The sequence below is a fragment of the Pteropus medius genome, unplaced genomic scaffold (assembly GCF_902729225.1).
Source record: "Pteropus medius unplaced genomic scaffold, Ma_sr-lr_union100, whole genome shotgun sequence".
Classification (NCBI taxonomy): domain Eukaryota; kingdom Metazoa; phylum Chordata; class Mammalia; order Chiroptera; family Pteropodidae; genus Pteropus; species Pteropus medius.
The window spans coordinates 471,039-574,569 of NW_024341754.1; the positions used below are offsets into that span (position 1 = coordinate 471,039).

General features: G+C 47.9%; 8 protein-coding genes, 1 long non-coding RNA gene and 2 pseudogenes across 26 annotated transcripts in view; 7 read left to right on the plus strand and 4 right to left on the minus strand.

Annotated features, from left to right (window-relative positions):
- Window positions 1-21,748, plus strand: part of SLC7A8 (solute carrier family 7 member 8) — a 47,656-nt gene extending 25,908 nt beyond the window's left edge. For 2 of the 3 annotated variants that reach the window (XM_039851523.1, XM_039851530.1), the window contains 8 exons: window positions 8,428-8,553; window positions 10,073-10,226; window positions 10,845-10,968; window positions 12,344-12,447; window positions 15,819-15,915; window positions 17,053-17,202; window positions 18,769-18,946; window positions 19,467-21,748. In XM_039851523.1, the coding sequence (XP_039707457.1) occupies window positions 8,428-8,553; window positions 10,073-10,226; window positions 10,845-10,968; window positions 12,344-12,447; window positions 15,819-15,915; window positions 17,053-17,202; window positions 18,769-18,946; window positions 19,467-19,633 (1,100 nt within the window). In that variant the 3' untranslated portion in view covers window positions 19,634-21,748. Of the gene's footprint in view, window positions 1-8,427; window positions 8,554-10,072; window positions 10,227-10,844; window positions 10,969-12,343; window positions 12,448-15,818; window positions 15,916-17,052; window positions 17,203-18,768; window positions 18,947-19,466 lie in introns of those variants that run through there. The other variant, XM_039851539.1, reaches the window with a different exon arrangement.
- Window positions 21,749-25,891: 4,143 nt separating this feature from the next.
- Window positions 25,892-28,216, plus strand: CEBPE (CCAAT enhancer binding protein epsilon). The gene is made up of 2 exons (XM_039851548.1): window positions 25,892-27,092; window positions 27,683-28,216. Exons 1-2 carry the CDS (start codon window positions 26,583-26,585, stop codon window positions 28,016-28,018), a joined length of 846 nt encoding a protein of 281 aa, XP_039707482.1. The 5' UTR covers window positions 25,892-26,582; the 3' UTR covers window positions 28,019-28,216.
- Window positions 28,217-33,359: 5,143 nt separating this feature from the next.
- Window positions 33,360-33,478, plus strand: LOC120594240 (uncharacterized; annotated as a pseudogene).
- Window positions 33,479-36,835: 3,357 nt separating this feature from the next.
- Window positions 36,836-41,808, plus strand: CIROP (ciliated left-right organizer metallopeptidase). The gene is given in 14 exon segments (XM_039851682.1): window positions 36,836-37,209; window positions 37,357-37,441; window positions 37,532-37,583; window positions 37,913-38,056; window positions 38,220-38,450; window positions 38,645-38,729; window positions 38,877-39,022; window positions 39,096-39,270; window positions 39,458-39,527; window positions 39,604-39,700; window positions 39,805-40,077; window positions 40,287-40,516; window positions 40,906-41,085; window positions 41,601-41,808. Coding segments are annotated over 14 exon segments (2,277 nt in total). The 5' UTR covers window positions 36,836-36,908.
- Window positions 41,809-41,977: 169 nt separating this feature from the next.
- CUNH14orf119 (chromosome unknown C14orf119 homolog) lies at window positions 41,978-45,740 on the minus strand. Of its 2 annotated transcripts, none has more exons than XM_039851671.1 (2): window positions 45,602-45,740; window positions 41,978-43,130 (listed from the first exon to the last, which is right to left on the minus strand). In XM_039851671.1, exon 2 carries the CDS (start codon window positions 43,127-43,129, stop codon window positions 42,707-42,709), a length of 423 nt encoding a protein of 140 aa, XP_039707605.1. In that variant the 5' UTR covers window position 43,130; window positions 45,602-45,740; the 3' UTR covers window positions 41,978-42,706. The 2 variants fall into 2 exon arrangements, with proteins under 2 accessions (XP_039707605.1, XP_039707596.1); XM_039851662.1 differs by lacking the exon at window positions 45,602-45,740 and adding an exon at window positions 45,140-45,326.
- On the plus strand, window positions 45,451-76,038 carry ACIN1 (apoptotic chromatin condensation inducer 1). 11 transcript variants are annotated; one of them, XM_039851549.1, is made up of 20 exons: window positions 45,451-45,786; window positions 47,236-47,301; window positions 49,497-49,608; window positions 50,019-50,138; window positions 56,190-56,278; window positions 57,175-58,419; window positions 58,932-59,147; window positions 59,651-59,766; window positions 63,475-63,534; window positions 67,023-67,164; window positions 70,605-70,647; window positions 71,511-71,644; window positions 71,742-71,894; window positions 72,407-72,548; window positions 72,862-73,007; window positions 73,377-73,484; window positions 73,626-73,733; window positions 73,889-74,213; window positions 74,324-74,424; window positions 75,110-76,038. In XM_039851549.1, exons 1-20 carry the CDS (start codon window positions 45,607-45,609, stop codon window positions 75,434-75,436), a joined length of 3,933 nt encoding a protein of 1,310 aa, XP_039707483.1. In that variant the 5' UTR covers window positions 45,451-45,606; the 3' UTR covers window positions 75,437-76,038. The 11 variants fall into 11 exon arrangements, with proteins under 11 accessions (XP_039707483.1, XP_039707490.1, XP_039707487.1 ...); XM_039851556.1 differs by having other exon boundaries at window positions 71,778-71,894; XM_039851553.1 differs by having other exon boundaries at window positions 71,514-71,644.
- LOC120594229 (uncharacterized) lies at window positions 49,074-49,192 on the minus strand (annotated as a pseudogene).
- Window positions 57,987-65,015, minus strand: LOC120593763 (uncharacterized). The gene is made up of 2 exons (XR_005650441.1): window positions 64,655-65,015; window positions 57,987-58,502 (listed from the first exon to the last, which is right to left on the minus strand). It is a non-coding gene; the product is annotated as an uncharacterized LOC120593763 (long non-coding RNA).
- Window positions 76,039-76,934: 896 nt separating the features above from the next.
- On the plus strand, window positions 76,935-87,103 carry CDH24 (cadherin 24). 5 transcript variants are annotated; one of them, XM_039851635.1, is made up of 14 exons: window positions 76,991-77,089; window positions 78,414-78,453; window positions 78,629-78,933; window positions 79,127-79,421; window positions 79,526-79,732; window positions 79,805-79,972; window positions 80,144-80,331; window positions 80,696-80,949; window positions 81,807-81,943; window positions 84,351-84,472; window positions 84,554-84,665; window positions 84,929-85,177; window positions 85,711-86,716; window positions 86,803-87,103. In XM_039851635.1, the coding sequence occupies exons 3-13, from the start codon at window positions 78,733-78,735 to the stop codon at window positions 86,202-86,204; spliced, it is 2,427 nt and encodes an 808-aa protein (XP_039707569.1). In that variant the 5' UTR covers window positions 76,991-77,089; window positions 78,414-78,453; window positions 78,629-78,732; the 3' UTR covers window positions 86,205-86,716; window positions 86,803-87,103. The 5 variants fall into 5 exon arrangements, with proteins under 5 accessions (XP_039707541.1, XP_039707549.1, XP_039707569.1 ...); XM_039851607.1 differs by lacking the exon at window positions 78,414-78,453 and having other exon boundaries at window positions 76,935-77,089; XM_039851615.1 differs by lacking the exon at window positions 78,414-78,453 and having other exon boundaries at window positions 76,936-77,089; window positions 79,613-79,732.
- Window positions 87,075-94,367, minus strand: PSMB11 (proteasome subunit beta 11). Its single transcript, XM_039851651.1, has one exon. It carries the CDS (start codon window positions 91,650-91,652, stop codon window positions 90,753-90,755), a length of 900 nt encoding a protein of 299 aa, XP_039707585.1. The 5' UTR covers window positions 91,653-94,367; the 3' UTR covers window positions 87,075-90,752.
- A 1,826-nt stretch (window positions 94,368-96,193) lies between these two features.
- Window positions 96,194-101,037, plus strand: PSMB5 (proteasome 20S subunit beta 5). Its single transcript, XM_039851703.1, has 3 exons — window positions 96,194-96,443; window positions 97,178-97,484; window positions 100,531-101,037. Exons 1-3 carry the CDS (start codon window positions 96,246-96,248, stop codon window positions 100,815-100,817), a joined length of 792 nt encoding a protein of 263 aa, XP_039707637.1. The 5' UTR covers window positions 96,194-96,245; the 3' UTR covers window positions 100,818-101,037.
- Window positions 101,038-103,531: the final 2,494 nt, after the last annotated feature.

Consider the following 103,531-nt stretch of genomic DNA (forward strand, 5'->3'; position numbering starts at 1 on the left):
CTCTCTCTCTCCCTTCCTCCCTCCCTTTCTGTCTCTGTCTCTTTCTCATAATAAAGTGTATCGTTTTTCCTCCTCTTTCCTCCCCATGTTGTTTCTCATGCTCACTCTTCCTCCTCCTCTTTTCCATCTGTCTTTATGGACTTTGGCAAGTCTGGCCGTTTTTTCTCCCGTTTCTGCTGCCTGTTTTCTCTTATCTGAAAACACGAGCAGAGGACTGGTTCTGGAAATGATAAAGGGAAACAAACCTTTCCAAGCTGCCTCCGGCCCACTCCTAAGAAGGGGCCAGCCAGCAAGGCCGAACAATCCAAATGGGTTTCCCAGAGTTCCAGGGAATGTGGGATGGTGACACCAACAAGGGCCCAGGGCAGGGGACACAAGGCAGAGAGACAAGTCTGCCTGTGGGAAGTTATTTTCTAAAGCCCTGGGGGTGATGGACACAACTCTTGGTTTCTGAGGAGTAGCCCTCTTAGTCTTCCCCTTTTTGCCACAGCGGCGTCTTATGTCCTGCTACCCAGAAAGCAACCTGGACAGTATCTTCAGGTGACGGACTCAGAGCCCCAGGCGGCACTGTCAGCAGCGACCATGGGTATCACTGACAGGAGCAGGGGAGAGAGAAAACGTGGGGATGGGTGAAGGGAAAGAAGAGCACCGTGTGTGTGATAAAAGAAAGGCTGGTGCGGCGGCAGAAGCAGCAACTGGGAATCGGGGGCCGCAGGGGAAGTCCTGTCTCTGGTACTAATTAGCTGGGGTCTTACTTCACTCACATATAAAATGAGGTTCTGAGTCTCTCAGGTCATTCCTGGCTCCGACTGCCCCTGAGGCTGGAAACTACCTCTGGGTAGTAGGAGGTAGGGCTCGAACATCTCCCTCCAGTGCCCAGAGCTGTCTACAAGGAGAGCTCCAACTGTTTCATGCTTCTGAGCCTGTTCTTACAACATTCCATCCAGCCCCCTCTCCATGTTTCCCCATCCCAAACGTCACCTCAGCACACCAGAACAGTGTAGTTCATGAAGCCGAAGCTGGTTTGGCAAAAGGAATGAGATGAGTTTGGGGATCCACACTGTGAAGTGTTCATTGGCCCTCTGATGAAGACACCGGATGACTCTTTGTGAGCCCAGCTCAGCGAGAGGCCAGAGTCCTGTGTCCAGAAGCGAGGGAACACCCAAAGACAGTCATCCAGTGGTCTCCGGAAATGACCTGTGCTTTGTGAGCTTTCTCGGAGGAAGGAGAAGCAGCCACCATATGTACCTTCCTCCTCATCTCTGTCTGACATCACAGGTACTTGCCTGCCCTCTTCATGAGACTGTTCCATGATGTGAAAAACCCTAATAGTTAATTCCTAGAGAAGCTAGTGGCTCCCATGCACCCTCCCTGATATTTTCTGCATAGCTTCATCCATCCATCCATCCTCCACAGTAAGCATTAACACCTAATGTGTGCTAGACAGTGTTATAGTGTGTCAAGGTCACACTAGCTAACAGGGTGATGTTTATGGCTGTGTGTGCACTGCTGGCTGCAGGAAGAACAGGGAAGTTTCATTCTCCACTGGGCCTGAGTAGAGCAGCAGCAGCAACAGCACTCCTTGGATTTCTGTAGGGCATTCTTTCCTAGCAGTGATTTTTAAGAATTGGTGTAATTTTCTTCACTTGTGGAAACAGAGACATAGGAACACATTTGAACATCTGGGCTCCAGTCAGTGTCTCAGCTTTATGCTTACTGGCCCTACAACTCTTCAATCCACCTTCGTGCCTGTGACCCCACACTTCCAGGCAGCTTGTGTTGAAAGACCTCAACATAGATAATTTGTGGATGAGCATCTTCCTGAGAAAAAGATGAAACATTAGAAATTGAGGAGCAGGGTCAGGGTAGAGGAGGAAGCAACAAGGAGAGGCACTGTAACAGTGCAGGATGTAGCCCGATGTGTGATACGGCTTCTCCAGAACCTTCCAAACCATCCCCTTTCCTGTCTACTCTGCTTTGCCTCTGATTGTCAGCATTATTCTAAGCAAATCACGCCCTCTTTTTGAGTTCTAGTTTCTTAGTTTATGTACAATCAGAATAACCACTTAAGATTTTATGGAATTAAAATGGATCACGCCTGCATTTTACAGAGAGGAAAGTGAGGCTCAAACAGCTTGATTAGCCAGTCCAAGCTCCCTGAAAGAAAGTGGCCAAGCTGGGAAGGGCACCACAGCCATTGGGTCTTCAAGTTCTAAAGTTCTTTGATACTTAGAATCAGCCCAGGCTGCCAGATCCCTCCAAGGGAACCATCTCTGCCTCCCGTGTCCCTCTAAGCTATTCAACCCCCTGCCCCCATTCTTAACACTTCACTCCTTACACAAATTCCTCTGAGCCCTACTTGCTTGTTCTGCACTGAAAAAAGACATCAGAAGCACACATGGTCCTCCCCTCACCAGGCTTACTAGGTAGAGCTGAGGGGAGGAGTGATAAAGTCACAGCCCTGGCTCTATGCTGGTCGCAAGGACTTAAAACCAGTCCCACAATTCTCTAATCTATTTTTAAAATTTTCTAAGTGAAGATTTATGTATTTGCTTATGCTGATGATTCACTGGTGTTCTGCTGCAAAATGAGATATTAATTTTAAATTACCTGTTACCTACAGTCTATCATGTATTAATTTAAAGTTAATATTCCCCCAAAATGTTGTTCCTAGTCTTCCCTTCTAAAATTTGTGATCCTTTAGTCTCATATGCCTTACCTCCTACTGAGACAGGTTGAATTGATTCCTCCCAGGAAGCCACAGAGCATCGTCTGCTGAAGTGCATTTGGTATTGTCCACTACAATACAGCACACAGTGTGGCCACTCTTTACCCTCCTGCTGGAGGAAGGAACTCAGACTCGTGACTCTTGAGTTTATCTCTTGGTTTTCCAACTTGATTTCTTTTATGGCCTTTAATTATAGCCAGTAAAATTAGGCGACCAGCAGAACTATGGGGGCAAAGAACAAAAGAACTATATCCGCATTCCATCTGTCTTGCAAGAAGCTTGTAACGCTTGGGCCTGTGTTCATATGTGTATCTGAGTTGTGCGTGTGGGCCTGTAGTTGTATGGAATATGGAGGAGAATGGGGGAGAACCTGGGATTAGAGATGAAAGAAGGGTATTGGGAGTGTCTTTTGCTCTATATTTTTATGAGAGAAGCACAGCTAGAGTTATTATAGGGCAAGCCTATTTGTATTGAATTACAAAGGGGAGGAAAAGGAGGCAGTAATGCTCTAGCCATAGAATCCCAAGGGTGTGGAAGAGTTGGGATGTTGTCATGTGGCTAGAGATTTGCCAACTAGGCCAACACCTTGGTGACCTCACTTTCACTACCCACATGAAGAGAGCCCCACCTCCCTCCACTTGGTGTCCTGCAAGGCCTGTGGACCAGTTTTCCGTTGGGGTCCTGGTATGTGCTGCCTGGTTATTCCTTAAAAGTTTTTCTCTTTAAGGATATGCACCTGCTTTCTGGTCTTTCTGTATGATATCTGGCCATGTATTACTTCCCCATTGCTGCTGTAACAAATTACCACAAACTTAGTGACTTAAAACTACACAAATTTACTACCTTAATAGTTCCAAAGGTCAGAAAGTACTAAATTCAAGGTGTCAGCAAAGCTGTGTTCTTTCTGGAGGCTCTGGGGAGAATTGTTCCCTTGCCTTTTCCAGCTTCTAGAGGGCCCCCACATTCTTTGACTCAGGGCCCCTTTTTCCATCTTCAAAGCCAGCATGACATCTTGAAATCTTTTTTCCTTTTTGATCTCTTTTTTGGTCATCATATCTCCTTTTCTAACTCTGACCCTCCGGCCTCCCTCTTAAAGAGCTCTTCTGATTACATCAGGCCCATTCAGGTAATCCAAAATAATCTCCCCACCTGAAGATCCTTAACTCAGTCACGTTTGCAGGATTCCTTACAACATGTAAGGTAACATATTCACGAGATTAAGATGTTGACATTTTTGGGATGCCATTCTTCTGCATACCCCCAGGAATTCTGATGTTATTGTCCTGAGGGAGGAAGTGAAGGAGAGGCTTCTTTGACTCCCCAGGGATCAGAGTCTGAAGATCAGGGCTGGGATGGGGCTAGGGACACCTTCTCTGCAGGAAGCAGGAGCTTGCCCACCCCCTCCACAGTGGACACATTCCAGGTCAGCAACAGGATCTGTATTGTCATCGATTTGAGGACTCTGCATTTCTCTGCCAGTCCTGCAGCTCTCCCACAGGCAGGAATCATTGAGCCCACCTCTCCTACTTGGCAGTTGAGAGGCCCTGGGCTTTCTGGGCAGGGCACAAGATTACTGGGGCTAACCTTGCTGGCCTCGTTTTTTTTTTTTCTTTTGTCTTTTTTTTCTTATCTCTCTTGTCATCTTGACATTAGGCTTTTCAAACTGGCAGATTCAGTAACCAACCCCTGACTTCAGCATCTTTTTCAAGTCTCGTTTTCTTGATAGTCTTTTCACCTTTTTTCTTTAAAACCCAGGAAACAAAAGAGAAAGAGTAGAGAAAAGGCCCAAGAAATATAGATAAGTCTGGGCTTCCGATAAGGCCTCTAGAGAAGCAGCAACCATAGCCAGATTACAATGGACAAGAACCAGCATTTTATGCCTTTTTATTTATTTTGTCCAGCTTGGCCAAAATTGTAAAATTTCCCCTGTTGTTAGGGCCTCCCCTCCTATAGGAAGCATCTCTGATTACCCTGAGCTGAGTTAGGGGCACCTCATGGATGCCCACTGGCTTCCATGAAGAGCTCTGCCATCACCACATTGTTTTATGATCATCTTTTAGATCACCCATCTCCCCTCTTACAATGTCAACTTCCTGAGGGCAGGGACTTGTGTCTTATTTATAACCTCCCACCTACCAAAGCGCCTAGCATGTGTAGGCCCTTTGTTGATGAAAGCTGCGTTCATGGATGGATGCATGCATGGATGAAAACCCACATTTCAAGCTGAAGTGACTACTGGTCCCCATCTACATGTGGCTTCCCCTGAGGTTGCTGTATCTCAAGCATGCAGAATTCAGGGTCTGGCTAAGAAGAGAGAGGGGACATAGCCATTAGCAACAGAGAGAAGTGCTAGATAGCAGACAGGCAGAGGCAGGACACCTGAGCAGGGCAGGGGCTTGGCAAGCATCTGGCAAGTGTTGCCTTCACTCCCTGACCTTTCCTTTTTGGATGGAGGCTCGGGTTTCAGCCTGCTGTGAGAGAAGCTGTCCTGTGGTACCAGGAGACAAAGTGCCCTCCTTCCCCTCAGTCACATGCTGTGATCACTCAACTGCAGGGTGAAAGGTCAGACATGGCCTGCAGCCATTGTTCCAAGGAGATTAGTGTCACAGGCAGCCCGTCTCCTCACCTCATTCTCGGGATTTCTCTTTTAATTTCTGAAAGATCCATGCAAAGGAGAAAGGTTAAATATTAGTCAAGAGCTAGGTTCTTACGAAGTTGTGGAGATAAGCTCCACAGGACAGAAGACACCCACAAGATTATTTGACAACGTCCCTTCCTTCAAACATCTCTGATCCCCCCAGGATACTGTGGGCCCGACCTTTTGAAGAAGTTTTTCTGGCTGCCTTGACAAGATCTCTCTTGACAAGAGAATGATTTTGTGTTTTCTATCCCAGCACATGGGGAGGTAGTTACATTCCCCCTTCTGCTTAGTTGTCCTGCTCTGCCCTTTGTTGTCACCCCCCTCCCTCCCTCTCCTCCCCTTGGTGGAGGACAGTTTTCTTCTCCACTACTTGTTCAGTAATCCTTACCTATCCCTGAGCCACATAGGTTTTGTGTCCTAATCTTCCTCCCTTTCATAAGTCAATCTCTTTTATTTTTTAGCCATTATTGCTTGTGTCTGCCTGAACTCCTGGGACCCAGTGGCCCAGCCTCATCCCTAGCATGCCTTGGGGCCCTGGGGAGAAGCCCAGATCACAGGCCCCAGTTGCTTAGAGTGATTTAGGTTGTTTTGTCACCAGGCATGTGATCCTGAAACCCTTATTGAACTGAGTAAGAGAAAACAAATGTGTATTTATCAGACATCTCAGTCCATCTGGAACATTTGAGTATTTACGAAATGTTCTCCCTGTTCAGGCACTTAAAATCCTTCCTCCAACATGTTTTGGTTCTCCTTATATGACACCATCTTGGATAACAGCCCCTCCACGAGGAGTCAAGAGTTTCTACTCTTGAAGTCAAGTTTCCTGTTGCTCTTTTGGCTCCGTGAAACCAACTGGGGATCATGTCTCCTTTTGATGAGTTTCCTGGAGAGCAGGGAGATGGGTGTGCATTGTGAAATTTGTCAAATGAGATGAGATTGCAGGGCTAATGAACTGGGGCATTTTCTTTCTCCAGGTATTAAATATTTGCTGAGTACCTACTATTTGCAGGTACCAATAATATGTCCTGGGATTAAAAACATGAAACAGTCAGAGTTCCTGCCCTCCTAGTCTGCAAGGAGACAGAGAAAAAGAAACAGATCCTTATAATACAAAGAAATAAGTGCCAAAATTAGACATAAACAAAGTGGTCCGAGGGGAGAGAAGAGGGACAAACTTTGTTTCTCATCTATAAAACGCAGCTGATATATCTTACCTAGCAAGCATGTTGTGAGGAATAAGTAAAATAATAATGACTTACAGAGAAGGTGACATCTGAGCTGGATCTTGAAAGAAGAGAAGGAGTTTGCCAGTTAGAGAAGGCACAGAGAGGAAGGTTACAGAGGGATAATAATGTCAGGTCCTTACCCTGACAAAATGTTCTCAGAATCAAGTAAGGTTGGGAAATATTCGGAAAGCAAATGCACAGTTCCAGGATAAGGTATTGATAGAACTTGATCAGCTGTTCAAGTGAAGTCAGAGGCCTGGTTAGAGGCTTGAGGAGAGAGAAAGAGTCTCATGCTTTTATATGTATGACTTGTACCCTTGGAGGACTAGGGTGCATCTTGGTCACTGTTGCAAAGGAAGGAGAAGCAAAAGGATTTTAAATTTTTTCCCTTTATTCTCGAGTACTTCATAACCACCAGGAGACTGAGCATCTCATTTCTGCAGCACAGGGCTCCCGTGGGTTACGTATGGAGTGCAACAGTAAAACAAAGGACCTTTCCATCCCAGTGCTCAGCCTCTGAGCTCTCCCCCCAACCCTGGAGGTTCCATGTGGTTGAGATCTCCGTGCCTCCTAGGAAAAGAAGTAGGTTAAAAGCCCCTCATACCACTCAAGAAGATAGAGATGGTGGAAATAAGCATATGAAAACACGCTCAACATCATTAGTCACTAAAGAAATGCAAATCAAAGCTACAATGAAATACAACTTCACACTTATTACAATAGCCAGACTATAGAAGCTGTCAATAGCAAATGCTGCAAAGATGCAGAGCAACAGAATCTTGCACACATTGCTGGTGGGAATGCAAAATGATACAGCCACTTTAGAAACAGTTTGGCAGTTTCTCTAAAGTTTAACATACATTTACCACATGACATACATTTATCCCACTCTTGGGTATTTACTCAAGAGGAATGAAAACCCCATTCAAAGACCTCTACAGACTACTTAAAAACTTCTGTGCAAGTGTTTATAGCAGCTTTATTCGTACTAGCCTCAAACTGGGAGCAACCCAAATGTCCGTCAGCTGGCGAATGGAAAAACAAACATATATTCATATAATGGGAATACTACTTAACAATAAAAAGGAACAAACTACTGATATATACAGCAACATGAATAGATTTCAGAAGTATCATGTTAAGTGGAAGGAGCCCGACACAAAAAGCTACATGTCATATGATTCCATTTATGCATCGTTCTGGAAAAGGCAAAACTACAGGATAGAAATCAAATTAGTGGTTGCCCAAGGTATGGAAGGGGACTGACGTCACAGAGAACTTTTTGGAGTGTTGGAGGTGTTCTATGTAGAGAGTGTGGTAGTGATTTAACAATGAATACACTCGTCAAATCTCATCAAATTGTATACTTAGAAGAATGAATTTTACTCTATGTACATTATAACTCGATAAGCCTAAGTAACAAAATATTCCCCTAAACCTCTTGTCCCAAAACCAGGATCAGGAAGATGACATCTAGGATCCCACAAGCTGCTCAGGGTGTCCCTTGGACATACAATGACTTGAAAGCAAAGCCCACACGGGTGCCCTGATCTGCTGCTGACTTTCCCCCCAAAGCCAGTTCCATGTCTTCTGGTTTCTAGCCTTGGGCAGGGCGCATTCTGACCAAGCTCTAATTTGTGACACATAATCCCCATGTGTAACCAATTAACCTAACCAGAGTTTTTGGACACTGGGGCTGAGCATGCGGGATATTTGGCTTGTCTGCTACAATCTCGACATCAAGAGCAAGGAGCATTTCTGCTTCTGTGCACAGGGTGTCCTGCAGCCTTATTATGGCCCCTGAGGGTATGTTTGGGGGTCTGTTGTTTCAGTGCTCCTCACATGGGTCAACTGTTCCAGTGTGCGGTGGGCCACCCGGGTTCAAGACATTTTCACAGCCGGGAAGCTCCTGGCCCTGGCCCTGATCATCATCATGGGGGTTGTACAGATCTGCAAAGGTGAGTATCATCGGATCCACAGGGTCTTGCCCAACTTTCCACCCCTTGCATGTACACATGCCCCTCACACTGTCTTATGCAGTCTAAGGCTGAGATTTCCCAATTCTGGCCTTAAATGACTTCTCTTCCTCACTTGTTTGACAAAGGGGAAGAGAAACCATCTTCCCAGAAAGTAGGGCGTGCTTTGCCTGTTAGCAGATTCAGTCCTCCCATGCCTATCGTGTGGCTCTGAAGACCCCCAGATCCCTGGACTCCTATTGCCCCAACCCAGGCAAGCTCCCTGCATCTTATACTGTATCTTGTCCATATCTTAAAATGGGCGCTGCAGGAAGAGATTTTATATGTTTTAAAATTACTCACAATCTCTATAAGAGAGAGCTCTACGTTCCTGGGGCCCCTGCCAACATTCCTCACTGGATTTGGTCCTTTCCAAGCCTGAGTCTCTATTTGGTTTCCATGGGACCCATAGAACCACAAGGCTCTGCCCAGTGTCACTGCCTCCTGGAGAAAGTCAGATGACAAGCAGGAGGCCTCCCACCTCCTCACAAGCCCTGAAAGCAGTATGGGGTGCCTGGATTTTGACCCCAGGAAACATAATTAAGGTTCCGCTATATAAAATGTCCATGTTATTTTAATCAGTTGGATTAAGTTCTTTAGCAGGTTCTGTTGTTTTCAGGAATTTAGACTTAAGCCAATCACTGTGCTATCTTTTCAAAAACAGTGAGTCCGTCCTAATCTGGTCCCAACACCCGTCTCCTGATCACTCTAATCTATTTACTCTTCCAAGGTCAGATCATAGATGAATAAGTAAAGTATGGGCAGGCACTCTGTGTCTCATAGCAACTTCCATCAGCAGCCTTCCTGGAGGGCCCTCTGTGTGGACACTGTGCTAAGGTCTGGGAGGCCGATTTAAAAGCTCTTTGCTGAGGGCCCCAGTCCTCGGGGAGTCTGTGCCATGAAAAAGGAGACCAAACGCACACCTTAGAAAGAGGTGGGAGGAGACCAACGATGAAAGCAGAACAAGCTCAAACTCATATAGGATTATGGAAGCTTATGTTTGAGTGTTTGTTCTTGATGCTTTCTTCATGAAAAGGTACAAACTTAAATAAATATCAGGGAAGGTAGTCAGAAGGCTGCCAAGGGTTCTAATCCTGTATCTCCAAATCTCAGTATGCCAGCTCCACTTTGCCCGGCTAGCTCCAAAGTTGCCCTGCCCTCCCTGATGGCCTACCCTGGGCCTTTCCTTCCCAATAACTTTGCCTTTGAAAAAAAACATTCAGAACTGTGTTTCAAACCTGAGCCCCCATTGGACTCATGCTTACCAGGTTCTAGGGGGTCTTGGACCTGTATTTTCCTCCTCCTTTGGGTCTCACTTCTCCAGTGCGTGGGGTTCACTGGAGACAAGACAAAGAGATGGATCATCGCCACTGAGAGTGGCAGAGATGGGACCAGCCAGGCCAGGGGCTGCCAGGTCTCTGACTGGTCTCTCTGAGCAGCCTTCTGCCTCTTGTGTCCACAGGAGAATACTACTGGCTGGAGCCAAAGAACGCATTTGAGGCTTTTCAAGAACCCAACATCGGCCTCATTGCACTGGCTTTCCTTCAGGGCTCCTTTGCCTACGGAGGCTGGAACTTTCTTAATTACGTGACTGAGGAACTTGTTGATCCCTACAAGTGAGTCGAAATAGCCTAGCTCTTCCTCTCTCCCTTGAAAGGCCGAGGCACCTGCCATGGGAAAGAGGGAGTCAGGGGTACACTGCCCACATCTCTTCCTCCCAGCCCCCATTCTGACCAAGACCTGATCGATCCTGAAGAAAGTTCATTTTCCAGAAACTTAGACCATTTGCCATCCACCCTGCCAGGAAAAGAAGGATGACCAGGTGACTGTCTCAGAGCAGACTGAAAAACAGAAAATGGTTCTGAGATAACACCACTGCCTTAAAAAATAAAATGTGCCCTGAAAAGTTGTCATACACCTTACTCACCTGTTTCGGGACAGGCAGGTCTTTGTGTCTTGAGGCAATGGAAGGAGTACATTGTAGAGATTCTGGTCAGGAAGAGATCAACAGGTGTGGAGTATATTTCCAGCCTAAGATGTTTCACTCCCTTTAAATTATCCTGCCCATACTGAGACAAATTCCCCATTCCTGCCCCTCCAGGGAGAGGGAATGTCACGGAAGGCTGCTAGGTCAGCTTCAGGCAGCAAGACAGAGGGCACTCCCCAGACCCCGTGACGAGGCAGATGGTCCCAGGTGCCAGGCCTTCCCCCTCTCACCTCCTCTCCCTCTACAGGAACCTTCCCAGAGCCATCTTCATCTCCATCCCACTGGTCACATTTGTATATGTCTTTGCCAATGTCGCTTATGTCACTGCAATGTCCCCCCAGGAGCTGCTGGCATCAAACGCAGTCGCTGTGGTAAGAAATCAAACTCTGCAGTCTCTCGAACCAGGAATGTTGACATAGACTTGCCTGCTTAGCCACCCTTACTTTCTCCTGATCCGTGGATTTGTAGAATTAGAAGTCATCCCAAGTCCTTAGGGCAGAAACCACATCTTCAAGTTCCCAGGAGCAAACTGACAGCCCCGCTGTACCTAGAATGGCAACAACAGCAGAGCTGAGTAGTTGCCAGAGACTGTATGGCCTGCAAAGCTGAAATATTTCCCATCTGACCCTTTACAGAGGAAGTCTGCCAACTCCTGATCTAGGACAGTTTAAACTCTAAATATGATGATTGTATAAAGGAGACAAGCGCTTCCCCAGAAAGACCTAATTTCGCACAAGATGCACCATTTCTGTCTGCCTCCATTTCTTCCTTTGGAAATTGTGACTCGACTCCTTCCCATTGAAAGTAGGAGTGGGTTGTGCTCTTTGGAGAAAGAGATCATGCAGGTCCAAGGCATTGGGGTCCCTGACATCCGGGAAAGACCTGAGAGCTGTGCCGTTCCCTCACCTGGCTTCACCTGGGCCACGACTTCACCCTGCCAAACAGTGTCATCGCTTGTGTTATCTATGGACTGAAGAAAGAGGCCCTCCAGTGTCCTATAGCAACCTGATCCATGACCACTAGCCTTCCCCAGCAGAACAGCTATTCTGAACAGCTCCCCCAGACGCTGTAAATCAAGCGCAGGCTTGGCTCAGAGAATATAGAAGGGGCTGGTGCCTCGACATTTCGTATGACTTTAAAACATGAAGACTAGTCTATAGCTTCACCACCTTTTCTTTCTCAGCCTACACAGTAGCCTCTTCTTATCATTTTGCCTCCAATATCATTTGTTTCTATGAACTTAGAAATTCTCACACTATGAATTAGGATTCATCCCTATTTTACAGATGGGAAAAATGCGGCTCAAAAATTAAGAACCTCGCTCAAGATCTCACAACTCCTAAATGATGGGCTGAGATTGGAGCCCCAACCTGCCTGATTCACTAGTATACAATGTAGTGAAGCCTGGACTCACACAGCCAGCTTCCAGTCCTGACCCTATCACTTCTTGGGTGTGTGACCTTAGGCAAGCTAATGAATTGCTTTGTGCCTTAGTTTCTTCATCCATAAATCGAGGATAACAAATGTTAGTTCATTATTAACAGTATTAGTATTCTCACCATACACTGTCTCCTTCAGTTAGCCCAAAAGACTTATTGGTTGCCCCTGCCGTGTTGTGGTCACTGTCCCTCCTCTCAGGAGTTTAGGTAGAGACTCACTGCTGGGGAGGGAGCATCCCCAGCAGTGATGCTCTAGTGCAGGGTTGTAATTTCTTCTTTTCCGCTCATCCCTGGTTTTCTCTCACAGACTTTTGGAGAGAAGCTCCTAGGGGTCATGGCCTGGATCATGCCCATTTCCGTTGCCCTGTCCACATTTGGAGGAGTCAATGGGTCTCTGTTCACCTCCTCCCGGTGAGTGCTATCCAGGCCCTTTCTGAGCCCAGGGCCCCTCTGCTGTGCATATTGCTCTGTGTATATGTGGGGGCTTGTCTTCGTCAGCGAAGGTCTGTGTGGGCACCTGGGTGGTGACCTTGCGGGAAGCGATTGCTCACATGAAGGTATGTGTGCATCGGTGTGGATGCAGAGGGCTGTGTGTGCTCACATGGTTACCTATGATGTGTGTGGCTTCATACGTAGTGGTGAGAAGCCTCGTCTCACCTCATTTCATTAGGAGCAGGGGCTGAGGAGGCCCCAGGCTGCCTGACACAGTCCCAGGTCTGGGGCTGTGGCTGGCAGCAGGACCTTCTCAGCTGCAGCCCCTTTTCTCTTCTCCTGGAAACAGGCTGTGCTGGCTAGAGAGGAGCCTCATCTGGAAGGGGTCAGAAGGGACCTATGCCGGGGACCTCTGGGCTAGCTTCCCAGGAGAGTTCTAGGACCAGACTGCAGGTGGGACGGGATCATCTCTGAGTGCCCTCTGGGTGCAGGCTCCTCTCCTCTGCTCAGTAGACAGGCAGCTGTGGGAGGTCTTCGCGTAGCCGCCCATGCAACCCAGGTAGAGCATGTTAAGTGAGAGGGCAGGGGAAGAGCAGAAGGAAAGCATTTGTCCAAAGCCACATCCCCCACCCCAAAACTCTCAGGGAAGCCAGAAGCTCAAATGGGCCCAAGAGCCCCTGGCTCCTGCATCCACGTATCCAGGAATCTGGCCCTTTTGATGTCTTTTCTTGCTGTCTCCAGAATGAGCTGTCAAGGCCAGCAGATACTGCACAATTTCCAATGGTGCTGTTCAAGGGGCGTCCTCTGAGGGTTCTTAGAAAGACCCTCTGAACCAAGGGCACAGTCCTACTCAAAAGATACAGCAAAAAGAATAAGTCCCTGAGTTCAGCTGCTTCCGAAGCCACCCATCACATCAGGGAGGAGTTTCTGTGACATGATAAAGGAGTGCCATGTTTTCAGGAACCAAGGCAGGAAAGAGGGAGTGTGGGTGTCCCCCGTTCCCCAGGACCCTGTGACACTCATCCACAGCAACCTCATGTGCATGTTACACAGGTGCAGTGGCCACCTGGAGGCCCCAGCCGAGGTCGAGCGGTGGAAGAGCAGTGACCTATGAGGCTCTCTGGGATCTGTTGGAGGAGAGTGACTGGCTACAGTCACTTTAGAGTGGGGTTAGTCCCTCAGGCAGGCCAAGGCGCGGTCTGCGTGCATGTGGTGTAGCTGTGTGTGCATGCAGGAGATGCAGCCCGGTGTACTTGGCCTCTAATTCAGAGGCATGGCGCAGCCACCGGGCCTCCTTTTTTCCTTCTCTCTCTCTCTCTCTCTCTCTCTTTCCCTCCTCCTCCCCCCTCCCTCCCTCCCTCCCCCCCCCTCTTTCACTCTCTCTCTTTCTTATGTTTTGGAATATGAAGAGGATGATCCTTCCTGAGGAATAGGAGTGTGTGTGGGTGTGTGTCATGCTTACTGTCCTTGTCGCCTCTGTTGTCAGCTAGCTGGGCAGGGATTGTCTCTTGTGAACTTGACACTTGCAAGTGCTGTTGGACCTGGACAATTCCACTTGGTCCTGGCTGCATGTGAATGCAGGACCCTGGCTATGTGCATGATGAGGCCCACAGAGCACCTGGGGCTCAGTTGGGCGCATGAGGCTGCACTGTAGAGAGGCAATGCCATGTGGCTGCATGAAACTACTGACACTGGCCTAGGTATTTGATGATGGCAACTGATGGGGATGTATACGGACGGGTACTTGGAGCTATATTGACTCCCATTCTTGTGGTGGGCTGCTACTGTTAGCTCTACTCTCCCCGATACACAAATTACAAAGTAAGGGACAGTTCTCTTCAGAACACCCAGGATGCTGGTTCCGTGCCTTTCTGTCCCCATCACACCATCCCCTTTCTCTCACCCCTTAGGTGCTCCTTTCCCTGCAAAATCCTAGAGAAAAGAAAAAGTGGTCTAATTTGCACTAATATGTAAATGACTCCTAATAGCTTTTCTCTTTTCTCTTGGGAAAGGAAAGGGAAAGAAGGCCTGCATTTTATGTTAAAATTTCTCTTTTTAAAAATAACTCTTACACATCAACATCTTGGTTATAATATTGTATGATAGTTTTGCAGTACATTACCAATAGGAGAAACTGTGTAAACGATACACAGGATTGCTCTGTACTTTTTCTTACAACTGCATGTGAATCTACAATTATCTCAAAAGAAAAAGTTTGATTTTTTTAAGTTAAAAAAATAATTTTTCTTCTAATTGCAAATTTCCTATTTTAGAATTTTGAATTTTTTTTCTGTAATGTTTAAGAAAATTTAAATCACTCAGGATCCCACCACCCAGAAATAATCAGTTGGTATTTTAATATATATATTTTTACATGCCCCATAAATAATTTTTAAATTAATTGGAATCATACTCTGTGGGATCATACAGTTTTCTATTCTGTTTTTCTTCATTTACCATTATAGTGTGAGCATGTTCTCATGTATCAGTTCTTTTGTAGACTATTATTATGACTGTATAAAATTCCATCTTATGGATATACCATAATTTATGTAATCTCCTACTTTTAGGCATCTAGAATATTTCCAGTTTTTTCTAACATCAGAATATCTTTGTATATACACCTTTCACTAACTCTCTATTCATTTCCTTAGGATGGCTTTTTGGGAATATAATAAGCAGCTTAAAGATATAAATTTTTAGGTATAATTTCCATATAATAAAATACACAGGTAGCAAGGGTTCAGTTTGATGAGTTTTAGCGATCGTCGACAGACACGTAATTACCACCCACAACAAGATACAGGACATTTCCACATAGCCCCCAAGTTCCTTCATGTCCCTTTCTGGCCCACCACAAATTCCCCACCCCCAGGGGCAACTGCTTTCTGACTAGGATATGAGTGCTTTTAAGGCTTTCCTTGTACAGTTCAGTCCCCGTGTATCCTTTGAGGATGGAAAAGGCACATTTTTAAAGGGATTAAGGCCTAGGCAAAGGAGAGAGTCTGCTCCCACAGCAGCACTCCAGGCTTAACCAAGAGAGACCCACAGAGTGACAGCAGAATCGTCAGTAACCCCAAGCCACCCTGGCCACACTCAGGGTCTCCACGCACCCGGGATCCATGCACTTATCCACTGGCTGCCTCTGGTTTGCCTGTACCTGCATTTGTGATTGTGGGTCCTGTGACTATTGGGCTGGAAGATATGCATGAGAAGGAGGGTACCTGGTTGGAAAGAGGATGCTCCTGTGTGGGCAGAAGGGGTATGGATGAGGGAGCCCGGGCTGGGGAGGGAGCTTCCTTGGGTAGTCCATGGTCCATCCCAGGCTGACCTGCTTTTCTCTCTGCCAGGCTATTCTTTGCCGGAGCCAGGGAGGGCCACCTTCCCAGCGTGTTGGCCATGATCCACGTGAAGCGCTGCACCCCCATCCCAGCCTTGCTCTTTACGGTAAGGACCCCTCCTTGTGCCAGTCCTACACACACCCTCCGTCTTGTGCTTGCTCTGAGCTGGGAGTTCACCCTTCCCACACACACCCCTGTCACCCTTCTGGTCTGCGCCTAGGGATCACCGGGTCCTAGATAAATGGCAAATGGTATACATAAGCTTTAGTGATATTAAGAGACATAGCAAGAGATATGAGTCCTCAAAGACCTTAAGGCTCTCAGACCAGGTCATTTCTATCCTCCCATCCTTTTGGATCAAATTGAAGTGACTGCCTCAAGATTCTATAACTTCACAAAGAAATGTTTCCTTTCTGGGCTCTCTTTTACACCTGTTGCCCACAGAGTTGCAAATTTGGGCCTCTGCTCCCAACCAATCACTGCACACCCTACCCCTCCCCATCCATCCTCTTGCCCCAAGAGGCTCTGCCAGTCTCTTGGCAGATGTCATTGAAATAAATTCAGTGTTAAGGGTACACCAAGTAAGAAAAACCAAAAAAAAGGAAGACTAGTGCACCAAAAAATGGAGAAAAGGAAAGCTGAGATGGGGAAAAATGGGAGTAAAATGACCCCAGAGTAGAATCATTTAGAAAGAACTAAAAGAAAGAACAAAGATTTGTCCCCATCCAGACTTTTAAGTTATTTTTTTTCATCTTCTGGATCCTGAATAAAATATTGAAAATGACTTTGGTCACCGGAGAAGCAGTTAGACCAGGATAGTGGAGCTCTCGGAAGTCAAGGGCATTCGTCGTTCAATGTTAGGGGGAATTTCAGAGTGTTCAGATACAACATGAAGGTCATCGTGAAAGGTGACTAGAGAAAACTCAGAACTCCCAGTGGGCCACAGACTTCTTTCAGTTTGAGCCACTGGCGCAGCACTATGACTACAAGGCAAGTCCTGCAAGAATCTGGCTTATTCATCAGAAAGAACTTCACTAGAAGTTCTTTCTGATGGCAGGAACGCTAATCAAAATATTTAATCACTGGTGTGGCATGAGCTTCTAGAGGTGGTGAAGTCCCCATTTTGAGACATCCTTTATGAAATGGCACCATCTGCCTGAGCCAGGGGCACAATCCTTGACCTGTAAACAGCTCCAGTCTTCAAATACCCTTCCTATCACTGATGCGCTTCTCCCTGACCCAGTGCATCTCCACCCTGCTGATGCTGGTCACCAGTGACATATATACACTCATCAACTACGTGGGCTTCATCAACTACCTCTTCTATGGAGTCACAGTTGCCGGACAGATAGTTCTTCGCTGGAAGAAGCCTGACATCCCCCGCCCCATCAAGGTGCGAAAACCTCCCCGTGGGGTTCCCTCTCTTTCTCCTACTGGTTCTAGCTGCAGCTCAGATTTTTTAATCACCTTGTTCTCAGCTGCTGACCACAGATTGTCTCTGTGAAGGTAACAAACCGTTTGGGAAGCAAGGGCCAGTGTGAATGGGACAGTCATTTATTTCCATTCTCTGCTGCGGATAGGACCGGAGCAAATTGCAGCCGGAGAGATAAGTTAGATTAAATGATACTTTCATTACGTCATTCCTTCTTCGTAAACTCCAGCTGATTGTTCAAGGTTCCCTTATCTCTCCAACATTTCCCCGGGCCCTCTAGTCTGGGCAGTCTCTTCCCTGTCACTCCAAATAGCTGGGTCCGCTTGTGCTATGTTTCTATCCCAGAATGAGTTTCCTCCTCCCATCTGCCTATCTGAATCTAACCATTTTCCACATAAGCTTCAAGTACCTCCTCTTCTTTGAAGCTTCCCAGTCCACTCCAGCTGTCCATGAGCCTCTTTTTTTAAATACTGTGGCCCTTCACGTAACAGGGTACCCAGTGAAACTATTGATTGCTACAAGAAATAACTTTGTGATGGGAATGATGGGATTGCTCAGAACGAAATATGCAAGAGTACTATGGGTTTTTCTGCAAATTAGAACAATAGAGCATAGCCCTGATTCATTTGAACGATTCTGTTCTGGAAGCAGAAGGAAACTAGATGCTTCTAGAAGATTCTTTCAGCTGAGAAACCAAGGGCTCCCCAAATCTCTGTTTTCCACTGCCACATTGCTACCACTCTTAGAAAACCTGCTACGGGGAAGAGGAGGTAGAACAAGCCCATCTCCCGACCACATGCATACCCTCTGAGAGGAGAGGACTAGGAGAAAAGCAGCTGAATCTAGAGGCTTGACGAGGACTCTACTGAGAACTCCTGCCTGTGGTCAACAAGAAGGAAAGCCCAGACAGAGACGCTTCTTTCTGAACAATGTCAAGGCCCTAGACTACCTTATACTACTTTGCTAGGCTTCTCGATGTTTCAAGTCTTGGCAGATCCATCTTCTCAAACTGCTTGAGAGAAACAAGTTGGGGTCGATCCTGTGGCCAGTGCCATGTGCCCAGATGAGGGCTCTGCCTAGAAGTGGGCAAGGAGCAGGGAGCTTGACTGACCCAGGTCCTTTTCTTCTTGCCCCTTACTCATTTCTCCACCTCTCCCCAACCCTAGGACCTCAGTAAGTATGTACCAAGGTACCAGCAAGCCTACCAGTCCCCACAGGCTGCTCTGGCTGCCAGAGGCACACAGCAGGGATGACAGGGCCCCGTTGGATCCCACTCAGGAGGGAGGAGATGGGCAGTGAGGGCCATTCCCTTCTTTGGTCCCCCCTCCTCTTCTTGTCCCACTGCCTAAGTTCACCAGCATTTATTGGCACAGCACTTGCCCTATCAGGGCTCTGGGCGTGGGAGCCACAGAGCTGAGTAAAGCCCAGCCTTGAACTCAAAGATGCTCCTGAAGGGTGAAGAAGAGGGAGAGTGCCCCGATCCTGGGCCAAGGAGTCTACACAGCTAACATAGCCTCTGTTCCGCAGATCAACCTGCTGTTCCCCATCATCTACTTGTTGTTCTGGGCCTTCCTGCTGGTCTTCAGCCTGTGGTCGGAGCCCGTGGTGTGTGGCATCGGCCTGGCCATCATGCTGACAGGCGTGCCCGTCTATTTCCTGGGTGTCTACTGGCAACACAAGCCTAAGTGTTTCAATAACTTTATCAGTGAGTTGTTGAAGGCTCTGGGTGGCTAGAGGGCCTCCTGGTCTGGGGTAGAATGGTCAGCAGTCCGGCAGGGGAGCCCCACCAGAATCAGGAGGCCTGGGCTGGCCGCAGAGTTCTAGGGAAAGAGTTGGGAGCAGGCAAGGGCAGGTGCCTTCCCAGGGACCTCTGAGGAGAGAACAGCTGACATTTCCGCACAAACTGAAGAAAAAGTGATATGATAGCCATCCCATAAAAGCTGTCCTGGGCTGGGTGGAGACCAGTGGAGACCCTGGAATTGGTGGTCAGTGGGCGTGGGGATGGTGGAAAACTGGGGCTTTGATGAGCAAGGGGCAGCTGGCAACACGCTATCCAGAAACACAGGAGGCAGGTGAAATGGCATCTCCTGGAGGAGGTGCCTCCTGAAGGCACCGGCTGCTCTGCCGGGGCGAAACCCGGGAGAGGAGAACAGGGAAGGGCATGGCCAACCAGGCTGGTGGGGCACTCGGCACTGACCTGGTTTCTGTGTGACCTCTTCCCACAGAGTTGCTAACCCTGGTGAGCCAGAAGATGTGTGTGGTTGTGTACCCCGAGGTGGGCCAGAGCTCGGGGACAGAGGTGATAAATGAGGAACTGGAGGATCAGCAGCAGTTCATCAACCAACCCACCACCTCCGAGGACAAGGACTCTGTGGAACATCCCCAGCCCTGAGGGCCACCATCTCCTCTCAGCTGCATTCTCCCTCCTTAACCCCCTTCCTGCCCGCCTTCCCTGCCTGGGTCCTCCTATCACACACACACATACGACCTGGGGGTGGGTGGTGAGAAACTATAAACAAAGACACTGACATCTATACCCAAAGAACCAGCCCTTCGCTCCCAGGACCTGTGTCCAAAGCCAGGGCTGCCGTGCTCCGAGCTGTCAGAGTGGAGAAGCAGGAGCGCCCTACAGGGCCCCGCTCCTGAGCCCACACCCATGCTGCCTCCTCAGAAGCCTGAGTTCAGTACTGCCTGCCCTCCTCATTCCTGACCCCAAGCGAGGCCTCAGCTCCGAGAGAAGTGGCAGCAACAAGCAACAGTGAGCCAGTTCGGGAAGGACAGAAACAAGCAAATCTGTCACTGTTAAAGTCATTTGAAGAGACCCGTATCCCCTCCCTTCACTAGGGACCCAAGAAATCAGAGGCAATGCTTCCTTCTTTCCTCTTCCTCACTTCTCCTCACCATGCCTCCGCCTACCCGAGCCTGGGCTCCCTGTCCAGAGTATGATTCCTATCTGGACGCCACCCCCCACTGAGCTAAGGACCAATGAAGCAGGAGAACTGCCTCTCCCCTGACCCCTAGCCAGGCCTGTGGAACAGATTGGGAAAGGCTCAGATTGCAGAAACCCAGCCCTGCCCCTGCCCCCTGCATCCTTTCCCCAACTGGGTGCCAAAGCTCCCTGAAGCCAAAAAGGTCTCTCTTAAAGACAAAGCAGCTCAGCGCCTTCCCTGTCCCCACCCCATGAGAAGGAGCAGTCACCCTGTCATCCTGCAGCTCCCAACACACTCCCATGTAGCCCGCACTGCCTGTGGCCCCATCATGCCCTTTTCCTCCTCTCTGGTCGTTGGCTCTCAGACCAAGGACTGGGTGTGAAGACTCCCCAAACCCTGCAGGCCTAAAACCCGAGCCAAATCAGCCTTAAGTCACTTCCCATCCAAGAACTGGACTTAAAAATACTCCCTTATTTCTAACCTTCAGGGCAGACCTGGTATGAAAAGCTTTCCCATCCCCGCAGAGGTACCTGTCCCAGAATCTCGGAGACGGGGGAGAAAGTATATTCTGCAGGCCAGCTCCTCCCTCCTCCCCCAACTCAGATAACTCTTCCCTCCTTTCGGGTCCCACCACTGCCCTATCTCTGGACAGCCTGCAGGGCAGGGTGAGAGGGCAGGGCGAGAGGGCATTGGCAGAGGTCATCCACTTTGGAGGCTCTTGGAGAAGCCCGTTGTCCATGGTATGCCTGCTCTGGCAGAGGCTGCCTTTCACTGTACTCCAAAGGAAGGGAGCAGTGTTTGCCCTGGGCCTGGAGCCTTCCCACCACACCTGTTGTACCAGGAACTAGGATCCTTTTATCCCAAAGCAGGAGTGTCCCCATCTCCCCTACTCCCCATTCTATCTACTTAAACTGGAATACCCAGGGAGCCCTCCTGGCCTGCTCAGGTCTCACAGCTTCCCGCTCAGCCTGTCTGACCCTGCATCGGTGAAATGCCAGGTTTGGTCTGAGTTACGACTCCTTCAGTGTAGATTCTGAGCAGGGCGGAGTTGGCCTCTGGAGGGTCAGGGGACCATCCTTCTGTTCCCACTTCTCATTCCTTCAAAACCTCCCTTTCAGTTATTGTTTTTTTTTAAGTGGATGCCTTACTTTTTGGATAAATATTTTTGAAGCTGGCATTTCTATTTCTTTTGGATTTTTTAATGTAAGGTTGTTTTGGGGGGCAGGAAATTAGTTATACCTTGATAATAATCTGTCTTTGAGTTGGTTTAGGTTTTAGAAGGTTTGTTTGTTTATTTGTTTTGTGGAGGGTTTTTTTCTTTTAATGTAATAAAATTTTAAATGGAATTGAAGTCAGGGGTGGTGATAATTCAATGACCCTCTGAGGCAGAGTCACCAGGCATTTCCTACCTTTGCCAGGAGGACTTTGGTGGCCAGCTTCCTTTCAGGGTGGCATTCCCAAAGGCCCTCGCTCTGTCCCAGGGACCGAGTGCCAGCACTTTCAAACAGCCATCTCTCCTTTTGAACCAAAACTCTCATTTCTTCTGTGAAGTCGCAAAGTGTTGTTAAGCTCCTGCTCTGTGCCCTGTGCCGAGAGCCTGCAGACCAGCAGGCCGAAAAGAACCTCACTCTTACTCGAGATGGGAGCGTGGGCACCAAGTGAGTGGAGGGAGGTGAAGGCACAGGTGGTCCCCAAGACCCCAGGGAGCAAAGTTCTGGTGCCAGGGCAGCCAGGGCCGAATGGGGAAGGAAGTGACAGTCCAAGCCTGTGGAGAGATGCAAAGGGGGACTTGGGATAGCACCCAGCTGGGTCCAAGGGGCTCAATGGGAGGGACCAGGAGGTGGGGTCCACTCAACTGTACAGAGCCTCCAGGAAGGAAGATTTCTAGGTGGAAGACTGGGAGGACTGTTGGACAAAGGAAGGAACGGATAAAGTAGGGACAAGGACCGGGTCCTTTGGGTTAATTGCTAGAGGAAGTTGACAAGATTAGACCCTGTCCTTGCTTGGAGTCCCTCCTATGCGGGCAGCTCTCCCGGCTGCCTGTCCTGGGACGGCATCATTCCAGAGCCAGCACTGCTGACAGACGTGGGCAGGAGCGGGGGCGGGGGTGCAGGAGTGTTAAGACATCCCCCTCCACCACCTGGGACACTATGAGGACACAGGCAAGCAAGATGCCTCCACTCCCTGTCCTGGCCCCAGTGCTCCTGCCTTGGTGTTCTTCCAGACTGCGGTTGGAGGTTCATCATTCACAGGGCCACAGACACCTGGCTCCCAGTCAGCCACCAAACAGCTATGTGTCCTTGGGCAAGTCACTTAATCTATTTAGCACTTTGGGGGTTAGGGAAGAGCATTGAAGCTAAAACATTCCTCAGTCTCGCAGCCCAAAAGAGCAAGGATAAAACTAGTCAGAGGCCAGTCTCGTGCCAGAGGCCCTTCTCCAAGCTTCATAGCCACCCTTTGGGACCCCTGCTCTCCAGTACACACTTTTCCTTTCCTTGGGCTGCACAAGGTCTCCTTTGTGTTGGCCCATTCTGGCCAGTCCAGCCTTCCCAGATCCCCTCTCTGTGGAGACACCTGTCCCTGGGGGCCCCCTCTCTCTCTGTAAGGTGACACTTGCTGATCTTTTCAACTCGGTCAAATGCACAAATGTGGGTCCTCTCCTCAGCAATGTCCATTTATTTTTAACCTGGGCCTTTCCCCCGTCTTAACCCTGTCAGTCACTTTAATGCTAGGAACTCAGATGCTCAGACCTTAGGGAACTTGGGAGCCTTTTAGAGGTCGCTGAAATCATAGCTGCTTAAGCATTCCTTTATTGATACAGTCACACAACAAATCTTTTTATAACCATTGTGTCCAAAGATTTTACTGTATAATGTGGAATAGCAAATTTATTCCTGAATATTCCAACTCAGCACAGACTGCAAATATTTTGTTCAATTTTCCCCATAAGAATATTCATACATGTCAATCTACCTGTCCTTAATTTTAATTCAGGCAATATGGTCACTGCAGTTAAAGAGGTCCAAAAGATGGATCCGACCCTACCTCAAGGAGCAGATAGTCTACAAGGGGACAAAGGCAAGAACGCACATAGCACAGATGTGTGCCCTTCACGGCATCACTGACTGCCCACTGCAGCTGGACTTGAGCTGCTGCAGGCAGGGGCCGAACCTGCCAGATCCCCAGAGCCTGCACAGTGCCTGGTACCTGTGTTCAAAAATGCTTGTCAAATTGAAGCATCGGATGAGGCTGCAGACAGTGTAGGAGACACAGATAAACCATAATGGGAGGTCAGAAGAAAGGCAGAAAGAGACTGAACATTGCTTTCCATACATTATCTTATTCAAAGTTTAATTAAACAAGCTGACAAGGTGGGCATGACTGCTGCCATTTTACAAGTAAGGTTAAGTAACTTGCCCAAGGTCATCAGGCTGGTGACAAATACAGGATTTGAGTCCAGTTCTCTCTGACACAGTGCAGTGCTCAGCCACCTCCCTGTGGGAAAGACTTGGTGAAAAGGTGGCCTTTGAACTAAGGCTGGTTGCAAAGTCAATTAAGATAATACATATGCATTGCTTCAGTTAATGCAAAGAGGTAGCAACTGCAGGGGCAAGAAGAAAATGATCCCTCTGACCAAGAAGGCTTTCTTTCTGCTCCTGAGCAGCTATACAGAACACCTAACAATCCCCCAGCCCTTGACCGGCACTGCCCTCCCCAACCCCCTTCCTGCCCAGCACCCCCTTCTCCCCTGCCCAGACCTCCAGAGCTTCTCTTGCCCAGGCAAACCCCTCGGTTCCTGGAAACACTGATGTCAGTGCTCCAGCAACGTCAGCCACCAGCCTGGGAGGTTAGAGACCAAGATCACTTATCTCCCCATGGCCAGAGCTGCCCGAATTTCTCATTTCCTGCCGGCTCTATTTGCACACTTCCCTGCTTCCTCCAGCGCTGGTTCACTCACTACTGACGCAGTCATCCCCTCCCTCCCCGGGGGTGGCTGACTGAAAGCAAAGAAGGCTCTCTGAGTCACACAGCTCCCCCTTTCCCTATGCCTCCTTGCCTGGTGGTTTCAAGAACCAGCCGATTGTCCTCTCCCCCCAAATCAACGCAGCATACTCGTATGACCTTGGGCGGCTCAGCCTCTCAGCCTGTTTTCTTCGTTTATAAGGCGAGGATAAAAATACTGTCTGTCTTGCTTACCTTCCTACTTAACTCACAGGGAAACTGTCAGCATGGAAAAGTGTGTGTTTCAATGATCGAAAAAGCATAGCGCCAGAAAATGCCAGGCTTTCGCCATCATCGCTAATATTTCAAAGTCAAGGAAGGAGAGAATTTCTCCTCATTGAAACAAGGCCTTGGCCCCAGTCATCTCAGCCTGTCCACCCTCCCCGTAACTAGACTGCAAGCCCTCATCCCAGCCGTGTTTCCTTTTCCTCTTTCCGGAGGGATGGACGCCCAGCCTGGGTCTTGCCGGTGCGAGGACTGTGGAAGGCTGCCCTCTGTCGGCCACCTGATTCCCGACTACAGCAGCCCCTCAAGTCCCGCATTTTGGACCAATATCGCCACCTGGTGGTCAATAGAGAGAGACATTGCCACCAAACTAAAGTAGCTCAGCTGTGGGACCTGTTTGCCTCAGGGTCCTTAGAAACGGTGGCGAAGGCAGAAGAAATCTCCCCAACTGGTTACCGAGATCTGTCTCTGGAATGCACACAGATCTTCTCATGCCAGGTCAGGATTTTCAGAGAAGGCACCTCAAACCCTGCACAGAAAGCTGCTGGGGTAGTAGGAAGGAAGATAACTAACCAGGGGTGTAACTTGCCTGACTTGTAGGCAGTCCTATCTGTCTACATTTGGATACTTTCTTTTAGTGTTCAATGCCACACATATCCCCTCTGCATTTGCCCACTGTGGCCTGGCTCATAAAACCTTCAACTCCCTCCCATCCCCGGACACCCACAGCATTTGTTGGCTATAAAAGAGCCGGTGATATATTTCTATGTGTCCCTTCCTTTTCACTAGACCTATAGTCCCTTTTATAGATGAAATTGGACAGATAAAAGCAGGGTCATAGCCAGTGCCTCTGACAGAAGAGAGCGAAGAGTTCCCAGAGGGGGAAAAAAAAAAGGAAGAGAGAGAAGACCCAGCATGAGACCAAAAATGCAGAGAGCAAGTCCTGGGCTTCTCCTAAGACCCTGAAACAGAGCCCCAGGAAGAGGTGATGACAAAAGACAGGACTTCTCAAGGCTCACAAGAGGAAGTGGACCCAAGAGACACACATCAAGGTCAGAGAACGGCCATGCAGAAGGAAAGACAGCAAACCGAGCTATAGCAAGTGCCTGAGCCCTGCGGCCGAGGCACAGGAAACGGGGCAGAGCCCCAGGACCAGGGTGGGGCAGAGTGCCAGCCTGAGGCTCTGGCAGCACAGGACAGCTGAAAGAGATTGGTTCTGGAGCCACCAGAGGAGTGCAACTGTAGGTTCCTGGGGCGGCAGCCTGCCTAGGCCTGGGGCACAGGGCCCAAGTCCTTACCGGTCACCTCAGCTAAGCCTGGGCACTCAGGAACAGTGCCAGGCTGCTAGAGCCAGCCAGGACTGGCAACATATGAGGATTTTGGCTATTGCACAGATTTTGTGCAAAAACCTAGCAAATGAGCATGCCCTGCACCATGACACCGGCCCCGTGTATGGCTGGGCCCCAGACCTATCGCTACTTCCTGAACCCCTCAAACACCCACTGGACTTCACCCAGGAGGTTGTCTTAGGAGGTGGGGCTACAAAAGGAACTGACTGCCCCTGGGGGTGGGTGGAGCCCAGCCCTGTGGGGTACCATGAGGGAAGCGTGTCAAGGGAGGAGCTCAGCCCAGGCTGGGGGTCGGCACTGGAGGAAGGTGTTCTCAGTCCATTCTGACTTGGCAGCTCATTCTGCACAGAACATTTTGGAAGTCGGAGAGAGGAGGACACTCAGAGGGAGGTGCTGCTCTGAGCAAGGACTCTGGACTCCCCTGGACTCAGCAGGGACAGGAGAGGCATTCCCAGAAGCATCAGATCCTTGGTGGCTCCGAACTCTGGCTTGGATCCTAACCAGAGAGTGCCCCAACCGCTAAATAGGCCGGGGCCCCATTTCTCTAAGGCCTGCATCTCTCCCTCAGGGCGCGCCCTGCCCCTCCCTGAGTCACCCCAGGGAGAGAGGGGGGAAAAAAAGGGAAGAGAAAAGGGCATTGACTATAGAGGAAGGAAAAGGAAACAGCAGAGGAGGGAGGAGAGAGGCCACACAGGAGTGGGTGACGGAGGAGACCGAGAGGGCAGATCTAGGGCAGATCTAGGACAGGGGGAGACCGAGAGAGGTCAGGCCGAGCATCCCAAGGGTGCCCCAAGAGCAGGGCTCAGGGGCGGGGAGCCCAGGGGGCGGGCCGGCAATGTCTCACGGGACCTACTACGAGTGTGAGCCCCGAGCTGGCCAGCAGCCACTCGAGTTCTCAGGGGCCCGAGCGGGGCCTGGGGAGCTGGGGGACATGTGTGATCATGAGGCCTCCATCGACCTCTCTGCCTACATCGAGTCTGGGGAGGAGCAGCTCCTCTCCGACCTCTTCGCTGTGAAGCCGGCACCGGAGACCCGAGGCCTCAAGGGCCCCGGAACGCCTGCCTTCCCCCACTACCTGCCGCCTGACCCACGGCCTTTCTCCTACCCCCCACATACCTTCGGCCCCGACAGGAAGGCACTGGGGCCTGGCATCTACAGCAGTCCAGGGAGCTATGACCCCAGGGCCGTGGCTGTGAAGGAGGAGCCCCGGGGGCCGGAGGGCAGCCGAGGGGCCAGCCGCGGCAGCTACAATCCTCTGCAGTACCAAGTGGCACACTGTGGGCAGACAGCCATGCACCTGACCCCGGCCCTGGCAGCACCCAGTCAGCCCCTGCGTGTCCTCAAGGTAAGAGCAGGTCGATTCTCTTCCTTGGCTTCTAGGGGCTGGAGAGAGGCCCCCGTGCATGGGAGTATGCCGAGCTACCCGCTTACACTTTTGACAGGTCTGTGTTTGGTGTCTCTCCGTGGGCACAAAGCTTCCTGTGCCCACCACCCAACCGTGACCCTGCTTTGCTTCTCTCTGAATTCACTCCCACCCTGAACCCCACCATGTCCTGCAGTCCCTGTGACCAGCTTCCCAGCCCTGACCTCGGGCCCTCCACCAGCTTCTCCACTGCCCGCCAGCCCCCTCCTGTTTCTCTGCTACCTGCTTCTAGATGCCGCCTGCTTCTAGAAGGGGAAATGCTTGCTGATCATAGAACTGGAGACTGGATATAGATTGCAAGAAAGTGTCCTCAGATGGTGTGAGAACATGAAGGAGAGTTTTGGTGAGAGCAGGGACCCCATGCATCTGTCAGTGCAATGGCTGCTCTGACCGTCAGCCAGGAGCTGGCTCTGAACCCCACATCGCTTCCATGCCCAAGGGCACTCTTCACTGCCTTCGCTCTGCTTCCTGGCCAGCCCTCATCTCTTGTCCCTCTGTGCCTTCCCCTCCAGGCCCCTTTGGCCACCGCCGCAGCCCCCTGCAGCCCCCTCCTCAAGGCGCCCTCTCCAGCGGGCCCCTCGCACAAGGGCAAGAAGGCGGTGAACAAGGACAGCCTGGAGTACCGGCTGCGGCGGGAGCGCAACAACATCGCCGTGCGCAAGAGTCGCGACAAGGCCAAGAGGCGCATTCTGGAGACGCAGCAGAAGGTGCTGGAGTACATGGCGGAGAACGAGCGCCTCCGCAGCCGCGTGGAGCAGCTGACCCAGGAGCTGGACACCCTTCGCAACCTCTTCCGTCAGATCCCGGAGGCCGCCAACCTCATCAAGGGCGTGGGGGGCTGCAGCTGAGCCCGCCGCAGACTGTGGGCACCAGCCCCGTGGCCCAGCCTGACCCTCGGGACCCCAGCTCTCTGCTGGGGTTCTAGAGCCCCTCCCAGGCGACGCCTGAGACATAGACCGTGGACAAATGGCAGCGGGTGGCAAGGGAAGAGGGCAGGCCTCAGCATTATGATTCTGTGCTGAATAAAACTGTACTATATGATTCGATGCTGAGGCTGGACTGTGGACCTGTGTGTGTGGTAGTAGTATTGTGTGTGATGATGACAGTGTGGCTCAAGCTCCAAGGACAGGGAATGCATGTGGTTAGGTGTGGGCCGACACACTGCCCACAGTTCTCCCCCAAGATACCACCTGGCCAGACCATGTATCTGTCACTCTGTTCTCTCCCCAACCTCGCCCACTCTGTCCCCTAGACACAGCTGTCACCCCCACTGCCACCCCACAGGACCTGGAGCATTCTCTGGTTACTGTCCTAACAGAGCTCTGTGGCTTGGAGGGAGATCCAGCACCACCCAGGCCCTTATGCCCAGGCCTGCTGACCCCAACCCTGTTCTCTGAGGTATCAGTCTGGGTGCTCCTGCTCCAGGTGACCAAGGAAAAATTCCAGATGGCTCTGCCATATTTGTGGTCCCTTAGCTCTTGATCCAGGACTCGATCCCTTCTATCCAGATCCACAGCTTCGGTCTGCCAGACTGACAGGTTCCCATGGCTCCCTCCCACCCACTCTCATCTTTGCCCTTCATCTCCAGGGCAGGGTGACTAAACCATGAAGATCTGAGTGTTTGTGGGATGACTCTATTGGGAAACCCCACGTTCAAAGCATTTTCTCAGGCAAACTCTCACCTAAGAAGTCTAATAGTAACAACAGTGTTCGAGAGCCTCAGTTTGAATCTCCCTCTGCTACTTACTAGCTGTGTGACCTCGAGCCATTTATGTCTGTCTATCTGTGCCTCAGTTTCCTCATCTGCAAAATAGCAGTAGTGACAGCCCCCACCTGATTGTGTTGTCATGTTCATAGATAAGCGGGGCCTGGAGAGGGGTTAGCGTGAGTAGTTGTTATTCCATTTTGCTAGACCCAAAAGGATCTCAGAGATCTCATCTAAACTTTCTCATTTTGCAGGTAAGGAAACTGGGGCCTCAGAGAGGGAAAAAGACTTACCCAGAGTCACGCAATTCAATAGAAGCAGAACCAAAATTGGCTCCATAAAATCACAGATCTCAAGAGGTTCTGGAAAAGACCTCAAGAGATCATCCAGTGGGCTTAGCCCTCAGACAAGCGAGATAGTGTGAGCCACATTTTGTAGATAAAGCAGTTGAGGGCCAGAGCGGGTAAGAGGCGCTCTCCCAAAGCTCACTCAGTCCCTTCACTATCCCAGCACAGGGCACCTGTCTCTCTACACCAAGCTCACACCTTCCCTCGGAGGGGCACAGCACGGTGCGACACTGAAATCCCATTTGTACACGATCAGGGATGCCAGACAGAGACAAGGCAGGAGACACAACACCGGCTAGTTAGAGTCTGTCCTAGGTCACCAATGACTTGTAGGCCACTGCTGAGAAAATCTGAGTTAGACATTAAGGAATAACCGACTGAGAGACAAAGAGACTGGAGTCTGGGTCCTCCCTGTTTTCTCTCTCTCCACATCTCCAGTGTCAAAACCTTCCCATGTCTTGGGCATCCGTGTGCACTGTGCCTGCCTTGCCCAGCTCCCAGACCTTCTCCTGGCTTTGCCTCAGTGTCTCTCAGGCATCATCTCTCCTTCATCGGTGTCTATATCCCCCACCCCAGGTCTGGTTTGGGTAGACAGATCTGAACCTCGCTAGGTGGTTTATTCCTTCATCTGAGGGGTGGGGAGTGGGGGGAGGGTGGTGGAGCCGGGTTTTGGAAGAGTAGCAGCCTTTGTGGATGCCTGGAATCCTGCCTTCCTTTCAGCAGGGGAAGTGTTGTATAGGCAGGGGGTGGGGGGTGCGACCCAGGGGAGATGTACTGAGGAACATGCTGAGTGACTCAACCTCCAGACTTCCCCCTCTCAGCTCAAGACCACTGCCCCTTGACTTATTTTCAAGATTCTCGATGATGCGACCTGGGTTGCTTCAGCATCAACCCCAAGCTTCTTTCCCACAGCTCTGAAGTGTGTCTCCTCTCAGCCCCCACTGTCCCATTGGCTCCTCAGGGTGGGTGGCTGGCACCAGGACTGGAGAAGAGCCGAAACCCAACTGAAAGACAAGGGCACACCTGGCCCCAGTATATCACGGAGTGACAAGGACACCCCAATCCTCTGTGGCAGATCGTATCACTGGGAGATGACGGGTAACCAGAAGTGCACCTTTTGAATGAGGCTTTTAACCTGACCTCAAACGGTTTGAGCCAAAGTAGCTTATCCAACAAGCATCTTTCCTGTGTCAGGCCCTTGCTGTGGCATCCGAGATAAACCCAGCTCTTAGCCGAAGGAAGAAAAAAGAATGAAACAAGTGTGCTGGATGGCGTCCTCTGCTCCTCCTTGGTCATCCTGCTGTGTTCCAGGTGGGATAGGAGAGTGAAGTTAGGTGCTTGTCCCCAACCCTTCCCTGACAGGACAGGTACTTTCCACAGCTCCCTCTCACAGGATTTCTGCCTCAATGACCTCGGGTGGTTATGGCTCCCGCTTGCTGTGACCAGCCCTACTTCACTTCTCCGTGCTGTTTTCTCTTAATCTTCTTTCATACCTCTATAAAGTACCTTCATTAAATTCATTAATTACTCCATCTGAATATGCTCACTGGGGGGATGGAGAAGCTCAGGAGTGTGAGCTATTTTGCAGCTGGGTGACCTTGTACTCAAGCGGAGCAGATGCTTGTGCATTAAATTAGGGAAGGGTGAGCAGAGGGAAGAGCAAACGCCAAGGTCCTAAGGTGTGTGTGTTGGGGGTGGGGAGTGATCAAGTAGAAGAAAGGAAGCCATGTAAGGCTGGCAGAATGGAAAGGAGAAGGAAGGGGAAAAGCAAGAAAAATGCCTCCCTCCCTCCAGAAGGGAATCACAACTGACACTCTTCCTATTCTCACTGCCGGGGGAACGGTCCCTAAGAAGCAGGGGTGGGATGAACAGCAGGTTTGGTTCTGTTCCCAGTGAAGGCAAAGCAGATGGCAGAAAGGACCCCCCCAGGAAGGGAGAGCAGTTAGCTTCGCTCCTGCTTGGGGAAAGGCTGGAGACCTGAGGACATGGTAACTGGGGAAAATCGGCAAATCAAGGTGCAAACAGCACACACATGCATTCCTATTGCTTTAGAATCCACAGCTCGGGCCCACTTTTCCTTCGGGAGCAAAAATGGGCACCAAGATGAGAGTCCTGTGCTGAGAGATAGGATCTCAGGCCCCAGGGAAGAGGCCAAGAAAGAAGGCTGTTTGGAGATAGGCCAAAGCGGGGAAGCTGCCCAAGGTGAGCCTGCCAAGGTCAGTCCGTGGTGGAGGCTGCTTGTGAAAGCTGCTCCCCCTGCTCCTGCACACCTCCCCACCCCACCCCCTACGGATTGCCACATTCCCCGGGCCCCCAGGGCCCCCATCCCAGTGTTGCAAGATCCCGGTTGGGGTTATGGGGTGGAAAGGGGCCTCTTCACCTCCACCCCCTACCCTGCCCCGTGCCAGTGAGGGGACTGTGGGGTGAAAGGGGCTGTATGGTTGATGCTGAGGCAACAAGAACCAGGGCTGGCAGAGGGCCTGTGCACCTCCTCTTCCACAAGCCAGTCACTTCCCATCACCCTCACCGGCCCCCGGCAGGCAGACCTCTCTCTCCTCCCAGGACTCAGTCTGGTTTGCTCCAAAGTAGGAAGGGTCCAATCTGGGTGGGACTCCTGGCTGGCCCCTGTCAGCTACTCTTATAAGCGGGTCTGGCCTGACCTCTGAAAAACTTCAGTGGCACATAAGAAATTCCCCAAAACTATCCCATGGAGAGGTGGTGGGTATTTTCAGAGGAAAATCGCTGCAACTGGCCACTAATTCTGACTTCAGGGAGACATGGGAGGGTCCTGAGACTTGGGGAAATGAAAGCCTCTTAGTACCGAGAGGCCCACCTCCAGAGCTATAGCCGCCCCTCTGCAGAAGCAGGGATCGGAGGTAGGTAGAGGCAAGCCATGTGTAGATCGGATCCATCCCCCATGCCCCACAAGCCAAGCTTCATCCCGAACCCAGCCCCAAACTGTCCAAACTCCTGTTGCTCCCACACCTAGCACTGTCACCCCTGGCCATGCCATCCAACTCTGCTGCAATCGGGACGGTTTGCAAAATGCCTGCGAGCTCCCGCTTTGTCACCATCTGAGGTTAGGACTGTACTTGGGAGATAAGCTCAGGCCCCACCCGCCTGTCCCGAGTGAGACTGCTGGCCTGCTGCAATCGGGACGGTTTGCAAAACCCCTGCGAGCTCCAGCTCTGTCACCATCTGAGGTTAGGGCTGCACCCCAAGATAAAGTCTAGCCCCGCCTACTGGCTCTGCCTTCAGACCTCTCAGGCAGCAGGGCTAAGAGACAGAGAGCTCCTGGGGAGCCCACCCGAGGTCTGGAAGCCTCACTCAGGCCCAGAGAAGACCCAGTCCTCTCCTCCCTACTTCTCCCCTCCGTCCCGGCCTCGCCTTTCACACTGTCCTCATCTCCATCCTCCCCGCTCACCCTCCCTGTCCTCTCACCTTCCATCTTCTATCCTCACTTTTCCTCCTCCCACAGCTGCCGCCTATCCTCTCACCACACTCATTCATTCATTCATTCATTCATTCATTCATTGGCTCAAAAAATACCTAATAGCACCTACTCCAGGCCAGGTACTTTGCTCGTTATGGGAACTACAGATAATCAAGGAGGACAGTCCCTGCCCCTGTGGGGCTTACCAATTCGTGAGGTGGACAAACAGGATCTCACACATAAATGTCATTCTCAACTGTGAACAGTGCTATGTGGAAAAAGTAAAAAGGTGGCCATGACAGATATTTACAAAGGCATCTGATTTAAATGTGTCAAGAAAGGCTTCTTTGAGGAAGGAACACGTAAGCAGGTATTGAAAAGGTGAGTAGGAGTTAGTCTGGCAAAAAGCGGGGTTCCCAACAGAGGGAAGTATACGCAAAGGCCCCACACTGCAGGTTCTTCCTAGTCCGTGACAGAGGCTGAGGAGGTGCCAGCACACTAGACTGAGGGGGGAGATGAGGTCAGAGAAGGGCTGAGGCAGCATCTCACCCTGATGGGAGGAACATCGGAGGCAGGAATGACTCCAAAGGAAGAACACATTTCCTTTCCTGACAAGAAAGAAGGGATGGCAGCAGACACAGATACAAACAGGTTTGTAGCAGGCCTGAGACTGGCTTGTTCCACTGTGAAAGAAGAGGTGATTGGGCTATGGCCATGCTACCCTGAACAAGCCCGATTTCGTCTGATCTTGGAAGCTAAGCAGAGTCGGGCCCAGTTAGTACTTGGATGGGAGACCACCTAGGAAGACCAGGTGCTGTAGGCATAAATAATAAAAAAAAATAAGGGACTGTAAGCTGACAAAGTCCTTGCAATCTGTGGGTCGACCAAGGGTTGCCTCGCCTAAAAAAAAAAAAAAAAGAAGAGGTGACTGCAAGTGACTGAGCAGGAGGCTCAGAGAAGGAGGCTTGAAGGAGTAAAATCCTGGAGAGTGAAAGAGGGAGCTGATTGCCGAGATTTCTGACTCAGGAGTGCCCAGCTGAAGTCAGTGGTGAAAATTTTAGAGTGACAACAGTCTGTCCTCTGGGGAAATTTCCTTCAGTGGTTCTTAGCTGCTTGGGAGCAAGTGGGGCTTACCCAAGGAGGCAGGATGGACAGGACAGACTGGGAAGGGAAGCTGAAGGCACTTACAAAAGAGCGATTTAGTGTCGAACCTAGAACCTATGGAGGACAAGGAGAGATGAAAAGACCGGAAGGGCCAGTGGTTCTTCAATGAGCTTGTAGAACAGCTGCAGTGAGTCGACTTGAGCAAACAAACCATAAGGAAAGGAGATCGTATCAGAGAGTGGGATGTTTGATTCAGTTATTTCATAGGTGCTGCTGTTTCTGGTGATGATAAGGTTCCGGGCATGACTCTAGGAGTGGTTTGCTAAGATGGAATGGAGAAGAATGTTAGAGATGAAAGGGTGAAGGAACTGAGAGGTCAGCATGCTGGATGGAGCAGCCCTATGGAGGATACTCCACCTAGGATGACTGCTCTGCTCAGCTCTCTTCTCTCCACCTCCCAAATCCCACATTCCACGTCCTTTCTTTCGCCTCCACCCTTTCCTCATCAACATCCTTTCTCCTTATCCACCTCTAACTTCCTGTCTCCATGCACCCATTCGCATCTTCATCACCATCCTCTCTAACTTCTATTCTCCTGTCTAATCCTACCTTCTTACCGCCTTCACCCTCTCCTTACCCATTCTCTCTCCTCTCTCCACCTTCTCTCCTCACCCTCATCTTCCTCGTCCTGTTCCTCTCATCACCGCTTTATTTCTCTTCAGTGCTGTGCACTTGAGCAGCACTACTGTAAGGTAAGTTAAAGCCTATGCTTGGGAGCCTAACTATATGGGTTCAAATCCCACACTTACCACTACCCACAATGACTAATTTTGTTGTGCCTCAGTTGTAAAATTGGGACAATAAAAACACCTACCTTGTAAGGTTGCTGAAAGGATTACATGAGTTTAAAGTGCTTTAACTAACGTCTGGGCACAAAAGAAGTGTTCGATAAAATGATTATTATTCTCACTCTCTGTTTACCCCCATGGCTCTATCCTCACTTCCATATCTTACCTCCATTATCCCTCTGAACATACTTCATACGTTTCAAAGAGGCACAGATGAATCAGACTCAGCCCCTGCCCACAGTCTAGAAGAGAAACAAGCGCAAAAATAAATGTCAGGAGAGTATAAGTGCTTTTTCCAAGATGTGAAAGAAATGCTGCTGGAAAACAGAGGATTTGCAAACTAACTTAGCCTGGGGAGTAAAGTGTCAACAGGCAGATAACCTTTCAGCTGGACCTTGAAAGATGAGGAAGAATTTGCCAGGCAAAGGTAGGAGGTGGGTATTCCAGCAGAAGAAACAAGAGGTGTTTCTTGTGCTTCCTCTGCTAGATGGTATGAAGTCTTGCAAGCGTGTGCAAAGTTAGGGTGAACCCCTACCCTGGCAGGGCACGCCCTCCTCAGTCTTGCCACAAGGGGGCAGCAAAGCATTAGAAGCGGCTACAGGCGACGGGCGGAAAACCTGCAGGGAGCCACGCAGACCTGAGGTCCCTCGGGCAAATCCTGCCCAGGAGGTTTTATTCCCAGGTTGCCCGGCTCAGCCAGGACGGAAAAAAAAAGACTTTCAACACTTAGAAAAAAAGAGTAGGTTCGTCTTAGAGAAAGAACAAGAATTCCCTAAAGATTTGTACACGTCGATAAGAACAGAATAGTTCTCTGAGCTTAAGTGTCTATAGAATATGTACTCTTGACTTAGCTTTTACCGTGAGCCAGACACTGTCGTCAGCACCTTACAAATCTTACTCCTCATCACAACCCTATCAGGCAAGTATTATCATCCCTATCTTGCAAATGGAAAAACTGAGGCACTTGGCCAAAGTTACATAGATAGAAAGTGGCAGAGTTGGTTTGGCTCCTGAGTTTGGATACCTCCCTTGTAATGCATGGTGCGTGCCACAGCTCTGGAATGTAAAAATATAAAATTCAGCCTCCTCTAGCCTTTGTCACTAATTAGCTACGTTACCTTACGTCACTTCACCCTGACCTGCCTCTTCAAAAGTTAAAAAATAAGGTTAGGTTCTGTTCCTTCATCCACAAACTGAGGACTAGGCCCTCTGGACTGTGCTGAGTGCTGGGGACACAAAGCCAGGAGGCAGGCCCACCTTGAAGGAGTGGGGGATGTGGAGGGAGAGCCACTAGGCCAACAATGCTAATGGAAGATGACAGGTGTTCTGCTAGGAGCAGGGAGGAGAGGTCCTCCTCCCCTGTTGGCAGGTGTGGAATTTGGGCAGGAAATGTTAAGAAAGGCTTCCCAGAGTAATTACAGGGAAGGTAGGAATTTAGCCAAGCAGGTAAGGAAGGAGTGTGTGTGTTGGGAGGTGAGGGGAACAACAGGATGTGAAAGCACAGCAGGAGCAAAGAAAACAAAGGGATTTCCAAGAGTTCGGTAAGAACATCTCTGAACATCTTTCATTTCTGTCCATTTTGAGTTTATTTTCCCTCCTCGGCAAGCCTACGTGTAGCTTCTGTGACGCCTCACAGAGCTAACACAACGGCCTCTCGCTGGCGGTGTCAGTGAACCGGCATGTGTTTGTTGAGCACCTAGTAAGTCCCCTACACGGATGAGGGACATGCCTAAATATCTGGCAGTTTAGAGTCCACCCGGCTCTGACATGGGGCAAGTGAGGTACAGGAACCTTGTTTGCTCATCTCCATGAGCTAGGCAGGCATCTAAGAAGCAAAGAATGTCCACACACACACACACACACCGATATATTAACACCTATATTTTAGTTCTGGGAAGGTTCCAAGGTTATCCGTTCAGAACGGCAGGGGAGTTAGGATGAGAGATGGAAGAGGGTTAGGAGAGTTCCTGTGTGGACGGGGCAGGCTGCTCTTTGCAAAAGTCAGTTGAGGCCTCTGGAATAACACTGCCCCTCCCCGAGCTCTCCACCTCTGGTATCCCCGGAGGAGGCAGCTTCTGGCCCCTGTAGTTCACATCCGGAGGAGGCAGCTTCTGGCCCCTGTAGTTCACATCCGACCTCCTGGCAGGAACTGTAGATTTAGTCAACAACACTCAAATCTTGAAAAAATAAGCAAGAGTGCTGGAGGGGATATGCAGAGAGACGGTAAAGAAAGGAAAGCCAGAGTGAGGCACAGAATAAGGGAGCAGCAGACAGCATCCAGGGCAAGAAAACACTTGGAAGATGCTGCTGCTGCTGTTGCTACTCCTGGGGGCTGCTGCAAGCAAATGTCTACATGATGAGACACAGAAGTCTGTGAGCCTTCTCAGGCCCCTTTTACCCCAACTTCCCTCAAACTTCCGCTCTTCCTCCTTCACCCTCCCTGGCTCCCGTGATCCTCAACCCCTCCGAATCCAAACCTGTTATGTAAGAGACCCTGTGTCAGATGGAGCTTGGGATCTGGAGGGAGACGGGATGAGTCGGGAATCCCAAGTCCTGGCCGCAGTGAGAGAGGCTGCTCAGCGACTCCAGGGCGTCCTAGCAGGTGAGTGGGGCGGGGGTAGGGGGGAAGCAGGAGTCAGGGAGCGCTGAGGAACAGAGAGAGCTGGGGCAGGAGACCACCACAGGAGAAGACCTGGAGCTCTAAGGTGTTGAGGTGAAATGGACCTCTCGCTTTGTTAAGTGCCTCCAGTGAAAGGACCCCTGCTTCTGAGTCGAGACCCTGCACAGTACTGCCATGCTGTCTGGGGAGACCCAGATACTCCTAACTACCACAGGTGAGCTCATGTCATGACAACGTATACAATGCCTCTTCAGGGTTACCCTGAAATGTCTCCAGCTCACCTATAGATATTCGTTCTTGGCAGGTGTAGCCTCTTGAACCCAGGGTACAAAGGAGAGAGTTGTTTGGGGGCAAAGGTGAGAGCAACTTCTCAGATTTGGGGGTCTGAAGATCTCTAGCCTGCCTAGACCTCTCCAAGACCACCAGCATCAGAATTACTTAATGTGCTTCCTAAGAATGTAGATTCCTGAGCGCCTCCCCACGCCCCACTGGCAATTTATTAAATCAGAGATTCTTTGTGTGTGTAGGCGGGTATAGATCTCCCTATTCTAACCAGCTGCCTAGACAACACTAAAGCAGACTAAAGACAGAGACTCTTTGCCCCTCGCTCCTAGTACCCAGTTTCCTGTTGTCCTATCTCCCAGCCCATCTGCTAATCTAAATGCCAGATCTTGCTCCCTCCCAGATCCCTGATGCCCACCTCCGCGGTTATGCCTTGTGGCCAGAGCAGGGTCCTCCACAACTGGTCCAGCCAGATGGGCCTGGGATCCAAAACGCTGATTTTCTTCTCTATGTGCGGGTTGCCCATACTTCCAAGTGCCACCGAGAGGTGAGGTTCAAATCAAGTCCCTTTTCCCTACTCTGCCTCTCTTAATTGTAAATGTCATAGGAAGGGGCAAGGAGCATAAAAGCAGTTTTTATTAAACTGTGCTTACTTGGGGTAACTTGGGGCATGCTGATGAAGTTTGGGTGGGGGTGAAAAACCCCCTAAGCTATTCTTCGGTACCACCCCTGGTCTTTCATTTTCAGGAAGATTATTTTCTGTGTTACCTCACTTCTCTCCTTTCCGCCCCTACCTTGTCCTGACCTATCCACAGCCCTCTGTTATTGCCTATGCTGCCTGCTGCCAGCTGGACTCAGAAGACAGACCCCTTGCTGGCACCATTGTCTACTGTGCCCAGCATCTCACCAGCCCCAGCCTCAGCCATAGTGACATCATCATGGTGACTGCTGCATGATGACAGATTGGGGGAGGTGGGGCAGTCTCTAAGCTTCCCATGAAGTGGAAGAACCTTCTAAGGCTGAAATAGAAGGTGCCTCAAGCTCTAGGAAGAAGTGATTAGCAGAGGGGTATAGAGTGTCTGGTTAATCCTGCTGCAAATCCAGTCTCCCTCATTCTGCAGTCATTTGTCCTTAGGCCACACTACACGAATTGCTCCATGCCCTGGGTTTCTCTGGACAGCTCTTCAAGAAGTGGCGGGATTGCCCCTCAGGACCTAGTGGTAAATGAGAGGAACGAGGGACACATCTTCCCACAGTGTTAACCGGGGGGAATCACTACTATATCATGAACTCCTTCCTCCCAAATCTACCTCATCCTTCCTAAGTTTTCTTTTCCTCTTATTACCTTCTCCCCTTTCTGTACTCAGTTCGAGAAAACTGTTCTACAAGGCAACAGGTGACAAGGCGAGATGAGTGGGGACAGCTGCTTCTCACCACTCCAACTGTTAGCCACAGCCTGGCCAAACACTTGGGAGTGCTAGGGGTTTCACTTGGTGTCCCCTTGGAAGAAGAGGTAAGAATGAGAACGCCTTGGGATGACGGAAGGAAGAGGGAGTAGCCAGGTGGCAAACAGCTACATCTTTCAGTAGGGCCCTTTGTCTTCACACTGGGAGGCCCGTCTGCTCCAGGGATCTATAATGACTGCTACCTTCAATGGTGCCCAGCGCACTCGACTAGACCCAATTACTCTTGCTGCCTTCAAAGACTCAGGCTGGTACCAAGTCAACTACAGCGCTGCAGAGGAGCTGTTGTGGGGCCAGGGTGAGAAATAAGGGAGAATTGCAGAGGGGCATTCATGACCCAAGTCAGCTCGGGAAGTGAGAGAGGCTGGAAAGGGTTATCTGCTGCTGAGATGTAATGGGAGCTGTAAGCATAGCTGGCACTGAGAGATGTTTGGGGCTCCACTTGTTCTGAGGGCTCTTTTTCTCTCTTCCTAACTCTCCTGCAGGATCTGGCCTGGAATTTGGCCTGGTGACCACATGTGGTACTGGCTCCTCAGACTTCTTCTGTACTGGCAGGTGTGTGTGTTGAGTGGCTGAGGGGTCGTGCAGCTGTCTGTGATTCTGGTGTCACTCTAGCATCCCTTCTATACAGTGGACTGGGCTGTCACTATCTGCACCTGGACAAGGGAAGGTGCTCCTCAGACCCCATGCTGGAAGGCTGCCGCATGTATAAGCCCTTGGCCAACAGGGTGAGTAGACTAGAGAACAGAGAGTGAAACTGAGTGGGCCTGGAGAGGGGTCAACTTCTAGGGCATCGAGACAAACACTATTCTACCTTCTGCCCTGCCCTTAGAGTGAATGCTGGAAGAAGGAAAATGGATTCCTACCTGGAGCAGAGAATCCCCATGGGGAAATCTACCATTCCCAGAGTCGTTGCTTCCTTGCCAACCTCACGTCACAACTGCTCCCTGGGGACAAGGCCAGGCAGCGCTCTCACATCCCACATCTGAAGGAAGCAGAACTCACTGGCCGATGCTACTTACATCAGTGCACAGAGCGGGGAGCTTACAAGGTGCAGGTGGAGGGATCCCCTTGGGCCTCATGCCTTCCAGGAAGTGCTATTCAGGTGGGTGTCATAGGTGAGATAGCTAGAGCACACTGGCAAAAGAAGTTTGGAAATGCTCGTATGGTGGTACTATCCAACCTGCTTTATGTCCATTTTTTACTAACTACCCACTGAGCCCATGACTCTGATCTAGGTTGTACACTTTCCTTAGGAGGGCTGGAACAAGTAACTGAGGCTCTAACTGTACCCTGCTACATGTTTCCTGGCAGATACCTGGGTACTATGGTCTTCTCTTCTGTCCCCGGGGTCGGCTGTGTCAGACTAATGAAGATACAGATGCTGCTACTTCTCCACCTGTGAATCTTTCAACCCAAGACCTCTTATTCCAGCTGTGTTTAGGATTAGCTGGGGCCCCAGGCCACTCCCTGGGGAAGGAAGAGAGAGAAGAGTTCACTGAAGCAGTCCTACAGGCTCTGGTGAGCAGAGGAGGCGTTGAAAGGTAAAGGCTCAGTTTAGGCTGAGGATACATATGGTGGGCCAGGGAGAATGCTTAAGTCCTTTACTTCGGTGGTCCCTAACTTTTTTGGCATCAGGAACCAGTGCTCCTATGAGAATCTAATGCCTGATGGTGAGGTGGAGCTGAGGCAGTGATGCTAGCACTTGCAAACATAGATGAAGCTTCTTGCTCACCCGCAGCTCACCTCCTGTTGTGTGGCCCAGTTCCTAACAGGCCACTGACCACTACAAGCCCAGGAGTTGGGGACCCCTGCTTTACTTCACAACTGTCCTTTGGAGGTTTTCTATTCATCCCATTCCTAAGCCTGCACCTGTATGAGATAAACTCTCCCAGGAACTATACCTCCATTAAGAATCCAAATGTCCATTTAGGTGCTATTTCCACAGCCCCTCAATTACCGCTAGTCTGGTGTTCAGCGTGCGCATGTGGAAGTCCCCTGGTTGCCAAGGGCCTTCAGTTGGTATGCTGCACAGGGCTCTGACTCTGACTCTTCAGAAGCAGCCTCTAGAAGTTTATTATGGAGGAGCCAGCTTTACCACAGAATACAGCAAGTAAGATAGTATTCCATGTGGTTTCATTTTTCATTCCTAGAAGCCAGATGTTTGAAACTGCATTTATTAAGCACCCATTCATGTGTATACAATACTGTCCTAGACAAAGTCATTTCAGAAAACAAGGATCCCTAACTAGCATGATTACCTCAGGCCTGTCATTATAGGACACCTCTCTCTCCCACAATAGTTCCCCCATAACTAGGACATAGAGTTCCCAGCCACCTTCCTTTCTTAAGTACTACGCAGGTATGTCTAGCTACCTGAACATCATAGTCTAACTCTTAAGCCATTTCCCTCACTGCCAAGTCTCCTTCCAACAATCTAAGTTGCTGGAAGCCTTGGATATTGATCTTATTCCCACTTTCAGGTTCTACAGTCCTTCTTACTGATTTCCTGTTTAGCCTGCTTAGATGAAGCACATTTTCATGAGCTCTATGTATTATAATAAAGGTAAAGCCCTTCATCTCCTAAATTAGGTAATATTCCAGGCCAAATATTCTCTCTGTTCCCAGGTTGCTGGTTACCTCAGGCCATAATCCCTCCAGGACTTGTCTAGGTCTGTCCATGGGACTGTGCCTAATGCTTCTCATCCTGGTGGGTGCACTGGGAACCATGATCTATCAGAAACGAGCTACTCTTCAGGTGGGACCATCCACCCCTTACCATTCATCAGAACTCCAAGGCACAAGGGGCCCAGTTGGAGGAATAAGGGAGGTATGATGTTAACTAGGGCATGATGAAGGCAGGACAGAGATTATTTCTTGGAAGACAACTGGATGCAAGGCCAATCTACTGTCTATACTTAAGTTCTACTTTTCTCAGAATGCCTTTTCCTCTGGATATCAACTATACATTAGGCTTGCAATGAAAAAAAGGTAGAGACTAATGGTTCCAAAGATCCGTTCTTTATTTTGATATAAAAAATAAACCTTCAACCTGTAAAAAGTGCCACTTGTTTTCATATTGTTGCAGAGCAAACTTACAGAATATCTGCTACCAGCTCCAAGGATATCACATATGCTTTAGAAAAAAAGTCATTGCTATTTGGATTCAAACATCAACGTGGAGGAAGGAGTAACTCATTACCACCCTCCCGATTTTTCCATAATTTTACTAAATCATCACAAGAAAGTTAGTGGTTAGGATGTCACATAATTATGCCAGAATCTGGTAAGGGCGGTGAAACTAGCCATTTGAATCCAGCTCAACTATAAAACTATGACCTTTTATTGCCTTTCTCTCCTGTTTCTGGAGTAGGAGGGCTCTACTTTATATCCCCATGGGCCAGCAGTAGACTTCAGTTATAATGTGTAGATGCCTTTTGGTTATAGTTGCAAAGGAAGCTATTAAATTCTTGAGGGTTTGACATCTCTTGAAAAGAAGCAAGCTATAAGGCAAACTGCTGATCTGGATTTGCTTAGATGGAAAACATTTACACTAGGAGTCCAGGTGACATGCTGTTAACATCGAAATAACCAGGCCTATATTGGTCATCATGTTCAATCAACAGATTGAGATACCATCCCCAGATCTTTAAGTGATATAGTCAAAGTTCTCACTGTAAGGTTGTGGCTTCGGCTCCATCGGCTATGCTTATCTTCTTTGATTTTAATGACTATCAGTCTTTACCAGCTGTAGCAGCTACTGCTTGGTAAAACTTTGCCACGAAGTCTGGCTCACTGATCTCCAGCTGCCTGACAAATTCATTGCGCTCCTCCTCAGCCCAACCTCGAAACCACTGATCCCAAAGACGTAGCTGGCACTCAAAGATGCAAGGTGGTCGGTTTGCTCCAGACACACTAAGCTGCTCCAGACTTTCCAGCAGTGGCTGTAACTTTCCTGGCACTGCCTTAGCTACCAGGTCCTGTAGGAAACGTTCACGCTGGGGACCTGACCAACCGGCAAACCAGTGAAGAATACACTTCATCTCCTGGGAAGTGATGTAAGACATTGGGGGAGGGGAAGAGTTAGTAAAATTGTCTGGCACCAAGGGTAAGGGAGAAGAGGATAGTTGCATCGAAGATGATGATTCCAGTGGCATCCTGAAACATAAAAGCACTGTTACATACTCTCTAGCTAGAACAACCAAAATATAACTTTCCAACAAGGAATCTTATCACACTCAATCAGCATCTATAAAGAAAATTACTTTCACCAATTCAATTTACAGGAAAATAACAGGGTCCTTTATTTGGGTTATTATCCACCTACCTTAGAGAAATCATCCAAGAATAACTTCATTTCATATTTGCCAACCTTCCTCTCTCTTTTTCAAATCTATTACTCTCCCCAACTACTGTTTCTATCATTCTTATAATCTGAAAACTACAATTTTTTTCAAGTGACCAAAAATTTTTATTTGACTAAATTCTACCTCATGCATGAGTCTCCCGTTTATTAGACTCTGGCAAAAACAAAACAAACAAGCAGGCATGTACAGAACAGTGAAAATGCCAAGGGCGAGGGGAGTCCTCAGTTTTACTGTAGGATAAACACGTATTTTTTCAAAAGGCCTCTGCCTTTGGTTATATTAACTCTCAGTTCAGCTCATTAAATACAAATTTTCAAAATCACTTTTTCACTTCTCCAAGATCTTCGATGCTATCATAATCTACCTCTGGCCATTTTCCCTGAATGACAACAACTATGTCATCTGTAAAGTCTCCCTGAATGTTTTCATCTTGTTACTGAGGCAACACGGGAGAATTTTTGAGCAAAAAATCTTTGTGCTTCTTTATTATCGGTTTCAAGGGTTGCAAGGCACATTCCTGTTACATATTTTTTCTTTGCTCTGGGAGTTTTGTGGTACAGTTTTTGTTTTGTTTTGTTTTGTTTTTTTTGAGCCCCTTCCACCTCTTTTTTTCCTTCTTCTCTCGATGTTCCTTAAACCTTGCTAACTCCAGCTTCTCGAACATATTTCTTGTTCATTCTCTCCTGCCTATTTCCATGTTCCAGATTAAGAAAAAAGAATGACTAATGTTGATCCATCAGCTCTTCCCTAAAATGAAAAGTACATTTTTTAATCTAGTACGTTCAGCTTGTCAGGGCCTAGCTGCTGATCATTCCAGAACCATCAACAGTGTTGAAAAAGGGGGAAAAAATACGAATATACGTGTGTGTGTGTGTGTGTGTGTGTGTGTGTGTGTGTCTTCTCTGCAATGTGCATATAGCCTTTAAAATATGCCAAGAACTCAATAACACCCATTACTTCCTTATATTTCCCGTAAAGCACCAGGAACAATTAAAGAGCAGACTAAGTGATGGGTACCTGGCCCAAAATAAGGTAACATAGTAAGAAAAACAAGAGAAGCCACATGTTTGTTCAAGACTGAAAAAATGTCTACTTGGTTTGCTGGCTTAGGGATCTAAGTGTTATACTGCTGTAGATGCATGACAATTATGTCTTTGCACAATTTTCCTTAATGTTTAATATAATACCTGCTGTTGCCCTGTCATTGATTGGCATCACTAATGCAACTGGATTGTCAGCCAACGTGAACAGTTTTCAAGTCCCACGGTCTGAATCTTTAACAACGGAAAACAAACTACTACTACTACTGTCTATGGCCTACTTTATTTGTAAAGTTTGCTGCAAGTTGGCAGCATTTGTAGCGAGAAAGGAACCTCTAAGCAATTAAAATCAAGTCAGTGCCAAAACAGTCCAGAGAGGTTGCTCTTTTCACAGTGGCCCTACAAGAAGCAATTCCTCCTAGAAGAACTTAATTCCCTTTCATTCAGGGAAAGGAAGAACGTTCCCCGAGACTTGAGACATGAGACATGGCTTCCAGAGCAAACTAGAGTTCAACGATCATGAATTAGTTCAGTCTGAGTTCGAAGGCACGGTGCTGCCATTTGCCCACTTTGGAGGCCACGGAGCCTGGTGGCATTCCCAGGTCCCAAAGAACAACGCGGCCTCAGAAGGGAGTGGCGGGGATTAATAAGATGGGAGGCGGCAGCTGTTTCCGTAGGGAAGCGGGAGGCTAGCCGGCCGAGGGTGACCCGCAAACAGCGAGTCTGACCTGGCCAAAGGAGGGACTTCAACTCCGCTTACCTCCCCTTTCCTCTCACAGAGCACCGAGAGGCCGTCACAAGAGTGCTTAGACTCCAACTACCGCCGCCGCTTCCATGTTTCCTGAAAACCCCAAGCAAGGCTAGCCAGGGAGCCCACGCACTTCCGGTCCTTGGCCAGCCCCAAACACCCAAACTCCTCAGCGCCTCAGCCTTAGGTCCGGCGAGAGCCGAATAACTCCGATCATGGTTATGCCAGAGTCGGGACTTCCGAATGGATTCGATTCAAAGCTTCGGTAGAACGAAGATAACCGAGCTCTGAAAGCAGGATGAGGGAGGGGGAGCGGCTGGGAGGATGGAAAAAAGTGATTGGTGCCGACGTAGAGGCGGAAACACCCGAACATTCCCGGAGGAACCCGGGGAGTTCTGAGTGGTAATCGTGGGGTTGACTATGGCAGTGGGCGGGGACAGAGCGGTACGTTCGAAGGGCGTTGGCGGAAATTACCGAAGATGCCCGAAGCCGTCGGGACGGACCCGAGTACCTCACGCAAGATGGCGGAGCTGGAGGAGGTGACTCTGGACGGGAAGCCTCTTCAGGCGCTGCGGGTGACCGACCTGAAGGCCGCACTGGAGCAGCGTGGCCTGGCCAAGAGCGGGCAGAAGAGTGCCCTGGTCAAGCGGCTCAAAGGGGTGAGGAGACGGCGTTGCCGGGGTGTCGGAGGGGAGCGGACCCGGTAGAGACGAGTCTCTGCCGCGGCGCAGGCGCAGTGTCCGGGCTCGGCGCGAGCGAGCTCAGGCCGCCAGCGCGAGTCTCCGGAGCCGCGCGCACGGTGGTTGGCGAGGCTCGCGCTGGCATAGAGATAACGCCGGTTCCCGCCTTAACGGCAGCGGCGCGAGCCCAAAATGGGAGGGTGCGCGCTACTCTCCTGGAGTGTCTTAAGCTCCTTCCTCCTTCCCCCACCCCCTCCTTGTTTGTGTCTGTGGTTTCGGCGCATGCGCTGCAGAAGGAGTTAAATCCCCACTACAGCCACCAGCATTGCTGGCCCGAGGGGGGCGAGTTGGGCTGGGTGGGAGTTAGCGGGTATAATTGGGCGGAGAGGTTAATGGGGTTCGTTTTGGTATTCGGAAAAATAGGATTGGGATAGGCTAAAATGTCTACCTGATTAGATTAGGAGGTGAGATGAAGAGAGACCTTGATTTGAAGGGACTTGGTTAGAGAGGGGTGTGTAATTTATAGGGCATCCGGAAGCATTTCGGGTGAATAAGAGTTTGGTGAATATTGGTGAGAGAGGTAAGGTAGGTTGGTGTATGTTGGAGAGTTTGAATCGGTTTGAGTGGATTAGAGTAGGATGGATAGTCATGACGTGGGTGGATGGATTGGTGTGTATGGATATAGTGTAAACGGAGGGGAGATAAGAATGTCTCGGTTTTAATTAGAGTTAATTAGAATACATGGTGGGTATTACAGCTTAGGGCTGGGCTTGCCCAAAGGTTAAGTTGGCAGACCGTTACTTGTACAGAAGCTGATAAGTATCGTGTGTGTGTGTGTGTGTGTGTGTGTGTGTGTGTGTGTGTGATTAGGTCAGACTACAGTTTACAGAGTCTGGTCATTTTGTTCTGTAGCCTCCTTTTTGAAATTTTATAAATTTGATAAATCTAGGTGCCACCCTGTTGGAAAGAATCAAGTTCTCTCAAGTAGATCTAGTGCTCGGTAACTGTTTGAGCAAGTAATTCAATCAAGGCCAAAACCAAACCCGTGTGGGTTTCTTATATTTGAAGTTTGAGTATTTGAAGTGATTTTACCTGCATGGCCAGCTTTAGGAGGGGCACTAGGCAGAAGTGCAGAAGATAATAGGGACCGTAGTACTGGTTTTGTCACTGTTTTTTATTACACAGCCTGGTTACTGATTTTCTCCTGTGTGCCTGCATTTTACCTCTGTACATTGGGGAGCAGTAACCATGGCTACCTTTAAGGGTCTTCTAAAGATGAATGAGGACAGTATTAGTAAAAGGCTTTTAGGTCCCTGGAAAAAGAGAACAGTTTAAGTGTGCATGGTTAGTCGTTGCACTTAATAAAGAGATTGGGGGAGGAATGGGTTTTCTTCCTTGGTTTCTGACATTTGCCCTTCTCTATACCAGGCTCTAATGCTAGAAAATTTACAGAAACACTCAACACCCCATGCTGCATTCCAGCCAAATTCCCAGGTAAGAAAGAAGGTTCATTAGATGGGCTAGGCTCTTTGGATGCACAGACATATGGAAGGATGAGTTGTATATTTGATGTTTAATTCATCACCTGTATTTTCTGTGTTCCCTGGGTTGGAAAAGTTCTCATACCAGGACAGTTGAATTCTAATAAAGAATTCAAGAACAGAATCAGAGAAGCTTAGTTAATTTCTGATACTTTAAATGGTGTGTGCAGAAAGATGTGGCTCAGTACAGGAATCTGAAGTCATTTATTTGCCATTGATTTGGGAAAAGTAGTTGATGTCTTTGGCTGTAGATATGAAGTACACAATCAGTAGGTCAGTGTAGGAGAATACTTGCTGAAGAACTCTTGTGTTGACAAAGATTTTCCAAGAATTCAATCTTTTGGACATTATCCACCATTAAAAGTGTCAATACCAACCATGCAGTTACTCCTAAACTTCATGAATTGCTCTGTGACTTAGAGCCAGAAACTCTACCTTTGTAGGCCTTGGTTTCCTCAACTTTCTTATGTGTAATATGAGAAAAGGTTGGACTAGAGCCATTGTTTTATAACTGCTGGGGTTTGTGGAGCTGCTTTGGGGGGCTTCCGAGGAAAGATACTTTCTTCCCAAGTGAGCTGGGGTTCACACTCCCCTCTTAAACTAGATTAGATCTGTTTTTAGCTGCATCGTATATTGAGTTTCTGCATAAGATTTCTTTGGAAGAAATCATTTCACAGTTAACCAAAAAAAAAAAAACCCTGAAAACTAAACTTCTTAGACTGCATGATCTCTTAAGATTCCTTTTTGGTTTTAAAATCCCCTCATTATAGTGTGTCATCCACATTATAATGCATACTTAAAGAAAAAAATCCAGGTCTTTTTTAGTGTGTGGTGTGCAGCTCCATTGCTAGATGAAGTCCCAAGATAACTGTGGAAAAACAAGAGAGCCTTCCTTACTCCCTTGTTATCACCTCATTAAGCTGGATCATAATCTAGCCAGTTTACAGAGGTTTAGCTAAGTACTTTAACAAGCCCACATAAGTTAATCAGTTTACGATTATGTTCCTTTTGCATTTTAGTCTTTGAAGCTTTGCTTTCATTAACATAGGATTTTTGCAACAAATATATATATTATCTAATACATCCTACCCACACTTCCTGTGTCCAGTGACCAAGAAACTCATCTTTAGGTGAAGATAAACATTTACTATGCTTCAGAAAGATGACTAATAATATACAGAGTATTCAGATTTTTTCCTTTTTCTGGAATTCTAAAGGACTTGTCAAGCAAGAAGGTTCTCAGGAGGAGGACTTGTGAAGAGAAAAATGAAGGGTAGAAGAGTAACATGGAAGTCTATGAGTTAGAAAAAAAATGGGGTGGGGAGATTAAGCTTTTGGATTTCAAATGTTATTACCAATGATTTCTTATCACCCAAAGAAAATGGAGTTAGCACTCTGTCTAAATGCTGAATGGCCATCCCTTTTCTTAGTCTCATGCTTTCATACTTTTAAGTACTGTACTTGAATTTTGGAGATGTTTGACAGAATGATTCTGGAGTAGGTAAAGATTTGTCTTTTATATCAGCAAAAGGTGAACTAATATTTTTTCCTTTCAGTTTTTAATATTACTAAAAGAAAAATTTAGATTGTTTTTAGATAGTACTTTGTATTATCTAAATTTTTAGATTAAAATGCATAATTTTTATTTTATTTATTTTATTTTTTAGGTAAGGCAACCCTTGGTTGACCTCACAGATTACAAGGATCTTATTTTTTTATTTTTTATGCCCGTAGCACCTGGCCTTCCTAGGTGGTCTCCCACCCAAGTACTAACCAGGCCTGACCCTGCTTAGCTTCTGAGATCAGACAGGATCGGGCTTGTTCAGGGTAGAATGGCCATAGAATAAAATGCATAATTTTACAAGAACTTTTATTTCATTTTATTTGTGCATCACTCTTTGGATGGGAACCGAATAAAATAAAAAATTATATATGTTCCTTTTTTTTTTTTTTGGCCATCTTTTGTGAATCATAGGTCTATTTATTTTGGTCCTCAACATAGAAGTAGCTTAGAAGAGGGTCTTCTAACATTTTAATTGTCTTTCTTGAGTCCAGGTATAAGGGTAGACCTTTGCTCCATGAAATTTTCTTTTTGCATTTTCCTGGTTTGCTTTCCTAGACTTTTCTTTTTCCATGTCCTCTCCACAGATTGGCGAGGAAATGAGCCAGAACAGTTTTATAAAGCAGTATCTGGAAAAGCAGCAGGAGCTACTTAGACAGCGTCTGGAACGTGAAGCTCGAGAAGCTGCAGAACTTGAAGGTAAGCCCAGACTGTCACTTCTTACAAGGATTTCTTCATTCTTATTCCTGTCACTGAGAAGATGGGCCTGTTTAGGCATATTCAGGAATAAGTCAGGCTGAGACTACTACTTATTTGCTTTGGTAGTTTATGGAGCCAAGTGAGTTACTTTTTTACCTTTTGTCAGAGAAGACACTTAATTTGATTATCTTGTTAGAGGATGCCTGCCAACAGGAAGAGTTATAAGTAAATTATGCCACTGTTTTTATGAGGTAGAGCTTAATCCTAGGGAGTGTTTCTCTGTGTACAGCACTCTTTTTAGTATATACTCTGTATCCATGACTTTGCCTGACCTCCCTCACTCCTCTGCATATTCCCACATGCTGAGCCCTTCACTCCCTCCCTGCCCCGACCCAATCTGTACTTTGCAGAAGCTTCAGCTGAGTCGGAGGACGAGATGATCCATCCTGAGGGAGTGGCTTCCCTGCTGCCTCCTGACTTTCAGAGCAGCCTGGAGAGACCAGAGCTGGAGCTCAGCAGACATTCGCCCAGTACGTATCTCCCTCCCCACTGCGCTGTTTTGTCAATCCTGCGTAGTTGGTGGGGGGAGGTAGTTACACCTCCTTTCATGCTAAGCCTCCGTTAAAGTCCCAAGGAAACTCTGTTACGTTGATATTTAACATCTGTTTTTTATGGAAGTTATGTCCTTTTTGAAGTCGGCGTTCACATCTATGTTGTTAACAGACTGTTTTATAAGGCAATATGATTTTTCTTCTCATTTGTACCTCTTTAATCTTCTCTTCCTCTGAATTTAGCAATAGTCACAACCCTTTTTCATCTCTTCAGCAATTATGAGTTGCACATCCAGTCATCCCCCACAAAGGGGCATCTGCTGCAGTTTATTAATTCATAATTTTTAGTGAGTGCCTGTTTATGCCAGGCATGTGCCAGGCACCAGAAATATAGTAAAGAAAAAGACAAGTCTCTGCCCTTATGAAATGTATAGTCTAGTGAGGAGGCGGACATTAAACAGATTATTACATAATGAATTAAGAGTTGTGCTGCATGCAGTGAAAGTACACAGTATTATGTGAGCATGTTACAGGGAGCTCTAACCCAGTGTGTGGAGTAGGTTCAGGCAAAATTAATTTTTTTACATTATCAAGTACTCAGTTTTGCATAGTATCTAAGGCAAAAATCTGTAAATGCAGTCTAAATCTCCTTTTAAGAGAACTGTGTAGAAAACACGTGTACGATAGATAGCTATATCAAACCAGTGTATAAATGAACTACTTTGAATCATTATTAATACTGTTGGTCATGGAAGGTGAGCACTCCATATTTAATATTTTTAGAGTGTGTGGAAGTTGCTGGCTCTTCCGATTAATATAGAATTTCTTCCTGAAAATAGATTTTTAAGAGATATTTAATGGTTGGAGAGAAATACATTCTTTTAGAGACTTCTTTTCTCAAATATTAAAGTAGCATGCCCTCAATTGATCCATTTTGCTCTTAGGATTCTTATTCCCCCTGATTGTAAAGCCAGGAGGAAGGGGAAAACTCATATATAAAATCAGTTGTGTTTCTTCTCAGAAATCACTCAAATATTTATTGGTTTTCTGCTGTATACATATCTCCATAGTAGAGTATATGGGGAGTTAGCACATTTCTTAAATCTATTAAGGAGAGAAGACAGTGCATATAAAACTAACAAAGGTTGTGTATTTTTGAGTGATATAAGTAGTATAGATACATGTACCATGGGAATTTGAAAGAGTAAATGTTCACTGAGGACTGGAGTGATTAGAGAGAGCCTCAAGAATGTGTAGGATTTGAGATGAGCCTTAGAAATGGGTAGGATTTGAAATGGCATGGAAGAGACAAGAGGGTATTTTTTAGGAAGGAACATAGGTTTAGAGATAGAAGTGAATGTGACATTTTTAAAGGAGAGGTGCTAAACTAATCAAGCCAGAGTAAGGTATTCTTTCATATTCAAGAATAAACAGTTGAAAAGGTAATTTGGGATAATTGCAGAGGGCTTTGAATATCAAGCCAATGCATGTGAGCTTTTTTTATTCTGAAGGTAATGGGGAACTTTGATAGGAACATGATTTGATAAGGAACACTTTAAATTAAAGAGCCTCTCTCAGTTCTAAATGTAATTGAAATGAAAACGAGGACTGAATTCTGAAATAAAAATAAGTTTTCAAAAGCAAGTAAAGATTTAGAGGGCAGCCAATCTTCAGTGCTTTATGTCATCAGCAGGATTCTGTCTATGGCTATAATTGATGAAGAAAAACAAACAGAAACAAGGAAAAGGAAAGAGAGGTAGAAAATAAATTAGAAGTGATGAATGAAATAAATTGTAGAGTACAGCTAACACTTGCCATATGTGCTCTTCTGATCTTGGCTAGAATATAAATCTCATAGATGCAGTACAAAATCTGGTCAAGCTCCTAAATAGAGTGATAGTTTGGAAATTCTAGCAGTGCTTAATTAGATCAGTGGTAATACCTGTAGTTTACCCAGAAATTAGATTCTTTTAGGTATATAGTGTCAGTCCACCATCGGCCATTAAACTTTTGGGGTGCCAGCCTATTAATTCGCTTTAGATATTTTGAGTTTCTCTCTTTAATAAGATAGTGATTAAAGTAGAGTTCATAGTAACATATTTTGCTAATCAGTAGTGGCACCCAAGGATGTTTTTTGTGTATTGCTCTTTTTGAGAATATGGATTCCTGGGCCCTACCCGAAGAATCTCAGAGAATGTTCGTTCTAGGACTCTCCAGTTTTTTAGACTCTGCTGGTAGTTCTGTTAATCACCTCAATTTCTGCATGACTAAATGAAAGAATAGTTTTTCATTATTTAATCAGGATCCTTGGCTTATATTCTGGTAACCTCCTGTTTATTTGTTATATACAGAATCCTAACTAGGAAGGAAAAATTGATTTATAAAATCCTCCCTGGCTCTCCTTCTTGACTTCTTATATCTCTCCATCACTTTCTTCAGATTTTTCTAAGGTGTTGGGTATTTTTTAGGAAGGAACATAGTCAAATTGTCTGGATTCCCTTGTAGTTCATGACTGGATATATAAAAATCCTTATTCCTTTTAGATAATTTTTTCAAAAAGAGTCCAATCTAGGAAAATCAGGAGGAAAAATACAAAAACGTTTTTAAAGGACAATTCAGAATACAGATTCTTTAACAAAGAGATAGCCGCAGGGGATCTTAGCCAGCCCACGGCTTACACAACATGTAGTCCTCATTCCTTTTTCTCATTAAATCTGGATGCTGAGATTCTAGAGAAATGCTAGATAACATTACTTACACTGCTACCATGAGTCACATTTAGGTTTGGCATCATTGCCAGATCTCCGTTCTCTTAATTCCTGCATCTTATTCATACCCAAGGATACCCTTTGGCCACAGACTTTGTGGTGATCTCTAGCTACCTTACTTGGGTCCTGCAAATCCTGCTCAGGGGTTTGTTTTCTAGAATAAACTACTTTTCTATATGGCTCTTAAACAATCTTCACTTTAATATATTTTACACTGTTTAGCAGTCACCTTTCCTTTTTCCTGAAGGCTTCTGGCTTTGGAATTTTGGAACTATTACATTTACCCTGACTTGCTTTTCAACTCCTGAAATCCATTTTTTAACCTGTTACCAGTGTTGGCTCCACCCTTTGCTAAAAGTGCTCAGTTTCTACACAATATTCACGTCTAAAGATACGTGGCCATGTGCTCATAATAAAAGATGTCACCTTTCCGGGAAGCTTGTCTGCATCATATCAGCTCTGTACAAGGAGGTAGAAAGAGATTTGTCATCTCTTATGTTTTGTGTTGTTTACTAAGCTCTTATTTCATGTCTGAGGGTCCCCTGTAGTTGTCAACATTTTTGGAAAACATTGATGACCAAAACTTTCTGATGAATAGCTGTGCCTATTTTTCCCCTCATCTTTTTGATGACGTATTACTCAAGTGCTTCCAGAAGAAGAATCATCTAAAATTCTATCAGTGCAGTTTTACAGTATCAAAATAATATAGTCCAGTAGGATAGCGTGCAGCTTACAATAGGCGGAAAAAGAGACTATTTGCTTATATGTACCTGACTTTAAAATCACACTCTAAAACTCTTATTTGACCTGTTTAACACATTTATCTATGGCCAACTTTATACATCCCTTTATCCCCCTTAAAATCACATTTATTTAATCAGAACATATATGTGCTTACTGAAACCCTGTTAATTATTTCACCACAAAGTATCTTTCGTATGACTTTAAATATGTGCTTAATAACTCTTGTTTTTAAATTGTAAACAAAGAATGTTTCTTATATAGAACTTGGAATGGTATAATTGAGTACTCGGCATGGCTAGGTGTATGATTTTAGCTGTTTATAGTATTTGAGAAGTATTTGAGAATCTCTTTTATAGGTTTCCTCTCCAGAGTATAGGGTTTTATTCTTTTTAAAATGTTTGTTTTCTTATTACAAAAAAATAATATATTCATTAAAAATTTTTGAAAAAATTTATAAAAACATGTTTTTAAATCATCAGTAGCCCTACAAATTAAAATAACCTCAATCGATATTTTGGTATATAATTTTTCCAACTTTTTGTCTATGTATTAGCTTAAAATATCTGCAGTATTAAAATCTCTACCTTCCAACCTGGCTAACCTTTTTTTTTTTTTTTTTTTTTTTAAATTCTTGAGCATCTGGATAATGATTTTTGTTTTAGAGCACTTTTTAGGTTCACAGCAAAATCGAGAAGAAGGTACAGAGATTTCCCAGGTGCCCTCTGCCTGCCATGTGCCTCCTGCACTATGAGTATCTCCCACCAAAGTGGTACATTTCTTAAAATTGATGAACCTACACTGACACAGTAGAATCACCTGAAGTCCATAGTTTATACCTTCAGGTTCACTCTTGATGTTGTACATTTTGTGAGTTTGGACAAATGTATAACGACATGTATCCATTATTATAGTATCACACAAAGTATTCTCACTGCCCTAAAAATCCTCTGTGGTGTGCACATTCATCCTTTCCCCACCCTCTACCTTTTTTCTTCTTTTTTTGTAAAATTAAAATAAATCAGCTTCTTTCCCTTATACTTGCAAAGGATCTTTGCTAAAAATTTTGTGGGAAATACTTTCTTTTGGTTTTTGTTCATTTTGTAATTTAATCTATTCCATGTCATTTAATTATGCAATTATTATTATTATAGCCACCACATTACTTATTAATTTCTTACAGGTTATTCTTTAAATGTTTGCTAAAGAATCTGGTCTATCACTGTATATCCTAACCATAGATCCTGTACACACACCCATAATGCAAGTCTTTATTCACTAACCCAGTTAGATTGTATATATGCAGAGAGATCTGTTAATCAAGTAATCATGGAGTAAAGTTTACAAAATATGTGTGGTCTTCTAGTTATTTTTAAGTTTCTTTTTTTAATTACAGAAGCAAAGACTAGTTCATTTTATTTTTTACATTTAATAATTTTTTATGTTTCAGTTACAGTTGGCATACAAGGACTAGTTCATTTTAGATTATTCGGATATAGAAATAAGAAGAGAGAAGACCTTAGTTTAGAGCTCACACCATCTGTTTTATTTGCATCAGTTTAAATACTGTTAGTGTAGAACATGGTTTTGTGGATCATTTAAACCTTTTATACTGCATTAAAATTGAGCCCAATCTAGCTGAGTAAGTATCTGGAATATAATTATCTTTAGGCTGTTTTCTAAACTGGTTCTCATCAGTATTTGCTTTGCTACTCTATGTAATATTTTAATACTGATAGAAAACTTAGAAATCTTCCAGTCCATTCCCTCCTTTTTCTCAGTCAGATTATTGAGACCCAAATTATTTAACTGACAGTTACTGTCTTTCATGAAATATGAGGAAAAGCTTTTCCATTTTTACATAGTTATTATGTAGAATGACCTAGATTGGTAGTTATCAATCTTTTAATAGTAGAGCTTATTTTCCTTAAAAAAAAAAAAAAAGCTCTCACCTTGAGCAGCATATATAAAACACACTTTTAGGGCCCATTTCTGAAACCCTGTCCAGTTTGCTTGTTATATTTCTAGGAACTTTAGGGCCCTGTGAACCATTCATCAAAGTACTTATTTCATTAGATTGTTATTTTACAAACTGGTATATTTATAACATTTTGTTCAGAACTAGTGGTACCAATAAGCAATCCAAAAAAGTAGACATCAAACATAGTGAAGTCTTGAGCTCTGATTCAGAGTGACAGAACATTTTATAGAAATAAATACACTTTGTATTTATACATCCCTGCTAGACAGTTTGAAGCCCTGGGTAGTTATTCTGCATCTATTTGAGTTATTTGTAATAAGTGGATTGGCTTTGAGAATTAAAAATATTCCAAACATGCACAGCAGGAATCATTAAGACCTTGATCCTTAGGGCTTTATGTAGTCTTTTGCATAAAAGTCAAAACTGTTATAAATATGTATTTAGCAGCATATATATGCTATGATTGATTAAATTTTAGAAAGTAGCCTTGGAAGGAGTGTTCACGTCATGAGTCTGGCTTGATTTTCTTTCATTTGATAGGAAAAAGCGCCTCTGTTTCTGAAGAAAAAGGTGACTCTGATGATGAGAAACCAAGGAAAGGAGAAAGACGATCATCCAGGGTCAGACAGGTAACTTGGATACCTCCTAAAGTATCGTCCATCACCTCTTTGAGTAATACTTTGGTTATCTCATCTTTCTCTTCCTTCTCAAACTATTTCAGAGTTGGTGTTTCTCTAGATTTCTGTACAGTCTTCTTTCTCTTTATCACCTTTTTCTTTTGTTTTATGTTTTTTAATTTAGATCTGCTCTGGCCTTCAGATTTCTAAGTGAATACATAAAAAAAAGTAAAACTTAATAGTGAAAGATTGTAGGCTGTTCTATATTTCTAAAGTGTGTTATTAAAAAAGATATACTTGTCTTCAGCCATGCCACCCTGAATGTACCTGATCTTGTCTGATCTCGGAAGCTAAGCCTGGTTAGTACTTGGATGGGAGACCACCTAGGAATACTAGGTGCTGTAGGCATTAATAAAATAAATAAATAAATAATGTAAATAAATAAGATATACTTGATTATTCAATTAAAACCTGAAAGCTATATGATATACTAAGTGAGCAGAATACAGAAGTATATGTGTAGTATGACTATGGAAAAGAAGGAAAAAATTAAATATACCAAAATGATAAAAATAACGAAATTAAGTGATAATAGGTTGGACCTTCCACTTTCTAGATGTTCAGTTTGTATGTATGTGTGTATTTTTTTTAGTTTATTTTTCAAGTTCAAAGCTAAAAAATGAACTAGTAGAAGTTTCATTATTACATTCCTTTCAGTCATTCTATTTTGATTCCCATAAGCGCCCATATCAGTCATGTTTGTCTGCTGTCAAACTAGTTTCTGTGTTGGTGAAAGTGTACGACATTGAATTTCTCCTTTCTGTGTGTATCTCGAGATACTTTTTCTCTTCTGTTGATAGTGAGGAAATATACTTGAAACAATTATGTATCTTATCTTTTTCTTTCAGGCAAGAGCAGCTAAACTCTCTGAGTGCAGCCAGGCTGCTGAGGAGGAGGAAGATCAAGAAATACCTTCCAGAAATCTGAGGATCAGAGCAGATCGAAATTTGAAAACAGAGGATGAGGAGGAGGAAGAGGAGGAAGAGGAGGAAGAGGAGGAAGAAGATGATGAGGGACTAAAATCTAGGGATGCACCAGTTCTGAAACAGTCTGAGGAAGAAAAGAGGGAAGAGATGCCCAGAGCAAAACCAGAGGAGGTAGTGGAAGAGAGACCACAAACTATTATAAGATCCCAGGAACAAGAAGGGTTAGAGAGAGGAGGGAGAGTTACAAGGTCCCAGGAAGAGGCTAGTAGAAGAGGTCATCTGGCCAGACATCAGCAGGAGAAAGAGATGAAAACAGTTTCTCCCCTTGAAGAAGAAAGACAAATAAAATCATCAAAAGGCTTGGAGGAAAAATCAAAGTCGCCTTCCCCTCCTCGATTGACTGAAGATCTGGAGAAGGCCCCTGTTGTATTACAACCAGAGCAAACTGCCAGTGAGGAGGAGACTCCTCCACCTTTACTTACCAAGGAAGCATCTCCTCCACTACCTAATACACAACTCCAGAGTGAAGAAGAAATTGAGCCCATGGAAGGCCCAGCCCCCCCTGTTCTCACTCAGTTATCTCCTCCTAATACAGATGCCGAGGCCAGGGAGCTATTACTATCTCAGCATACTGTTCAGTTGGTAGGAGGCTTGTCTACTTTGTCAAGTCCTGCAGACACCAAAGCAGAATCTCCAGCAGAGAAAGTGCCAGAGGAGAGTGTTTTGCCTCTAAGTCAGAAAAGCACACTAGCTGAGTCCTCAACCCAGAAAGGTCTTGGAATAGAGTCAGACAAATCTGCTGCCCCACCCCCTCTAAAAATTGAGGAATTAGCACCAGCCAAAGGGATCACTGAAGAATCTCTGAAACAGCCGTCTGTTGAACAGAAGGAAGGCAGAAGGGCTTCTCATACCCTTCTCCCAAGCCACAGATTGAAGCGGTCAGCTGACTCATCCTCTAGCAGATCCTCCTCATCTTCATCCTCAAGTTCTAGATCAAGATCTCGCTCTCCTGACAGTTCACGCTCTCAATCTCACTCACCTCCAAGATCCAAGCAGAGAGAGATAGCTCATGCCAACCCTCGTGGTAGATCCAAGATGGGCTCCAGATCAACATCAGAGTCCAGGTCACGTTCCCGTTCTCGTTCAGCATCAAGCAACAGCAGGAAAGTAAGTGTGGCGGACTCCTGGGTACATTGATGTTCTGTCTGTATGCCAGTGTTTTTCAGCCTTAGGGGAACTTATCATGATTTCTGGCGTGAATAGGAAAGTCTTCCTTTAGTTCCGAGTTCATTGATTACTTTCCCTTCATTTTAAGAGTCTAATTTTCAGTTCATTGATCCCTAAATAGGGTCCTTTTTCATTTTGAACCCCTTTGATTCCAAGGAAAGAAATTCGAATTTTGATTTTTTTTAAATTTAAATTAATTTACCCATCTCCACTAGATTATAAACTTCTTGAGGGTATGGGCATGCTTCTTTACATGTGTATTCCAGTACCCAGCACCTAGTTGAGATTTAAGAAATTTGAATAGGAAATCCAGAAGATCACAAACTCAAACAGGAATAAACATAAGGACAGAGAAGTCCAAAATATTGGGTCAGCAGGAGTTGGAAAACTCAGTGATCTACTGAATATATACCACATAAAATAATTTGCCTTAATGTCTTTTATTTCTTTAGTCTCTGAGCCCTGGAGTCTCCAGAGACAGCAACACCAGCTACACTGAAACCAAAGATCTCTCTTCTGGTCAGGAGGTTGCAGCTCCACCAGTGCCACAACTGCAAGTTCTCGAGCCAAAGGAGAGGACTTCCACCTCATCCTCTATGCGAGTGAGGCCTATGAGCCAACCAGAGCCAGCTGAAAAGCATGTGACCCAGAGGGTACAGCCTGAGCCGGTAGGCTATTATGTCCTCTCCTTAGAGGGAGATAGATGATTAGGCATGATCTTCCCTTTTGTTTTAACTATAAAATGAAAGCTCAGTCTGGACAAGATTCAGTAGAAATGTAGAAGGCTGGGAAGACCTGTTAGATTCCATTTAACTAATTTTTAATTCCCTGGTTCATGAAAACTACATGAGGCTGAGTTCTCATCTCCAGGGCTCTCAGAGTCAGTTCTTCCTCAGAACTTATTTTTTCTGCCCAAAAGGAAGCCTGTTCTCAGTTCTCTCTAAAAACTCTAATAAAATAATTGCTGGCATAGCAGTTCTTTAAGCAATATTCCATTCTTCTTTCTACAATGAAATAACAAAGATAGATAGGGCTATGTGTGGAGCTGGCATGGTGTATGTCCTGCTCTGTTTTTCACCAGCTTCAGGTTAAAGAAGGAGGAACCAAGCAGATTTAAGGATGTCGCTATGTTTGTTTTGCTATGTTTGTTTTGCTATGTTTGTCCTGACAGGGGAGCCCAAAGAAGTGTGAAGCTGAAGAGGCAGAGCCACCAGCTGCCACACAGCCCCAAACCTCAGAGACTTCAACTTCTCACCTACCAGAATCAGAAAGGATTCATCACACTGTGTAAGTGATTTATCTTGACGGGGGTATAACAAGGAGCTAGGAATGTGGAATAGTTCTTTGCTCCTAGGGTTCTTTGACTAAGCAGTCTTAGTTTTCTTATAAAACATGAAGGCAGAGCTTTATCTGGACAAAGGCTAGACTTTAGTTACTATGTTGGGAGCTGACACCTGAACTCTCAAGGAGGTCTGAAAAGTGGTGAGAGCATAAGGAAACCCATATCTGTGATCATCTAACCAAAATAGTCAATTTTAAAGAGCAGGCAGCAGAGGCTTCTGTTTCCATACTTAAGACAGTGTAAGGAAGTTGACTTGGGATATCCTAACTCAATCTTTAACTCGAATTTACCAGCTATTCCTAAGCCTGGGATCACAGGTTAATAAAGGATATTGAAGGTCTATAAAGAAAGACACAAGAGGGTGCTATGTTTTAGTTTCTGTATTTTCCCTGGTCATTAGCTGTCATTTTATTAAGCACAATCTATTTAACTCTTATAGCATACAATACAGTAAAATATGAAGTACATATCAAGTCAGAAGTTTCTTCCCGAGCCCCTAAGGCCCTTAAATTGATTGTACCATTTATTACAAGTAATGTGGATTTTTTTTATTCCTTAAGTTTAGTTCTAGAAATATATTCATATCAAATTAAATTTGTTATTGAACATATATGTCATTCGTTATTCTGAGCTAATATTCAAAATTAAGAAGCCATCGAACCAACATTCCTGGCTTCAGAGTATCATAGGAAATGAAAAAGGAAAGCACTGTGGAAATAAGATTGCTTAGTTTTTAGACATCAGGAATCTTGTACCGCTTTGGTGAATGTCTTGTGTAGACAGTTGGTCTAAAGTTGTTTATTTTTGTGGTGTTTTAACGCTAATATATACCAGTATGATTTTTCCCTTTATGTAAAAGTCTAATAATTTACACTCTTCTGAGAGCTTTAGACTGTCTTTTACCTCTGATTTTGGAGGGTGGTGAGCAGGTGACATGATTTTATTATCTCCTTATGACTTTAATAATAATTTTGTACTCCTTACTACATAGCTTTTGCCTTGGGATATACTCTTGCTAATGTCCATTCCAGTATTCTTGCCTCTGCTGCCATCTTGTGGCCATTACACTTTGGTTCGAAAGCCAAAAGTTCGTTCTACTTCCTTTGAAAAGTTTCTATTTTTCAATTTGGGGATGGGTACATTATCCTTTCGAAAAGGGTTTTTCTTCTAGGATCATAAAGTGAAAACCCAGCGGATTCTGGAAGGTGTTCAGGATTTTCCCAGCTACACCATCGATGAGGAAATGGGGTGACACCTTTCCTTCCATGTCCATCAAAGATAATACCGAATACCTGCCTTTCCTTCCCCAACCCATGGGGGTATTACATGTTCTTTGTATAATGGCAGTTTCAAAGTAGGTGTTGAAAACTTGCTATTAATTAGGTATGAGGAGCTGCCTCCTATCTATCTTGAGAAACAAGTAATTTTCTAAAATGCTCCTTGCTTGCCTTAAAATTCCGTGGATCCCGGCAATAGACTGGCACTTTATGCTGTTTAGAAGCACCTTTATTTCTGGACTTCCACATGCAAGTCCAGGGCAAATGAGGCTTGGAGTTATATAGAGAGTTTTTCTCCCCAGGTGAAGGTGGCTTTGATCTTCATTTTATGATTTATGTAATCTAGTCACATGATTCTAGCAAGGTGATAGGCAAGGGACACCTTGAAAATACTGAGATTGTCCATTGTTTCCTAGGCAACCTTCAGTGTAGCAGCCTATAGATTAGAAATGCAGCGTGAGCTCAGGAGTAGCTCACACATGTCCGTCTTACCTGCTTTCCTTCTGCCTGCCTTCCAGATGGTCTGTTGAGCAGCCTAACAAAAAGACATGCCCAAAGGCCTAAACCCAGAAGCTATTCTGGCATTGGATTTGGTAAACATCTTTGAGAAGGTTTTCTGGAGGCCCTACTACAACTAATACCCAACACTCCTGGTTTCTCACCCACTATAGTCCTAGCTTTCAGCCTGATGACCTCGGGAGCCCTGGCCAATTTTAAAAATGGGATCAGCAGTGCTAAGTAGAAAAGACCATTTGTGGCTTAACCTTGGTTTTCTATCTCAACGAGAAGTCACATGACTAATAAAAACAGAGCCTAGGGCCTATTGATTCAGTAAAATGTTTAAAAAACAGACTTTACTTCAAGGTCCTCTCACCACTTGGAAGAGATTGCCTAACTATTTTTGCTATGCTTGGTTAAATCCATTCTGATTCTGATTATGCCCTGAGGAATTCTAGATTTGAGGTAAGGTATCTTCTTCATTGCTTGGAGCAGGAATTTGTGAGCCCTCAGTTTTATTTCATTGAGCCATATTCCAAAATCCAATCTTCTGCCTGCTATGGATATAACAAAAATGACCGCCTTTGGCAGAAAATAATGGTACTCTTTTTACATAAAAAAGGGCGGGGGGGGGACTTTGTGTGGGCAGTTGTATTATCCAGCAGTAGTTAATTCAAACTTGAATTTTTATAAATACAATGTTCTTGTGTACACAAACCTTGCAGACAATAGCAATTTAGGGCTCTTGGCACCATGCTTAGTTGTCCTTTTGCCTGAGTAGGGGGAAGGAAGTGGTCTTTTAAGCCAATATGACAGTGTAATTGATACTCCCCAGGGGACCTACAGTGCCAATACGGTAAATGATTCATAATAAAGAACTGTCATCAATAGAGTTTGCTCACTAAGAAATTGGCATCTAAGGACAACTCTTCCCCCGTCCCCAGCCCCCCCACCCCACCCCAAAGCATACTGTCCTTGGTTTTTTTAGAAATAATATGCTCCTGAGAGTATTCGATATTTAAATCTCACTGCCTAAGGGGTTGTTAAGTTCCACTATTTCTTATTAAATTTCTCATCAGGTCCTCAGTTCTCCATGAATTTTCTATAAAAACTAAAATTCAGAACATACATGCGTACGAAATTTCCTTTTCCATTAGCCTCTCTGAATCTCATACTCAGTTATGAACTGTAATGTGATGTTATTAGTCTATAAGTAGTTTTATACTTTTCTTCCAGACTACAGAATCTTCGTTTGCTGTTTAAAAATAGATATCCCCCACCCCTAACTGCCATGCAACTTCACATACATTTCAAAATATATCATAAACATTTGTGCAAGAACTTAAATGGGAAGGGAGATGCCTTCGGTCTAAAAGAGACTACAAAGCAGAGCTGTGTGGGGGCTCTGACATATAGCTAACAAGACTTTGGGACTGGTCCTATAAGTATGAGTCCCCTTTTGGGATAATTTCAACAATTCTTTTTCTTATGAAAATAAAGCCTTGGAAATTTTTGGATCCTGCAGAAATGTTCATGGAGAAATAGACAGTACAAACTTGCTGTCTTAAGAATGCCAAGGATAACATGGTAAAATTCTTATTCTTGAAAAAACGAGATAGAATTTCCAGTAAAAGAAAATTTTCTCCAAGGAAGCTACTTCTGGAGAGGCAAATTGGCAGCTGAAAGTATTTTGATACAGTTGATGGACAGGGAACATTTATTCGAGGATATTTGAAGGTAACATTCTCTGTGGGAATTGTATCTAAAAAAATTTTTTAAGAAAACTTTTAGTTCAGCAATCACTTATTAAAGTGTCCCCCAGTACCCCAAATAACAGCTTAATTCAGAAATGTTTACTGAGCATTTTTTCTGTGTTAGGCCTTGGGCTAGGGGCCAAGGGATGCAGTCCATGACCTTGAGGAACTCTGCAAGATGGAGGTGAGGGGCAAGTAAACTAGTGGTTATTATACATAGTGAGAAGGGGTTTGCTGAAAACCTGTCAAGCAATTAGTGAAAGCCTTTTTATCAGAGAAAGAGCGGCCTATTCCTTGAGGAAACAAAAACCCTCCATAGGTGGCATCAAATGAGATAATGGCTTATTAACACTACATGTGTTTATGCACATCCTTACTTTGACTTGAGGTGTCATTCAAGCCAGATGCTTAAGAGGGAACCCCTATCACACTGTTCCATGAGAGAGGTATTGTTACTATCTCCACAGTTTAAGAAAAGAGATGCATGGAGTGTTTCGGGATCTTGCCTAGGATCATACAACTTGTTTGGGGGTGCGGCTGAAGCCAGGATTAGGCCCTAGCCAGTTTGACTCCAGAGCTCTTACTGAGCAGACAGAGAACTTTTAGAGTAATGTATACACTGCATAGCGGCTTTAGCATGCATTTGGCATGTAAGTTTAAGATTTTTAAGAAGCAGGGAGGAAATTTTATTCTTGCCTAAAAAAGCTCTGGTAATACAAATGAGGTAAATACTAAGCTTTTGGTACTCAGAAGCTCTACTGCCAGTAGGGTACAAAAGGAGTGCACAGATGAGCATTTTGAGCATCCACTGAGTGCTTTTTGAATGGTTAGAATCAGCTTCCCGTTTCATATTCAGTCCTGTGAGAATGCCTGTAATTAATAATTTCCATTTAGTTCCTAATCACTTTCTGCCCAGCAGATCGCTCCTGCCCTGTATAATAGCGCTCTCACTTCAATTTATTATTCTCCTTCAGAGCCCTACCTTGGAGCCCTTGCTCCAAGAAGTGGTCTTCGTGCTTCCACTACCCAAGGCCCCCTTACCTTGTTTATCCTTTCCTGGCTCCACTGGACCCTGGGGCAGGGTGACCTTATTAAAGACTGTGAAACAAAGTCGTCTGTCATCTCTTCAGAGACACCTCTTCCCACCTCTACTAGTAATTCAAAAAGGAACTCTGCTTACCCACTCCTTTCAACATCCCTGGAGAAAGGAGAGGTTGGAGTAGTAACACGTGGTCATTGCTAGGGGCAAGCAAGCAAGTTACTGTAGTGACTGAATAGTGCCAGTTTTCATCCCACCTCCTCACCTTGGACAGCTGACTGGTTTATCTGGTTTCAACATTCCGTGCTAGTTTCTTGGAGAGAGGAAAATGGGCACATAAATTGCTCCTGACTCTCCATGCTGTGTCTCTTTCAACTTTGGCTTTGTTATCTTCCTTCTTTAATCGTTTTTCACTCCCAGCTCTGCTGTTTTCCTTCCTTCTATCCTCTGGAATCTTCCAAGCAGCAGCTGTAACTTTGTATGTCCTCTCCACCCAGCCCCCTCCCCCGCCCCCTGGGAAGACAAGGAGAGAGCACCCTCTCCCTGTGGGGTTAGGCCTGGATAGCTGTTGTAACCTGAGAAAAGAAGGAAAAAAGCCAGGCCTATTGAGCCAGCAGTGAGCTCCCTGTGGCCGGCCGGGGGATAAGAACCTTGCTCACTCAGCACCCTCCCTTTTCTCTTTCCCCTCCCCTGCTGCAGCAGGGCCCTCCCCCATCCGCACACACGGGCTGCTGGGTAAGTGGCAAGATGGCTCCCCTGCATGTCTCCGGCTGATCGCCGCTGCTCCGCCAATACAATAGAGCCAGCCACTACCAGCAGCCTGGCCTCCTTCCTCCTCCTTCTCCAGAGAGACCAATCCAGCCGAATTCGGGGTTTGCCGTGAGGACTTAACGCTTATCTCTTAAAAGCCAGATCTATTTTAGCCTCCCCTACCACCACCACCACCTCCCTTCCCATTTACCATTTTTTGGATCCCCAGTTGCTCCATCTCGATTTTCTCTCTCTGGATCGGGTGGCTGGGGAGGAGGTGGTGGGATCTTGGGACAAGGAAGGTGTTTTGTTTTGTTTTTTAAATTTTTTAGGATTTTTTTGTTTGGTTTTTGTTATTTCTTCCATTCCAGAAAGGGATAAACAGCACTTCCAGGGGGAGAAAAAAAATCATGTTATCAGAAAGCAAAGAAGGGTGAGAGCTTCACATTTCCATGTATCCCTATTCCCCACCGCTCCGGCCCACCTCATCTTCCTTCTCTTCCCCCATGGCCTTCATTCCGTCTTTTCGTTTTGGTTTGTTTTCAATCATTCTGCTTTCCTCCTTTGTCCTTCCTGCCTGATTTCTAATTGGCCTCACTTGCCCTCTCTCTGTGGAAAATAGCTGTTTTTTAGATAAGCTTTTTATTTAGATTTGGGCAGTTGAATCTTGTGTTTCTGTGGGGGCCTATTAGCTGGGGGCACAGTTCCGATTTCCCCTCCCCCCTTCCCGTGCATCCCTCCCTGCCTGCTCTGAGGAGGCTGTTCTGACCTCTGAGTGTCAGTCAGCCTGTCGGGAATGCTGAATTTTCTGGTGGTGGTTATCAGCCTGGGAAGGCTTGGTTTCCCTTCTGAGACTTAGGCCCCTGATCATCTTGATTTTTTTTTTTTACTCCAGTGTTCAGGTGAGAGTGGGTGAGAGATTAGGGAGAGAAGTTAAGGGTGAAGACAGAAAAAGAAGATGGGAAGATAGTTTACCTGAAGTGAAGCTCTGGGATTCATTGCCAGAAATGGGAGATAACTTGTGGGGCGGGGGGTCATTGTTTGTGGGGGCAAGATACATGGTGTGGGGGAGGGTGTGTTCTGACTGGGAGGCTTGCTCTCTTTATCTCTTGGAAGTTGGAATGAGGGAATGGGGAAAACTAGGTGAAAGCAGAATGTAAGAACAATTCCTACACCTCTGAGCAGGTAAAAGTGGCCTGATTCTTTGCCAAGCATTCATATTTTCTGGCAGTCTTAGTTTTTCCTTTTAGGTGAGAAAGGGTCCTTGTTGAAGCTTGAACCCCCACCAAACCTACTTTTCCTGCAGCCCCCACCATCTCTCCATTTCTAGTGTCTCCAGATCCTGTGGGTCAGTAGGCCTTTACTTATTAAACAGCTAATTAAACACAAGGCTGGCATCATTTGCCACAGCCTTGGTCATTCTTTCTCGTCTTATTTAAATAATCAGGGTTCCCTTAGTTTCTCATGCAATTTTGTTAAATAAAGGTGCCTGTGGCCAGAGGATAGGGAGGCCACAGGGTTGTGGGCAAATCACAGTCACTTTTGAGGGACCAGGGTTTTTATTTTGCGGGGGAGGGGGGGCTGTCTCCCTTCAAATAAGAGTACTCTGGTGAATTACCTAACAGTTGGAGTCCTGACTCCACACATCACAGTTTTATCCCGTCTGTGCCATGGGTGGATGTGGTTGCTCTGATCTATGCACTATCCCCAAGGAAAACTTTTCCTGATGGGGAAAGGTCTCTAGTCTGATGTGAAAAGCAGCCCTCCCAACCCACCCAAGTGACGAGGCATGGGGGTTTCCTGACCCCAAACCTAACATCTTGCTCTCTCTTCCCCTTGGTTCTTTTCTGCCCTTCCCTCCCAACCTCTCCCCATACTGTCAGTGAGGAGAAGGAGGAAGTGACCATGGACACAAGTGAAAACAGACCTGAAAATGAGGTGCCAGAGCCCCCTATGCCTATTGCAGACCAAGTCAGCAATGATGACCGCCCAGAGGGTAGTGCTGAAGATGAGGAGAAGAAAGAGGTAAATCTTCAAGCTGCCCATTGAGGTGGGTGGGCAGGAGTGCACCTAGGGGAAGGAGTGGACCACTCTGGTGATCCCTTGTCCACAGTGGGATAGTTAAAGAAGGGGCTAGGCAGAAACTTGGATCAGGATAGGGCCAAGGGAGAATTCGCTGGTTTAGCAAGGGAGACCCCTTGTGATGGGGACAAGGGCTCATTTGTTTCTCTTTCTTTGATGGGGAAGTAGTGCAGTCTAGACTCTTGGAAGTTTGTTAACTAACGAGAAAGTCAGTTAATGGCCCTTTATCTAACACCCAGGCTCAGCTTTCCCTGCCACCTCCCCGAGCTTTTTTTCCCTGTGGTAACTCCTTTAGCTTTCCCTCCTTTTTAAGAGCCTGTTGTAGCTCAACGCCATCTAGTGGGCCTTGATGGTTCTCAGCTGACCAGCCATACTGAGGAATTTTTGTTCCTCATCTGCCCCCCAGTGGTCTTATTGCAGAGATGTAGCTACTTAGAAGCCAGTATTTCCGGTGATCCTGAAGGCCCTTCTCCATTTCTGTGACCCCGTACTTCCTTTTTTGCCATACATATTATCTCGTGTCCTGTACCCAATTCAGGGGGCTTCCCCCACCAGAGCCAGCGAAGTCTTCTTGGCTCTTAAAGTAATAGAGAAAGAATTAGCTGGGTTTGGGAGTGGGGTAACAGGGCGGGAGGGACTGTTGTGTGTGTAGCCTTTCTTTGGTGTGTGTTGCGGGGGTGGGGGCCGGTGAAAGTGATTTGATGTGCAGAATATTATTTATTACAAGGTCCTTCTTCCCCGTAAAACTTTGTCCAAGTACCTCATGTACGGTAATCCGCCCGTAAAATATAACCCTGCCCAACTGGCCAATCGCTGATGCCGCCTCTTCCTCTGGACCCACCCGCTGCTACTGAGCTGCCCAGTCAGAGCCGAGTCTGCTATCCAGGTGTCTTGGCCAGAGGGGGGCATGTATATGGGATCCTGTGATGGGCCCCCTTTTGCCTCCCTGCCTTGCTTACATCAGGGGGCCAAGAAGAGCACTGTTTTGGAGAGACTTGTATTGAGAAAGCAAAAAAACATTTGGAAAGGGGTGGACTTGCATCATCTCCCTATTTGGGACACCCCAAGAAGAGCTTGTATCAGTGCTGGGGCGCCTGCCCACATGCCCTTACCCTTTCGAGGACTGTGGGTTGCCTTGTTTGCTACAGACTGTTGGGATTCCCATCTAGGGCACCAAGACCACCTACAGAGTCAATGTCTGTGATTACAGTGCCATGCTGTAAAATACTGAGTGGGGCTCTCGGCTTAAGCTGTGACGACTAGGAACCCTACAGAGAAGTCTAGGGTCTGAGCCCAGGGATTTAATGCTGATGACAGCCCAGCCATGTATCACCACTTGCTCATCAGATGGACTTTCCTTTGGTCCCTGTTGTCCATGGTGAAGGGCAGCATGTTGGTCGCTCCAACTTCTCCTCCATCCCTGGAGGCAGGGGCTCATCCATCCACCTGACTGGAACCACTGTCTCAGCTGGAGTCCCTGAGGAGATGCCACACACAACTCTCAGAAGAAAAGCATTCTGACCTTGCTGCTGAATGTGTGCCAGGTCCTGGGGCTATCCACCTTCTACCCTCAGGCTGCCTTCATCAGAGGTGCCATGATCCCACTTGGTGAGAGGACCCCCTCCCCAGTTACAGGCAGAGGAGAAAGGGACTCTGGAGTCATCACCTGGATTCCAAGTATTGGGTGGTGGTATTGCTGCAGCTTGCCACTGGTGGACATAGGGTCCTGCCTGCCTCTCACGATAAAAGGCCAGGACCATTCCTGCTACTCACAGGCCATCTCATCAGGGACTGCAAGATGATGCCCCTACAGGGCTGGGACTGATGTCTCTGGCCCTTTTCCCCCCTGTACCCCTCGCTGAGCCTGGCCACCACCAATGAACTGTCTTGACATCATGGAAACTGGGCAGCGTCCCCCCACACGTTTTCCTCCCCCCCTGCGCCCCTGGGAGGACTCTGGCAGTGCCGTGCTGACCACCACGCCGTGCGCCCACCTTTTTTGCCAACCCAACCCCCCACCAATTGCACAGCGCCTAGCAGGGAGGGCTCATTCTGATTGGACCGGCGGTTGACTAGATACAGTACACAGTGAGGTGCGATTGGCTGAACTGAAGATCCCAGGTGTGAGATGGTACCTGGAACATTTGTCATATTCCTAGTTTATTTTCCTCTTTATTTTCTTCTTCTTTTTTAATCTTTTGTTTTAATTTTTTCTTTATCTTTATTTTTCTGATTTCTTTATTGGATTTATATTTTATTTGGTTCATGTTTTTCCTGTTTTAATTAAGACCTTTTTTTTTTCTCACTAACTTACCCATCGAGAGCAGCCTGACTAGGGGTCAGGCTGGCCCTTAACGGAGACCAAGGAGACTTGGTTAGACGACACAAACGGGGCTGGGGGTGGTGGGTGGACGGGGAAAGGGGATTTCATCAAGAGGGTCCTGCCTTACCCTTTAGAAGGGTGGTAGTTCTTAGTTTTTCCAGAAATAAGCATAAATCTAAAAATGCTCTGTTCCCCTTTTCTCTCTTCCTCTTTTTGTTGTCCATAGTCTTTCTCCCACTGAATGTTTGGGACAGAAACTTGGCTTAAGCAAGTTTGGGAGTTTCTAGTCCTTAGCGGAGCCCCTAAGTCTTACTCCCTGGTTGAGGAGGAAACAGGCTCTGCTAGAGCTCCATACAATAGTTGGAAACTCTCCTTGGGGACAGTCTGCCCTTCATAAAAACCTTCCTTTACCACAGACACCTTTAAATTCTTTCTCCTGGCACTTGGCTCAGAAGCCTCGTCTCTAGTGCACCCGGTGCTGCCCTTTCCTACAGTGTGGCAGGGGTCTGGGCAGTCTTGACAGTCTGCTGTTATAACAACTCTAAGCCACTGAGTGGACATCAGGCTGGACGTTGAGAAAAGGAAGAGGCGTACCTTGCTAAAGTTGCCATCCCAAAACTGGTTTTCCTAGTTTCCTCATGTTTTCCTTGAGTTAGCAAGGAAGATCTAGGAGGACTAGATGACCCAGTTCTGGGCACAGCTTTTTGGGCTGGGCATCTTCTCGCCCCATAGAGACAGTGGAAGAGGATATGACCTTTGAAGGGCTGGGAGGCTTCTGAATCCCTCTTCCAGCTTATTTCTGGTTAAGCTAATACATAGGTGTGGTATGGACTAGATGATTTTTCCCTGCTGTGATGTTTGATTTTATTTTTTTCTCTAACTTGCATTGATTCTGCTTCGTTTTTGCCGTTGCCGCTTCTGTTTTGGTCTCTGTCTGTCTCTGTGTCTCTCTCTCTCTGTGTCTTTGGAGCTTAAGCTAAGACTGCCCTATCTAACCTCCTTCCCCCCTCTCTGTGGGGTGTGTCTCTTTCTCTTTTTTCCCCTTTTCTCCTCTATACAGAGCTCGCTGCCCAAATCATTCAAGAGGAAGATCTCCGTTGTCTGTAAGTCTAGCCCCAAATCCTTGATAAAGGTCAGGAATATCATAAAAATCAATTTATAGAGGAATAGATTCCCATTCTCTCTCAGTGTCATTCTTGGGTTCACTCTTTCCCGCTGCATGATCTCCATCCAGCAAATCCACATCATTTTGGCATAGGTAGGATTCCATTTTGAAATTCAAAACATTAAATCATCCATATCATTTTCCCCCAGTCACATTTCTTTCTTAACCTCTAATAAGATACACCGTGAGTTATCTTAACCATTTCTTATCTCGTTCTACATGCATTCCTTCAGACATCTGAACCCTCAAAACAAGGAGTAGGTTTGAGGGACTCCTGTATGCTTTATTCTAAGAGCATCTGAGGAAATGAGAGTGCCCCACACCTCAAACAGAACATTTTTAATATATTCCCAATGAGGAACTGTAAACTGACAAACGTGTAATAGAGCATTGTAACTTAGATGTCAGCCTGAAAATTAACCTAAAGCATGACCAGATCACATCATGATCTTAAATTAACTACTTAGAGATTTTAGTATCAGTATTATTTTTTTTTTTTGTATTCCCACACTTCAGTCTGTCTTTTCCAGTACTTTAGATATTTTTACCACCAAAAATTTTAACTGCTCACCAACCCAATTACCCCTCCCTGTTACCTTCAGAGATGAGTAGTTTTCATCTTTCAGAAGTGGTTCCAACCCTTTTATTGTTCACTCTGAAGCATGATTTTCTCAGTCCCCAAATATAAATTTCTTAAGTTAACCTTTTACTAAAATTCCAGTTGAAGGCTCTCTTTGGGTGTTGTGGTGTGAACCAGCAGAGGGCTTAAGACCATCTAACTGTCCTATTTCTTGGGGACAGCAGCTACCAAGGGGGTACCAGCTGGAAACAGTGACACAGAGGGGGGCCAGCCTGGTCGGAAGCGGCGTTGGGGAGCCAGCACAGCCACCACACAGAAGAAACCTTCCATCAGTATCACCACCGAATCACTCAAGGTGAGGTGGGAGGAGCCAGGGAAGGGAGGATGAGACATGTTGAAGTGAGAGTAGACATGGGCCCAGTGTAACGGGGTGGGGGGTATCTGTGTCCCAGAGCCTCATCCCCGACATCAAACCCCTGGCGGGGCAGGAGGCTGTCGTGGATCTTCATGCTGATGACTCCCGAATCTCTGAGGATGAGACAGAGCGTAATGGTGACGATGGGACCCATGACAAAGGGCTAAAAATATGCCGGACTGTCACTCAGGTAAGGCTCCTGCACCCTAGCGCTAGGGGAGAGGGCAGTGGATGCAGAGCAGGCAACTGAAGAGCTAAGGTGGAGTCCTAAAGGGGAAATCTCCCATTTGTGCATGGGGTTGAATTAATTGGTCATTTTAAGGATCAATGGACTACCAGATCTAACCTGTTGCCCATAATAAAGTTTTATTAGAACACACCAACTCATGTACTCTTGTTTGGGAGTGCTCAGTGCTATAAAGTCAGAGCTGAATAGTTGTAACAGAAACTGTATGGCTCACAAAGCCTAAAATATTTACTATCTTACCCTGTACAGAAAAATTTGTGGCTCCTGCCTTAGTTTTCCTTGTAGCAGAGTTGTGTTAATCACAGGATCTGACATAGGTAAACTTAAAGATGAAATCGCCCCCTAGTGGAAGGCACATGCTAGGTTGACTATAACACCCTCTCTCACCAGGAAACTGGAGGCTGGAAAGAAATGGGTCAATGTTTATGAGTCCCTCCCTATCTGATACTTTGCAGGTAGTACCTGCAGAGGGCCAAGAAAATGGGCAGAGGGAAGAAGAGGAAGAAGAGAAGGAGCCTGAAGCAGAAACCCCTATACCTCCTCAGGTTTCAGTAGAGGTGGCCTTGCCCCCACCTGTGGAGCATGAAGTAAAGAAAGGTGCGTGAAGCATTAATGAGTGAAACAGTGTAGCTCCCGAATTCCCAGATCACTTTATTTGTACTTCTTTTAATGTTTTCTTGTTTTTTATTATAGTATTCTACATATCTGTGTACTCCTAATTTTTAAGCTACTTGAGGGCTAGGTTTGAATCTGTTCAGCCTTCGAATCCCTGTAATGAGAGTAGCCTAGACAATGCCTTGCACATCATAGGTGTTTAGCACATTTAGATGGAAGAGTGACTCCTGGGTAGGGAATAAAAGAAAGTCATGTTACTTCCTACTGAAAACCAGTCCTGTGCTCTATCTGATAGTGACTTTAGGAGATACCTTAACCCGTCGTTCCATTAGCCAGCAGAAGTCTGGAGTTTCCATTACAATTGATGACCCAGTCAGAACCGCTCAAGTGCCCTCCCCACCCCGGGGCAAGATCAGTAACATCGTTCACATCTCCAATTTGGTAAGTCATTTCACCAGGCACCCTTGTTGAGTGGTTAAGAGTTTGAGTTTTGGACTCATGCTTCTTAGGTTCAATTTCTAGATCTGCAAGTTACTTAATCTCACAGCCTTTCTCCTCATCTGAAAAATGGTGGGGAAAGGTATCACCTTGCAGGATTGTCTTGAGGATTTGCAGAGGGCCTGGCACATAACACCTCAGTTAGTGTTACCGCTCTTCTCACATTCCTACCGGAGAGTCCCTGATCTCTCTGCCTTTGCCCAAATTTTGAAGCTGTACTCCTGTGACAGCAGCTTGGGAACTCTTAAGACTAGTTATGTAAGTATTGTTCTTGCCTTCTTTAAGACCCTGCAACTCCATTTTTGTTGGCAGGTTCGTCCCTTCACTTTAGGACAACTGAAGGAATTGTTGGGACGTACAGGAACTCTGGTGGAAGAGGCCTTCTGGATTGACAAGATTAAATCTCATTGCTTTGTAACGGTGAGGGGCAGAGGCTGATTCTCTAAATTGTGGTATATGTTTCTTTTTGTGCCCAACGTGGGCAGGTTTGAGGGCGCTGTGGCAAGTGGGTAGGATTGAAGGCCTGTTGTGACCCCTCTGCCCTCTCCCTTCGTCCACCAGTACTCAACAGTAGAGGAAGCAGTTGCCACCCGCACAGCTCTACATGGGGTCAAATGGCCCCAGTCCAATCCCAAGTTCCTTTGTGCAGACTATGCCGAGCAGGATGAGGTAAGAAACGTAGGGAGAGGGAGGAGAGGGAAAGGCATGGGAGGCCATCCTCTCCTGAGATTCCATCTCCCTCTTGTGTCTCCCAGTACCTGGGCTCCTTAGTGGGAGTGATATCATCTCCACCCTGACTGTCTTTGTTCCCCCTCTACCCACAGCTGGATTATCACCGGGGCCTCTTGGTGGACCGTCCCTCAGAAACTAAGACAGAAGAGCCAGGGATACCACGGCCCCTGCACCCTCCACCCCCGCCCCCAGCCCAGCCACCACAGCACCCCCGGGCAGAGCAGCGGGAGCAAGAGCGGGCAGTGCGAGAACAGTGGGCAGAGCGGGAACGGGAAATGGAGCGGCGGGAGCGAACTCGATCAGAGCGTGAATGGGATCGGGACAAAGTTCGAGAAGGGCCCCGCTCCCGATCACGGTCCCGTGATCGCCGCCGCAAGGAACGTGCAAAATCTAAAGAAAAGAAGAGTGAGAAGAAAGGTACTTAGCTGTGGGGGCACACATACCCACTGGTAAGTGGGAAAGGGACCCAAATGGGATGAGACACGGGATCCTATGCATTAAGTCTGGCTCACTTTCTTCCACCTCAGAGAAGGCTCAGGAGGAACCACCAGCCAAGCTTCTGGATGACCTTTTTCGTAAGACCAAGGCAGCTCCCTGCATCTACTGGCTCCCGCTGACAGACAGTCAGGTGAGTGCTGGCCTTCCTGTCCTGGTCAGAGCTGCAGCAGGGTTGGGGATGGGCACAGAGGGGTCACATGAATTCCAGAGTGAGGAGGCCCAGGCATTTCCTTAGAATAACGGAAGAAACTAAGCATCACAAAAGAAGCAGTTTTAAGAACCAGTTGATGAGTCTGCGGTAGAGAAGCCATACCCAAGAGGGTGAAGGTAGACGCAGACAGGAACTGTGCGTGTCCTAGGAAGCTGGCTGTGCCAACCATACTTCTTAGAAATTGATTTCAGTTAGCTGAGCAATCCACGTTTTATAAACCAGTTTCTCTGCTTTTTAATTTCTAGCGATTTTTGCTTTTTAAATTTTTTTCATTGCAACAGGCCTTTTGGTAATTTTAGATTTATGCTATTCAACTAAAGAAAAAGATTTGTTCACATGTAGGCAGCTAGGAAATACCAGAGGCCAGGAATGGATGGTGCCGCTCACTACCTGTCGTGGGTATAAAAGGTGAACACTTGGAGGGACTGGGGCCCTGAGACAGACATGTGATTGCTCAGTGCCCCACCACCACCACACACGCTTCCTCCTTAGCAGCAAAACTGACAGTGATTCTGAGCTTAGGAGTGCCAGGTCCAGGTGCAGATAGAGAGGGACTGGTGTGAACTGGGCTGAGATGGCTCTTCACCTTTCCTGCCTGCTGCAGATTGTTCAGAAGGAGGCAGAGCGAGCTGAACGGGCCAAGGAGCGGGAGAAGCGGCGAAAGGAGCAAGAAGAAGAAGAGCAAAAGGAGCGGGAGAAGGAAGCGGAGCGGGAACGGAACCGACAGTTGGAGCGGGAAAAGCGTCGAGAGCACAGCAGGGAGAGAGACCGGGAGAGAGAGAGGGAACGGGAACGTGACAGGGGGGATAGAGACCGAGATAGGGAAAGGGATCGGGAACGAGGCAGGGAGAGGGACCGCAGAGACACCAAGCGCCACAGCAGGAGCCGGAGTCGGAGCACACCTGTGCGGGACCGGGGTGGGCGCCGCTAGCCAGGAGAACACTGGGGAGAGCTGCAGGCATCAGCCACCCTGCCCTGGGGGGTTCAAGGCCACAGAGGGATAGGTACAATCTCCACCACCCTGGAACCAGGGGTCTTTCACACCATTTGCTCAGTGCTGAAGTATGGCTGCCACCTGTCCCCACATACCAAATGAATCAGTGGCCGTCTTACCCCCTTACCCCCATAACCTATCTCTGGGGATTTAGCCCTCTCCTCTCATTTCCCATGAAGTCTGTGAGAGGGAAGAGCTAGGTTAAGGAGGAAGGTGGTTGGCCCAGAGGTGAACAGGCAAGGATCCCCAAACTTATTTCATTTTTCCTCCATCCCGCTCACCACCTCCTTTGGATACTCAACACCCCCCTCTTGGGAACAGCTGGGGCCAGGACTGGGTCACCTATGAGCTGAATCAGCATCTCCTGAGTCCCAGGGCCCCTGCAGTTCCCAGTCTCTTCTGTCCTGCGGCCCTTGCCTCCTGCCCACCGGTTCCACTTTATATCCACCTTTTCCTTTTGTTCAATTTTTATTTTTATTTTTTTTATTATTAAATGATGTGGTCTATGGAAAATAATAAAAATCTGACTTAGTTTTAATTAATGTGTGAGTGGCTTTCCTTGGGCAGGGCCTGCGTGAGAGCCAAATTGAAAAGGATAGCTAAAACGAGACAGCATTGTTTGCATTTCATACTTGTTTAGGCGGGCTGCTGCTTCCTGGAGCCAGGCTTCCCACCACCTCCGCCTTCCCTGCCTTGGCTCTGACCACACTACAGCTGCGGGTCTAGAGGGTACAAGGGAAGACCCCCCTGAGGCCGGTTTTGGGTTCCCGGTCCTGTGCCAGAGGCATATGGTCACCTGCTTTTCACCTTCAAGGTGCCTCCCACAACTACCACCAGGGGGCGGCAGCCGCTCGCTTGGTAGGCGCCTATAAATGAGCCTCCCAAAGAGGATCCACTACCCACCACCGTCCCCGCCGGTGTCGTACCTCGGTCCCTAACCTGTTCCCTGTGCCCAGCCCGCAGACTCCCTGGACCCTTCTGCTGGCCTGAAGCGCACCCCAATTGGTCCGCTGCTGTGCCCACGGGCTCCCCAAATGCCGCCGCCTTGCTGTTGGAATCCATACCAGCCCCCAAAGGCCGGTCCGCGATCGGGAACCGGGCCTCCGCAGTAGCTCCTAATTCCACGCCTCGCTCCACGCTCGTCCTTCGCCCCGCTGCAGGGAACCCCGCATGTGAGCCGCTTGGAGCTCCCATGTGCACCGTCCCCGCCAGCTCTGGGGACCTGGCCTGGCGCCGTTGCCTGGACGCCCGAGTGCCTGGGTGGCACTGCGGGCCCGTCCCGGGAGGGGCGGCGCATCTGTATGCGCCCAGCAGCCAGGCAGCACCGCCCCCGCCCCCGCGGAGCGGGCCCGGCAGGCCGGGGAGGGTCAGAGGCTGGGCTCTCCTCTCCCGCGCGGCGCGGAGCCGCCTCGCTCCTCCGCAGGCGGAGCCTCCTTCCCCCGCCCCCTCCGTCTCGCTCCCTTGTTCTCGCCGGGGCCGCTCAGACCTGCAGCGGAGCCGCGGCGCCCGCTCGGATCGGCTCGGGGCTGCGCCCCCGGGACCTGGCGACGGGGGCGCTCCCCGCCGGGCTGGGCCCCTCAGCACTGACAGGTAAGGGCCTGCCCTGGAGCCCAGGGTCGGGGATCCGCGGAGGGGCAGCAGGGGGCTCGCAGCCTGAGGGTGTCTTCAGAGCGGTGCGCTCCGCGGCTGGGAGCCCACTACCGACTCCCTTCTCCCGCGCTCTACCTTTCCCTTCTTCCCTCTCACCTCCCGCCCTCTTTTTCCCATTTTCCTCTCCCTTGATGTCTCTTCGCCCTGCCTTCTCTCTGCCTGTTTGAGGTCTCTGCCCCTTTCCTGTCTCCTCAAACCTCTCTCCCTGTTGCCCTGTCTTTCCTCTCCACTTCCTCAGCCTTTTTCCTCCTCTACCTTTCTCTCCTGTTCTGTTTTTCTCTTTTCCTTTTCCCGCTCTCCTCTTCTTCCCCTGTTCCTTCCTTCCTTCTTCTCTTCCTTTCCTGATCCCGTTTCCCACTCCTCTATCCCTTTCCTTCTCGTCCCGCCTTCCTCTCCGGCTCCCGGCTTCCCTCCGGCTTCCCTCTTCCCTCGGGAGGGAAAGGACTGTCAGGTGTGTCTGCTCTGGGGGAGGAGGGACGCAGCCACAGCTACCTGAGGGGTCCCTACCTAGGAGATAAGGTAGGAGACAGCGGTGGAGAGGGTCCTCTCTCTAGCTCCCTTCCCGCAGTCCCCCCTAGCCCTCTCCCAGAATGGAAGTTCCAGCCTGGTCTGACGCACCCCGCCCACCCTAGCTGAGGCTGCCTGCCCATTGCATAGCAGAAGGCCCTCTGCCCGCTCCCACCCATTCCCCAGCCTGGTACCTATGACTCCTGTCTGCCTTTCAAACACCAGGCTGCCTCTTTTAATCTCTCCCTCTCTCTTGCTGCCATTCTGTCTCTGTCTCTGTCTGCTGGACAGTCCCCTGATTCTTGGTTTCACTCTCAATCACGCTGTGTCTCTAGCCTCTGCGTCTGCCTCTTCTCCCTACCCAGTATGCTGACCCTGCCCCAACTCTGCCCCCCTCTTCTTTTAGCTCTACCCCCCGCAACCCCAACCACCCCCACTCTACCCCACCAGCCTGGTCCTCCTTCAAGGACTCCAGTTAGCAGTGTAGGCTGGGGGCAGGTTCTGGATAGGTGGATGCCTGCAGAGGAGGGACTTTCACAGGCTCTCAAGCCTGTCGTAGGCTGCGCTCCTTATTATCTTGGCCTGACCCTGGAAACCTGAGACCACACCTCCAGGAACCCCAGCCCCTGGGTTGTAAACCTTTCCTGGGTAGCTCCCATCTCCAGCCCCCTGCTGCCCAACCAGGGAGGACAGGGGCCAGATGGGATTCCAAGCCCTCCCAGCATCCCCTCCCCTGTTTTCTTCGTCTGCTTCTCAGAGTTGACTGGCTGGAGATTTATCAGCTTGAAGGGCTGGAGGTGAATACAGGCAGAGCCTGGGTGGAGGGAAGAATCAGACTGTCTGCTCTCTGTCTTCGTCTGGGTTCTGGGCAGTGGGTGTCTGGCTCCTTAGAGGTTGGCTCTTTAGCATCTACTTCTCATGGGGGAGAGGATTAAGGGTTTTCCTGACCCTGAACAGCTACCTGTCCTGCAGGTGTGGATCCATGGGGTAGCCCCAGTGTGTGTGCCCCTCTGCCCCAGCCAGCTCATGCCTCAGCAGCCGGGGTCAGTGAACAGAGCCCAGGCCGGAGGCCAAATATGTGGGGCCTGGTGAGGCTCCTGCTGGCCTGGCTGGGTGGCTGGGGCTGCATGGGGCGCCTGGCAGCTCCAGCCCGGGCCTGGGCAGGGTCTCGGGGAGGCCCAGGACCAGCATTGCTGCGGACCCGAAGGAGCTGGGTGTGGAATCAGTTCTTTGTCATTGAGGAATATGCCGGTCCAGAGCCCGTCCTCATTGGCAAGGTAAGGATCAAGCCCTCCCATGGCTACCCCTGACTCACAAGGCCCTGAGGCCCTACCCTGCAACCTCATTACTTCTGCAATGACCTTGGTCCCTCAGGATTCCCAACACACCACCCTACAGTTCTAGACTTAGGCTCTTTAACCTCTGTCCCTCTGGGTGGAACCCACTGCCATTTTCCCCTGACCCCTACAGCTGCACTCTGATGTGGACCGAGGCGAGGGCCGCACCAAGTACCTGCTGACCGGGGAGGGAGCAGGTACCGTATTTGTGATTGATGAGGCCACAGGCAATATCCATGTCACCAAGAGCCTGGACAGGGAGGAGAAGGCACAGTATGTGCTACTGGCCCAAGCTGTGGACCGGGCCTCCAACCGGCCCCTGGAACCCCCATCAGAGTTCATCATCAAGGTGCAAGACATCAATGACAATCCCCCCATCTTTCCCCTCGGCCCCTACCATGCCACAGTGCCTGAGATGTCCAATGTTGGTGAGTGCTCCAACTCTGAACGTCCCAGATCCCATCTCCTGGTGTGTCCTCTCCTCTCCTTCCTCCATTGCTTGCTGTCCCAGAACCCACCTCCTTTGATTCAGCCCAGCTCAGGTCTGGGTCCTCCTCACCTGATGTTCTACCCAACCTGGCCTTGCCCCTGCTGAGTGGAGTGCCGGGACCCCCCACAGGGACATCGGTGATCCAGGTGACTGCTCATGATGCTGATGACCCCAGCTACGGGAACAGTGCCAAGCTGGTGTACACTGTGCTGGATGGACTGCCTTTCTTCTCTGTAGACCCCCAGACTGGTGAGAGTAGAGCTCAGGAGTGGCGGGGCAGCCATGGGAACAGGCACCCCCTGACCCAGTATCTCTCCCAAGGAGTCGTGCGTACAGCCATACCCAACATGGACCGGGAGACGCAGGAGGAATTCTTGGTGGTGATTCAGGCCAAGGACATGGGCGGCCACATGGGGGGGCTGTCGGGCAGCACTACGGTGACAGTCACCCTCAGCGATGTCAACGACAATCCCCCCAAGTTCCCTCAAAGTAAGGGGCCAGTGCCACCGCCTGAGCTATCTTTTGACCACACCACTGCCCTCTCCCCAGAAGACTTCCGTCCCCACCCCTCCCCAATCCAGACCCTGGGAGAAGGAAGTACTGGGGGAGAGAGGAGGGCTGGAGACCTCTCTAAGAATGTCTTTTCCATGCACCCCCAAGGCCTATATCAGTTCTCTGTGGTGGAGACGGCTGGGCCAGGCACCCTGGTGGGCCGGCTGCGGGCCCAGGACCCAGACCTGGGGGACAACGCCCTCATGGCATACAGCATCCTGGATGGGGAGGGGGCCGAGGTCTTCAGCATCAGCACAGATACCCAGGGTCGAGATGGGCTCCTCACCGTCCGAAAGGTTAGCCTCCTGCCTGCTAAGGCTTTCAGACTCACTCATACCCACCTCCTGTCCCCTGATCTAGAACAGACTCAGGACCCTGGGTTGCAGCTTAGAGATCATGTTCATCCCCTCCTCTTTCAGATGCGGGCCTGGGGCCCAGATAGGGCGAGTGCCTGGCTCAAGACTCTCCATACAGCAAGTCTGTGATGGAGCTGGGGACAGACCTAGAGTTACTCACTATGTCATCTGCCCCCACCTTTAACTACCAAAGCCACTGAGGAGAGCTAAGCACTAGATGTGTGTGAAGGGACTCCTCACTTTCCAGGAGCCTGGGCCTGCCCTGGTTTCTACATGTCAGTCACTGCACCCTCCCTCACCATAGCCCCTGGACTTCGAGACCTGTCGCTCCTACTCCTTCCGTGTGGAGGCCACCAACACACTTATCGACCCAGCCTACCTGCGGCGAGGGCCCTTCAAGGACGTGGCCTCAGTGCGCGTGGCTGTGCAGGATGCCCCAGAGCCACCCGCCTTTACCCAGGCTGCCTATCACCTGGTGGTGCCTGAGAATAAATCTCCCGGAACCCTGGTGGGTCAGGTCTCAGCCACGGACCTGGACTCCCCAGCCAGCCCTATCAGGTGAGCGAGGGTATCTCAGGGCAGGGCCAGGCCTGGGGAAAGGTGCCCAGTGGCAGGCTAGTCCCACAGAAGATGAGCCTCCTTTACTGTAAATCACATTCACCGCCTGGCAGAGGTCTCCCTCCATGGAGGCCTGGGGCCAGGAGAAGGCTGAAGGACCTGGCTAAGCCCTCTGAGACTCCACCAATCCCTCTGGATGGATAATAGTGGCGCCCCCCAGTGGCAGTGCAAGCAGATCTAATTTCATCTGCTGAGTGCAGTTGATCCTTGATGCTTTACCCATTTGGTGACATTTAGTTCTCACAACTGCCCTATGAAGTAGGCATTTTCATCACCAGTCGTTTTAGAGGCTGGCCCCTGAGAGGTTAAGTAGCTTGCCCAAGTCAATAGTCAGTAAGTGGTAGAGCTGGGACTCAAACCTGGACTGTCTCCCTCAAGAAGAACCACTCCACCTCCTAGCCAGCATCCCTATCACAGCATTGAGGGGTGTACTGGTGTCATTCTCATTTTGTCATTGAGGAAACAGAGGTTAAACAATTTGCCCAAGGTCACACAGCTGGTCTGAGGCAGAGCTGGGCTAGAACACAGGTCCCGGGGTCCCCAGAACAGACCCCAGAGTCTGAAAGACAGGCAGTGTCTCTCCCTTTCCACCTCTTTCTGTCCCTCTCCCCCACCTCCAGGAAACCCAGTCCCCCGAGTCTCAAGACTTCCCAGGAGCTCACACCCTCTGCCCAGATGAGCCATGAGGCCCAGCAAGGGGACAGAGGGAGGGAGGGAAAGAAAGAGGAAGGGAGGGGGGAGCAGCAAGCTGTGGCCCTGCCCCCAGATCAGCCCCAGCTCCGTTCCATCCTCTCCAGATACTCCATCCTCCCCCACTCGGATCTGGAGCGCTGCTTCTCTATTGAGCCCGAGGATGGCACCATCCGCACGGCAGTGTCCCTGGACCGAGAGGCCCATGTCTGGCACAACCTCACAGTGCTGGCCACAGAGCTCGGTGAGGTGTCCCCAGACCCCCGGAGACCCAGGAGAAGACAGCAGCCTCCTGACAAAGGGGTTGTCCCTGAGCATGGGGGGTGAGGAAGGGAAGTTACCGCTGTCGAACCTTCACCAGTGAGTGTAGCGAGTCCCTCGCCTGGATCATTACCACCAGGCAGACCTCCTGTTCTAGGCTGGGCTGGACTGGACTGGGCACAGTGGGCCTGCCCGAGCCCAGTTTCACTCTGACTTTTTCCATCCTGAAATTAAACCTAACCCCAAATAGCTCCCAATCCCTGAACCAACCCCAACCTACACCCTGGCAGACCCTGCACTGCCCACTCTGCTTTGGGCTGCAGCCAGGAGCCAGGGAAGGGCTGGGAGCCTCCTCTGGGGGCTTATTAAGGGGGTCCAGCAGTAGCTCCCAGGGGAGCCCTCAAGGTAGGGGAGAATGCCGGCCCTTGTCCTGCCCCTGTTAGTCACCAGTCAGTCACCAGTCACCAGCAACGTGGTTCAGCTGCCTCTGGGCAGCTCTGGCCCATGGAGGCAGGGAGATCCCCTCCCCTCTGTGAATCTGCCCTTATCATCCCTTCTCACACCCCAAGATGTCCTACATTTGCTATGTCCTTTTGATGGGAATTGTCACTGTATGTGTAGACATTTGTACGTGTCATAAGAGCTATATGTATGTGTGGGTGTGCTTATATGCATGTATAATTCATGTGTGTGAAAAATACACATACATACACACACGTATTTGTAAGTATATGTCTATAACCAGATGCGTGTATATAGTTGAGTGTAGCAAATTACAGTTATATAATTTGTGCATATGTGTAATCGGATGTATCATAATAATAGGTAAAAGTAGCTGGTTATATCTATGGTTTTGCATACATGAGTGTTCATGGACAGAAAATAGTAATTTATTACTTATTGTGTGTCAGGCACTGGTCTAAGTACCAAATATGGATTCATTCATTTAATCATCACCACAAGTTTATGAGGGAAGTATGATCAGTTCCCCATTTTACAGTGAGAAAACTCAGGCAAAGAGAAGTTAACTTCCCAAGGTCACACAGAGATGAAGTGGTGGTGGAGCTGACAGACCCAGTCAGGCTGCAGAGTCTGAGCTGTTACCTCCTCCACTGTACTGCTTTCATGTGTTATTGAATTACACGTGTATAGGTTTGCGTTTATGTCCATGCAGCTGTGTGTTACATGGCAGTGCATGTATGTCTGTCCATGAGTGTATATATAGTGTGTGTTGCGGCTGCCTGTGTATATGTTGCCCTGTGTGTGTGTGTGTGTGTGTGTGTGTGTGTGTGTTTCCCTCACTGTCTTCTCACCCTCCTGCCAAATCCTGCTCCCTCCTGGAATCCCAATAACAATTAGCAGGCCTGGCCTTACTGCAGTGAAGGAATGGACCCCAGCTTCATCCTGTCTCTGGGGTATCCCAGACCCTTTAGCCAGGCAGTCCACTCAGTGTCCTCACCAGGCTGCAACCTTCAAGGCCAGCCAGTTCTCCCCGTGCCAGGGGGAGAGACTAAAGGAACCAGAGGCTCAGCCTAGGGGAGGTGAGCGCCAGGGTGGTGGTCAGGCATATACACTTTCCATTCTCTCTTGGGTAGCACTGGCAGTGAGGGCAAAGCTGGGCTGGGGGAGGAGGAAGGAAGGAGGCAGGCAGAGGTAATGGGGGGGAGCCACCTGATGAAGGGATGGGAGAAGAGGAGCCTACATCTGCCTCTGCTGCCCAGGCCAGCCTGGCTCTGCACCCTGTGTATCATGCAGCTCCTCCCTCCCCAAGGTCAACTCTAAGTGATACTCATTGCTGTACCACAGTCTTCTAGACCTCTGATGGGGTGCGCGCACATGTGTGTGTGTGTGTGTGTGTGTGTGTGTGTGTCTGTCTGTCTGTCTGTCTGTCCTCCCACCAATGCTGTGCATGAAAATGTGTTCTCTGAACCTTGGGGGTGGTGATGCTGCATTCACTCTGTATATTAAACATCCACTTCATGTATGTTGCATTTGTTTTAAATGCTGAGTATCCTTTGAATATATGGTATGAATATGTTTGTGTATTTCATGGCTATTGTCTGCATACGACTTGTATACACCTTCTGTCTACCTTTCATTTATGGTGCATGTGCCCTGCATATGGATTATTGTATATGTATATCATGGGTGCTACATTCCTGTTGAATATATATGGTATATTGCACATATATTGTGTACTACATGAATGTTATATGCACTTGGTGTTGTTCCGTTCATTTCACATTGTTTGCTACTTGCCAACTGCATACATATTTCATGTGTTGCATGTACATGCTATGTACTGCATGTGGCATCCATGCCCATGTACCACGTGTGACTCTTGTGTGTGCGTGTCGGGGGGGCTGTATGTGTTCATCTTCTGGCTTCAGACAGCTCCGCACAGGCCTCCCGTGTGCAAGTGGCCATCCAGACCTTGGATGAGAATGACAATGCTCCCCAGTTGGCTGAGCCCTACGACACTTTTGTGTGTGATTCTGCAGCCCCTGGCCAGGTGAGCCACTGAGACGGAGGGGTTGGGACCTCAAGACCTCCAGCTGCCCTCTCCACACAAGGCCTGTCTTCTTCCTCCCAGCTGATTCAGGTCATCCGGGCCCTGGACAGAGATGAAGCTGGCAACAGTAGCCGTGTCTCCCTTCAAGGTCCTGTGGGGCCCGATGCCAACTTCACTGTCCGGGACAACCGAGGTGGGTGGCCTCTTATAAACCATACCTCTGCCTGCCTCCTTCCTTCCTCCTCTACCACCCCCAACCCAGCCTGCCTGACCTGCCTGACCTGCCTGACCTGCCTGACCTGCCTACCTACCTGGGCCCTCCACCTAACAATGTAGATGTGGATTTGCACATTTGTTTATTGCAAACCTTCCCCTTAGGAAGCTGTCTCCATGGGCCAGACTGACTCTACTGGGAAGGTGTCCCAGGAAGTACCCTTAACCTTCCCTCTCTCATAGATGGCTCTGCCAGCCTGCTGCTGCCCTCTCGCCCTGCTCTGCCACGCCAGGCCCCCTACATGGTTCCTATAGAACTGTGGGATTGGGGGCAGCCAGCACTGAGCAGCACTGCCACCGTGACTGTCAGCATGTGCCGCTGCCGGCCTGATGGCTCTGTGGCATCCTGCTGGCCTGAAGCTCAGCTCTCACCCACTGGGCTCAGCACCGGGGCCCTGCTTGCCATCATCACCTGTGTAGGCACCCTGCTTGGTGAGTCAGACCACAGTGGGACATAGATGTGGGTGGGGTCCAGGCCTTCAGGGGTGTAGAAAGGAATCAGGATCCTGGATATAGGGAAATCCATCATAGGGCTCACAGGAGCCCTCATGCCTGGTTTGTTCCACTGCCTGATGCATCCAAGAGAAAAGCTCTGGCCGGTTATCCCTGACCTGCTTATCTGTAATGACAATAAGCCATATAAACTGTTTATTAAGCCCTGACTCTGGGCACATATGGCATTGGGCATAACACTTAGGATATTTCATTTCATCCTTTCAACAGCCCTGCTGTAAATGCTTTCCCTGTTTTCCACATAAGAATCAATCTAAGAGTCAAAGAGGTTGAGAGAAGTTAGGCAACTCCCCATGCTCACACAACAAGTAAGGGATGAAGTCAGGATTCACAGGAGGTTTACCAGATGTCAAACCTAGGGCTTGCCACCCTTAGGCCACACTGCCTCCTCTGTCACCCAACCCTTCTGCCCGGCCCCGCCGGCTCAGCGGCCTGTGTGGCCTCTCCTCCAGCCCTGGTGGTGCTCTTCGTGGCCCTGCGGCGTCAGAAGCAAGAAGCGCTGATGGTGCTGGAGGAGGAGGACGTCCGTGAGAACATCATCACCTACGATGACGAGGGCGGCGGCGAAGAAGACACAGAGGCCTTCGACATCAGCGCCCTGCAGAACCCCGACGGGGCGGCCCGGCCAGCCCCCGGCCCACCCGCTCGCCGCGACGTGCTGCCCCGGGCCCGGGCTCCCCGCCAGCCCCGGCCCCCGGGCCCTGCCGATGTGGCGCAGCTCCTGGCGCTGCGGCTCCGCGAGGCGGACGACGACCCCAGCGTGCCGCCCTACGACTCCGTGCAGGTGTATGGCTACGAGGGCCGCGGCTCCTCTTGTGGCTCCCTCAGCTCCCTGGGCTCTGAGGCCGGCGGCGCCGCTGGCCCTACAGAGCCACTGGACGACTGGGGGCCGCTCTTCCGAACTCTGGCTGAGCTGTACGGGGCCAAGGAGCCCCCGGCCCCCTGAGAGCCAGGCTGTCTTGCCCGGCATGGTGGGGTAGCCCGCACAGGCCCTCTAAATGGGCACCCTGAGGTCCGGGCAGGCGGCAGCAGCCGAGGAACCCCAGGGTCCTCCCTTCCCTGTGTCCCTCCTCCCAGCTCCCACAGAGCAACCCCCTCCTTACCTCCCTCTCCCTGAGTTGCTGTCTCTATCCAGGGATCTCTGTCTCTGTCTGTAACACTCCCTGTCTGGGTCTGGGTTGTGTGGCTCCAACTCTAAATCTCTATGTTCTGTCACTGTGATTCCACTTTTTCCGTGACTCTGTTTTTGTCTCTTGGATTCTAAATCTCTCATACATGCTCTCTCTGTCATCCTTGCCCCAACACACATGCTCTGTGTCTGTCCCCTGCCCACATCTGCCTCCATTCTTTCTGGGTCCCTGTGACTGGCTTTTTGATTTTTTCCGTTGTCAATCCCAAAAGCAAGAGAAACTTCCAGCCACTGCTGCCCACCCTCCTGCAGCGGATGTTCTGCCCCAGGTCAGTGCCCCTAGACTATGTGGGGCACTGGTGGCCCGAAGCCCTTCCCCGCTTACCCCTCTAACTGGGCTCTCCTGTCTTTACAGACCTGCCCGCATGGTTCCATCCATCACTCATGGCCTCATCCTATCTGTACTGGCCTCCAGCAGAGAGAGCGAGCCTGCCAACCTCCCAGGGGAGAGCTCCAGCCCCCCGCGTGGCCGCCTCCCTGGAGCTCTGCCTGTCTGTTGGCATCCCAGCTCTGGGCATTGTCTTGTGTGCTTCCCAGGCCCCAAGGAGAAGGGAAGGGAAGGAAAGCGGGAGGCAGCTGGGGAAGGGGAAAGAGGGAGGAAGGGGAGGGGCCTCCATCTCTAATTTCATAATAAACAAACACTTTATTTTGTAGAACTGAAGCCCTCTTCTGTTTCTACACTCAGGTTTCTGTATGGCACTTCACTGTGCCAAAGGGCGAGAGGAGAACCCTAAGCCTATCCCTTCCGGCTCATTCTTCTTTCCCCATTGGAGACCAGTCCACTTCAAATCCCTCTAGATAGAAGAGGGTTTAGGTTGATTCCATTCAGGGAGCAAGGAGATAATGACTTGTACTCTCCACTCCCATCACCAGCTCCCAAAGTTTCCTGTTCTCAACCTGTCCAAGGAAATTAAGATGTAGGGACTGGCCAGAGGGGAGGGTAGGAAGGAGGAGTAGAGGGTAAGGGCTACAGAGAAAAGAGGAGAGATCAAAGACGAAAAAGGAAGAGAAACTCCAGACTAGGAAAAACTGTGGGGAGTGGGCAGAAGAAGGGGCAAGACAGTCTCTCCTGGGACCAGTGGTGCCCACTGGGAAAAGAGTGGGCCAGGGTGAGACGGCACAGTCACACTGAATCTGGGCCCGCTGCCCCCACCTTTAACTGCCCTAGTCCATTGTCTTATTCTTCCTGGAGCACAGAGGAGAGAGAGGACCAGGGAGGCAGAATCAAACCAACTGGGTAGGAGCTGAGTGGGAGCAGCCAGCATCTCTCAATGTCTACTCCGTGAGCAGAGGAGGAATCCACCCAAGAATCAACGAGCACCCAGGCCTCCTAACTCCAGGAACTGCATGGCTCCTGTAGACATGAGTAGGTGAGTCAGGAAAGGTACTGGTGTCCCTGCCCTCTAAAGATGGGATGCTGGCAATTGGGGAAAACCACTTCAATGCAAAAATGACTTCTCTTATACCTTTCGCGCCTGCTTGGTTAGGGCCACTCCAGTGCTGAAGTTGTCATTTCCTCTGCTGAAGGCTGGAACTGGATCCCTGACTGCCCAAAGGCCTGTGCAAGAGCAGGCTGTCTGTCCCCTGAAGGCCTCAGGAGAAAGGAGACAGCATCCCACCCCAAGCAGGGTGTCAGAGGAACAGGGTCTTCTAATTCAGGGCAGGACGGACAAGAAATCAATCCCTTTGGTCTCACACTGAGGTCTGCATCAAACCTTCAGGAATAAGTGGAGAAAAGGAGGGACTGACTGCGGGCCACTCCTAGGTAGTGACAGGCAAACTAAGTGGGGTGTGCACCTTCGCCTGCTCGTCCAGCCCTCCCTAGCACCCTTCTCCAGTCCTCCCCAACTCATTAAACTTAGAGGGGGGGAAAAAAAGGCATAGGGAAGCAAGGTTGTCAGCAATATCCTTGGGCTTATTTCTGGTCTCAAATACCTCATCATCTGGAAGGAAAGAACCTGTCAAAGGGAGTGAAGAGGAGCAAAAAAGTGAAGAGGAGGGAAAAAAAGGAGGAGAGGTGATGGGAGGAGACACAGGAAGGAGGGCTCCCCTCCTGTTCTTCCCTCTCTGAGTTCCATCCTCCCTCCAAGTTTGTGGGAAGTGGTGGGACACAGAGCATCCCAGGTGACTGGGCTACACTCATATAACAGAAAGCCTTTGGCTGGGCTCAGGTGGCAATCCCAGGCCCCAGACCCCCAATCCTTCCCTCCATTTCTCACTCCTGGGGCCTCAGGATAGGGGTGGGAATATGCAGAAGTACTGAACTGGTGGGGTGAGCCCTGACCCCACCTCCTCTTTACTCTGGAGCATTTTCGCAAAAGAGGTGACAAGGCCTGGCATTCTCCCTGATAAGGAGCCGCTCTCCTTATCCAGCTGTTGCTCCTTCTTTTCTAGTCTGTGTTCTGTCTCTGCACACAGGAACCACACATGCATCAACTGCCACACTCATGAGCACACGCCTATCCCAGATCACTCACTCATACTGGGACACGAGACCCACACACATCTCTGCACCTGGAGATGCACCCTTTTATGCCTGAGTCCATCAAACACTTAAACTCTGGGCAAAAGATGCCCTTCCTACTGTGCTCCTCCAGGACTAGGCTGGCCCAGGGTACCTGATCTCCAGTTATCATTCTCAGAGTCCCACTCCTCTTCCCCTGAGGCTGAGGAGTAGGCAACGGGTGAGGAAGGCTTGCTGTGGAGGCCATGGGCAGATTCTGGACCCTGGTTTGAAGGCTAGTCCTCCTGTACTGGGCACCCTTCTGCAGCCTCTTTTCACCACCACAATTTCCTGCCCTTGGCTGCCACTGCTTTCCTTCCTGGGGCTCTCTGACCTTTCCTCCCTCCTCCTCAGTCACCCCTGAAGGCCAGAGCCTGGAGGTCTCCTCTGTCTGGCCAGCTCCTATCTGGAGGAACCCTTAGTCTGAGGTACAAAGTTGGGGCTCAGGGCTGGGCTGGAGGCTGGGAGGAGTGCCTGGAGGGAGGAAAGGTGTCTATTATCCTTGAGACTGGAAGCTGTAAGAGTGGGATGAGAGAAAGAAGTTTCAGCAGCCTTCCTTTAGGTCCCATCTCGTTTGACTGTGCTTTTTCCTCCGCCTGGGGAGGGAAGGATTGGGGAGGTGTCTGTCCTGGAGCTGTTAGCCTGCATCTCCAAGTCAGGGCTTACAGGCGAGGGGGCCAGGAGGGGCAGGAGGAGATGTGCTAACCTGACAAGTCTCACTGGCATAGCCCCCTCCTTCTTTCCTGTATTCTCCAGAGAGAGCTACAAGAAGGAGAGGCTAGAAAGAAGGCAAAGGGAAAGAGAGGGGGAAAAAAAGAAAGGACGAGGAGAAGTCAGGCAGTGGCAAAGATAGACCCAAAAGAAGAGTACATGGGCAGCTATGAGTGGGCTGTGGCAACGGCTCCAGGCCCTGGCAGGTAGGGCTTATGAGGCTTTGTGGGAGCCGCCTCCCTGGGCTCACTCCTCCACGCCCTGTGGTTTAGTCATTCCGGGACACCAGGCGGGCCTTAACCCAGCTATTTCCCCCACCTCCCTCCCCAGATGCCTGCAGGACTGTCCTCATGGCAGGGAGGAAAGGCAGGGAGAGGACCTGAGAGGAGAAGCTGTGCTGAAGGAGCACTTCTTTGGAGCAGAAGTTCTGGGTCCAAGCCTCACCTCTGCCACTTACCGTGTGACCTTGGGCGAGCTTTCCTCTTCTGTAGTGAGGATAATTTTTACCTCAGAGTTATCATGACAACTGCATTCCGTAAAGGAATAATCATTACAGTCATTAGCATCAAATGCGGTGGGGGTGGGGGGAGATGTTATAGCAGAGGAGTAGAGGAGATGTGAGAAGCCCATCACCACCCACTAGGTGTCTACGCTGCACTGCCCTGCCTCTCCCAGCCTGGGCCCTCTGGGCTACTATTTCCTTCTGGCTACCCCACCTCAGTTAAGACTCTGAAGCTGAGACAAGGACTAGAATGGGGGGAAGAAGAGAGACCAGCGATAGGATGGAAAAAGGCAAACAAGAGGATGACAAGCAAAAAGGGTCTAGCACCTAGCACAGTGTCTGGCAAGCAGCAGGCACATTGTGAGGATCTGCTGAAAGAAGGACTTGGCACCAAGAAGGAGGCTAGAGCAATCTATTGGGCGTCAATAGGAACATGCTGGACAGAGCCATCAATAGCTCTGGGAGGCAGAAAGAGATGGAGTCTTGAAACAAATGATGCCAGCCACCCATAAGGGTTGGAGCCAGAGCCTGTGAGGCTGCTTCCTCCATCTACTCCCTGGGCTGGGCCCCCCTCAAGTCCTGAGGCTTCTCACAGAGTCTCAGTCTCTACAGGGAGCCTGGAGTCTCCTGGTACCAGCCCAAGGGAGAGTTCTCCACCTTCGCCAGCTCTGTGGAGAGTGGCGGGCCTGAGATGGGCCTGGCCGGCCTCCTCCTCCTCTTGCTTCTCCAGCTCCGAGAGCTTCTGCAGCTCAGAGTACAGCACCCAGGCATCATTGCGTGACACGTACTCCCATCCACTCTCTCGCACATGAAAAAGGTCTACAGAACCCCCAGAGTAGCCATCGCGGTGGGTGGCATGGGCCACAGCGCAGCGAGCCAGGGTGTAGGCTTCCTGGGTGGTCATGTCGTAGCGGTAGCCACGGTCTAGCACACCATAGGCATAGGGAGACCCAGAGCCCACCGAGAAGATGTCCCCCTCTAGACGGGTGCCATCGCTGTAGACATAGAAGAGGGCAGGACCGGAGCAGTCCCAGCCACACAAGGCAGTGGCCACACACAGATCCAGTCCCCGGTAGCGAGACATCATGGCTGACAAGAGTTTGGCAGCACCGGCCACACTGGGCAGCTGACCTTCTCTCAGTGCCCGCAGCCTCAGCTCCCGCTGTAGCACCCGGTACCAAGTGGCACAGTCAGCAGAGGTGCCAGAAGTGGTGCCCAAGAGGTGCTGGTGAACAGGGATGATCTTGCATGAGGCTGGACATGCCACGTAGTTGTCACAGGAAGAACGGGTGTCAGCCGCAGCAATGACTCCGTGACGGAAGCGAAAGGCCAGGGTGGTGGTGCCGTGAGCCAGCCTGGGGCCATGGGTCTGCAAGAAGGTTTGAGGGTCACAGCCCCGGGGCACAGCCCAGCCACCAGCCTGAGGCAGGTGAGGTAATAGTTCCAGGGTGCCGGGGGCCTGCCACTTGCATAGATCCTGCAGAGCCATCCCTGGGGCTGAGTGAAGGTTTGAAGGAGCAAGGCAGGGATTTGCAGGCTGGGTCAGGTGAGAGAAGGACGCTAAGGAAAAGCTGATCTGCAGCCAGAACCAGCAAGGAAGGCATGTGATCTGTGGCTTCTCTTCTCCCTAACCCCAAATCAAGCTTGGGGACTGGCTTGAGAAACAGCCCCCTCCTCCTCAGAGACCACTGAGGGGAGACAGGACAAGGCCAGTGGAGTCTACAGCGCTGGGAAGACGCTGCCCCTGACACACCTAAGCGTCACCCAAAGAGTCTCTTGTCTGTCATCCTTCAAGCACCTGGAGTGGGGTAGGAGTTGGGGTAACTGCCAAGGAAAGGAGGCACAGGCAGAGGAATAGAGCTGAATTCATCTTGTTTTTCCTGTCCCTGCCCTGAAAAAGCTCCCGGCCTAGGAGGAGGAATAAAGACAAGTCAGTGCTCTGAAGTAGTCAGAATAGGGTGCTGTGGCCCCATCGAGGCAGTTCTGAATATTGGGCTTTCACCTAAGAGGTATGGGGCCAGAGAACTATGACACTCAGCTCACACTTTTGCCTCATAGTCAAGATGGGGAAAGAGAAATGGACTGAGACAAGGACAAAAGAGAAAAAGCCAGTGAGCCTTGGTGGGGCTGAAGGGTGGCTGGGTACTGAGGGGCCAGGGGGAAGGGAAACTTAAACCTCTCTTTCTCCTCTGCTTTGGGGGTGAATGTAAACCTTCATCTGCATACAAACATGGCATTCCTGACAGTTTTCCGGGAGTATAACTTCTCTGACTTGTGTTATGGTTCTGAGGATATAGCTAAAAGGATCTAATGACCTTCTCTCCTGATTCCCCTTCTACCCAATAGTTCACAATGTCAAGAGACTGGTTTGTACATCCAAGGCAGGAGGAACAACTGGCTTGGACCCTATAATGATGAGTCTAAGTCTTAAACCAACCGGGGCAGTCATGGGGTGGAGTTGGTGGACTCTGACAACTGGCCCTTCAGACAGACAAAGTAGACTGGGACAGAGTAACAACGGCTTCTAGCACCACATGGAGTATATTTTACTAAACGTTGTAGCTCAAAGGGGTGCTGTGGGAATGAGTTTATTTGAAGAAATAGACCCACACACGAAGAAAGAGCATGGCCCCTCCAGACACCGTGATGGTAGGACTGTGGCATCACAGTTACCTGCAGTCTCAGGACTAAGGGCAAGTATAAACATGTCATAAGAAGACTGGAGAAACCAGGAGGTCACGCTAAAGTCTAACCAGTCCTTCAATCTTCCTTTATGTAGGATCACTTGGAAATTTTACTAAAGAGATAAGAAAAGAATGTCTCTTCTTTGTAAAGACTAAATCTTAGACTTTTTATACATGGATGGATTGCCACTTTCTTAGGTCAGGCCATTATCAAATCATATCTGGACGGCTAGCTGAATGGCCTCCTAATTGGCCACCCTCCAGTCTCCTCATCTAATCTTACCATCCATGCTAACAAGTTTTCCTAAGGCATCACTCAAATCCTCTATTTCCTCTACTAAGAAACCTCAAAAGGCTATGAGATCAAATCCACTCCAGGCTGGCATTTAAGGCCCACTATGGTCCAATCCTATGGTCCATCTACCACAATCTCTTTCATACTACCTCCCACTTCCCCTTCATCTATTTGAATTTTATCCTTCAAAGTCTGGCTCTGAAGTAGTCAGAATAGGGTGCTGAAAATTCTGAAAATTCTTCTCAGATATAGGCTGAGAGAGGAGAACCTGTAGGTTTGGGGTGCAATGAGATCTCATTGGTATTTATGGAAATCAAGCCAGATGTTTTTGGCAAAGCCTTCCTGGATCCCCAACCTCATCCCAATCTCTACTGACCTTCTGTCCTACCTATGAACCTATTTCCCCACCCTGACCTTATTAAGATATAATTGACATAATATTGTGTAAGTTTAAGGTGTACAATGTGATGATTTGATACATATATATAGCAAAATGTTTACCTCAATAAGGTTAGTTAATACATCCTTCATCTCACATAATTACCACTTTTATTGTTGTTGTTATGGCAGGTGAGAACATTTAAAAATCCACTCTTAGCAACTTTCAAATATACAATATACTATCATTAACTATAGACATCATACCATGCTGAGATCCCCAGAACTTACTCCTCTTATAACTAGAAGTTTGTACCCTTTGACCAACATTTCCCCATTTCCCTAACCTCTACCCCTGGCAACCACCACTCTATGCTGTTTCTATGAGTTTGGCTTTGTTAGATTCCACATATAAGTGAAATCACATAGTATTTGTCTTTCTCTGACTTAGTTCACTTAGTATAACACCCTCAAGATTCCTCCATGTTGTCAACAAATGGCAAGATTTCATTCTTTTTATGGCTGAATAATATTCCATTAGATATATATACTATTTTCTTTATCCATTCATCCATCGATGGACACTTAGTTGTTTCCATGTCTTAGCTATTGTGAATAGTGAACATTTGGGTGCCGATATCTCTATGAGATAGTTGATTTCATTTCCTTTGGATAAATACCCAAATGTGGGATTGCTGGATCATATGTTCTATTTTTAATTTTTTTAGGAACCTCCACATCATTTTCCATAGTGGCTGTGCCAATTTACATTCCCACCAACAGCAGCACTTATCATTTATACCTCTCCTTTTGAGGTCCCTCTGAGTAGGGAACTAATGTAAGGTAAGCTGGGAACTGATCATGGAAGACCTTGAATGCCTTGCTTAGGAGCTGAACTTTATTATACATTTTAAAGCAGGTAAGCGATAAGATCAAGATGGTGTTATAGGAAAATCTATCTGGTGCTGTGCAGAATGAATTAGAAAGTACAGTTTTGGCCCAGAAAATCAAGAGAATATTCAGTAATTCAGGAGTGAGGAAATAAGTCAAAGGTGGTATCAGCTGCAAAGAAAAGAATGTAGGAAGCATTCTGGAAGAAGAATCAACAGGACTTGGCAATTCGCTGGATGTGGAGGAAAAGAAGGAGAGTTGTCAAAGATGAGCCAGGGCTTCAAGGCTTTGTGACTGGAAGAACATTGTTGTCACACTTTCATGTATTCATCTGGCAAACATTTACTAAGCACACAGTGGGCACGGAGATGAATAGTAGAGAAATACCTGTCTTTAAAAGGTCATAACCCAGTAGGCGATAAATGTACACTTATAACAAGGCAAAATGTGAAATTACTTTAGAAGAGGTACAAATGCTATTAGTGACACAGTAAAAGAATCACAGAGAAGTCAGGAGAACTAGTTGTACTGCAGAGGTGACTGCAAAATAATACCTGCTCGATAAACCTACTCTGCATTTTCCATGCCATCCAAGTGTGAGACACAAATAAAGATCTTCTGCTTCATTACATTCTGATGGTTGGGCTTGGAAAGGGTTACCGAATTTCAGCATTAAAAATACAACACATGCAGAATCTGCTGGGGAAGAGGAGGGGCTGAGTTGGGCATCAGAGGAAAGTGGAATTTAGATATTGATGGATGTTGCTGCTGGAATCCAACAAGGAAGGCCAGACACTGACTTCACAGGCAGCGACATATTATACCCTTGTCCACTTCCTTGCTTATTATGGTTCCCAAAGGGTTGAAAACTGAAGGTGGGTGGAGAGAGGGAGAGACAATGAAATGCAGCACATTTCTGAATAAAGAGCTTGTTTTAGAAAGCTTAAGTTAGAGAACCTCTTGGTACATCTTTATGGAGCCCCAACTCTCCTCCAGGCTCTAAGATGGTAAATGACTATTGACTCAGTTATTTAGGAGATGAACTGAGAATCTAGTTTGTGGATTAACTGGCCCTTTGCTTTTCCTTTTTTATTCTTCTATCTGCTTTTTGGGCTCTTCATTACTTATTAGAATTTCTACCAGAGGGTGGAAGTAAAGAATATTTAATCTTAAAAACCGGTTACTGACCTGGATACGTGGTGATTAACACTATCAAACAACAAGAAGTGTAGCGATTTTATTTCGCTGTGCTTTTACTACAAACTACTGTGGTTTAACTTTTTTAATAGGAAAATGACCTCAGAGTAGATCATCATTGTATCCAGTAATAGAGGGTGCCCTTAAACAAAATGGCAATTTCAGTCGCGTTAATGGAGTGCTGAATCAGTAGCGATCCATGTAAACTGTTGCTTGGACACCGGGCTGGGCAAAGACGACTTGCCGCTAAAGTTTCAGAACCAATTTTCAACCAGTCACGCCCTTTTCAAAGATGGCGGGCCCCACTTCTCTTACCCAATGTGGACGTTTCCGATCGCTTCCCAGGAACTGAAGGTTAATCTAACCCAGTACTACTTCAATGACCAAAGCTAAAATGGCAGCCACATCCCTTTAGAATTTACAGGTAGTGAAGCCACTTTTTATTTTTATTTTTCCCCGATCAATTAAAACGATCTCTTATGTCTGGCTCTTCTTTTTTGGAGGCGTGGTTGCCAGGAGTTAAAATGGCTCCTCCCTGGGATAGATTTAATAGGAAGTGAAGCTGTGACCACAAGGCGTTGCCCGGCCATTCTCTACTTGGCGTTCGCGGAGGCAGTTCCTTTTGCCCATACTAGAGATGGCGCTGGCCAGCGTGTTGGAGCGGCCGCTACCGGTGAACCGACACGGGTTTTACGGACTCGGGGGTCGTGCGGATCTGTTAGACCTCGGTCCAGGTAGCCCCAGTGATGGGCTGAGCCTGGCTGCGCCCAGCTGGGGTGTCCCAGAGGAGCCAAGAATTGAAATACTTCATGGAACCACCACCCTAGCTTTCAAGGTGCGAACCCAGCCACCGAGCTGGGCTTAGTCCCGCGCGCCCGCGCCCTTCCCGGCCTCTCGGCCTCCCCGCCGGACTGGAGCCCACGGTGGTCGGGGCCACGAAGCCTAAGCTTAGGCTCGGGCCTCTCGTCCCGACCCCGGCGGTTTCGCTCTCATTGCCCCAGAAGGCCTCAGTTCTCGCTCTGGCCAGAGATAGCGGGGGGAGCGGTGGGGTTAGGGGCTAAGTGGGAGAAGGAAGCCGAGGCTGCTGGGTTTGATTCCTAGGCGACCCCAAGTTGCTTCTGTCCAGGATAGGACAGGTCGCAGAAGCAATGAACATTGGCAAAGGGAAGGCAGTTGTAACCATTCACCAAAGGTTTTGGAAACTGGGCGGCCCCTCTAGGCGAGAGTAACCAAAACGCTCTGGCAAGAGAGGGAAGCTTGGTGAGAAGGACCTCTGTACTAGAAGCCAGACTATTGAGATTCCTGGCCCAGCTTTGCAATAACTAGCTTTACGATCTCAGGCAAGTCATTTTATCTCATTAATCCTCATCTATAAAATAGAACATCGTTTATACCTGTGTCACAGGACTGATGTGAAGCTCAAGTGACAATATGCGGGCAAATATATTGTGAAGTACAAAACGACGACAGAGAAAGATGTTCTGGGTTTGCATAGATGCAAAAAGAAATATGAAGGAAGTGTTTTTGTGGTCTGATGTGGCCTGCTTGGTGTTTTCCTCTGATTTTCAGTTTCAGCATGGAGTCATTGTTGCAGCAGACTCTCGGGCCACAGCGGGTGCCTACATTGCCTCCCAGACAGTAAAGAAGGTGATAGAGATCAACCCCTACCTGCTGGGCACCATGGCTGGGGGTGCAGCGGATTGCAGCTTCTGGGAGCGGCTATTGGCTCGGCAGTGTCGAATCTATGAGCTTCGAAACAAGGAACGCATCTCTGTAGCAGCTGCATCCAAGCTGCTCGCCAACATGGTATATCAGTATAAAGGCATGGGGCTGTCCATGGGCACCATGATCTGTGGCTGGGATAAGCGAGGCCCTGGTGAGTTAAGCTTCAACCACATGATTCTTGGGCTGACACTACAGAAAGGAGGGGTTGGGTGAACAGATTAAGTGGAACAAAGGGCTTTGGGTCAGTGCTGAGGATTTGTTGGTTAATTTTTCAACCCTTCTTTCTCTTTGTTCAATTCACAGAAGGCACTGTAGTGTAGGAAAGGGCATGGAGTTAGACCAGCTGTGTCATTGACTACCTGTGTGACCTTATGCAGATTGCTTATTTTCTCAGTCTGTTTCATCATCTAACACACATAAAGCATGTTGTGTCTGGCACATAATGTTTTTCCTTCTGTTGTCTCTCCCATAAAATAATAATACCTACCAAGAGTGTATTTGAGAATCAAAGTGCATATTAATAGACATAAAAACTCTAGTTAGTGCTACCCAATAGAAATACAATGTGAGCCACACGTGTGATTTTAAGTTTTGTAATGAATATATTTAAAAAGTAAAAAAAAAAAAAGTGAAATTAATTGTATTCATTTAGTCTAAAATATTGTCATTTTGGCATATAGCATTAACTGCATTTCAGGTGCTCAGTAGCCACATGTGGCTAGTGTCTGTTGGTCCATGAAACTCCGATATATACAAAGTAGCCACTCAAAAGTCAGTCATTTCTCTTCTTTTTTTTTTTCTTTAGGGAGTCTTTGGCCTGGAAGGAGTCTTGATGTTCATCTTATTTCCTTGCTTGATATACTCACCCTAAGTGCTGTTCTATCATCTCTGAAAAGAAATTTTTTAGCCTAATTTCCTTTCCAGTATATATAAAAGTTCGTCAGGAAGTTCAGCCTTGTGTCTGATGTCAGTTTCTCTTCAACCAATTTTGAATGTCCTTTTAGTCAAGCCGGAATATAGCTTGTCACTTTCTTTGTAATTTTCCCCCTTGATGCTTGAAAATAGTTATTCTTTCCGTTTTTTTGTTTGTTTGTTTGTTTTTTGCTTCATTCATTTTTTACTTCATTCATTTACCTGCTTACTAATATCTATTGAACAGCCATAGGATACCCACCACTTTTTCACTTGCTTTGGAGAATATCAGTTCACTGCTCAATAGAGGATAAATGAAGAGATTAAAAAGTAGATGTGAGAGAGGAGCTCAGTTTGTTACTTTGGAAACTGAGACACTTTTCTCTTTGAAAGGTGTTAAAGGACAGTTTCATACACCTTGTGTGGTCCAAAGAAGCATTTTGGAAATGCCGCTTAGAACCTTCAACTATTCGGTTTGTTCGAGGTGATGGAAACAGTGTATGAGAGTACAGAAGCTTGCTTGCCAGAAAAACTCAGGAAGCTAGAGCATAACTTAAATGGTACCTTCTCAAGAAGCCTTCCTGACAACCTGTCCTGTTCAGGATGAGTCAGCCCCTTGCCACAGAAGTCGACTGAAAAAGGATCACAGATTACTTAATTCAAGGCTTAATGAGATTAATACCATTTTTAAAAGAATCAGTAAAACGCTGAAGGAGTTTTGAGGAGGAGGGGATTACTTCTGATGGGAAGAATTGGGGAAGGCTTCATGGATAGGTGGCAGTTATCCAAGATGTGAAAATGAGAGGAAAGAAGCATAATGAACAAAGGAAGGGAAGAAAGAAGCATGAAGTTTTGCGGGGAGTAACCGGAAATCCGCAGTTTAATTGGAACTAAGGGTATATGAAGAATAGTGATCCAGAAAGGTAAACTGGAACCAGATGGTGAGCCAGCTACGCAAGGTAGTGGCAGTGGAACTGAGCAGGATTATGGTAGACATTAGAATCATCTGAACCTGAAAACTGATAAGGGCAGTGGTTCTCAACCTGGCTTGCATTAATCACCCGCAGAACTTAAAGTATAAGCCCTTTGCTTGTTCCCAACACCAGACCAATTGAAAAAAATAGGTGGAGTAAGTCCTAGGCGTCTTTTTAAAAAGCTGCCTTAGATGATTCTGATGTAAAGTGAGAATTGAGAACCACTGAAATAGGAAAAAGATTAGTGAAGGCATTGGCAGAATTTGAATTATGGATTAGTGGGACACAAAATAGATGATTTTGGTAGGTAATGGAGAACCATTGATAGTATTTGAGGACAGGAAGTTTGCATCTGAATTTGGTGACAAAGGCACCCTTTTGCAGAGGTCTAGCAGGCAGCTGGAATTGATAAAAATTTTATTAAAATATGTGTTTAAATTTTCATCAATACCAGAGGTTGGCTAACTTTTCAGAAAGGGCCAAATAGTAAATATTTCATGCTTGCAGGCCATATGGTCTTTGTCTCAATTACTTAACTCCTGTTTTAGCACAAGAGCAGTCATAGACAATATATACACAAGTGGGTGTGTCTGTTCCAATAAAACTTTATTTACAAAAGCAGGTCACTGGCCTGGCCAACCCTTGGTCTATACCGGCGCTGTCCAATAGAAATAAAACGTGAACCATAGGTGTAATTCTAAACTATAGTAGCCACATTTAAAAAGTAGAAAAAGGAAATTAGCTTTAATAGTATATTTTATTTAACCCAGTAGATCCGAATCATTTCATCATGTGGTAGTAGCTTCATTTCAGATGCCTGGTAGTCACATGTGGCTAGTGGCTACCATACTGGACAGTGCAGGTTCTACAATATGATTTAGAACTCTAGGCTTTATTCTCTACTGTGTGATGTGGGTCTTGTGCCCCAAATAGTCTAAACTTTGAGGGTGAGGATTATTTTAAATATTATCTCCCACAGTACCTGAACTTCTGTGCTTGAAACCTAAGTCATTTGACTTATACTTGCTTTTTGATTGTACAGAGAGGACAGACAAGGCAGTTACTACAATGTGAGGTGAGATGGGGTGGTATGTTGTAGAATTCCGGAGTCTTAACATTTAATTTCATTCTTTTAGCTGGGTTTTTTTTTTTTTTTTTTTTAAGTAATTTTATAGAAGTGCTTTTTTTTCTAGTATTTCTGTTGGTCTCCTCTGGGTTCAAGAGTGTTGGAGAACTGTTGCCTTGGAGGATGAATTAGATGTCAAAAGGGGTGGTCATTTGTTTTCTTGCTAACATCATCTCTCTTTCCAGGCCTCTACTATGTGGACAGTGAAGGAAACCGGATCTCTGGGGCCACATTCTCTGTGGGTTCTGGTTCTGTGTATGCATATGGGGTCATGGATCGGGGTTACTCCTATGACCTGGAGGTGGAACAGGCCTATGATCTGGCCCGTCGAGCCATCTACCAAGCCACTTATAGAGATGCCTACTCAGGAGGTGCGGTCAACCTCTACCATGTCCGAGAAGATGGATGGATCCGAGTCTCCAGTGATAATGTTGCTGATCTACATGACAAGTACAGTGAATCTACTCCCTGAAGGAGGGTAGATGTAGCTGCTTGCATTTCTTGGGGTGACTGTTGTTGGTAATATGCATACAGCTCCCCATCCTATAGTGGAGGGGTCCCCAATTGAATTATTTTTTTTTTAAGCTCTGGTGCATTGACCTCTGTGTTACCAGTTAGTTGTTAATGAGCTGCTGCAGAGGTGATGATTTGTTTTACTTTCTTGGATGTTAACATTACACTACTCAACCTGACCTCAACCTGTGTTGTGTCTTTTGTCCACACTGTCCCTCCTCCAGGCACTTTACAGTCAAATAAGCTAGGACAGTGGGAGGGAAGTGGCTATAATTACAGGAAACTGTGGTGTGAAGATATTGTCTAGTGAATACATTAACGTCCTCACTCATGAAGCTAATAACAAAGGAGAAGGAGAGAGAGACAGGAGGAGGGAGAGACTTCCCGATTTCGTTTGCAAAGAGATGAAAAGTTGATGAGGTGGAAAGATGCACAGGGCTGTATGAGGCAGAGCTGCAGAGGAAAAAGCTCTCACCCTGTGGTGGGGGAGGGAAGGCTGATGCTACATGCAGAGCAAAAAGGTGAAGAAGGTAAATTTTGAATCAAACCAATTGGGAAGGGAAGGCTTGGACCCTGGGAAAAGGGAGGATAAAAAGGTGAGTGTGAGAGCATTAGTGACCACAAGCTTGGTGTCCCTCCAGTGTGTTTATGTTCAGCACAGAGAGGAATGATGGTGGGCTTATGTCCTCCTGGGCAGGAAGAAGCACAAAATCGTCACTGGAATGTGTGGGTGGGGAAAAGGCCCTGCTGAGAGCAGAGCGATGGCTGATTTATCACACCCAGCACTGAAGGGGTTCCCAAGCTATGGTGGCAGCAGATGGCAAGGCCTTCTGTTAAAGAGAAGACATCGACATAGGGGACTTAGAGGAGGTCGATGGGAGAAACCTTTAAAAAATGGGAGAGGAGGGCATAAACAATGCTGCTTTGTATTTAGTTAGCAAGAAGGAAGAAAGTGGTTTGTGAGGGTGACAACCCAGTGTCATGTTTTGAGGCTGAGGGGTTGGGAGGGGTCGTTCATAGAAATAGGGAGTAAGGCCTCTTCTCCCCCATGTTGTGGCTACCAGCCTTTTTTGTACCCTCCCTTCCCCCTCAGCCTGTGCACTTGCCTTATTGATTGATGAGGACTGTCGGCCAGGAACTGATCGAGGTTTGTTAATTGCATTTGTCAAATGCAGGGAAATTGGGAATTAGTAAATTTGGAAGAAGGAGTTTGGAAAACAAATGACACTCAAGCCTAAGGAGATTCATTTTGCTGAATAGTGCCTCAGGAGCCCCTGGAGTCAGAGATCTGCTAGAATGGACCTGGCCCTACTCTCAGGGAAGCAGGAAGGAGCCGTCGGCCGTGGTGAGCTGTGTGAGGGGCACAGATACAGCCATCCTCTCACTTAAGACATTGGTTTGCAGATCATTTTAAAAATTAGAATTTTTTTTTTTTTTTTTTTTAATGAACTCATGAGAAATCCCAACAACTTAAATCAAATCAGGTTAAAATAGAGTTGGAGGGTCCTGAGCTTCAACCATTGAGCTTCCCCCTCCCTGGAGCCACTTCTCAAAACACTCCTTTCCCTACCCCCGCACCTATACACACACATAATTCCTGGCACTTCTAGGAACCCCAAGGAACACAACCTGAAAATAACTGCTCTGAGAAAGAGCCTTGAGGGTGGAAAGAGTACTGAAGATCAGAATTCTTTTACATGACCGCAGAGAGCATAAGACTCCCTAGGCTCTTAGGCCATGAAAGAAAATTCAGTCTGGCAGGAAGAGATGGTCTTGAAGCAAAGCCGCCCTTTCTCTGTTTCTGTCTCATGCCTGGCTTTGGCAGTGGTGTGGCTGTTTAATGTAAACACCTATTCTACACTGGTCGAGTCTTTAAGTTCAGGCAAGGAAATTCATAACCAACAGTCCCATGTTCTGTTCTGGCATATCCCTGTTTCCCCTCCCGGATCTTGGATGAAAGCAGGACTCAGAATAGAAGAGATCAGTTTGTGGTAGGTTTTCTGGAAAAGTAGAGCAGAGGTAGAGGAAAACTGCAGGTCTCTAGGCCAGTGCTAGGCTTTGCAGTTGTATGTCTCTGCTTATATGGGATGATGGATGCTGCACAGCGTTGGAGAGATGCTGTTGAGTGGAGTGTACCAGTTCAGGGACTCCCATCAGATTCATTTCCCAGTGCAGTCCTCTTGACAAAGGATGATGGAAAAGAAATTGCCTTAAATAGCTGGAAGATTAATTTCTCTCAGCAGTTCCCAAGCGTCCAAGGTACAGGGCTCTTTAAGTGATGTCTGACAATTTCTTCTTCCACAGATAGCTCAGTAACACCAAAATCTGACTCCTCAGGGTAGGTGATGGGACTAATCTGATTAAATAAGGAGCAAACACTCCTAGAGGCCCCGGGCTTTCTCTTGCTAGCAGGGAAGGCTGTGGGGTTGAAGGCAGATGTACCCTCTAGCATCTCCACATCAGGCAAGGGAGGGCTTGGGGGAGTGGCATTGTACTTTGGAGTGAGTAGAATGTTCATGAGGGAAGGTAAAAAGGTCGACAAGGATGGGGAAAGGAAGGGCACAGTGAAAGCAAATCAGGGACTGAAGCATAATAGTTACTGAGTGTTCCCTCTTTAGGCAAAACCAGAAGGTCAACGTCTCTTGATATCCTCCTCAGCTAGCAAATGAGAAA

Excerpts from the sequence above, each read along its gene's own strand:
- CEBPE (XM_039851548.1), top strand. The coding sequence starts at position 26,583 with ATGTCTCACGGGACCTACTACGAGTGTGAGCCCCGAGCTGGCCAGCAG. Across the intron at positions 27,093-27,682 it reads AGCCCCTGCGTGTCCTCAAG|GCCCCTTTGGCCACCGCCGC; the intron begins GTAAGAGCAGGT and ends CTTCCCCTCCAG.
- CUNH14orf119 (XM_039851671.1), bottom strand. The coding sequence starts at position 43,129 with ATGCCACTGGAATCATCATCTTCGATGCAACTATCCTCTTCTCCCTTA.
- ACIN1 (XM_039851549.1), top strand. The coding sequence starts at position 45,607 with ATGCCCGAAGCCGTCGGGACGGACCCGAGTACCTCACGCAAGATGGCG. Across the intron at positions 59,148-59,650 it reads AGAGGGTACAGCCTGAGCCG|GGGAGCCCAAAGAAGTGTGA; the intron begins GTAGGCTATTAT and ends TTGTCCTGACAG. Across the intron at positions 74,214-74,323 it reads AAAGAAGAGTGAGAAGAAAG|AGAAGGCTCAGGAGGAACCA; the intron begins GTACTTAGCTGT and ends CTTCCACCTCAG.
- CDH24 (XM_039851607.1), top strand. The coding sequence starts at position 78,733 with ATGTGGGGCCTGGTGAGGCTCCTGCTGGCCTGGCTGGGTGGCTGGGGC. Across the intron at positions 79,973-80,143 it reads TCCCCCCAAGTTCCCTCAAA|GCCTATATCAGTTCTCTGTG; the intron begins GTAAGGGGCCAG and ends TGCACCCCCAAG. Across the intron at positions 84,666-84,928 it reads CACTGTCCGGGACAACCGAG|ATGGCTCTGCCAGCCTGCTG; the intron begins GTGGGTGGCCTC and ends CCTCTCTCATAG.
- PSMB11 (XM_039851651.1), bottom strand. The coding sequence starts at position 91,652 with ATGGCTCTGCAGGATCTATGCAAGTGGCAGGCCCCCGGCACCCTGGAA.
- PSMB5 (XM_039851703.1), top strand. The coding sequence starts at position 96,246 with ATGGCGCTGGCCAGCGTGTTGGAGCGGCCGCTACCGGTGAACCGACAC. Across the intron at positions 96,444-97,177 it reads CCACCACCCTAGCTTTCAAG|TTTCAGCATGGAGTCATTGT; the intron begins GTGCGAACCCAG and ends TCTGATTTTCAG. Across the intron at positions 97,485-100,530 it reads CTGGGATAAGCGAGGCCCTG|GCCTCTACTATGTGGACAGT; the intron begins GTGAGTTAAGCT and ends CTCTCTTTCCAG.